Source organism: Martes martes (assembly GCF_963455335.1).
Source record: "Martes martes genome assembly, chromosome: 8".
Lineage (NCBI taxonomy): Eukaryota > Metazoa > Chordata > Mammalia > Carnivora > Mustelidae > Martes > Martes martes.
The window spans coordinates 64,090,475-64,234,653 of NC_137895.1; the positions used below are offsets into that span (position 1 = coordinate 64,090,475).

A 144,179-nucleotide genomic window follows, 5' to 3' on the forward strand; every position below is an offset into this window, starting at 1 on the left:
TCAGGGAAAGAGATCTTGGTTAGAAGCAGTTTTGTGAGTTGTCCCTGTTGAGTTGATGGTTAAAGTTATATAAGTGGATGAAATGACAAAAGCAGGGGCGCCTGGGTGGCTCAGTGGGTTAAAGCCTCTGCCTTCGGCTCAGGTCATGATCCCAGTGTCCTGGGATCAAGCCCCGCATCAGGCTTTCTGCTCAGTGGGGAGCCTGCTTCCTCCTCTCTCTCTGCCTGCTTCTCTGCCTACTTGTGAACTCTGTCTGTCATATAAATAAATAAAAAATCTTTAAAAAAAATGACTCTAAGAAATGACAAAAGCAGAATGGGTTTAAGAAAAAGAAAAGAAAGAGAAGAGGGCTGAAGACAGAGTCCTGAGAAGCACCAGTGTTTAAGACTTGGGTGATCAAGTGAGCAAACAAAATATTACGAATATAGGGTGACTGGGTGGCTCAGTCAAAGCATCTGCCTTCGCTCAGGTCATGATCCCAGGGTCCTTCGATGAGCCCTGCATCAGGCTCCCTGCTCAGCAGGGAGTCAGCTTGTCCCTCTCCCTGTGTGTGTGCTCTCTCTCTCAAATAAATAAATCTTTAAAAAATATTACAATAAAAATATTACAATCTTTAAAAATATTACAAAAATATTACAAAAATATTAAAAATAATATTTAAAAATATTACAAATATAAAATATATTTTAAAATATTACAAATATTACAAAAATACTACAAATATTACAAAAATATTAAAAATATTACAATATTACAAATCTTTAAAAAATATATTCTTTAAAACAAGGAAACATTAAAAAAAAAAGAGCATAGAATACAGTGTCAGGTATCAGACAGACATTTTCAGGTGAGAACGGAAAATGTCTCTTGCATTTGGTTTCTAAAGGATCAGTCTTGGTTTTTGCTTGGCAGTTTCAGTGGGGGAAATGAGGGCAGAACCCTGGGGATAGCTGACTGAAGCACGAGTAGAACTAAAGAAGTAGAGACAAGGAATGAAGACCATTCTTTGGAATAAAAAGTGAAAAAGAATGAACAGTAATTAGCATTATTGGAGAAAGATTGTCTTTTAACTGGGGGAAATGTTTTTAGGCTGAGGTTGAATCGGTGGAGAGAAAGGGATTGAAAATATAAGAAAAAGTTTTACAAAATTGTCGGCTGTGAGCATATAATTACTCAAAATTTATTTTTAAATTATTTTTTAATAGAGTTTATTTATTTGAGAGAGAGCATGAGCAGGGGAGTGGCAGAGGGAGAGGAAGAGCAAGAAGCAGACTCCTCACTGAGCTCCTTTCCACTGGAGGGGCTCAATCCCATGACCCAGGGATCATGACCTGAGCTGAAGGCAGACACCTAACCAATTGAGCCACCCAGGTGCCCCTCAAAATTTATTTTAATGAAAAGTATATAGAAAAGTGATTTATTTATAAAAGATTTTATTTATTTATTTGACAGAGATCACAAGTAGGCGGAGAGGCAGGCGGGGCACGGTGGGGGAGGGGAAGCAGGCTCCCTACGGTGCAGAGAGCCCAATGTGGGGTTTGATCCCAGGACCCTGAGATCATGACCTGAGCCGAAGGCAGAGGCTTAACCCACTGAGCCACCCAGGCACCCGAAAAGTGAGATTTATTGAGCAAGGTGCCAGAAGAGATGGAGAGAATTAGGTTCAGATTGGGCATAAGGAGGTGAATAGAGGTAAGCAGAGATTAATTTGTGTTTGAGTGAGTTGAGCCTGATGGCTTTGCTCAACTTTTTAGGACTCCATGAGACAGGTAGGAGTTTGAGAAGAGTCTTGAGGTTGGGAACTGTTGCTAGGAAATGGAAGATGGTTCTGATCAATGAAGGAATAGCATTGTTGAGCCTAAGAAAAGAGTATATGTGGGGGCACCTGGGTGGCTCAGACAGCTGGGCATCTGCCTTCGGCATGGGTTGTGGTCCTGGGTTCCTGGGATCAAGTTGCACATTGGGCTCCTTGTTAAGCGGGGAGTCTGCTTCTCCCTCTGCCTACTTCTCCCCTGCTGCGCGCTCTCTCTCTCTGACAAAAGAGAAAAGAAAAGAAAAGAAAAGAAAAAAGAACACACATTTGTAGCAGTATTAATTTGCATAGTGGGTCAAGGGTGGACCTAAGAAGTTGAATTGGGAGTTTCAAAGCAGAGAAGGATGTGTAGTCAGGAATGGGGAGACTAAGGAGAACTAAAAAAGTAATGGAGTTGGAAAACAGGTGAAGAATTACTGGGGGAGAGAGAGATGGAAGAATAGGTCCTAATTTGAAAAGAGGATACTGGAATTAAGATTTCAGAGGTCAAGGAGCTTTAGATTATCATTAGTTGCAAGAAAGTGGGTTAATGAAACAGTGTGGAGATGAAAGCACTACAATTCCCACGACCCTGGAGTACTAAGCTAAGGAGTTTGAATATTATCTTAAAATTGATGGGAAATCACCAAGGAAGGGACATGACAGTATTAACCTTTAAGAAACATTACTCTGTTGGCAGTGTGGAGAATGGACTAACGAGGGGGAAAACTGGAAGCAGTAAGAGACATTGCCAACCACTAGGCCATTGAATTTTTGGGGCCAGATAATGCCACAGTGGGTGATAATTGTATAATTCTTCTTGCCTTTCAGTACTCTTCTGAGAAGATACAGACATCTTTCAGAAACTCTCAGGCGCAATAGTTTCTCTGATCTCTTTATTTTCACAATTACTCTAAATACTTGTACATTTTTAAAAAAGATTTTTATTTATTTATGACAGAGAGATAGTGAGAGAGGGAACACAAGCACAGGGGAGCTGGAGAGGGAGAAGCAGGCTCCCCGCTGAGGAGGAAGCCCATATGGGGCTCGATCCCAGGACTCTGGGATCATGACCCGAGCCGAGGGCAGACGCTTAACTGAGGCACCCAGGTGCCCCAATACTTGTACATTTGTATCTTCTGTCAGATTTTACGTTCCTTCATAATAACCTGCATGTCAGTCATCTTGTTATAATGTAGAACCTAAATATCTCAGTACTCTGGCCCAAAAACATGTTAAACAGATGTTCAGCGAATGAATGAATGAATGAATGAATGAATGAAAGAAGATGGCTCCCACAGACCAAGGGAACCCTGTCCTCCTATGAGCTAGATGATCTTAAGGTTCCAACAGGTCTGCCCTGGAACAGGTTCAGTTGTGATGCCCAAACAGTTTCGTACTAACAAAAAGTGCCATTCCATGTAAAGAGATCTGGAGCCCGGTTGTTTCCTCATCTGGGAAGCAAGTGAGGCTGTTTTCCGTAAGGCAGCATGGCGGACGCGCGGCGGACGCGCGGCGGACGCTTGCCGGAGCTAGTGAGCACGGTTTCGCTCCCGGGAAGAAGCCATTACTGTTCTCCGTACAGCAGCATGGGGGCCGCCTGCGGGAGCTGCCATAGCATCACGCCCTGGGGGAAGAGGCCGCCGTAAAGGAAGCGCCGCTTCCTCTTCTCATTTCTCCCGCCTCCCACCGGCTGTCGTAAAAGGGTGAATGGAGAGCGAGTTGTGGGGGGTAGAAAGGGAGGACAGGGGGCGCGGAGTCAGAGTGGCGCAGCAAGTGGCTGCAGGTGGCGACGGTGGCGGGGGGTGGGGAGTGAGGTAGTCTAGGGGTCGCGGAGGAGGAGGCTGAGAGGATCAAAAGAAAAACTAAAGCTGCAGTCTGGCCTACTGGTCCGGGGGCCGCGGAGCCCCCACCCGGGGAGATGGACCTCAACCGGATCATCCAGGCGCTGAAGGGCACCATCGACCCGAAGCTGCGGATTGCAGCTGAGAACGAGCTCAATCAGGTGAGGAGCGGGCCTGCGGCGCCCCCCTGGTGCCCCCCGCGGGCTCACCGGGCTCTCCCTCCTCGGTGCCCCCGATCTCCACCCCAACCCGGGCTTCGGACCCCGACGCTCCTCCCGGCCCGCCCCCCACCCCCAGCCCCGGGGGCCAATTTGGCGGCACTCCCCGGATCTTTCCTCAACAACTCGCGCACCTGTTGGCCACCTTTGCATCTTTTCCTGTCGTTTTCCTTCCACCGTGCAGCTTGTTCAGTCCACTGGATCGCTGAAAGAGGCTTTGGAAAGCGTTGCCAGTGTTTGCAGGGTGTGTGATTTCCCGAAGTACGCTGATTTAGGGAAGAGGGTGGGAAATTTCACTTAAAATTCAGATCTGAGTTCAGCTTTTCTCCAGACCCAGCCTTTTTTAGGTGTTGCGGTGGGAAGCCCTCCCATCGCCTGCTTCTGTGCGGTTGGTAGGACTGTTTTGACACTGATTGGCAGAGTTTTGTTGGAGCTCTGGGAAAGGCTGCCGGGAGAGTGCAGGGGAGAGGACAGGCAGTTTTCATCGTGGTATATTTTACAAAAGACACGTCGAGTAATGTGCGTTTGGAGGGATTTCTTATAAGCGCTAAAACGTCTAAGACTTTCTTTTATCTTCCATCCTCAGTTCTTACTGGCCCTAACCTTGTTCCAGCGTTACCGACATTTCGAAATCGTAGTGATCCCAAAATTTAGCTCATGTTTTCCTCCTCACCTGTAAGAATGAATGATAGACTTCTCACTAAAAAGTACGAATTAAGGTCTACTCCCTAGGGTAGAGTGACAGCTGGTTGAGGTAGGGGTGATCCTTAAAATGTAAAGGAATATACCTAAATTAGTGGTTTTCAAGGTGCTGCCCAGGATGAGCAGAATCTACATCACCTGGGAACTTGCTGGAATTGGAAATTACTGGGCTTCACATTTAGAGAATCAGAAACTCTGGGGGTGGGTCCCAGTTATGTTTTAATTAGCAAGCTAGGTGAGTCTGTGCTTCCTGAGAGCAGCTGTCTTAAGTAAAAGTTTCTGTGGGAGTTCACTAAGGTTTTCCTAGTTGGAGTTAACTTTAAAGTGCAACTGTGCATTTAAATCTTTGAAATCCAGTGGGAAATCTGGATGGCGTTTGGAGTAAGTGTGAATTCAGGATTCCCAAGAGATAAAAGGGAGAGTGAAAGCACTGGAGGGAAGGTGGAGTTAAGCAGAAGCCTAAAGAGCATGTGTTGTTACCTTGAAAAGAAAAGGACTCTCACTCAAAATAGGGGAACGATGAAGTCAGTACCTGTCTCAGGCTTTGCGAAGCAGGGTACTATATGTTGACTGGCTAGAAGAATAGTAATCCAGGGGTTGCTTAGAAGGAACAAAGCAAGAGCTGAACTTGCAATCTATTAGTATGACCAGGGGTGTTGGCCTGTATGTGACCCCCTTCTCTTCACAGTGAGGCCAGATGTTATTTTGATAGTGTCAATAGAGATCATGTCTTTGGTATCATGTTGTACCTTCCTGCCTCTGTTTGCCTATCCTTGCTTTGTTTCTGATTCATCAATGTGTAAGTGATTCATCAATGTAGAAGTGTATGTCCCCAGACAGAAGGGGAAGGGTTGGTGGGAAAGCCTGCAGAACCAGAAGAGACCCTTGGGAACCAAGTCTACATTTTTCTTGATGGGATTTCAGTTCAAACCCATTTCATCCTCACTCTGCCCTGCCCCATATCCACCCATTTCATCGCAGACCATAATTTCCTCTGCAACTGCTATAAGTAGCTTATTGCTATGCCACTCTGGCATTACATTTTGTATAATGCTTTGGATTGTAATATGCTCTTACTAAGTACTTTTTTTTTAAATTGTCTGTAAGTAGAAGACAAGTATAATGTCGCATAACCTTATAGTAATATACGGCTATAATGTTGGGTTTTGTTTGCTTATTCTTTATCACCACTGTAATGTCCTGCTTTGTTGGACAAATGGGTGGGGAATCTATCATAAGTGATTAGGGTCCAGCTCGTTTATTTTAGTCTAGGTTCCCCCTCAGCAACTACGCTCTGCCAGCTTCTGCAGTGTACTGATGATCTGTCAATTGCCTTGTAGAAGAGTAGGCAGTTTCAAAACATAACAGCCTCTGTTCTGAGGGATAAATTCTTGTTTGGAGTTCCATTTTTCTGTAGTCAACATATTTCTGTTACTAGTTATTGGTTGCTTGATTGCTGTGTGTGATATTGTTTCTGTGGGAAAACGCATTTTCATTTTTTCTTTTTCTTTTTTTAAAAAAGATTTATTTATTTGAGAGAGGAGAGCTTGTGAGCTTTGGGAGGGACAGAGGGAGAGAGAGAGAAACTTAAGCAGACTGTACTGAGCATGGAGCGTGAAACGGGGCTCGGTATCATGACCCTGAGATCATGACCTGAGCCGAAACCAAGAGTTGGATGCTTAACCAATGGAGCCACTCAGGGGTCCCCAGAAAACACATTTTCAGTTTTATCTCAGTATATTAAGAATGCATCCTTTGTGCATTCCTTCTTGTCTTTAGGCCCAGAAGTCCCTTTAGCAGCAGCAAAGGGAAGTAGGAATGGGTAGATATCTTGCTCCAGTAACTCATTCACAGAGTTATCTTCTTTTAATAAAACATTCTCCACATGGCCTCAGTAGCGAAATAAAAATAATTACTTTCATTGCTGAGCTTTGGAATCCCTGCTTTTCCGTGCATCTGTCTGTGTCATTTTTATTGCCCTTTAAGAGCGTTTGCTTATATGAATAACATTTATTTATTTGTTTAATTATTTTTAAAGATTTCATTTATTTATTTATTTGACACAGAGAGGGGCAGGGAGAGAAGGAACACAAGAGGGGGGCAAGATTGAGAGGGAAAAGCAGGCTTCCTGCTGAGCGGGAGCCTCATGTGTGGCTGGAACCCAGGACCCTGGGATCCTGACCTGAGCCACCCAAGTGCCCCATGAATAACATATTTATTGAGTTCTCATGCGGACACTAATATAAGGCTCTGCTTTCACAGAGCTTGCATTCTAGTGGGGGATAGAGATAAGTAAATAGTATCAGGTCATAAGTGCTATAGTGCTATAGATAGTAAAGTCCTGGAGAGACAGTGTTGGAGTGCATAAATAATGTGGTCATTCTCTGAAGAGTGACACTGAGCCAAGATCTAGATGTTGTGAAGGAGTGAAGCAGGTGAAGAACTGGGAGAGAAACAGGGAAGAGCAAGTCCAATTAAGGCCTTCAGCTTGGCATGTTGGAGCACTCGAAAAGGTAATGTAGTGGGAGCTGTGAGACAGAGAACGGGAGGCAGCAGGTCTTTGCTTTAAAATGAGTTCTTGGGGCGCCTGGGTGGCTCCGTGGGTTAAAGCCTCTGCCTTCAGCTCAGGTCATGGTCTCAGGGTCCCGGGATCGAGCCCCGCATTGGGCTCTCTGCCCAGTAGGGAGCCTGCTTCCTCCTTTCTCTCTGCCTGCCTCTCTGCCTACTTGTGATCTCTGTCAAATAAATAAATAAAATCTTTAAAAATAAATAAATAAAATGAGTTCTTGTCAGATGCAGAATTATGCTAAGTAAATACACTATTTTCAGAAAACTTCACAGATACAAAGTAAATATCGAGAAATGTCTTTCATTTTTTTCTTAAAAACTTGAACTCCGAGGTGGAAAAAGAAATTGGATAAATATTGGTGAGGAAAAATTGTATGAAACTTTATCTGAATTTACCTTGGGATGTTTTAGCTGGCCAAATTAACATAGTTTGAATCAAGGCTGAAAGGAGAAGACAAAAAGTTGCACAAGGTCATTAAAATGGCAGGCAGTTGCAAAAAACGGAGTTCCAAAATGTGTACAAAGGCAACAGTGTTGAAGTGAAAGCAGTCTCCACAATAACGACTCTAAAATAGATACTATTAGTCTAAGTGTACAGGTTATTTTGTACTTATGTGTAATAAGTATCTGCACTGGAGAGATTAGAACTAAGCTATGGATGTTTTAGTCTTGGATTCACTACAGAATCTTTCTGTATCTCAGATGTTAAAAACATGAGTTATTTTATAATAATGTACATGTAGAAGGTTTGAAGATTGGACTAAATCTGTGTTAATTTTGACTCCTGTAAACAGCTGTTAGGAGAAATCTGTTTTCTTAAAAATTACTTTAAAATGGTGGTTTCAATTATGAATGAAAAAGAACTTTATGTACAACAGATTCAAGATTCTGAGGTTTAGATAGGATGAAAGGAAGAACAATTATAAGATAATTAAATTTTTAAAAAAGTTTTTATTTATTTATTTGACAGGGAGAATGACAGTGAGAGAGGAAACACAAATGAGGAGTGGGAGGGGGAGAAGCAGGCTTCCTGCCAAGCAGGGAGCCCGATGTGGATCTCGATCCCAGGACCCTGGGACTATGACCCAAGCTGAAGGTAGATGCTCAACGACCGAGCCACCTAGGCACCTGGATAATTCAAAATTTTATAGAAAGAATTGGAAAGCAAAATGTTCTTGGATGGAAAAGATCGATATTAAAATATTGATATGAATTTTCCCTGAATTTTTTAATCCTTTATCTTATTAATGCTGTTATGAATAAATGAATAGGAAAGACGGTTAAATTAAAAAGTTGAGTGGTGGGCACCTGGGTGGCTCAGTTGGTTAAGCGACTGCCTTCAGCTCAGGTCGTGATCCCAGAGTCCCAGGATCGAGTCCCATGTCGGGCTCCCAGCTCTACGGGGAGTCCGCTTCTCCCTCTGACCTTCTCCCCTCTCATGCTCTCTCTCCTTCTCTCTCTCAAATAAATAAGGAAAATCCTAAAAAAAAAAAAAAAAAAAAAAAAAAAAAAAGTTGAGTGATATGCATAAACCTTGTGATATGTTGAAAAAGATGCCACTGCTAGTCCAGGCTCCTGGGAGAAGGGAAGCTGAACAGATTCTCTTCATCACTGTTGGCTTTAGCCTTACTGAGAATTTATGAGTCTTTTCTGGGAATGTCAGCGGGCAAGGCCAAGTGTAAGCTCTGGGAATGTGGCAGAATGGTAACCTGGTCCAGGTACTTGACATTTGGAGGGAGTATTATCAAAAGGAACCAGCTGCTCTGTATTTTTTTTTTTTTTTTTTTAACTTCTACAGTCAGCCTGTCAAACTCAGGGGGTAGGTCAAAGTAGAACCTGTTGGGGGCAGCGGGGATGGACCCAGGCGGCATGAATGTCAGCACAGGCTTACTTGGGTGTCAGGTTTAAAAGATGCTCCACCAGGTGCCTGGGTGGCTCAGTTGGTTAAGTGTCTGCCTTTGGCTCAGGTCATGATCCTAGGGTTCCAGGATTGAACCCTGGGTTGGCCTTCTTGCTCATGAGGAGCTTTCTTCTTCTTCTGCCCGCGGCTCCCACTGCTTGTGTTCTCTCTCTCTGACAAATAGATAAATAACATCTTAAAAATAAAATAAGATAAAATAAAATAAAATAAAGGATGCTCCACCAACAGGGCAGCTGGTGGTGACAACTCTCAACACTGTCTTATGAGGCACATTGTTCCAGCCTGGACTCGTTCTTCTCCATAGCTCATGCACAGATAATTAACATTATCTTGTCTGTTTTCCTACACTGGATCCACGTTTTCTATGTTTCTGTTTGTCAAAAATACTATCAGCAAAATTAAAGCACAAATAAGCTGGGAAGAAACACTTGCAATGTGTAGGTCCAATAAAAGTATTTTAAATTCATAAATAGCTCTTAGGATTTATTAAGACTGAAACAAATTCTCTTCAAAAAAGGATAAAGGGAATAATTTGTAGAAGAAAACAAAGAGCCAACAGAAAGGATGAATTTTAACTTAGCAGAAATGTTATTTAAAATATGAGTCAGTTTTGAAGGAATGATAATGCTAAACATTGTATTGGTTAGGTGGGTATATACTACTTTTGGGAGTGTAGATTGCTACACACTTTCTGGAGAGCATTTTGATAATATATGTTAAAAAACAAAAATATTCATACCCCTTTATTCATCAATTTATTCCAGTTTTGATTTGAAGTATTTTAGTAGTCTTATTTTTGCCTTGGAAAATTTCTCTCACTTTAAAAGTTTTCCTTTTACTTGGACAGTAATGTATTCAGTAACAGTGCTAATAGTTATTCATTTATATTGGCCTATTTTATAAATATTTCTTTGTAATTTCAGTCCTACAAGATTATCAATTTTGCCCCCAGTTTACTTCGGATTATAGTCTCTGACCATGTGGAATTCCCAGTACGCCAGGCAGGTGAGTAGTTTTTTCATCCGTTATAAAATTATTCATGTCTGTGATTTCTTTAAAAAATAGGAAGCACACATAAAGTATTTCTAATGGCTTAAAAACTCTCTTTTTCCCTGGAAATTTAGAGGTAGATACTGAGCTTTTACATCTTCCCTAGCTTTTCCTCTCCTCTCCTTTTTACCTACTGATTCCTTGCCTCTGTAACTTCGCCATTTTCCCCCTTAGTTTTCACAATTTCAATGACTTAATCTCCCTAATTCTTTATGATTCCTGGTGGCCCACTCTTTGGGTCCATAGATGAAGACCGTGAATTTATGTTTGTGGATTTGAGCTCCATTCATAAGTCAGATCGTGGAGGTAATATATGTACACAAATGTTCCTAAACACGTGTTTGGGGAACAGGACTTTCTTTTTTTCTTTTTTTTTTTTAAGATTTTATTTATTTATTTGACAGAGAGAGAGAGCAGCAGCAGTGGGAGGGGCAGAGAGAGAGGGAGAAGCAGACTCTCCACTGAGCACAGAGCCTGATGTGGGGCTGGATCCCAGGACCTGAGATCATGATGTGAGCCGAAGACAGACGCTTAACTGCCTGAGCCACCCAGGCGCCCCAGGACTTTTGTTTTAAACATGGGACTTACTTTCAAGTGCTGTGGGACCTTATGGTAGTTCCATGATGTTGTGCCTTCCTCTTTTTGCCTTCTTAATGAGCTGGTCATTACAGGCCAGAATGTAAAAGATGGAGAAAGTCTTGGAGAGTCATGAGTCCTGAAAAGATAGTAATATCAAGATAAAGGGAATAAAATGATAAATGCTAATTTAAAAAGTAGGTGTTTAAAAACTTTTTTTTTAAAGCTAGGCCATTTGAGATATATATATATATATATATATATATATATATATATAATTTTTTTTTTTTTTTAAGATTTTAATCATCTATTTGATGGAGAGAGACATCGAGAGAGGGAACAAAAGGAGGGGGAGAGGGAGAGGGAGAAGCAGGGAGCCTGATGCGGGGCTGGATCCCAGGACCCCTGGATCATGACCTGAGCCGAAGGCAGATGCTTAACAACTGAGCCGCCCAGGCACCCCAATATATATTCATTATGAATAATTTGGGCAATACAGAAAAATACGAAGATGAAAGTAAAAAAATTTACTCAATATTCATTGCTCAGAAATGGTCATCATCAACATTAGGCAAACATTAGTCTTTGCAGGTTCAGGTAGGGAGGGATCAACAATTTTATACAGATAAGATTATACTCTACACGCTGATAAAAGTATTTAATCTTCCTTGAACATAACAAAAAAAGAGGTAAAGAATCATTAGCTTTGGGGAAATACTTGTAGCAATATGTATGATTTCCTTAAAGATCCCTTTGTTATTAAGAAAAGCTTATGGAAAAACCTACATGTTGTAATTATTTGTAACTTTAACAAGGTGTATAAGACTTATGTGTAGATTTTTTGTAACTATAACTCTGTTGTGTAATCTTTTATGAAATAGGGCTGTTCTGAAATCACATTTTGCTAAATGGAAGCTATTTTAATAATCTAAGTGTTTATAGGGCCATCGTAGAGTTCCTGTGAAGCTTTGTAGAAATAGTATTTTTAAAGATTTTAACACAGTTTATTGATTTAATATGTCTTCTTTACATGACATATAAACACTACAAAAACTCATTGGATTGCCTCAATTACACCCCCAAAGATACCTGCCATCAGCTTTGGTGCAAGGTTCTCCAATTCCTTTTTTTCCTATAGATTTGATGGTTTTAAAATGTAACAAAAATCTGTTTTTATTCCACATGGTGTTTTATAACTTTTTTTTTCCCCATTGAACCATATACCCTTGGGCAGTGGTTCCATACCAGTGTATATGCATATACATGTACTTTATTCTTTGTAACAATTGTTCATTATTTCTTTGTACAGAACTATTTTAGTTTATTTAAACAATTTGATATTGATAGATATTTCCTTTATTGTCCCTTTTTGTTGTTATTGTTGATAGAGGCAAAGCTATAATCAGAATCCTTGGACATTTATCTCTGGATACTTGTGGAAATATTTTCAAAGAATAAATAATGAGAAATGGAGATGCTGGGTGGATATTAATGGTATTAAAGTTTTGAATTTTGAATCTTCTCACCAAGTTGCTTTTGCTTACTTTTTGTATCATAACTGCAATAATGCTAGGTTCCTCAAATCCTCTATACAACTTTGAATCTTAATAATGTATATAACTGAGGTTTTTTTTTTTTTTAAGATTTTATTTATTTATTTGACAGAGAGATCACAAGCAGGCAGAGAGGCAGGCAGAGAGAGAGGGGGAAGCAGGCTCCCCACTGAGCAGAGAGCCCAATGTGGGGCTTGATCCCAGGACCCTGAGATCATGACCTGAGCTGAAGACAGAGGCTTAACCCACTGAGCCACCCAGGCGCTCCTATAACTGGATTTTGATATGAAATGTAAATAGCATTTATAGGCAGTTTTTCTTCATAATTTATGTAGATTTCAAATCTGTTAGTCACAAGACAGAGTTTATCTTGGTGGTTAATTTTTTAATAGGACAGTTTTCTCTCTTAGAGCATCTGTGTTATCATTGAATGTAAAATATACAGTATAAAATTCTACATTATATCTAACCTAAACTTATAAATTTTCTGTCCTATTTAATCTATTATTAAAATACAAAGATACCCCAAGAACCTTATGGTGACACCCAGACAGGTGATTTATCATTTTATCATGACATTTAAAAAAGAATGATGTGATTTTTGCTTTAAAAAGAAGTCAGCCTGCATAAAACTATAAAAAAAAATGCTAATATTAGGTGGAAAGACATAGTTCTGCAGAATAGTCAGTTCTTGATTTTTTGGCTTGTGGGCAATCCTATAATATTCTTGTTACCATCAATCAAGCTCATTCGTGAATGTCCCTTATTACTTTACTGTGGAGAAATAGGGAAAAAATGTTATATTTTGATATTGATAAGCAAAACAAAATAAATCTGGATGTTCTGTTATTTTCCAGTATTAAGAGGCATAATAACATTCTTAATATTATTATCCAACGTACAGAGAAAGGAGCCCATCTTAAATTTAGTATAGTTATGATTAAGAATCTCTCAGGTGGCTTTGTTTTCAGTTTTTTACTCCTTACTTGCGAGGAGACCCTCTAATATACCTAAACCTAGTTTCAGAAATGTGGTTTCTTTAGTACATTTTGGAGTTGCTACGAGCAGAAAAGTTGTTTGCATTTGAAAGTGGTAGTTGAGAGGCACGTGGCTGGCCCAGTCACTAGAGTATGTGACTCTTGATCTCGGGGTTATATATTTGAACCCCACGTTGGGTGTGGAGATTACTTAAAAATAAAATCTTTAAAAAAAAGATTAAAAAGTAAATAAGTGAAAGTGGTAGTTTAGGGTTGGATGTTACATTAGACCTGATGAAGTCATTGTTGGTGACTGATGTGGGGACCCTCATTTGAAAAATAGCATGAGTCTGTTTTCTGTAAGTTGCTTGCTTTTTTGTTCTTCTGATGTTTTGTATGTATTTTTAAAAGATGGATGGGCGGGGTGCCTGGGCGTCTCAGTGGTTTAAAGCCTCTGCCTTCGGCTCAGGTCATGATCTCTGGGTCCTGGAATTGAGCCCCGCATCGCGGGGCTCTCTGCTCGGCAGGGAGCCTGCTTCCCCCACCTCTCTCTCTGCCTGCCTCTCTGCCTACTTGTGATCTCTGTCTGTCAAATAAATAAATAAAATCTTAAAAAAAAAAAAAGATGGATAGGGAGGGATATAAAAATTCAGCCTATGGCTAAGTTATTCACAAGTTATTCTTTAAGGTTAACCTTAGTGTTCTAGAATACAGAACCTAGAAAAAATAGGAAAGATGCCTCTGATCAGTCCAGAAGCATGACAAGAAACTCTTCCATTAAAACCCATGTGTCTTGTATGTAGGAAGCTCTTGGCTCTTACTCAGAATCTCTTTAATCTTGTTTTGGTTATAATTTACATACACTATTCAATTTCCTAGCCTGTAACAGATTAAACGAATAAGAGAGAGGGACTACCAAATTACAATGAAAAATGGAAAAACCTAGAAACGTCGACTCAAAAAGCCCAGCGTTGTGCTTCAGTGAGTTCTTACTGGCATCCTTTCCCCTTTGAGGTTGTGGGACCGGCTGACCTGTGTCGTTGTGAGTCTGGATTCCGGAGCATAGGGCTTAAATGATGATCTGTTGTCCTTGAGAGGGAGAGAACTGTGTGTATGCGTTAGAAAGTTAATTTTAGACTTAAGATGCTTAGAATGGTGGATTTTGCAGAAAAACAAAGTTTAATAATATCCATATGACTGGATTAAGATGATATTTATGTTTTGTTAGCTCTGGCAAGTGGTTAGATAGATAACTTTAAATGATGAAAGGAAGATTTTTAGATTATTGATAGTTTGAATTATCTTTGGTACTTTTTCTGCATTATTCTTAACAATCCATGATTATCTATATGAGAAATTAATACTCTCTTATTAACTTAAAACAAGTTCAATTTTATTTTAACTAATTGAGGATTTAATTTTTTAAAAAGATTTTATTTTTTTATTAGAGAGAGTGCACGTGTGTGTGTGAGTGCAGAATGGGAAGGGAGAGAGACAAGCAAACTCCTCACTGAGTGCAGAGCCCGATGAGGTGCTCAGTCTCCAGACCATGAGATCGTGACCTGAGCTCAGATGCTTAACTGACTGAGCCACCCAGGTGCCTCTAACTGAGGATTTATTATTTTATTTTATTTTGTTTTGTTTTTAAGAACTTTAAAAAAAATATTTGAGAGAGAGGGAGAGAGAGGAAGAGTGTGCACAAGTGGGGTTGGGCAGACAGAGAGGCAGAAGCAGGCTCCCTGATGAGCAGGGAGCCCCACACAGGGCTTGATCCCAGGACCCTGAGAGTATGGCCAGAGCTGAAGGCAGGTGCTCAACTGACTGAGCCACCTAGGCGCCCCGAGGACTTATTTTAACATATACAAATTAGTGTGCCTTTTATGTGGGCTATCTTGTATGGTGCCCAATAATAAAAATATTTTTTAGTGGTAAAATTAATGGTATTTAATGACTGTATTATAAATAAGACCATGATTTTACCGTGTCTGTACCTTTGCTATCTGCAAGTTGCTGTTTGTCAAGTTCATAATTTCATTACATTTCAGTTGTACTGTAGCCAACGTAGAACATGTTGGTTTATTCTCTGTGTCATAATGCTTCTGTGAACCAATTGAGTTTTATGTAAAATTGGGATAAAAGGGAGGGGGAGGAAGAATGGAGAGGAGAAACTCAAGGGAAGAAAGTTAAAATGCTTTGTAGATCGCATCTCTTTATTTTTATATATAATGTATATATAAGTGTATGATGTAATAGGTATTTATTTACATTAATGTTCATTTGGGATAGTTGGAAAGCTTCACATTGCCTATCAAAACCCTGTCTGAAGTATTTTAGCTTGTTTCTTTCAGAAGCCTTTTGCTAACTATTGAAGATGGTTAAACAGAATAGGAACAAAATTATTATGTATTTTGATAGAAATAAATAGATAAGAAATTTCCTGAGGTTGTCTAAAGATATTTGAAGGTTGATGTCTTTTTCCCTATTCTTCCATTTACAAGTGGTAAATATTTCAGAAGGGTAAGACAGAAATTAGCAATATTTCAAATATGGTGGTGCAGGATAGTGGCCAGTGAGAAAAGAAAACAAGAGAAGCAGGGTACATGAAGGACAGTGGAATTTCACCTGTTGTGGACTCAGCTTTAGGCATTAGGAGCAGTATTATCTTTATGATATCAAAATACAGTTAGTAGAGTTTCATTTAGACTACCTTATATTTAGTCTAAGGATAGACACTTGATTCCTAGATCATGTTTCTGTCTTCTACACTCTGAAGCTTGATTTAATGAAATGTTTTCTGCTTAGATTTGGTTTACTAGCTAAAGAGAAAGTTTAAATTCTTCTACATTTTCCCTTCACCGGCTGGCTATTTATAATTGTAAGATTTTTCCATTTTTGCTGAGTATCATGTTTAGTGGTGAAGATATAACATGAAGGGCTTAGCCTTTCATGCTCTGTAAAGCTAAGTTAAAGCCATCTTTTCAGTACTGCTACGTTAGCATTTTTTTCTCCACCTTAGCTGCCATTTACTTGAAGAACATGGTGACACAGTACTGGCCTGACCGAGAACCTCCACCGGGAGAAGCAGTATTTCCATTCAACATTCATGAAAATGATCGCCAGCAAATACGCGATAACATTGTGGAAGGAATAATTCGGTCTCCGGATTTAGTGAGGTACATTATACTCTATATGATTAGTAGGGAGCATGAAATGTTTGGATGGGAGAGGTTGGATTTAATCATCAGCCTCAAGTTTGTATATCTGAAGAGGTAAAGTAATGAAGGTGGGCACTCAAAAAATATTGTTTTACTTATTTGTCTTTGCGTTTGTAATTCTTTGCCTCAGAGTATTTTGGAAAAGATTTAGTTGCCATACGTTGCCCAAAAAAGAATTAAGGCAAAAATCAAACTTAACTTAAATTGTATAAATCCCTGCTATTTAAATAACCTGTGTTCTCAGTTATGATCTCTTTACTTTTACCAGCCGCTTCCCCCAATCCCCCCTAATACAGGGAAATTGAGGCCTGGGAGTTTTAACCACTTTTCTTCCTACTTTACTTATGTTTTCATTCATTTTTTTTTAATGAACTGAGTCTCTTTTTCTTTGGAGAAGACAGGATAGAGTAGGTATAAGCTAGAAGACTGGCTCCGGTTTTTAAAATTCAGGCTAGATGCTATAAGCAACACTGGCCAGTAGGCCTTTCTGTGATGACGGAGCTCTCCTGTACCCACCCTGTCCAGGACTTAGCCACGTGATGTACGTGGCTTTGAGTGCCTGAAATGTGGCTGCTGCAACCGAGGACCCGGATTTTGGTAGGAGTGTGCACATAATGCTAGCGGCTTCCCCTCTCACACCGCAGAGCTACAGACTCACAAACAGTTTGCACTTTCAAAATAGGAAACACAGATTCTTTTCCACGTGAGTTCGTAGTTAGATTTCTGTTGAAAACGGAGGAGGGAAAGAGGTGAAACTGAGGTAGGGGAGCGAAATTGTTTAACATTAATAAATGAGCTATAACTTTAGCCCTGAGTGTCTCATGTACATTATGTCATAAGCAGCAGAAATAGGGAAGGAAGTGTGAGGGGAATAGTGGGGAAGGAGAGCAAACATTGAACAACTCTTCATGCAGTTCCTTTGTTAGTTAAGAGGAGGAAGGACAGGTACTGATTAAAGAAAATCCCCAGTATTCTAAGCGGGTGCCCACATCCAGCCGGGCAGGGGCTCCCCCCCTGGCACCATCGTGTGTCCCTGTCTTGTCAAAGTCTTTACACTTTCAGTTCTTTCTGAGTCTTGTGATGCTTCTGCACAATAGCATAGGAAGAGACGGCTGCTCATAGCCATCCCTCCTTGCTTGCTGGGAAAAAGAAGGTGTTGGGAGGTCTCTTAAAGATGAAATTTGAAAAAATGAGAAGTTTTAGTTTTATTGTGCACAGATGTGACTTATTTATTGTTTAGGAACAACTGCTGGTGGCACAAGAGGAGAATTTTATCTTTATCGTGAGACAGTTGCTTCTTGTGTGTCCTGAAGTCTTAATTGTAATCACTCTTAAAGAACTATTCTCAGAGTTTGTTTAAGAGTATGGCAAAGAAAAATTTTCAAATGGATTTGATAACATAAAAGGCATTATTTTGTGTGTTTCATTTCAGTGAATGCAAATTATTAGCCAATGGAACACACATTTTTTTGGGGGAGGAGGCATTATGGAATCCTAATTTAGCCAGGTTCACTTTCTAACCATTTGCAGGTGACCATATAAGGACATATTGATAGTCTGTGGAGGAGAAATTTTTTTCCTCAATTTTGTTTTTCCCCAATCCCAATTATAGTAGGGCTCCCATTGAGGAAATGGATACTGACATAAATGTTATGAGATCACGTTTTTTATTAACTTTGTTGTTTTATTAAAGAGAAGTTGGTTTTAGGTCTTTCTTACTGCTTTTTTCTTAATTTCTCTGCATCACATAACTTAGCTTTCCTTTTCAGGAATTGCCAGCTAATACTTGCTTCTTATTCTAAAAGACAAAAATTACTGTCTTAGGAAGCTTTGATAGGAGCAACATACTGTGTTGGCTATTTACTGATAATGGATGGCTCAGGCTCACTGAGATGCTTCCCACTGTTTGTTTTACCTACTTTGACTATTTTTAGGCTGTTTTTCCAGTTGAAATGACAAAATACTTTGTTTTGTTTTGTTTCCCCCTTAGGATATGATAACTAAACTACAAAAGATGACAAAGTGGGAAATTTTGCAGAGCTGTGGTGGATTCATTCTTTCTTCCTTCCTTTTTTTTTTTTTTTTGAGAATTTTTAAATGAATTTTTGTTTTTAAATTCTTTTTCCCCCCCAAGGCTGTATTTAGGATAATCCCATTTGAAAGTTTTCATTCATTGTAGGAAATTACCCATTTTGTTTATTTTCAGTAAGTGGAGCTACTGAAGAGATTTTTCTTTATAGGACTGTTCTTTTTTCCCCTGCCCAAGATATGTAACTATATAATATAGGTAAATAGAGGCTAGAGTGCTTTTGTGTAAAATATTAGAGGTGTTTGAAACCTGATACTTATAACTACTTAGATTGTGGACTTTTTTCCCCCCACCTTATAGAGTCCAGTTAACAATGTGTCTCCGTGCCATCATTAAATATGATTTCCCTGGTCACTGGCCAGCGGTAGTCGACAAGATAGACTATTACTTGCAATCACAGAGCAGTGGAAGCTGGCTTGGCAGTTTATTATGTCTGTATCAACTGGTGAAGACATATGAGTAAGTTGATTTCTACTGGCTGAAGATAACCAGCCTTGTGTTACTTAGAAAGAATTAAATTGCATAGAGAGGTCTGCTGTATGGGTGTTCTGCGGAATCAGGTTGGTTTGGGAGATGGTGGGTTAAGCACAAACATGTTTATTTACTATAGTTATTCAGAGAACGTTAAATCTGCTAAAGTACATTGCTAATCTCTAAGGCAGTGGTAAGATATGCAGTGTTTCTTGAATTTATTTGCCAGTTTCAGTGGCCCATTTATTAACAGTTTTCCTTGGAAACTCATATAGAGGTATCTTAATATTTAAGTTCTTCAAGTGAGCACATTAAGTAAACCAAACATTTAACTTTTTGGATGCAGGATAGAAAATGTTCAAGTTTCCTTGCTAGTGACATTCTTTTCCATAGAAGTTGCTCAGGAGTTAGGAGACCAGTGAGCGTCATGTTTAATAGCATTGCTTTCTGGTTTCTGGGAGGGTTGTGCCTTAGGCATGCAGAGTCCTGTAGTTTTAAAAAACTGGTTAGTTCTGACTCTGTAGAGTTTTTAGAAGATATTTGAGATTTGGAGCAATTGAAGTAATTTGAGAGCACCTAAGTTTGCAAACTATTTTTAACATTTCAATTTAGTGTATTCTAAGAAGAAATTTTTTCCTACATTATTTATTATATGATAGGAATGTCTGTCAACTTATGTTTAATAGGAAAAATTGTGGTATGATGAAAATTACGTAGTAGAAAAAATCACTTAGGAAATTTGCAAAATAGTCTACAATTCTTTGAAATCAATTTAACCCCTTTTAGAAAGATTTTAGGTTTCTCTGCCTAAAAGAGGGATTTTCTTCCAAGTTTATTCTTAAAATCCAAACAGAAAATGTAAGCCACTGTTTGGAATGTTTTTGTTTAGTTAGCTGTATCTAGTTTAAAAAATTTTTTTAAAATTCATTATTTATAACTCTTTTGTAGGGGGAGAAATTATTTTTTTTTCTCTTTTTGTCTTTGCTCATGTAGATATAAGAAAGCAGAGGAAAGAGAGCCTCTTATAGCAGCAATGCAAATATTTCTGCCTCGTATTCAGCAACAAATCATGCAGCTCCTTCCCGATTCCTCACATTATTCTGTTTTACTACAAAAGCAGATTCTGAAAATCTTTTATGCACTTGTTCAGGTAAGTTTTTGTTGCAGAAGATAAATATGGGGCCTTGTATTTCTGCCTGATCTATGGAAAGTGCTTAATAAGTGTAAGTTATTATTAAAAATTATCTATTCCACATGTATTTCTTTTAAAAAATCCTATGGGAGAACAGGCTCACAGAAATTAACTTAATTGTCCAAATTTATCTTAGTGGCAGAGCTGAGATTCACTGACTGTGCCTTTCACTCCAGTGTCTGAAGTGCTGGCTGAGGAAGAACCAGAGTAATTAACTGACTGAGATGACTTGACTCATCTGTCAGTAGCATCCTGCCTGTTGATAAGTTAGGATTATAGGAGAAGGGAAAGGAAAAGAAGAGGGTCCTTTTTTTAGTGGGAAATCATACTGATGACAGTTTCTTTATAATTTGACCCAATGTAAAGCTAACAGTGAAGGTTTAGTGCTTCACTTTCCTTCGTTTAAAATACTTCCTTTTCTTATCTGAAAGCTATAAAGAAGATTAATATAAGAGTCTAAAAAATAAGAAGAGGACAGAAATGGAATGTTTTAAATATAAAAGTATTTAAAATTTAATCCTTGAAAGATTTGGATAAATTATTTAGATCTGGGTGGAGGAGGAATAACTTGTCAGTCTATAAAGTGTTTGATGACGAATGAGTCAAACCTCTATTACATGCTTTTTTACTAGATCAGTCATGCAAGAGGGTAGTGTTGTCAAGCTAGAGAGCCAGGACTTTGGTTTTGTTCTTGGCTTCATGTCACTCAAGTACCTTTGTAGTGTTTCAGAATATTTCACTTCCATAAAGATTTATACTTTTAGACTCCTCTTTTGAACTTTTAAAAAAATATTTATTTATTTTAGAGAGAGAGGGAAAGAGAGTGAGGGGGAGCAGGGGGAGGAGCAAGAGGGAGAGGGAGAGAGAGGATCTTAAGCAGGCTCCGCATTCAGCATGGAGTCTGATGCGAGGCTTGATCTTACCACCCTGAGATCAAGACCTGATTTGAAAGCTGGAGTAGAACACTCAACTGACTGCACCACCCAGGCGCCCTTCATCTTTTAAACTTTTTTTTTTTTTTAAAGATTTTATTTATTTATTTGAGAGAGAGAGAGGCAGAGTGAGAGAGCATGAGAGGGGAGGTCAGAGGGAGAAGCAGACACCCCATGGAGCTGGGAGCCCGATGTGGGACTCGATCCCAGGACTCTGGGATCATGACCTGAGCCAAAGGCAGTCGCTTAACCAACTGAGCCACCCAGGCACCCCCATTTTTTAAACTTTTAATAGGGGATGGTTTGAGGTAATTTTTTTTTTTTTCCAGCTTAGCAGGGAGAGGGAAAGGGGGAGGAAATAAATCTGAGGAGAGAAGAAGCTAGGATACCAGGAAACTATATTCTACCCCTCCCCCCCTTTTTAAAAAGTAATAGGGAAGGAAGATATATGGTGCCTTTGGCTTTTTATTAAAGCACTGTTCAGAAGTTTTCCTCAGGACAGTCACTTTATTCAGAGGCAAACATTTTTTATTCTGTGAGATGTTTTGCTGTTAGATACAGTAATATCACATTTATACAGAGTCTAGACTTTCCTTTCCCATCAGAAGAAGCATAGTAGGATTCCGGAAGTAAGACAGAGGCTCATGAAATAATTTTCCTAAAGCCTCTTCTTTTGTTTGATTTCCTAAGAGGGCGGAATCTAAAAAACCAGTGCAGAGCCTCAACATTTTTAATCATTTTGGTGATCTATTATATGCTACCAAAGTAATATGCTCCCTCTGGGAATCCTGGAAGCAAAACTTGAGGCAGCTTTAAGGGCATGATAAAATAATAATGTAAGTAAAAAGTTAATGTTTGGTAATTCAGGAAGAGGCAGAAAAGTTTGTTTTAAAAAGTATGATACAATTGAATTGATTTTATCTAAGTAGCATTTATTAAATGTTTATTGTGTACATGGCACATGGATAGTCCATACATACTTCAGAATTCAGTTTGTCCAGAAGTGAACTCCTCGTCACTCACTCGCTAACGCAGAATCTGTTCTTCCTGTGCTCCCTATCTCAAGCCCAAACAACTCCCCATTGCACTTAAACTGGGAACTTTTTAACATAGACCATAAACCCGTCATATCTCCACCTTATCTTTGACCATTCTTACCTTTGTACTTTACACTCCGGCCATGCTGGAATTTTTTCAGCTGCATGAATAGGTCACGCCCTCTGTCATTCAAGCCTCTGAAATTCGGTCTGGAACGCTCTTGTCCTTTATAGGTGGCCAATTCTTGCTCTTTCTCCAGGTCTTAGCTTGTGTGTTGCTTCTAGAAAGATGTCCCTGATACTCCCAGCCTGGATGAGGCGATCTTCTTGTGTGTGCCTTTAACAATATTGTACTGTTTTTGTCTGTGTTGTGTATCATACCATATTGTAATTCCTTGTTCATATGTGTGTTTCCCCCAACTAGTGTGTAAGCTTTGTGAAGACAGAGACTATGCCTCGTACTTGTCATTATGTCCTTAGCATGTAGCACGTTTTGAAATGCATGGACGCAGAAGCACTGTGTCTTACAGGAGTGTAACTCACAGTGTAGCAGGGAGACCCACAGTAATACGTAGTTGTGTATGATGCTGCAGTGTAGAGAAAGTAACTGAAGATAATGTTTATGAGGTAAAGATTTTCATTAAAGTGGTTAAAATGAGTTCTCACTACAAAAATGTAATTATGGGAGGTGTTGCCCTTATTTTAGTGATCATTTCACTGTGTGTGTGTGTGTGTGTGTGTGTGTGTGTGTGTGTGTGATTATCACATTGCATATCTTACACACACACAATGTTATATGTCAATGGGATCTCATAAACCTGGGAAAAAAGTGGTTACAATGAAAAGTTTGACACACAAAGAGGGAAAATGGGAATGGGAAAAATCACTTTTCTAGAGTCTCATGTTGAATTAATGAAATTTTACTGTATTAAAGTTTTTTTTTTTATTTAAACAAGTGGCCCAGAGAAACAATTCATGGCATGTATATTTCACATATTTCTAGATTTTCAAGATTTTAATTTATTTGCATATGTTTATAGAGCTATTTTAAGTTAAATTTTAGGTTAAACCATATGAAATTACTATTTTCATGGTCAAATGTTAGCCATTTCATATATTTCAACCTTTGAATATAGATGAAATTACTGGCTCTTTTGGAGGGGAAGAATTATTGTTTGATGATGATATTCTTCTGTTTTCAGTATGCGTTGCCTCTGCAGCTAGTGAATAACCAAACCATGACCGCGTGGATGGAGATCTTTCGAACTATTATTGACAGAACGGTTCCTCCTGTAAGAAAGGGCTTCTTGTTGAGAAAAATTGGGAAAACTTGGGTTTGGGATATTTGTGGTAGACCGATTTATTATCCTGGCTTGCTGTTTGGAAAAAAATTGCTATTTTAATAAAAATAGTAATACATATTCATTTTTATAAAGTTCAGATAAGCAAAATTAATTAACTATATTTAATCTTACTAAAGATAATAAAAACCATTTTTAAAACTTGGTATTTATTCTTTTGGCCTTTTTTTTCCTCTGGGTCTATATACAGCCACATTTTATTTATAGCAATGGCATCTGTAGGTCCTGTTTTGAAATTTTCACTTAAAATCTCTTATGAATATTTTTTATGATTATGAATGTTTTTGTACTGTCACTTTTATGGAGTGTTTCATTTGTTGGACATTAGGTAGCTTTAGCATGTTAGTGTAACTATAAGGATGTAGTTAAATTTTTATGCACATACATGATTATTTTCTTTGGATAAACTCCTAGAAGTGTTTAGGGCTTTGACAGATCTTGTAAAGTGCTCTCGAGAAACATTGCTCTGGCTTATACTTTAATAAGTACGGACTGAGAAAGTCTGTCACATTAAATTCTAAGTTTGCCAGTTTGACAGGTTAAAGATGGTGTCTCATTTTTATCTGTAATAACAATGATGCTATATGTCACTTATCAAATTAACTCAATAACTAGTCAAAATAACTAAATTTAATTACATATTTTAAAATTTAAGTTTGTCTTCAAGTGTGCAGTATTCTTTCTTTTATCCATATCTTGGGACAAATTATGTTGAGGTTTACTATATATACAAAATGTACAGAACTTAGGGAACAGATAAGTGAATTTTGACAAATATACACCTGTGTTACTATTACCCAATTCAAGATATAAAACCTTTTTGTTGTCCCAGAGTTTCCTCAAGGGATGTGGTGTTTTGTATTTTGTTTCCCACTATTTGGGCCTTTTGAAGATAGGAGATAAATATGAACAACAGCATTAGTTAGTTGAAATTTGCTTTGCTTGTGTATTTTTTTTTTCAAATTTTTAAAAGATTTTATTTATTTATTTGACAGAGAGAGAGAGAGATCACAAGTAGGCAGAGAGACAGGCAGAGAGAGAGGGGGAAGCAGGCTCCATGCTGAGCAGAGAGGGCGATGCGGGCCTCGATCCCAGGATCCTGGGATCATGACCTGAGCCGAAGGCAGAGGCTTAACCCATGAGCCACCCAGGTGCCCCTGCTTTGCTTGTTTAATTCCTGTGTAGCAATCTATAAGTAAGAATATGCATTTGCAATTTAACTCATGTGTAATATTACTTAATGTATAAAAAAAATTTATTCTGCCTTTTGTTGTTTGAATAAACCCTTTTATTCGGAAATTTAATCTGGGTGTTTCTGTCCTCTTAGGAGACTCTGCAGATCGATGAGGATGATAGACCGGAACTAGTCTGGTGGAAGTGTAAGAAATGGGCACTGCACATTGTAGCTCGTCTCTTTGAGCGGTAATTCTGTTCATCAGATCTACGATCTTATGATCAATATTTCAGTATTGGATGTAATAAAACTGGATGGGTCCCTTGAAACTCCACAGCAAATCATTATTTTTCTTTAAAAGCCATAGTGGGCCAAAAAAAAAAAGTCACCCTCTGTTTTAAGGTAGGCTTAACTGTGATAGTTGGCTTTGAGATCATAATGATGTGGACAGTCTTCTCTGGATCTTTCTGTTCTTCTGTGAAAAAGAATGGAGAAATGACCTTGTTTAGCTCATTGGAAATCTGTAGAAATTGTACAAGAAGGTGCATGGCTACTAGCTCCATAGAAAAGTTAGTCAAATTGAATTATAGAAACATTTATTAAAAAAAAAAAGTCAGATATAACGTTTTTATTTGTAAAATGTGCCCTTTAGAAGCTCTTGGTTAAGTAGGTGGAACCTCAGTTTGGAATTTTAATTATGGCCCAGAATCTAAGTACAAGGTCATCATGATTTCATCTTGGGGATTGTGGAAAAGGGGAAAGTGTTAGTTTTCTGCCCAAATAGATCTTTCAGCAAGGGACTGTATTTAAACTAGTGAGCATGTTTTTAAAAAAAAATTTTTAATATTTAAACGTTTTCTCTTTGTATTTTAAGATATGGAAGCCCAGGAAATGTCACAAAAGAATACTTTGAATTTTCTGAATTCTTTTTGAAAACCTATGCGGTGGGAATTCAGCAGGTAATAAAAATATGCTTTTTAAATGGAAGGACCGTTATTATTGAAAGTAGTTAAGTTGGGGGCGCCTGGGTGGCTCAGTGGGTTAAAGCTTCTGCCTTTGGCTCAGGTCATGATTCCAGGGTCCTGGGATCGAGCCCCATATTGGGCTCTCTGCTCAGCAGGGAGTCTGCTCCCCCCCCCCCCGCCCCCGCCTGCCTCTCTGCCTACTTGTGATCTCTGTCTGTAAATAAATAAATAAAATCTTAAAAAAAAAAAAAGGTAGTTAAGTTGGGGCACGGGGGTGGCACAGTCGGTTAAGTGTCTACCTTGGGCTAAGGTCATGATTCTGGAGTCCCCGGATCGAGCCCCACATCGGGTTCCCTGCTCAGTGGAGAGTCTGCTGCTTCTTTTCTCTCTGCCCCTCTCCCCCAACTCGTGCTCTCTCTTGCACACACTCCCTCTCTCTCAAATAAATAAATAAAGTCTTTAAACAAAAAAGAAAGTAGTTAAGTCATTTCTATGCATTTAAAAGTAGACTGTGAACATATTAATACATTATATATTAATACGGGATGAAGTGGCAGCTCTGGGAATCTAATACAGTGCAGTCACTTTTAGAACCAGATATCCCAGGGCAGCTTCCACAAGAAGTGCCCTTCCAAACTCCTAGATGCTAGACTCAGACCTTTTAAGTTTGTTGATTCTGATGTCACAGTGCCCAGTGCTTAGATTGGGTTTGTCTGTTTGTCTGGGCACTGTGGTTTGTCTGACCTCTTATGGGTTTCTTACTCTCTACTCCTTTGATCCTCTCCTCTTTGTTCTAAGCTTTTATATCAGAAGATTTATGTGATGAATTGATCTGTTTCAAGAGGGATGGAGTTCAGAAGTTAAGACCTTTGGCTGAGAACTTACCACATATTTTTGTGGAAGTTTGGGAACCATTTTGTACAGTGAAAATAGTTCTTGAGAAATAATCCAAGTTGGTATTAATATTTAAAACGTACATGGGGTGCCTGGTTGGCTCAGTCATTAAGCGTCTGCCTTCAGCTTGGGTCATAGTCCCAGGATTCTGGGATTGAGCCCCGCATCGGGCTCCCTGCTCAGCAGGAGGCCTGCTTCTCCCTCTCCCACTCCCCCGGCTGTGTTCCCTCTCTCGCTGTGTCTCTGTCTAAATAAAAAATCTTAAAAAAAACCAACAAAGCCTACAAAGGACATTGGGTGTGAAGATTGGTTGACCTGTATTGCCATTTAAGTCCCATTTTTGTTTATATTTCAACAAATGAAGTTTAATAACTATTCCAGACTGCAACAAGGAAGCAAGGATTAATTAAACATAGTAAAGACCATTAACGGTATAGAGGGTGTTTCTAGATTTGTATAAATCTGTGCATATTAGTCTTTTTTATTGTCAGTGATACCAAGTTAAATACTTCAGTGCTGTCATCATAGATGGAATACTTCCTTTTATGGATGATCGTTTCTAAGAAAGTACTTTGCAACAATTCAGGAAAGCTATGGCTGTAATTTTCTCACAAATTACTTTGTTGGCTCACAAGGCAGTCGGTGGGGAAAATTAGTGAATAATGATCTGTTAATGAACTAGTGAAAATTAGTGAATAAAATGATCTGTTCAGCCATTCTCTGTGGAAACTAGGATAATCAGGAAGTGGGTCAGCTCTGTCTTCTGCTGTTTCCACGGCTGTTAAACTCATTAAGCATCCTAAAGTTGAAGCCCTCTTGAAGTGTGCTCAGCCCAGTTTTTTGGTGCCATCTAAATGTGTGTATGTTGTACATAGGTACACTTTCAGATTTCATGGCCTTTCATCCATGTCTAACCCATTTGTTCCTATATATTCCTAGTATTTAAAAATTGTTCTCTTACGAAAACTATTCTCCTCTTAGCTGTTTCTCCTCTCCCACTACCTCCACCCTATAGAGGCCACAGTGGTCTTAGGAAGAACTGTGTGCAGTAGCATCCTCTTGTAGCTCGCATCGCAGACAGGGCATCGAGGTGATGGCAGGACTTCTGACAACTTTGATAAAGTTGGCTAGAAGCAGGACAAGTGGCTGGGAATTACAGTGAGACACCCTTCAGTTCAATATAACGTGGACCTATCTAATAATTAAAACTGTCTGTGAGTTTTCTCGCAAGATGTTGATTTCCTCCAAAAATCTGTTTTGTTTTTTTTTTAAATCTCTATGGATTCTGGGTTTTATGTCATACCTAAAATGCCCCTCCCCTTAACCTTTAAATTATTTATGTTCTCCTGAACTTTTTTCCCCTCTTTTCCTGTAGGTACTACTAAAAATTTTAGACCAATATAGACAGAAAGAGTATGTAGCCCCCCGTGTTCTTCAACAAGCATTCAACTATCTTAATCAAGGGATTGTTCATTCTGTCACCTGGAAGCAGATGAAGCCACACATACAGGTTAGTGTCAGGGAATTGCTCTCCAAGATTTTCCTGTGGTTAAGTTAGGTTCTCCAGACAAGGTAAGCTACAAATCCTGTATTATATATTTAATATATTTTTATTTCCATGACTAATTTCAAATGCATGCAGTTTTATATCTGATATGATGGGCTTCGAAATTTAAGTATTTGAGAAGAGTGAGACCTACAAGTTTAATGAGTTGTAAGACCTGGATTCAATTGGTCTTGCTTGGAGTCTCATTCAGCCTCAGTTTCCCTTCTGTTTAGTCAGGTAATATTTTTCTATCCTTATTATCTAAAGGTTGCTAGGCTCACATGTGGCATTTTATGTGATAACATTTTGAAAAGAGTCACCAAGGCTCTACTAAGTTATTATTGTTTTGCAGCAAATGAAACAAGATCATTTTCTTTTGTATAACAAGATTTTTATCTCTCTTTGGGGATTAAGTTAGAAGTTTTCTGTTTTTGTATCAGTTGTTTACTTAAAGATAGAATTCAGCATCATTGTTTAATTAAAGAACAAATGAAGATGAAGATTATTGCCCATTAATAAATAAATTCTTATTTGCATATAGATAATTTTGGGTAACTCAAAGAGGTTAAGAACTGAATTTTTTTTTCCTCTCAAACTAAAATTTCTTAAATTCTATAATCTCTATGATAGTATCTAAAAAGGAAAATAAATTCTTTTACTTTGCCTTTGTCCAGGATAGACACCAAACAATAGACAAAAACAATTTGTTTAGTGTTACCTTATTGCTGGTCTTATAAATATAATATTTTTGTATTATTTTCTTTGGACATCTTAATAATAATCGTCTAATCCCCTGGATCAAATAGTGGTAGTTTCTTTGCCATTAATAAAGATACCAATTTTATTTTATGTACTATGTTGTTACAAATTAAGAGTGGATTTTTTTTCTTAATGCCTATGGCCGTGTATTTTACAATGCTGAAATGTAGGAATAAGAAAAGTCCAATCCCTCGGTTGAATTTTTTTTCCTAGAATTTAATTTGGAAAAAGTGAGAAGAGATGATTCTATTTTTACATTTGTAGTTGTTAAAGCACAAACAGGCTTAGTAGAGCTTTAGCAGCCGTGTACACAGAGGCTATTAGATACCATTTTTTTTCCCTCACTGAAATCTACGTTTCTAGAGTAGGAAATTTTTTTGAAAATGGAAGAGGAAAAGAAATTTTAATATTGCTGGTTCATTGACATTTATGGCCAAAAATGGAAATGTAAAAATGTTCACAATATAACCTTGGCTTGATATTTATTTTTATTCCTTAAAGAATTAAGGTGTGTTTAATATTGATTTGTTAGAAAAACTTTATTATCGCTGCTGTTGCCTCAAAGAACAGCATTTCCATTCATCTCTTTCCCTGTACTTTTAATCATTTATTGTTTAAAAACAATCTTAAGTTTAACTGTTTCTCCCCGCTCCCCCCAGCTCTTGCTTTCCTGCTTTCCCCTCAGCCAATGCAAGCTTACCACAAGATTAATGTAACAGTCTGGAAAACTAACATCATAAAGGCTGTCAGTAACTATGTTATTAGTATTCTCCACATTTGAATAGCCCAAAGCCCATTTGTTGTTTTGTTTTGCTGCTTCTCAGAATATCTCCGAAGATGTGATTTTTTCTGTGATGTGTTACAAAGATGAGGATGAAGAGCTGTGGCAAGAAGACCCATATGAGTACATAAGGATGAAATTTGGTAATCGAGATGATTTTATTCCTCACCAGTTCCTGCAAATGTAGAGTACTGTAACTAAATTTGTATTTTTAAGCAGATTTCATTACTTTGTTAAATTCTGAAAGTTCTGCCTTGATAAACTCTGAAACTCATGAGAGTTTGATGTTCTGTTGAGCCAGTGGACTTGAGGTCTTAGCATGTCTTGTTCATCCCTCTTGGGGGTGCCGAAGCAGTAAGGGAGCCATCTTCAACTTTTCCTGTTATGATGCTGAACCGGAGAGACCATCCCTTTTGGTACCTTTTGGGATATGCATTTCTAGATTGGGTTGTTCTTAGTCTGGGAGATTATTTGGATTTCTACATATTTCGGGAGCACCCCAATTTAGTATGCCTCTTAATTTTAGTGGCTAAGTATTCCACAGCAGAGAGTGAGAATATCACTGCGTGACCCTGTTCTCTGGAGGAAACTTTTCATTTGGATCTTTAGTTAGTGAACCGTATAAATTGGTTGAGTTCATTCCCTTTTATCCCTAGTCTGAACTAATTGCTTCTTGGAACACTCAGGCATTTCACATAGCAGAATGTTACTTGTGTACCTCTTTCTCCTGCAACTTCATACTTTTTAAGGGGAGGGGCTTTATCTTGTTTATTTGCTTTATTTTGCATTCTCCATCCCTTCTCCACCTCTCCATTCCTCTGCTAGTGCTTGGCTTTAGTAGCCATTCCATCAATGTTGGAGCAAAGAATTGATAAAACTAGCACTTCGCCAGGCACATAGAAGATAGTGACAACACAGTGCTTTTCCCTTGTTGGGCCAGGTGTCTGTGGCTACTTGAGTTAGGCCTGCTGGTAGAGGTGCTAGATGATTGGGTTATGTTGTTTTTGTAGTGCTCTGGATTTAGTATCAGTTGGTTCAGTAACCAAGGGAGTGCCTCTTCTCTTGGGGACAAGTACCACAGAGGCAAATGAAGGAGAAACAGTATTTACCATCTGCCTTATACCTACCTTCTACTGTTCCTTTTGAAAATCATTTCACATATGCATGATTTATTATTTCCCCTTCCTAATGCCTTTTGTTTTGATTAGCCAGTCTTTCGTCTGTTCTCAAGGCATTCTTTTAGTGTTTAGTTTTTCTATAATACCTCTGTGTTTTTGTAACAGCCAGAGTATTTGTTTAGTGTTCAGAAAGCTACCATTATTTCACTTACTGTTTATGTAAAATAGGATAGTATCTCAGGTTTTAAAAAAATTTTTATTTATTTTTTAAAAATTTCTTTTCAGTGTTCTAGAATTCATTGTTTATGTACCACACCCAGTGCTCCGTGCAATCTGTGCCCTCCACAATACCCACTACCAGGCTCACCTACCCCCAGGCCCCTCCCCTCCAAAACCCTGTATCTCAGTTTTCAAAAATATAATAATAAAGAGCTGTGAGTGTTGATTGACAGAATTTACATTTTATTGATTAAAGAGAATATGGATAATTCAAGATGAACTCAAATGCTTTTTTGAAAAAAATCATTTTCTTTTGTGGACTAGGATATAGCGCCTACTATTCGATATGTATATTTTCCTTTTGGATAACTGTAGGGAAGAACAGTTACATGGTTATGTAGTTTTCTTTTTATATTTTTGTCATTTACAGTTATTTATTGAACAAGGTATTCTTACCTAGATGCGTTGACATTAATAATGTTTTTAGATTTGGTAAAAACTATGAGAGCACAGGCTCTTGATGTTGAGATAGTGTGGGTGCAATTTTGTCTTGGTCACTTACTCACTGTGTGTCTGTGGGCAAGTTACTTAGCCTCTCTAAGATGCACTATTTTCAACTATAAAATCAGCAATATTAATAGTCTTGGGAGGATTACGTGGGATAATACATGTATACTAACTTCTTTAACTGCTTAGAGTAGAATATTCGATGCTTATAAAATCTTAGCAGAGTGCCTGCCAAAGAGTAAGTGCTGGGCGCAGTAGGTAGTCTCATGAGTATAGTGTCTGGCCCGCAGTACCCGTTAGTTATTAGTATTATTACATTTGTGTTTTATATGTTGGTAAAGACTTAGATTCGGTCTTATTTTTATACTTAAACATGGACATATGATACGAGATACTTTCCAAATACTTGCCTGTTCTGAAATTTGTGGAAATTTTCGTGATGTTTAGTGGTGTGTTTTAAAAGTGGTGTGTTACATATTCAGAAATACCCGTTGAATACTGCTGAATCTGCCTGTTGATACAGCCAAGCACTGACCTAGTAGTCCCCCAAGGCTTTTACACTTGCAGTTTCCTTTGTTTGGAAAGCTCTATCTTTAGATCTCCATGTAGAGTTTTTTCCCTCTTTCATTCAGTTTCTGCTCAAGTGTTACCCCAGCAGAGAATTAAAGAGGCTTTCCCTGACACCATATTTAAACTAGCACTCCATATAACCTCACTCTCTTCTATAACCTCACTCTCTTCTTCCTTACCCTATTGTACCTGTTGTGTGTGTGTGTGTGTGTGTATAATCTGTTTCTTTCTCTTACCTTGTGAGTTCTGTGAGAACCCTTTTTGTGTGATCTTTATATCCCCAGAGTCTAGAGCAGTGCCTGGCACATAACAAGCACTAAATAAATTTTTGTCTGAGTGAAATAGATATGCCTAATATATATCATTCTCTTTAATATGATTGTTTAAAAGGACAACATATAGAGATTGATAAATAATTATTGTGCATGGGAGCACTGATGATATATCCTTAGCTTTTTTATGCTGTAAACCAGGGTCGTATGTGGGCACTTTTTATTTTTTTGTTTTGGAGTAGTGCTCTATTGGGTTTAAAGTCTTTAATAAGAAATTGTATTTTTACTAATGTGGTTTAACCTTTTAAAATCTTAGATATTTTTGAAGATTATGCTTCTCCCACCACAGCAGCCCAGACTCTCTTGTATACTGCTGCAAAGAAAAGAAAAGAGGTATACAGTTACTCTTTCTAAATCCTAAGTTGAAAGCTCGACTATGTTGCTTTGACACTAGTTATACCCCTACTATTTGAAAAAAATTCTATTATTTGTTTTAATCTAACACTTGAATATTTTCCTGTTCTAGTTAGGGAAAAGGGTTGCTTTCTTAATTATAATTGCTTGATAAAACACAATAAAATGGCTTCAGTTTTAAAAATTTGTGTATCACACTTAACACTGTAGTAGTAAGACAGTGAAAGCTCACATAGACTAAAATGGATTCCTCTGTTTCTCTAGGTGTTGCCAAAAATGATGGCATTTTGTTATCAAATCCTAACAGACCCGAACTTTGATCCAAGGAAGAAAGATGGAGCCCTGCATGTGATTGGTTCCCTGGCTGATATTTTATTGAAGGTCAAGCTACTCATAATACAATTTACTTAATTTAAGCACAGTCAAATGAGAGAATATGAAAGTAGTGAATAATTTAAAACTTGTGACTGCTTCTGCATAATTGAGTTGACTGTAAACATCCTTTTTTCTGTCACCTGTTTCTTTATTTGAAAAGAAAATCTCTCTTTTGTCAGTTTTTCTGTGTGAAACTGTTGCCATATGAGAAAAGGATACAAAATGACTAGTGTTATTTGTTTCTACAAAAATCAGTCCATGGGCACCTGGGTGGCTCAGTTGGTTAAGCAACTGCCTTCAGCTCAGGTCATGATCCTGGAGTCCCAGGATCAAGTCCCACATCAGGCCCTCTGCTCAGCAGGGAGTCGGCTTCTCCCTCTGCCCCTCGCCCCTCTCTTGCTCTCTCTCAAATAAATAAAATCTTAAAAAAAAAAAAAATCAGTCGGTATCAAATTATATGTAAGGTACTGTTTCTGTCTCATTTTAAAACACATGATATGTAGGTCAAATAATTTTATAAAATTGTACATAGAAGTATATTAAGCATAAGTCATAATAAACATACTTTATTCAGTTGTGATTTTTATATGAAAATGCATCGCTAAGTTTAAACTTCATTTCTATTTCCTTACAGAAGAGTTTATTCAAGGACCAAATGGAGTTGTTACTGCAGAACCATGTATTTCCATTACTGTTGTCTAACCTGGGATACCTTCGAGCTAGAGTAAGTTTTCCATATTTCCATTATGTATCTTAAAGTGTTCATTTGAGGGGTGCCTAGCTAGCTCAGTTGGAAGAGTATGCGACTTGATCTTGGAGTCACATAGGGATCATGAGTTCGAGCCCCACTGTGGGTGTAGAGATTATTAAAAAAAATAAATAAATTTTAAAAATGTTTTTGGATAAAATGAAGTCAATTAGAATGTCCCTTGTGTTCACCTAAGCTGAATAAAAAACAAGCTAGTAAATAATGGATTTATGGATTTTAATTCCAGTTGCTTTAAATTTTCACCCTAGCCCTACTTGCTGCATTTGTAACACATGCAGGGAGAGGGATGATGTTACAGCAGTAATACAATGTAAATTCGTAGACTGATTAATTTTTAGTACCTAAAACAGCATGACATTCTAGTTTGGTTAAAAACTTGATTAGTATAAATCGTATATTAGGTTGATATATATGCCTTAGGAAAATGGAGAAAATAATAATCCATGTAAACTTATTCATGTTCTAAGTGTATATTACTTCTAAAATCAATATCTTTTATGGCGAAATAAAAATAGAACATTAATTCAAGAGCCTAGTATTTATCTTTATAAGTACATCAAAACAAAAAATGTCTTGCTATAAAGAACATATGTTAACAATGTCTTACACACTAAAGCATTTTATAAACAGAAGGTAATGTTCACTGGAGAAGTATTTGGGCACATGTAGATTAGAGGTGCAGAGGGCTTACAAGTGTTTTTATAGGTAAGCTGTTGTCTTTGACAGCTGTATGAATTGTAACTCTCTTGCTAAAAAGTCTTTGGTGATTCAAATTACCATTACTTGTGTGTTTTTTTGTATATAGAGAATTAAAATAATAATAGGATTCTGTGGTCTAATGGTTTAAAATTTGGTAACCTCTAGAAGGTTTAAAATTCTTCATACCTTATATGAGCAAAAAAAAAAAAAAAAAAAAAGAAAAAAGAAAAAAAGGAAGCTTGCTAAGTCCTGATGCTAGTAAGGGAAAATAATGTTTCATTTGTTTGCTGTGAAGGCCAGCAAACGAAAGTCAAACATTGGTTTGTAGTAGCTCTTACATGTAACTAAATAACAAATTAATTATGAATCATAGTATTTATTAACCTTGAACAGGATTTCTTTTTTCAGAGACACTTCAATTTGGTTCCATTTTCTTTTCCTTGTGAAAAATACATACAGATAATTTTAGAAGTTACAAAACTGCCTTTTTAAATAAAAAAATGGGAGATCCAGAAGTCAGCAACTGAGGCTAATATGCTACCCTCCCAAAACAAATAGTACTTGGTAGAGTGAACAATATTTTACTTAATAAGAAGTTCCTTTATGCATGATTTTATTATAGAATGCCATAATCCTGATAGTTCCCTACTTAACTTCTTCTTCTAACATAGTCCTGCTGGGTACTTCATGCATTCAGTTCTCTGAAGTTTCATAATGAGCTTAATCTAAGAAATGCAGTTGAACTGGCAAAGAAGAGCCTGATTGAAGATAAGGAGATGCCTGTCAAAGTTGAAGCTGCCCTTGCTCTCCAGTCATTAATTTCTAACCAGACACAAGGTAAAGCCAAAAATACCTTTTAGAAAGTTTATTCTATTTTTATTTTTACATCGTCTTCTCAAATAGTTGCTTTACTTACTTCTCTAATAAGGATGATTCTCTGTGTCTTAAGGTTCAGGGTTTAGATTTCTGAACCTCTGCCCCTTCAAAATTTCATAGGAGTTTATTCTTCCTCTTTTTAGGAGTTCCTATTGACTGGTTTCCAGAAAAGTTTTAGATTAGGAAATAAGTTGGTAACCGTTGGGCCCTGGGGTAGACAGGGAATCAAGAGACCTGGTGTCTAGTTTTGATTGTGCTACTAGGTTGCTGTGTCAAGGGTTAGATAGCCATATATTTAATCAGGGGTTTGGACTAGATGGCCTCAGGACTCCTTTCCACTCTAGGATTCTGTGATTCTACTAGTTCCGAAAGTAGCAAGTGGTATTTTTAGTGAGTGATAACACAGATAAATCGTTTGTTTAGAAGACTATCATTTAAAGTTCAGGTAAACCTTTGGAAGTAAATTCAGTTTTATGAAGAACATGAGCCTAGTTTACTTTCATTCAGCAGTGTTTCAGTGAACATTGTACAAGGATATGTGGTGGGGAATGGGCGCCATCAATATTGGGCATAGTTTTTATCTACATGATTTTTTTTTAAAGATTTTATTTATTTATTTGACAGACAGAGATCACAAGTAGGCAGAGAGGCAGGCAGAGAGAGAGGAGGAAGCAGGCTCCCCGCTGAGCAGAGAGCCCGATGCGGGACTCGATCCCAGGACCCTGGGATCACGACCCGAGCCGAAGGCAGAGGCTTTAACCCACTGAGCCACCCAGGTTCCCTCTACATGATTTTTTTATGCTTGTATCTTGATGTCATATATATGTCCTATAAGTCATGCTGGTGATAGAGCATTTGTATAATTAGCATTTCTCAGTGAAGGTTCTTGGCATTTTGGGTAGGACAGTTCTTTCCCATGTGTAGGATTGATTACTCCTGATTACTTACAGGGAGATGGATATATTGGTGAAGATCGTTTTGGTATAGCTTTGTGTCTTATTTACCATAGAGCAAGTATCTGCCAAGAATCTATTAGCCTATGTCACTTTACCTTGTGACCACGTTAATTCCTTTAACCACTTGTGAATGCCTAAGTGTTTACTGATTTTTGTTTGTTTTATTGCATTAGCTAAGGAATATATGAAGCCACACGTAAGGCCTATCATGCAGGAGCTGTTGCACATTGTTAGAGAGACCGAAAATGATGATGTTACTAATGTCATCCAGAAGATGATATGTGAATATAGTCAAGAAGTAGCTTCAATTGCTGTTGATATGACCCAACATTTGGTAAGAATGGGCAGAGGTTTATGTTAGTTTGAATGTAAATTCAGCCTTGAATAATAAAAATTAAAGCTTTGACTTATCTGAATAAATTAAATTCCAAAATTTGGAATTTAGTTTTATAAGCATTTGAAATGTTAATATAAAAGTGTTTGCTCTAATAATTCTGACAGTTGTTAGTTTCTGTAGTTAATTAGACTTAAATCTAATAACATTGAGATTATTTCATCTGTAATATTCTGAGATTTTATAATGATGTGCTTTGATAGGGGCCTTCTAAATATTCACTTTCTGAGCTTGAATCTGGAATCTCATTTCTTTCAGTTTTGGGCAATTTCTTGAATTACTTATTTGGTTAATTTCTCCCTACCATTTTTTTTTTCCCTGTTCTATAAGTCTGATACGGAATATTGGGTCAGGACTGAGTCTTTAATTTTCCTACCTTTTTTCTCCTGTCTTCCATGTCTGTCTGTCTTTTTTGTTTCATTTTCCTAGTGATCTCTTGATTTTGTCTTTTACCTTCTATTAAATTTTTCATTTGAGTATTGCTAGATTTCACTTTTCATAGACTTTGGGTTTATTTGTTTAATGATAACCAGAAGTTAAAAAATAGCTATCTAATTGTTGTAACTAATGTATATTCCACTCTAGTGATTAGTTAAGGAAAAAAATGTCCATATTTAAAACATGACAATTTCTATCATTGATTTACTCAGCAATGTGTGTAACTTAAGTGTGAGCAAGGCTGATACCTAGATGAGTGCCACTGCCCTTTTATTAACTTATAACAACAGCAAGGGGTAGTATAACAGTACTGATTTTTGAATGTGTATATGTTATGTTCGTAGGCTGAGATATTTGGCAAAGTTCTTCAAAGTGATGAATATGAAGAAATTGAAGACAAAACAGTAATGGCTATGGGAATTTTACATACTATTGATACTATCTTGACTGTTGTAGAAGATCATAAAGAGGTGCGATTTCTTTGTGTTTTATTATGTCATTTTAATAACATTAACTGAAATTTACGTGATCAATGGGCATGACTTTAAACTATCTATTTTGTTATGTTGCTAGATTTCAAAAATTACCTTCAAATATCAAAGGAACATTCTAAAATAATTGAAGGGGGGAATATTAACATGTTGTTGTAAGATATATAGTATATTCCTTTGTACTAAACTGAGTTTCGTTTATCACATCTGTGTTCTAAACTAGGTTGTTGGGGAATATCAAATTGAGTAAGGCATGAGCTCTGCCTTGTGGAACCCATAGTCTAGTCTTCTTGGTAGAGAGATAGCCATTCAATCACAGTGGCAGTTATTAAATAATGGAATGAAATTCGAATGTAACAACCATCATGAGAATGGAAGGGAAGAAGAGCTTAAAACATCATCTTTCCTAAACTGAATTCCAGAAGAATATTGGGAAAAGAATTTGTGCAGTTAAGAGCTTTCCCCTGTATTAGCGGATAGAATTTTACTAATGTTACTTTGAGATCACTAGAGCAGGTAAATTGATGGTGTCCTTGTGCAGAAGTGGAAAACAAGTTCAGGTAGTATTGAGGAATCGGCTCACTGCCACAGACTTTTGGGTTTATAGTCAGATTATTCTGATAATATATCCATTCATCTCCACCGAGACCTTCTGCTGTACTTCCCAAGCATTATATAGTCTCTCCTTAAATCAGATTTGAGTTTGTTACTTCTGTGAGCTTAAGCTGATTTGCTCAGCAATGGTGGAAGCTCCTGTTTCATACAGTGTGACTTAGGAAGCAGGTGCCGGTTCTTTAAATAGCATTGTTAAACCCTGTGGCTGTTGATTTATCCTGTGTTTATCATGTACCCAATGGAAGATTACCAGATTCTTTTTTATTTTTAAATTTTTTTTTATTTTAAAATATTTTATTTGTTTATTTGACAGAGAGTGAGAGAGGAAACAGAAGTAGAGGGAGTGGGAGAGGGAGAGAAGCAGGCTTCCGACTGAGCAGGGAGCCCAATGAGGGGCTCGATCCCAAGGACCCTGGTTTCATGACCCGAGCCCAAGGACCCTGGTTTCATGACCTAAGCTGAAGCAGACACTTAATGACTGAGCCATCCAGGTGCCCTGATTACCAGATTCTTTTTTTGTTTGTTTGTTTGGTTTTAGAGATTTTTCTTTATTCGACTTTATTCGACAGACAGAGATCACAAGTAGGCAGAGAGTCAGGCAGAGAGAGAGGGGGAAGCAGGCTCCCCACTGTGCAGAGAGCTCGATGCGGGACTCGATCCCAGGACCCTGAGATAATGACCTGAGCCGAAGGCAGAGGCTTAACCCACTGAGCCACCCAGGTGCCCCCCTGATTACCAGATTCTTAAAAACAGTTTTGATAGTCTTCTCCTGGGCAGGCCTCCTTCACCTAAAAGGCTAAATGTGAATTTTTACTTCCATATTTGTTATTTTGTTTTATTTTTGTATCTTTGTTAAAATTGTATGGGCCATTCAGAACAGTGAAATGCTCCAAATTAAATCAGAACAAATATACTTGAGGATAATTCTTTTGCCTTATATGCAGAACTTGTATTTTAAGTTTGGCAAGACCTGAGAAATCCCCTAGTCCAGTTTACAGAGTATGTGTGTGTGGAGGATAGGCAGTAGTAAAATGAGCCTCAGGAAAAAAAAATGAGCAGCAGGATCAGTTTGAAAATAAAATCGTATTTTACCTTTCCTTTTAATTTTTTTACTTTTGATGTTAAATTTATTTTGCATTTCAAGTAAAGGAGATGTGAACTTACTGTGATTATCAAAGGAGGCGTGGTTTAAAATTGAGAAGCACTAATCAAATCCAGCTTCCTTACCTACAGATGAAAAAAAATAAAAAACTGAAAGCCTTTGGTAAGTGGCTTTACCAAGATCATAGATAATTAGAGGCAAAACAAGGGCTGGAATCTGGGTCTCCTGACTGCCTGTTCTGATCTTGAACTTTGACTTATTAAAAGCAAACGTTGAGAAGAATCCTTCCTTAAAAGGAAAAATCCCTTGTGTATGAATACATGTAGAAACACTTAATGTATACAGAACAGAATTAGAAATTTAAACCAGATGCTTATGCATATGCAGTTTTGCTTTAATGGTTTTAAATATATTGACAAATTTGTAAACTGGGAAAATTTTGGAGCATTTGAACTTTAAGACTGTACTTTATTTTTTTTCTATTTTTTTTTTAACAGTTGTTAGCATTTATTGTATATTCCTCCGGATAATGTTACTGCACATATATCTATTTCTAGGGCTGGTTTTCAGGGGTATGTAGTGATAAATAAGCGTATCAATTATTTACAACTGGCAGCTGTTCTGGTGGCTGCGTGTCCATGATGGCAACATATGTTGCATATTTAATATAGTACTTTATAACTGAATATTCAGAGAATATGCCCCAAACTTGAAATAGGAGACTCAGATGAAAAATGTAACCCATGATGGAGTTTAATTTTTATTTACTTAAAAAATATTTAGTACAATGTATGTTGAAAAATCCAAAAGGTATGAAAAGACAGTGAAAATTTACCTTCTCCCTCAGCTCCCCAGATCTCGTTCTCTCTGGAGGTAGCTCCCTAATGAGGTCTTTCTATCCTTCCAAAGATTTTTTTCTATTGTAATAGCTAAGCAAAAGAATGTGTGTATTTTTCTTTTATGAAAATAAAATAGCATGCAGTTTTGGTTTTTTTAAATTTTATTTTATTTCTTTTCAGTGTTCCAAAATTCATTGTTCATGCACCACACCCAGTGCTCCATGCAATCCGTGCCCTCCGCAATACCCACCACCAGGCTCACCCAACCCTCCATCCCCCTCCCCTCCAAAACCCTCAGTTTGTTTCTCAGAGTCCACAGTCTGTCATGGTTCTTCTCCCCCTCCAGTTTCCCCCAACTCACTCTTCCTCTCCATCTCCCCGTGTCCTCTGTGTTACTCCCTATGCTCCACAAGTAAGTGAAACCATATGGTACTTGACTCTCTCTGCTTGACTTATTTCACTCAGCATAATCTCCTCCAGTCCCATCCATGTTGATACAAAAGTTGGATATTCATCCTTTCTGATGGAGGCATAATATTCCATTGTATATATGAACCATATCTTCTTTATCCATTTGTCCGTTGAAGGGCATCTTGGTTCTTTCCACAGTTTGGTGACTGTGGCCATTCATACAGATGACCTTTCTTTTCACTACATCTATATCTTTGGGGTAAATACCCAGTAGTGCAATTGCAGAGTCATAGGGTAGCTCTATTTTTAATTTTTTGAGATCTCCACACTGTTTTCCAAAGTGGCTGCTCCAGCTTGCATTCCCACCAACAGTGTAAGAGGGCTCCCCTTTCTCCACATCCTCTCCAACACTTGCTGTTTACTGTCTTGTTAATTTTCGCCATTCTAACTGGTGTAAGGTGGTATCTTAATGTGGTTTTGATTTGAATTTCCCTGATGGCTAATGATGATGAACATTTTTTTCATGTGTCTGGTAGCCATTTGTATGTCTTCATTGGAGAAGTCTGTTCCTGTCTTCTGCCCACTTTTTGACATGATTATCTGTTTTGTGTGTGTTGAGTTTGAGGAGTTCTTTATACATCTTGGATATCAGCCCTTTGTCTGTAGTGTGATTTGCAAATATCTTCTTCCACTCTGTGGGTTGCCTCTTTGTTTTGTTGACTGTTTCCTTTGCTGTGCAGAAGCTTTTGATCTTGATAAAGTCCCAAAAGTTCATTTTCGCTTTTGTTTCCTTTGCCTTTGGAAACATATCTTGAAAAAAGGTGCTGTGGCTGATGTCAAAGAGGTTACTGCGTATGTTCTCCTCTAGGATTTTGCTAGATTCCTGCCTCACGTTGAGGTCTTTTATCCATTTCGAGTTTATCATTGTGTATGGTGTAAGCAAATGGTCAAGTTTCATTCTTCTACACATAGCTGTCCAATTTTCCCAGCACATTTATTGAAGAGATTGTCTTTTTTTCCACTGTATGTTTTTTCCTGCATTGTCGAAGATTATTTGACCATAGAGTTGAGGGTCCATATCTGGGCTACTTTGTTCCACTGGTCTGTGTCTGTTTTTGTGCCAGTACCATGTTGTTTTGGCGATCACCCCTTTGTAGTAAAGCTTGAAATCAGACAATGTGAGGCCCCCAGTTTTGTTTTTCTTTTTCAACATTTCCTTAGCAATTTGGAGTCTCTTCTGGTTCCATACAAATTTCGAGTTGTTCCAGCTCTTTGAAAAACGCCAGTGAAATTATGAATGAAAAGGGAGAGATCACAGCAAACATCAAGGAAATAGAAACAATAATCAGAAATTATTATCAACAGTTATATGCCAATAAGTTAAGCAACCTAGATGAAATGTATGCCTTCCTGGAAAACTATAAACTTTCAAAGCTGAATCAGGAAGAAATTGACAACCTGAATAGACCAATATCTAGTAACAAGATTGAAGCAGTGATCAAAAACCTCCCAAAACACAAGAGCCCAGGACCTGACGGATTCCCTGGAGAATTCTACCAAACATTCAAAGAAGAAATAATACCTATTCTCCTGAAGCTGTTTCAAACAACTGAAGCAGAAGGAAAACTTCCAGACTCTTTATGAAGCCGGCATTACCCTGATCCCCAAACCAGGCAAAGACCCCACCAAGGAGTCTTAGAAGGGGGAAATTCAGACCAATATCCCTGATGAATATGGATGCTAAGATTCTCAACAAGATCCCAGCTAATAGGATCTAACAGTACATTAAAAAGATTATCCACCGTGACCAGGTGGGATTTATCCCTGGGATGCAAGGGTGGTTCAACATTCGCAAATCAATCAATGTGATAGAACAAATCAATAAGAGAAGAGAGAAAAACCACATGGTCCTCTCAATTGATGCAGAAAAAGTATTTGACAAGATATACCATCCATTCCTGATTAAAACGCTTCAAAGTATAGGGATAGAGGGAACATTCCTCAACTTCATAAAATCTATCTATGAAAAACCCACAGCGAATATCATCCTCAATGGGAATGGGGAATAGTTGACAGCCTTCCTTCCCTTTGAGATCAGGAACGTGACAAGGATGCCCGCTCTCACCACTGTTGTTCAGCATAGTACTAGCAGTCCTAGCAACAGCAATCAGACCACAAAAAGAAATAAGAGGTATTCAAATTAACAGTGAAGAAGTCAAACTCTCTCTCTTTGCAGATGACATGATACTTTATATGGAAAACCCAAAAGACTCCACCCCCAAACTACTAGAACTCATACATCAATTCAGTAATGTGGCAGGATACAAAATCAATGTACAGAAATCAGTTGCTTTCTTATACACTAACAATGAAAATATATAAAGGGAAATGAGAGAATCGATTCCACCCCCCACCCTGCCTCTCAAATTCCTCATATCAGAGATCTCATATAATAATTGTTTTTCTCTAATTGACTTATTTTGCTAAGCATAATACCCTCTAGTTCCATCCACGTCATTGCAAATGGCAAGATTTTAGGATTTTTTGATGGCTGCTTAGTATTCCATTGTGTGTATATATATATATATATATATATATATATACACACACCACATCTTCTTTATCCATTCATCTGTTGATGGACATCTGGGTTCTTTCCATCGTTTGGCTATTGTGGACATTGCTGCTATAAACATTCAGGTGCACATGCCCCTTTGGATCACTACATTTGTATCTTTAGGGTAAATACCCAGTGGTACGATTGCTGGGTCATAGGGTAGCTCTATTTTCAACTTTTTGAGGAACCTCCATACTGTCTTCCAGAGTGGCTGCACCAGTTGCATTGCCACCAACAGTGTAAGAGGGCTCCCCTTTCTCCGCCTCCTTGCCAACATCTGTCATTTTCTGACTGGTGTGAGATGGTATCTCACTGTGGTTTTGATTTGTATTTCCCTGGTGCCGGGTGATGTTGAGCACTTTTTCATGTGTCTGTTGGCCATTTGGATGTCTTCTTTGCAGAAATGTCTGTTCATGTCTTCTGCCTATTTCTTGATTGGGTTATTTGTTCTTTGGGGGTTGAGTTTGCTGAGTTCTTTATACATTTTGGATACTAGCCCTTTATCTCACATGTCATTTGCAAATATCTTCTCCCAGCCTGTCGCTTGTCTTTTGGTGCTGTTGACTGTTTCATTTGCTGTACAAAAGCTTTTGATCTTGATGAAGTCCAAATAGTTCATTTTTGCCCTTGTTTCCCTTGCCTTCGGAGATGTTTCTAGGAAGAAATTGCTGTGGCTGAGGTCGAAGAAATTGCTGCCTGTGTTCTCCTCAAGGATTTTGATGGATTCCTGTCTCACATTGAGGCCCTTCATCCATTTTGAGCCTATTTTCATGTGTGGTGTAAGGAAATGGTCCAGTTTCATTTTTCTGCATGTGGCTGTCCCGCTTTCCCAACACCATTTGTTGAAGAGACTGTCTTTTTTCCATTGGACATTCTTTCCTGCTTTGTCGTAGATTAGTTGACCATAGAGTTGAGGGTCTGTTTCTGGGCTTTCTATTCTGTTCCATTGACCTATGTGTCTGTTTTTGTGCCAGTACCATACTGTCTTGATGATGACAGCTTTGTATTAGAGCTTGAAGTCTGGAATTGTGATGCCACCAACTTTGGTTTTCTTTTTCAACATTCCTCTTGCTATTCAGGGTCTTTTCTTGTTTCATATAAATTTTAGGGTTTTTTGTTCCGTCTCTGTGAAAAAAGTTGATGGTATTTTGATAGGGATTGTCTTAAATATGTAGATTGCTTTAGGTAGCATAGACATTTCCACAATATTTGTTCTTCCTATCCATGAACATGGAATATTTTTCCATTTCTTTGTGTCTTCCTCACTTTCTTTCATGAGTACTTTCTTTGCCTCTTCAGTTAGATTTATTCCTAGGTAGCTTATGGTTTTGGGTGAAATTGTAAATGGGATCGAGTCCTTAAGTTCTCTTTCTTTTGTCTTGCTGTTGTAGTATAGAAATATAGCTACTTCTGTGCATTGATTTTATGTCCTACAACTTTATTGAATTCCTGTATGAGTTCTAGCAGTTTTGGAGTGGAGTCTTGTGGATTTTCCACATAAAGTATCTTATCATGTGCAAAGAGTGAGAGTTTGACTTCTTTGCCAATTTGGATGCCTTTTATTTCTTTTTGTTGTCTGACTGCTGAGGCTAGGATTCTAATACTATGTCGAATAGCAGTGGTGATAGTGGATAGTCCTGCCGTGTTCCTGACCTTAGGGGAAAAGCTGAGAGCTTTTCCCCATTGAGAATGATATTCACTGTGTGTTTTTCATAGATGGCTTTGATGATATTGAGGTACGTACCCTCTATGCCTATACTCTATGAAGAGTTTTGATCAAGAAAGGATGCTGTACTTTGTCAAATGCTTTTTTAGCATCTATTGAGAAGATCCTATGATTCTTATTTTTTCTTTTATTAATGTCTTGTGTCACATTGATTTGCGGATGTTGAACCATCCTTGCAGGCCAGGAATAAATCCCACTTGGTCATGGTGAATAATCCTTTTAATGTACTGTTGGGTCCTATTGGCTAGTATTTTGGTGAGAATTTTTGCATCAGTGTTCATCAGGGATATTGGTCTGTAATTCTTTTTGGTGGGGTTTTTGTCTGGTTTTGGGATCAAGGTAGTGCTGGCCTCATAAAATGAGTCTCATAAAATATGTTTGGAAGTTTTCCTTCCATTTCTATTTTTTGGAACAGTTTCAGGAGAACAGGTATTAATTCTTCTTACATGTTTGGTAGAATTCCCCTGGGAAGCCGTCTGGCCCTAGGCTCTTGTTTTTTGGGAGATTTTTGATGACTACTTCGATCTCCTTACTGGTTATGGGTCTGTTCAGGTTTTCTATTTCTCCTGGCTCAGTTTTGGTAGTTTATATGTCTTTGGGAATGCGTCCATTTCTTCCAGATTGTCCAGTTTTCTGGTGTATAGTTGTTCATAGTATGTTCTTAAATTGTTCGTATTTCTTTGGTGTTGGTTGTGATCGCTCCTCTTTCATTCATGATTTTATTAATTTGGGCCCTTTATCTTTTCTTTTTGATAAGTCTGGCCAGGGTTTATCAATCTTATTAATTCTTTCAAAGAACCACCTCCTAGTTTTGTTGATCTGTTCTACTGTTCTTTTGGTTTCTATTTCATTGATTTCTGCTCTGAACTTTATGATTTCTCTTCTAATGCCGGGTTTAGGCTTTATTTGCTGTTTTCTCTCCATCTCCTTTAAGAGTAGGGTTGGGTTATGTACTTGAGACCTTTCTTGTTCCTGAGAAAGCCTTGCATTGCTGTATACTTTCCTCTCAGGACTGCCTTTGCTGTGTCCCAAAGATTTTGGACAGTTGTGTTTTCATTTTCATTTGTTTCCATGAATTTTTAAAATTCTTCTTTAATTTCCTGGTTGACCCATTCATTATTTAGTAGGATGCTCTTTAGCCTCCATGTATTTGAGTTCTTTCCAAATTTCCTCTTGTCATTAAGTTTTAGTTTTAGAGCACTGTGGTCTGAAAATATGCCAGGAATGATCCCAGTCTTTTGGTACCAGTTGAGACCTGATTTGTGACCCAGAATGGGATCTATTCTGGAGAATGTTCTATGTGCACTAGAGAAGAATGTGTATTCTGTTGCTTTGGGATGGAATGTTCTGAATATATCTGTGATGTCCATCTGGTCCAGTGTCTCATTTAAAGCCTTTATTTCCTGGGGTGCCTGGGTGGCTCAGTGGGTTAAGCCTCTGCCTTTGGCTCAGGTCATGATCTCAGGGTCCTTGGATCGAGCCCTGCTGAGCAGAGAGCCTGCTTCCTCCTCTGCCTCTCTGCCTACTTAGGATCTCTCTTTGTCTCTCTGTCAAGTAAATAAGTAAAATCTTTAAAAAAAAATAAAGTCTTTATTTCCTTGTTAATCTTTTGCTTAGATGATCTGTCCATTTCAGTGAGGGGGTGTTAAAGTCCCTACTATTATTATATTATTCTTGATGTGTTTCTTTGATTTTTGTTATTAATTGTTTTATATAATTGACTGCTCCTATGTTAGGGGCATGGATATTTAAAATTGGTAGATCTTTTTGTTGAACAGACCCTTTAAGTATGATATAGTGTCCTTCCTTATCTCTTATTATATTCTTTGGCTTAAAATCTAATTTATCTGATATAAGGATTCCCACCCTAGCTTCTTTTGATGTCCATTAGCATGCTAAATTGTTTTCCACCCCCTCACTTTAAATCTGGTGGTGTCTTTGGGTCTAAAATTAGTTTCTTGTAGACAGCATATCGATGGGTCTTGTTTTTTATCCATTCTAACACCCTATGTCTTTTGATTGGGGCATTTAGCGAATTTATATTCAGGGTAACTATTGAAAGATATGAATTTAGTGCCATTGTATTATCTGTAAGGTGACAGTTACATATATTGTTTCTGTTCCTTTCTGGCCCGTAGCTTTTAGGCCCTCTCTTTGCTTAGAGGACCCCTTTCAATATTTCCTGTAGGGCTGGTTTGGTGTTTGCAAATTCTTTTAAATTTTTTTGTCCTAGAAGCTTTTTATCTTTCCTTCTATTTTCAATGACAGCGTAGCTGGATATAGTGTTCTTATCTGCATATTTTTCTTGTTTAATGCTCTGAATACATCATGCCAGTCCTTTCTGGCCTGTCAGGTCTGTGTGGATAGGTCTGCTGTCAAGCTATTATTTCTATCATTGTATGTTAGAGACCTCTCGTCCTGAGCTGCTTTCAGGATTTTCTCTTTGTCGCTGAGACTTGTAAGTTTTACTATTAGATGATGAGGTGTGGACCTGTTTTTATTGATTTTGTTGGGGGTTCTCTGTGCCTCCTGGATTTTGATGCTTGTTCCCTTTGCATATTATGGAGATTCTCTATTTTATAATTTGCTCCAGTATACCTTCCTCCTCTCTCTCTTTCTTCTTCTGGGATCCCAATTGTTCTAATACTGTTTTGTCTTATGGTATCACTTATCTCTCGAATTCTCCCCTCGTGGTCCAGTAGTTGTTTGTCTCTTTTTCTCAGCTTCTTTATTCTCCATTATTTGGTCTTCTGTATCACTAATTCTCTCTTCTGCCTCATTTATCCTAGCAGTAAGAGCCTCCATTTTTGATTGTACCTCATTAATAGCTTTTTTTATTTCAACTTCATTAGAATTTAGTTCTTTTATTTCTCTAGAAAGGGATTCACTAGTGTCTTCCATGCTTTTTTGAGCCCAACTAGCACCTTGATAATCATCATTCTGAACTCTACTTCTGACATATTGCTGTCTGTATTGATTAGGTCCGTAGCTATTGATACTGCCTTTTGTTCTTTTTTGTGGTGAGTTTTTCTGCCTTGTTATTTGATCCAGATAAGAATAGATGAATGAGTGAACAAAATACTAAGAGGGTAGCAACAACCCCAGAAAAATATACACTATCCAAATCAGAAGAGACCTGAATCTGGGGGGAGAAAAAGGGGAGGGGGAAATATATATATATATATATATTAGATATATATTAGACTGGTGAATAGAACAGAGCCACATACTTGATTTTGGGTGTATTTTGGTCTGTTAGAAGAAACCACCTCCCAAAATTTTAAAGAAAGAAAAACTTATATACAAAAATAAGGGTAAACATGATGAAGTGATGGAATATGAGTGTAAAGATGAAAATTTGAAAAAGGGCGACTGGGTGGCTCTGTCATTAAGTGTCTGCCTTCGGCTCAGGTCATAATCCCAGGGTCCTGGGATCGAGGCCCACATTGGGCTCCCTGCTCGACGGGAGGCCTGCTTCTCCCTCTCCCACTCCCACTGCTTGTGTTCCCTCTCTGTGTCTCTTTGTCAAATAAATAAAATCTTTTTTAAAAAAATTCTAAAAAAGGAATTGATAAGAAGTTGGTTGAAAAAGAAAAAGGAATTGATAAGAAGTTGGTTGAAAAAGAAAAAAAGAAGAGGAAGGAATGTGATCAGGCTGGGGACTAGAACAAAGCCATGTACTAGATTTAGGGTATATTTTGATCTGTTAGAAGAAATTGTATCCCAAAGTTTTAAAGAAAAAAATAACCTATATGTATACAAAAAATAAGGTTACATACAATGAAGGGATAAAATATGACTATAACAATGATTACAAAAGATTTTTAAAAAGGTTTTGATAAGATAAAATAGTTAAAAAACATTAAAATAGGAAAGAGGATAAATTAAAAAATAGAATAAGAAAAAAATAAAATTATTATTATTTTTAAAGATTTTATTTACTTATTTGACAGGGAGAGACACAGGGAGAGAGGGAACACAGTGGGGTGGGTGGGAGGGGGAGAAGCAGGCTTTCTGCCAAGCAGAGCCTGAGGTAGGGCTCAATCCCAGGACCCTGGATCATAAGCTGAGCCAAAGGCGGACACCCAACCACTAAGCCACCGAGGTGCCCCCTAGAAAAAATTAAATAAAAAAAAATTAACTTCGAAAGACTAAAGGATCATGGGGGAAAAGCCATTAATTCTATAGTTGCTTTCCCTTAGCTCTGGAGTTCACAGTTCCCCTAACTCTGGTGAACTTGGTCACAGCTGGATGTTTTTGCTGATCCTCTGGGGGAGGGGCCTGTTATAGTGATTCTCAAATGTCTTTGCCTGAGGCGGAATTGTACCCCCCTTGCCAACTCTGGTTCACTCTTGGCAGCTTTTGTTCCCTGAACGCTTTCCATACAGATTTGGAGGATGGGAATGAAAATGGCAGCCTCCCGATCTCTGGCCCCGTAGGAGCTGAGAGCTTAGGGCCCCACTCCTCAGGGTACCCTCAGAGAAAAGCAGTCAATCCTTCCTGTCTCCCTGGTCTCCAGTCCTGCTCCGAGCTCACAGGCTGTGATGGAGCGTTTCTATCTCTGGCGCACGACCCCGTTTGGAGTCTTCAAACATAGCCGATTCCTGCCATGTGTTCCCGCGCCACTCCTCCCTGGGGAAGAAGGAGGAGGTCTCTCTAGATCTGCTACTTGTGGGGTCCCTGATCAAAGAGCAGTGGCCTGACTGCGTCTTGGATCACAGTTTAAGGTAACCCAGAGATGAGAGCTCACTCCTTGGCTCCGGCTCTGTCTCTGGAGCCAGCTTCCCTGTCTGGATACTTGGCAGGTCTGCCACACTCAGACACTCTGGTCTTCTTGTGACCCCCCCCCCCCCCCCCCCGCCCAGGGTCCTGAGACCGCACTGTCCCCACAAGGGCTTAGCCATTAGAGCAGTGTCCCTCAATGGAGCAGACTTCCAAAAGTTCTGATTTTGGGCTCCTCTGCTCTCTCACTTGCTGGGAGCTGGCCCTTCCCCCAACGGTCTGTCTTCCTGGAGCTTCAGATTCACTTCTCTCTATGTCCTGCCTTCCGGAAAGTGGTTGATTTTCTGTTCTTAGAATTGTTGCTCTTCTTTTGTTCTATCTCCTGTTGAGTTTGTAGGTGTTCAGAATGGTTTGATGATTATGTAGCTGAATTCCTGAGACTTGATGATATTTCAGTCTCCTACTCCTCCGCCATCTTGCTCCTCCCCCTCCTCTTCTAGTATTCTTTTTTTTTTTTTTTAAGATTTTATTTATTTATTTGACAGACAGAGATCACAAATAGGCAGAGGGGGAAGCAGGCTCCCTGATGAGCAGAGAGCTTGATGCAGGGCTTGATCCCAGGACCCCGGGATCGTGACCTGAGCTGAAGGCAGAGGCTTTAACCCACTGAGCCACCCAGGCACCCCTCTTCTAGTATTCTTATGGCCCACGTTTTCACACAGAAATCTTTCATTCATTAGGAACTTATTTTGGTATAAAATAGGAGGTAAGGAACTAATTTAATTTGTAATTTTATTATGGACTTAACTCCCACTTTTATCATTAATTTACTTTTCAGAATTTCTTGGTTATATTTTTCTCTTGAAATTTAGAATTGTCCACTTCTCTCAAAAAAATCCCTTCAGTATTTTTAATCGGCTAATATTAATAGATTAAGGGTTGTCATGGTGAATTTTAAACTAAATGTTTAAATTTATCTTTAGGTTACTCAGCAGTTAGAGAATATTTGTCTACGGATCATTGATCTTGTTTTACAGAAACATGTAATTGGTAAGTCAAAGATAGAGTGAAAAGGTAAACTGATATTCTTTAATTTGGTGAACTTAAAGTACACTTTTAGCCCTTCAAATTCAACGATATGGATAATTTTGAGGAAAAAAAGCTTGCATTCTCTTCTGTTTCTGGATATACTTTCTAGTATTAGATATCTGTGTTTTCATTTAGGGAAAAATTTAATACATCCAATAAAGAATTTTTGTCCTGTAATTTTTACAGGACAGAGAACTTTAAGTTTTTACATTTTTAGAAAGGAAGAACTGGAATGAAGTTTAGGTGAGGTTACTTTAATCTGGAATTGAAAAATGTAAAATGACAGACCTATGTCCTATCAGAAGTATGAAATGATTGTTGTTCTGTTATATTATAGTGCCTGACTTCTGAATAGAATGAGTAACTGATAGAATCAGGATGTTACAGACTGATGGGGAATTTGTAGAGGAGGCTTGTTTTTCCATATATTCAAGCATTTTGAAGGTGGCAGCCCCAAGTCATGTGGGCATGTGTACACTCTAGAAGCAGCCTCTATAGCGTGCAAACAGAGGTGGAAGAAAAGCAGATGACTGTTTAAGAGCAGTTGTCTCCCAGCTTTTTATCATTCATAACATTAGTAACAAATTGAGCATGCACTTCTAATATAGGTGAATGATATTTGAATGCATATTGTAGGCAATATACATATGTTAGCAAATTACATTTACGTCCATAAAAATAGAAATGTAAAATGATGGGATTAAACATCTATATACGTAAAGTATTGTAATACATTATTTTCCCTTCTGAGTGGATTATCTTGTACACTGCTGAGGGTACCTCCTCCTTCCTTTTGAAATCATTGTTATAAAGCAGTAGTTCTCAAGTTTGGGGTGCATAAAGAATTCCCTGCAACCAGTTAAAATGACATATCTGGACCATAACCCTAGAGATTCTGATAAGCAAAAAATATATTCACTGATCCCCTTATTCAAGGAAGAGATTGTAACTGAAGATACTCCATTTAAATTTAAAGTAAAGTAACCCTGAGGAGTGAAATCATGCAGTAAGGCAAAGAGAAATAGTTTATACCAGCCTTCTAATCTGCCTATACCAGCTGTTTGATTTGAGCAGTTGCAACATCAGCATGTTAAGGAAATGGGCTGAGTTTTGGGTGCAGTGGGTAGAGGAGAAAGCATGGCCCCAATTCCTGTCTGATATCCCATCCCTAGCCCTAAGGTGATGGATGGTCTTTTTTACATTTTTAGCTGTAATGTAATGTTAATGGCCCATTTTTTTTTCTTTCTTTATTTTTTAAAGATTTTATTTATTTATTTGACAGAGAGAGACAGTGAGACAGGGAATAAAAGCAGGGGAGTGGGAGAGGGAGAAGTAGGCTTCCTGTTGAATAGAGAGCCTGATGAGGGGCTCAATCCCAGGACCCTGGGATCATCACCTGAGCTGAAGGCAGACGTTTAACGACTTAGCCACCCATGCACCCCGTTAGTGGCCCATTTTGAACTGATATTTGGCCATACAGGATCTTAGATTAAAAAAAATATGTTATGTATATTTGTTCTGTAAGATGTCATGGGATGACTCTATTATTCCAGGACCTTCACCCCAGCAGCCTGACTTCATTTGTGTCCATGGTCTACTCTCTTTCCATTGTCCCACTTCCCTTTTTTCCCTGGCCTGTTTACATTGCTAGTTTAGTCCTAAAATTTCATTTATTATTAGTAGCCAGGATTGACTATTTCTGCTTCAACTGTTTTATCGTACGCAGAGAGTCAAAGTCAGTACAACCATCCTTCCCTAACAGTTAGTCTTCTTGGTTGAGAATAGTTGAAATAACTTTTGGTGCATTCGGGTGTAAGTGGAATTTAGCTCACTGAACCCATGGGGAGGCTGGAGTTGGCTGGGGCCAGCAGGACTGTGCCCTGGTAGTGGTCTGCTGAGGAGACCTCTTGGGGTCTGGTACTGGTCCAGACTCCAGTACGGCCTCAAAAAGTAATCTGAAACAGCTTTGCGCTTTCTCATTTCTCTGTCAAGTTTTAAAGGTCTGGTCTTCAGCCTCAGGGTGGCTGGGTCTTGCACACATGCTGAAGCTGTCAAGGGTATGCAAGGAAATCTCGGCCACATTTCTGTCTTTAGGCTTCATGTTAGAGGCATTTGCTCTCCTTTCATCATATACAAGGTGTGGGTGGTGATAAACAGAACTTTCAGATATTTCATATTCAGATAGTGCTGCTTTTCAAGTGATTGTCTTATGTAACAAATTATTTCCCAATATCTGTGATTTCCAGATTGTTCTTGGTAAGGCAAGTATCTGTCTACTAGCTTTTGAATATGTTGTTTTAAATAATGTTAAAAAAAACTCCAAATGCTCCCAGGGTGAATATTAGTTTCTTTTATTTTTTTAAAGATTTTAAAAAAATTTTTGAGAGAGAGAGCGCACAGTGCAGAGGGAGAGGGAGAGAATTTTAAGTAGGTACCACGCTCAGCACAGAGTCTGATGTAGGACTCAATCTTACGACCCTGAGATCATGACCTGAGCCAAAAGGAAATCAAGAGTCTGATGTTTAACCCACTGAGCCACCCAGGTGTACCTAGTACCTTTTAAAAAAGAGGGAAAAAACCTTTGAAGTTAAAAGACTTTTGCTTAGTGACCAGGAGTTATTTGAAAATTTTGTATTGAGAATTGTGTTTTCTCATTGTGTGTTTAGATATGATTTCCTTTTGACAGAGGGTAATAATAAAGACATATCTGCAAATATAAGAGCATTCCTTTGGACTTTTTATAGTGGGTATAATTGTCTTGTAAATTGACAAAATACGGTCCAGAATATAGTTTGTAAATATATGTGAGGCAGGAAGATATTTTAGCCTAGCATAATTAAGCTTCCCAAAGAATATTAATTATTTGTAAGTTAAAAATTCTGTGCATGAGAGATAGACAACAATCTCTTCCTTCTTGTATCCATTTCTGACATAGCTTTAGAAGTATAAACTTTATTTTATTTATTACACAGTATCAGAAATATACATATTCCTGGGGATCCTGTGTGGCTTAGTCAGTTAAGCATCTTTGTCTCAGGTCATGATCCCAGGGTGCTGGGATCGAGTCCTTCATGGGGCTCCTTGCTCAGCAGGGAGCCTGCTTCTCCCTCTGCCTCTGCCTGCCACTCTGCCTGCTTGTGTTCTCTCTCTCTAACAAATAAAGTATTTAAAAAAAAAAATATATATATATATACACACACACACACACATATCCATATTTCCAGTATTATGGGTGAGTTTAGTAAAAACAAATTTTTGTGCCAACTGACTGAGTAGGGGGCGGATCTTGGTAAGAAAGGGAAGGTGGCAAATACAGGTAGCTGAAGATGGGAATGCCGATGAGGGGTGCTTGACGTATGTTATGTGTGAGAGGAATGTATGCGAGTGGATAACCTAAATCTTCCTATCTGTGGTCTCTGTGGTTAATTTTTGCTGTTTTCTAGCATTCTAACTAGAGATTTTCTTCCTTCTAGAATTCTATGAAGAAATTCTTTCACTGGCATATAGTTTAACCTGCCATGGTATTTCCCCTCAAATGTGGCAGCTGCTAGGTATATTATATGAGGTTTTTCAGCAGGATTGTTTTGAATACTTTACAGGTATGGCTTTGACCATCTAACATTTTTGCTTTTCTGTGTCTAGACATTATTTCCTTTGGCGGTTGACATAAAGACTCACATGATTCCACTACTAATCAGAAAATCCTTGTTCTTTCCCTGTTGAGTAAAGGGTGGTGCTATTGGAGCAGTGTTTTGCAGCTCCAGGAATACAGCCAGTAGAAGGGGGACTGTTTCCTGTTGTATCTTAAATCAGTTTGCAGTCAGCACATATACCCATACATTAATTGAAATTACTATTTTCTGAATGCTGTCTATATTCCCAGAACTGTTCTAAGCATAGCAGTGTAGCAGTGAGCAAAATAGTGTGTGCTCTTTTGACGCTTCCCTTCTAGTTGGGTGGGAAGAACGGGGAGGGTGGGGAGCACATAGACAAGCAAGAAAATACACAGTTTGTCAAAAGATGACGACTTCTATGGAGAAAAAGACAAAAATTGAGAACAATCACTATAATAAAAGATGAGCATTTTAATCTTTCTGATCCACATCTTCCTCGTCTAGGAAGAGCAGATCTGTCACTTATGTTACTAGCATTTTGTGGTTGTGAGGGAAGATAGTAATGTGTGGGTGCTATAGAATGTGGTTTCAGTGGGAATAATTTATTTCTATTCTTGTCACTCAAGTCTCATTGGGCTTTTGAATTTTTTTTCCAGATATGATGCCTCTCCTGCATAATTATGTGACAATAGATACTGATACTTTATTATCTAATCCAAAGCATTTAGAAATACTTTTTACAATGTGTAGAAAGGTAAGTGTGTCCTAATCAGTTGTTATAATGGTTCTTACTAATGTTTAAGTGTTTTATTTCAGGACACTGTTTCAGTTTGTTTCTTATACTTTAGTTCTGTATTGACTTCAACATTTGCTATTTTTTATTTTCTAATAGGCTTTGGAATTGTAATTTGATGGTTTTTTATTGTGTGTTGTGCTTAAGACTATTTGCCATTTTTGGGGCGCCTGGGTGGCACAGTGGGTTAAAGCCTCTGCCTTCGGCTCAGGTCATGATCTCAGGGTCCTGGGATTGAGCCCCGCATCGGGCTCTCTGCTCGGCGGGAGCCTGCTTCCTCCTCTCTCTCTCTGCCAGCCTCTCTGCCTACTTGTGATCTCTCTCTGTCAAATAAACAAATAAATCTTAAAAAAAAAAAAGACTATTTGCCATTTTTATTTATTAATTTTAAAATTTTTATTTATTTTATTTTTAAAAAATCTATTCATCTATTGGAGAGAGAGCAGGGGGGCGGGGCAGAGGGAGAGGGACAGAGCACATCGCCAGCAGATTCCTTAGTGTGGGGGTTTGATACCATGATCCCGAGATCATGACCTGCGCTGAAATCAGGAGTCTGAGGCTTAACTGACTGAGCCACCTGGGCTCCCCTTATTTATTTATTTATTTTTTAAGATTTATTTTATTTTAGAGAGAGAGAGAGAATGCAGGGTGGTAGGGACAGAGGGAGAGAGAGGATCCCAAGCAGACTTCATGCCAAGCATACAGCCTGATATGGGGCTCGATCTCATGACCCCAAGATAATGACCTGAACTGAACCAGAGTCAAATGCTCAACCATCTGAGCCACCCAGGCACTCCTGACATTTGCCACTTTTATAGCTGTACACTTTATAATGTTTAGGGCAAATAATTTTGTTTATGTTTCTTCTTTCAAAAATGCAAACTTGCTACTTGATTCAAGACAAGTGCTAAAAAACCAATAACAGAAAAGCAGAATGCTAAGAAAATAACCACAGTTTATCAATCACTGATTTTTTTAATTGAATATGTTTATTGGAAAACACTAGGTATATATTTTTTGAATATAAATAATATAAGATAGAAAAATTGGAATAGTTGGAAAAACGGCATCATTTAGCTCAGTCCAACATGATTTATTAGCCATATACTGGCTACTGTTATATTTACATACAAACAGGATTGTCTACTATTCTATCTTTGTCACAGGTTAGATTTCGCCCTCTGTTGGTAATATCTTAGAATCATTGTTGAATATAAATAATGTTTTCCTTCTCCTTTAGGTGAATATTTATACGTACATAAATATAAAACTGCATTGCATAGAGGTGCCAGATACTTAAGTTTGGCCTTGGGTGTAAAATATCTAGTGTACAGCCTGTCTTCCTCACTAGAGGAGATGTGTACTGAGGTGTTAAGAGCTCTGAACTGATAAATCAGCACATCTGATTCAGGTCTCAGTTCAGTTGTAAAGAGCCTGGGAGATTTGGGGAGGTCACTGAGTTTCATCACATATAAACTGAAGGAGTAGAATCATGATTTTTTAAAAAAGATTTTATTTATTTATTTGACAGACAGAGATCACAAGTAGGCAGAGAGGCAGGCAGAGAGATAGGGGGAAGCAGTCTCCCTGCTGAGCAGCGAGCCCAATGTGGGGCTCGATCCCAGGACCCTGAGATCATGACCTGAGCCGAAGGCAGAGGCTTTAACCCATTGAGCCACCCAGGCACCCTAGAATCATGATTTTTGAAGACCCATTTAGGTCTGTAATAAATAACCTAGCTTATTAAATCATAATCACTTGGGAATCTTCAGTATCCTCTCCTAAGTGGAGACCATTGCTAGTGAGGGAAAAGGGAAGAGAAAACAGCAAGCAGAAAACCTAACAGTCCTACACCCATTAGTACAGCTGCTCTGTATTATAGCAGCTGGGGTAAAAGCAGTGTTCATGGTCATGGCCTTAGAGTTATCAAGTGGTGAAAATATATGTCATAATCTTGGTTTTTATTAATAGCTAATACTTACTGAACTCTTACTATATATGAGGTATTTCCCAAGTACTTTATACATACTAACTTACTTTATCTTTACAACATTATGAAGAAAGTATCACATTTTGGTCAAAGGGGAGACTGAGGCACAATTTTTTGCATCATGCCTGAGGCAAATTGTCCTAAGTCACAGAACTAGCCTACATTGGAGCCATATTTGAAGCCAGGTAATCTGGCTCTAGATTCCATTTTTTAAATTACCAAAATATATTTTGTTTTTTCTCCTTCTGGAGGTAGGGACTAAAATCAACCAACCAACCAAGAAAAAACCCAAGTAAATGCAATTTGGGGCAAAGGGAGTGATTTTTTTTTTTCTTTCTGTATTCTACAACCCTACCATGTAACTATATTATTATCTTCCTTTTACAGATGGGGACAGTAAGACACAGAGGTTAATTGGCTTTTTTAAAAGCACAGATAAGTGTCAGAGCGGGAATTTGAACGAAGACATTCTGGTTCCATAGCTCATTCACATTTAGAATCTAGATGTAGATATATTTCCCTAAGAGGTAGAATTTTAAATTTTATGTAAATAGGGTTGATTTTTGGCTTTGCCGGCTACCTGCTTGTGATTCAGTTCACTGATCCATCTGTTTTCGTTTCCAAAATTTTATAGCTGTCTACTTTTTTCCTTTTCTCTGTCTTTGTGGATTTATGCCTCTGAAACCTCTTTATTATCATTTTAATGGTCTTTTGGGAAGTAATAAAATTAAATGGGAATGTTCAATCTGTCTTCTTTATCAAGAATTTCTTTTTAATTCAGTTTTCTTAAATTGTATTTGTCTAGGAAGTTATCCAGTTCATCTGAGCTTTCAAATATGTAAGGGATATAATGTTCTCCATAGTATTTGCTTATTTTAATCTCTCCTTTACCGGTATTTATGTGTTTCTCAATTCTAATATTTTTATAATTTTGCTCTCTGCTCTTTAAGAATAATTTTGACAAAAGTCCATTTGTTGTCTTTATTTAATGAGTCTGTCTTTTGTTTCTCTCGGTTACCTCTTTTTGTCTGTATTTTTAATTTCTGTCTCCTCTTTAGGTTAACTCTGTTCTTTTTCTTGTAGCTTATGTTTGGACTTTTATTAATTTTTCCATATTTTCTCATTTCCAATATAAGCATGGCTCTACTCTATAAATCTCTTTTCTGAGAACCTTATTGTAAGGCAATTATATTCCAAATTTTATGCATGAACATGTGCATTGTAGAATTATTTATAATAGTAGAAATACAGAATTGACAATAGAGGAATGGTCTGGTAAACTATTATACTTATGTACTATAATACTTACAGTCCTAAATGATTATAACATCCATGGAAAATGTAGTTATAAAAATCCATATGGAGAAATTAAAAGGTGTGTGATAGTAAATTATGACAAAAATGAACTCAAAAGAAACAAAACTACAGGGTTTGTTTCATTGTTTAAATTGTTTCATTGTTTAAAAATTTCTTTTGATTTCATTTTATTGTTTTGCTGCCTTTAAAGGGAATCTTTTCTTATCTGGACATTTAACTCATCTAGCTTACTTTATTGTAATTGTGATGATTGCAATGCTGGGCTTGATCCTAGGACCCTGGGATCATGACCTGAGCTGAAGGCAGACACTTAACTGACTGAGCCACCCAGATGCCCCCCAAGCTATGATTCCTGAATTTTTATGGGATATTTGCTTCCTGTAGACTCAAGTTAAATTCTATACAATGGTGTTCACTGCTGAGCTGAATTGTAATTACTGTAGGTTCTATGTGGAGATGCAGGAGAAGATGCAGAATGTCATGCAGCCAAACTTCTTGAAGTCATCATTCTTCAGTGCAAAGGAAAGGGAATCGATCAGGTAATACATGTATGGAAAGGTTTTACTGGATGTTTATATTGAAAATTTACATGCTCGAATGACATTTTGTTTATATTATGGTGGAAAATTAAAAAGATATCCTGTAGTTTGTGCTTGCTGGTACAAATCCTATTTAAATGACAAAAATACTCATGCAGTTTGAAAATTGCACCTTGCATTCTGGTTGAGAAAGAAATAAACAGGAAATGTAATAATTTAAGAGGCTATCAAGCAAATCATGAAGAAGATAAATATGTAAATTCTACTCAACAGGTTTTCCAGAGATCTTCATTCTCCCTTTGCTTTTGTGGAATCTCTTGAGATATTCTCGGATATCTTCTTTTAACCAGAATTGAAGATACTGTACAAAAAAGAAAAAGTTTCTTTTACTGATTAAAAAAAAAAAGCACTATACATTTTCAACAAAGATTAATTTGACGTTTGATATAATCATGATATGATAGTTACTGAGAAAAGCGTTGAAGTGTTAAAGTAAAATTGTGGAGTTATCTTTTTTCTTTCAGTTCTGTAACTTTTGCTGCGTGCACTTTTTAAAATAGCTTTATTGAGCTATAATTCACATACCATATATTTCACTCCTTTACAGTGTACATACTTACGTGGATTTTAGTATAGTCACAGAATCATGCAACTATTATGACAGTTTTAGAGCATTCCCTCACTACCCACCCGAAGAACTCTATACCCAGAAGTAATTACTTCTCATTTCCCCTTAACACTCACCCCCCAGCCTAGGCAACCATTATTCTACTTTCTTATTTAGAGATTTGCCTATTCTAGACATTTCTTTTCTTTTTTCATTTTTTTTTTTAAAAGATTTTATTTATTTATTTGACAGAGAGAGACACAGCTAGAGAGGGAACACAAGCAGGGGGAGTGAGAGAGGGAGAAGCAGGCTCCCTGCTGGATCCAGGACCCTGGGATCATGATTTGACCCAAAGGCAGATGCTTAAGGACTGAGCCACCCAGGTGCCCCTATTCTAGACATTTCTTATAAATGGGATCATGTGGTCCTTTGTGAATGGCTTTTCTCACTTAGCATAATGTTTTAAGGGTTCATCTATGTGTGAGTATGTATACTAGTACTTCATTTCTTTTTATTGCTAAATATTCCATTGGGTGGATATGTCACATTTATTTTAACTGTTCATCAGTTGATGGACATTTGGATTATTTCCACTTTTTTTAATTATTATTTTTTAAAAATAAGTTCCAAGCCCAGTGTGGGGCTTGAACTCATGACTCTGGAATTAGGAGAGCTCTACCAACTAAACCAGCCAGGTTCCCCCGATTATTTCCTTTTTTGACTATTATGAATAATGTTATGGACATTTGTATGCAGCTCTTTCTGTGGACATGTTTTCATTTCTCTTGGTATATATCTACGAGTGGTAATTCTATGTTTAACCATTTGAGGACCTGCCACACTGTTTCTCCAGAGCAGCTGCCCATTTCCCAGTCCTACTAGCAGTGAATGGGAGTTCCAATTTGTCTGTATCCTCATCAGCTCTTGCTTTGTCTTTTTGTTATAGCTATCCTTACAGGTGTGAAGTAGTATCTTGTTTTGATTAGCATTTCCTTGATGGCTAATGATGTTGAGCATCTTTCATATGGCCATTTGTTTAGCTTTTTTTTTTGAGAAATGTCTATTCAGATTCTTTGCTCATTTTAATTGGGTTATTTGTTTACTATTGAGTTATAGAGGTTATTTATAGATTCTGAATTCAAGTCCATTATCAGATATACAGTTTGCAAAAATTTTCTCCCATGGGGCACCTGGGTGGCTCAGTAAAAATTTTCTCCCAATTTGTGAATTGTCTTATCACTTTCCTAATAGTGTCCTTTGAAGCAGTTTTTAATTTTGATGCCCACTTTATCTTTTTTCTTTTGCTGTTTGTGGTTTCTGTTACATTTAAGAACCCATTGCTAAATCTGAGTCCACGAAGATTTCCTTCTTTCATCTTCTGAGCATTATAGTATTCTGAGCTTATAGTATTAGCTGTAACATTTAGGTCCTTAATTCATTTTGAGTTAATTTTTCTGTGTGGCATGAGGAAGGGGTTTAAATTCATTATTCTGCACGTGGATAGAAAGTTGTCTCAGTACCATTTGTTGAAAAAGCTATTCTTTCCCTATTGAATTGTCTTGGCACCCTTGTCAAATGAATTGACTATAAATGTGAGGATTTATTTCTGGACTCTCATCTGATTAATTTTTTAATCCTCAATCCAGGACTGTACTGTCTTTATTATAACTTGGTAGTAAGTTTTGAAATTAGGAAGTTTGAGTCTTCTAGTTTTGTTCTTTTGCAAGATTTTTGGCTATTCTGGGTCCCTTGAGTTTCCATATGAAATTTAGGATCAGCTTGTCAGATCGAGCAAGGAAGTCAGCTGGCATTGTGTTGAATTTATAGATCACCCTGGCAAGTGTTGCCAGGGCTCGATCCCATGTCCATGAGATCACCACCCGAGCAGAATCAAGAATCAGACGCCCAACTGACTGAGCCACCCAGGTGCCCCACGGTGTTTGTATTTTTTAATCTAAAGTGTGTTTCCTGTAGATAGCATTTGGTTGAACCTTGTTTTCTTGCTTTTTTTTTAATCCAGCGAGACATTTTCTCCTTTTGATTGTTTATCTATTGATATTTAATATTGTTATGATGCATGGATTTAGTCTGCTATTTTATTTATTTTTTGTCTTATTATTTTTGCTCCCCTATTTTTTTACTGCATTCTTTTGAAATAAGTAAATACTTTGAAATAAGTAAATATTTTCTAATGTCACATTTTAATTGCTTTTTAATTTTTGTCCCCACTATTTAAAAAATTTGCTTAGTGGTTGTTCAAAGGCTTACTGTAATATATCTAATCAGAATCTATTTCAGATTTAGATTAACTTCATTTTAGTGAGATATAGATGCGTTACTCCTATATAGCTCTATCTCCTCTTCCTCCTTTTTGTATTGTTACTGTTCTATGTGTTACACTTTATATATGTTATAAACCTAGTAATACACAGTTTATAATTACTATTTTTTTGGTAATTTTATGTGTTAAGCTAAGAAAAGCAAGCAAGTATATATAGAGTTTGTCATATTAACCTTCTTATTTACCATTTCTCAATTCTTTCCATTTGTTCCTTTGGATTGGAGTTACCATCTGGTGTCATTTGCTTGCTCCAGTACAATCTTGCACCTATCTCCTTTTTATTGTTAATGTTGAAAATACTATATTTCTATATTTTATAGTCTCAATGATAAAGTTTTAAGATGTTATTTTATGCAGTTGCTTTTTCTTTTTTTTAATCGCCATTGTTTTTTAAAACACTTAAGGGAAGAAAGTCAAAGGAATAGTGTTTTTCTGTTTTTGAAAATTATATAATTACCGTGTGTGTGTGTGTGTGTCTGTGTGTCTGTGTCTGTGTGTGTGTGTTTTCGAATTCCCTTCTGGGTCACTTACTTGCAGCTTGAACTTCCTTTAGTATTTCTTATAAGGTAGGTCTGCTAGCAATGAAATCTCTGTTTTTGTTTTCTGAGAATGTTTTTATTTTATTTTCAGTTTTGAAAGACAGTTTCTACTGAATTCTTGGTTGACAGGTTTTTCTTTCAGCAATTTGAACATACCATCCTTCTGGTCTCTTGTTTAACAGTTGTTAATCCTATTAACATTCCCTTGTACTTGGCAGTGGTGTATGTTTTTCTTATGCTGCTATCAACATTTTCTCTTTGTCTTTTACCATTTTTACTATGGAGTGTCTTTGTGTTTATCTTACTTGGAAGTTTATCTATACTTGGATGTATAGATTGTTTTTTGTCACATTTGGCTAGTTTCTAGCCATTTCTTCAAATATTTTTTTTTCTTATTTCTCTTTCTTCTCTCCTTCTGATGCTCCTGTTAAACATATGTTGGCGTATTTAATGGTGTTACATATTTCTTTGAGACTCTGATCATTTTTCTTAATTCTTTATTTTCTCTGATCTTTGGATTGTGTACTCTTTTTCAGTCTATCTTTAGGTTTGCTGATTCTCTCTTCTGCCAGTTCAGATCTATTGTGGGGTCCCTGTAGTGAATTTTTCATTTTATTTATAGTACTTTTTTTTTTTTTTTTTAAGCTAGGTTCTGTGTCCAACATGGGGCTTGAACTCAAGACTCCAGGATCAAGAGTTGCATGCCCTATTGGCTAAGCCAGCCAGGCACCCCTATAGTACTTTTTAACTCTAGAATTTCCATTTGATTCTTTTTTAATAATTTGTATGTCCTAATAGATGTTTTATATTTGATGAGACATTCTCATCCTGGCTTCCTGTGACTTTAAAAATGGCTTCCTTTAGAGGCTCCTGGGTGGCTCAGTCTTTGGCGTCTGCCTTCGGCTCAGGTCATGATCCCAGGATTCTGGGATCGGGTCCCACATTGGGCTCCCTGCTCAGCGGGAAGCCTGCTTCTCACTCTCCCATTCCTCCTGCTTGTGTTCCCTCTCTCTGCCAAATGGGTAAATAAAATCTTAAAAAAAAAAAAGAAAAAGAAAACTGTCCTTTAAAAAAAAATATGGCTTCCTTTATTCTGTAAACATATTTAATAATGGCCATTTTGAAGTTTTCAAAAGTCCATGTTTGAGTTTCTGACCCCAGGAGGGTTCTTCATGACCATCTCTTTTCTTGCGTTTCCCACATGAACTGCTAGCTCAGGGTTTATCTTCTTATTTTAATTGGGAGAGCCACCAAAAAAAGCAATTTTTGCTTACTACCAAATTCTCCATTATTTTTAGAGTGACCCTTCAGGCTCCTTTTTTGTATTGATAAAGTTTTACATGTATGTTCAAAGGCTCTGATTTGACAGAAGCCAGGTTTGCTGTTAGAACCCCAAAGAAGGCTTCAGTGAGTAGTGTTTTAGGTGAAAACAAAATAAGGAGGTAGTAAAGCACAGGACTTGAGTGAGAGTAGCAAAGGGTTTAGTTCTCTTGACTGGCTTTTGGAAAGTTTTGAGCAGAAGGTCAAAAGCCAGAAAGGTGGAGAATAAATCCAGCCAAAGAGTTTAGAATCTCTCCTGTAAGCCAGAAGTAGGCAAGCTATGACCTGTGGGCCAAATCCAGCCTGTGACCCATATATATGGCCTAGGCATAAAGCATGGTTTTTACATTTTTGAAGGGATGTTTAAAAAAAAAAAAAAGTATGCAACAGAGACTGTATGTAGCCTACAAAGTTGAAAGTATTACTAAGAATTTAAAAAATTTTTAAATGTACTTATGTATGTATTTATTTATTTTTGAGAGTAAGAGAAGCCATGAGCAGGAGAAGGGGCAGAGGGAGAGGGAGAGAGAGAGAGAATGCCAAGCAGGTTCCACACCCAGCACGTAGCCCGACATGGAGCTCCATCTCATTAACCTGAGATCATAACCTGAACCAAAATCAAGAGTTGGTTGCTTGACTGAGCCACCCAGGCACCCCGAAGTTGAAAGTGTTACTAAATATTGACTAAAAGTTTACCAAACTATGCCATAAGCAATTGAACAGAGAATCCACTAAGCAGAGAAATGATATGAGCAAACATAGGCACTTAGAATGATGAATCTCCTAGAAGCATCCTTAATCTAAACAGGTCTTCTGCATACACTGGGCTTGAAGATGAGTGAGGAGGCTGTTAGCGAATTAAAGTCTGAGAGTACTGGTTCTGCTCTAGGCTAAAAGCATTGGGAATAGAAGACTAGAACAAGATTTACAGTGGGGACCTTTGCAAACATTGCACAGAAAAGACCTGAAAAAATAAGTTGTTAGATGAGGAGGGCAGGGGAAAGCCCAAGAGCACAGGTTTACCCTGGAAAGTTATAAAGATGACTTTTCCTACAAATACAGAAAATATGGATACCAATAGATAGGAATAGAGTGATATTAATCAAACTGTGACCATCTAATGGTGCTAGTAGGTGTTCATGACAGAAAGTATTCAGTGGTCAAATAAGCCTTAGGAATACCGGATAAAACAAAATTCAACAGATTTCATTATTGCTTGACTTCTAGTGCCTTTATCTGAAAATGTGTCTAAATGGGTGTTGGTATCTGTGTGTATCAAATTAATTTAACTCTGGGATGTTTTTGTTTTCCAAATCCAAGAAACATCTATTAACTGTGCTGTTTGGATAATGCTGATGTACAGATGTCTTGAAGTAGAAAGAAGGGGTGTGGAAGCTTAAATTCAGTAGCCTTATATTCTCAGTAAAAGAGGAAAGGTTGTAGAAAGTGGAAAAAGTTGACATTTCAGTTTGGAGGAGTCTAATATATAATAAAGAGTTGGATAAAAGAATTGCTTTTATTAAAGACAGAACTACCCTACAGTTCAGCAATTGCACTAGTAGGTATTTACACAAAGAATACAAAAATACTAGTTTGAAGGGATACGTTCATCCCAATGTTTATAGCAGCATTATCAACAGTAGTCAAATTATGGAAAAGGCCCAAATATCCATCAACTGGTGAATGGATAAAGAAGATATGGTATATATACAGTGGAATATTACTCAGCCATAAAAAGAACAAAGTCTTGCCATTTACAATGACATGGATGGAGCTAGAGAGTATGATGCTAAGCAAAATAAGTTAGAAAGACAAATACCATATGATTTCACACATATGTAGAATTTAAGAAACAAAAAACATGGGGGAAAAAGAGAGGCAAACCAAGAAATAGACTCTTAACTATAGAGAACAAACTAATGGTTACAAGAGGGCGGTAGGTGGGGGGATAGATTAAATAGGTGATAGGGATTAAGGAATGCACTTGTCATGAGCACTGGGTGTTGTATGTAAGTATTGAATCACTAAATTCTATACCTGAAGCTGAAGAAAAAGGATAGCTTTTAGTTGGATGGACCCATTTGAAGGTAATAAGTAAAAATTTCTAGTGTGATGCAGTGGGTTTCTACCCCTAAAACTAGGTTGCAGAAGGATTGGAAAATTGGTATTCAAGAATTTTTGTCAGAAATTTAGAGTTCCTGGGGAACCTTTAATGTTAGGGAGGTTACAGTTGTGGTGCACTCAGTAGAGCTAAAGGAGTATATTGCCTGGAATTATAGTCCTCTGTACTTCCTGTCACTTGGGAGTTAGGTCTAGGTATTTGGTTAGATTTGTGATTCTTTTGGCAAGAATACTTCATAGATGGTGGTTTGTATTTCTACCAGGAGGCACAGAATATCTGGTTGTCTGTCATGTTAGGATGTTAGTTGTGTTGGTGGTGATTATTCTATCATTACTTTTTTCATGTATTAGCTGAAATATTTCTATGAAGAGAATGGTCTTTTATCTATTACCAGGTTACTCTGAGGAACAGTTTGAGAATGTCTGTTTATTTACTATGATTCAAGATAAAAAGTTTGTTTCCTAACATTTTCCAAAGATGACTGATGAGGTGTTTTGCTTTTTTTGTTTTTTTAAAATATTATTATGAACTTACAGATTCAAATTTGTTTAATGTGTTTCAGTATATTTCAGCTTTGGCCAGTGGGAACTTCTTGAATTTATCATATGAGTGCTTTTGACCTGACCCTGGTAGTGTTTGGTAGTTTCCTTGCTGTCTGATATGAGAAGATGTTCCAGGTTCATCTTGTACATTTCCTGCCCTATGCTGGGAAATGGTATTTTTTTTTTTAAGATTTTTATTTATTTATTTGACAGAGATCACAGTAGACAGGCAGGCAGAGAGAGAGAGAAGGAAGCAGGCTCCCTGCTGAGCAGAGAGCCCGATGCGGGACTCGATCCCAGGACCCTGAGATCATGACCTGAGCCGAAGGCAGTGGCTTAACCCACTGAGCCACCCAGGCACCCCGGGAAATGGTATTTTAAGACTACAAGCACAAAGGATATTCATTGCTATTGAGTTGTTCATTATTTCCACAGGAGAGCCAAGAAATGCATATTGTATCATTTTAAGATTTGCCCATCATTAGTACACACAGATATTTCCAATTCATGTTCAGGACTATGTTATTTTTAGTTAGCCTGATTACCTGAATCTATATCGGCTGTACCAAAATCCTGGTTCTCCTTATAATTACTCACTTGCTGTATCCCACTAACATGTATATAGAGTGTCAGAATAATTATACCAATATTATCACCAACATGTGATTACTATTAACTGTTTAAGATTTTTAATAGCGGGGCGCCTGGGTGGCTCAGTGGGTTAAAGCCTCTGCCTTCGGCTCAGGTCATGATCCCAGGGTCCTGGGATCGAGCCCCACGTCGGGCTCTCTGCTGAGCAGAGAGCCTGCTCTCTCCTCTCTCTCTCTGCCTGCCTCTCTGACTAGTTGTGATCTCTGTCTGTCAAATAAATAAATAAAATCTTTAAAAAAAAAGATTTTTAATAGCTCTTTTTATCTTCAGGGTATATCCATATGCTAGGGATATATACAGCCAGAATATAGTCAAATCATAAATTTTAAAGTCCTTTAAAATAATCCCTATTTGATTCATTTATTTTAACTTTTAGAAATGCTTTAAAATTTTTTCTAAATATATAACATATATGTAATTCTAAAGTCTAATTTACAAAACAGGGTGTATTCAGGGAGGTCTAGCTTCCATCCCTGTCCCTTCTGCCCTTATTTTTTTTCCCCTTCTCCTCCACTCCCTTTAGTTTTTAGTTCATCCTTTCATTTTAAAAAGTAAGCAAATAGGTGTATTCATTCTTTCCTCACTTTTTTCTTTCCTCACCTTCTCAAATAGTGACATACTATACATATATTTTTTTCCCATCTTGCCTTCTTCACATAATCATATATCCATCCTGTAGATCACTCCATAATAGTATAGAGAAGTATTCTGCATAAGTAGTCTCCAGAATTGATTGTTTTAATATAAAAGGATAATTTTAGTTTTATTTATTTTAAAACCTCAAAGTTTCTTTGTATTCTTTTTTTTTTTTTTTAAGATTTTATTTATTTAAGAGAGAGACAGAGAGAGCATGAAAGGGGAGAAGGTCAAGGTCAGAGGGAGAAGCAGACTCCCCATGGAGCTGGGAACCCGATGCAGTATGCAATCCCAGGACTCTGGGATCATGACCGGAGCTGAAGGCAGTTGCTTAACCAACTGAGCCACCCAGGTGCCCCTGTATTTTTTTTTTTAAATTTATTTATTTGAGAGAGAGAGTGAGAGAGAGCATAAGCAGGGAGAGCAGCAGAGGGAGAGAGAGAAGCAGGCTCCCTGATGAGCAGGGATGCCGATATGGGGCCTGATCCCAGGACCCTGGGATCATGACCTGAGCCACCCAGGCGTCCCCAGTTTTTTTGTATTCTTAATGGCTTTGTATGTAATAGAAAATATTTGTTAAAATGAAACTTTATTATTAAAACATTTCAAGAAGAGCTTTTCAAACTTAGTTTACATTTTCTTGTGGCTTTGTTGTTTCACAATAATGAACTTGTAGTAATAATTAAAAAAATTTTTTTATTGTTTTAATTTTAATTCCAGTGTGGTTAACATACAGTGTAATATTAGTTTCAGGTGTACAATCTTGTGACTCAGCATTTCCACACATCACCCTGTGCTCATCACAGCAGGTGCCCTCCTTCAGCCCCATCACTTGGCAAACCAAGAAAGTTTGCCTCTCTTTTTCTCCTTTGCTTATTTTGTTTCTTAAATTCCACATAGGAGTGAAATCATATGGTATGTCATTCTATGACCTATTTCACTTAGCATAATATACCTCCATACACATTGCAAATGGCAAGATTTCATTCTTCTTTATAGCTGAATAATATTCTATTGCATACACCATATCTTCTTTATCCATTCATCTATTGACGAACACTTGGACTTTTTCTATAATTTGGCTAGCGTGTATAATGCAGCTATAAACATAGGGGTGCATGTATTTCTTTGAGTTAGTGTATTTTTGTACTTTTGGGGTAAATACCCAGTAGTGCGACTACTGGATCATAGGATAGTTCTATTTTTAACTTTTTTTTTTTTTTAAAGATTTTATTTATTCATCTGACAGATAGAGATCACAAGTAGGCAGAGAGGCAGGCAGAGAGAGAGGGGGAAGCAGGCTCCCCGCTGAGCAGAGAGCCCCATGTGGGGCTTGATCCCAGGACCCTGAGATCATGACCTGAGCCGAAGGCAGAGGCTTAAACCACTGAGCCACCCAGGTGCCCCTATTTTTAACTTTTTTGAGGACCCTCCACACTGTTTTCCAGAGTGGCTGCACCAATTTGCATTCCCACTAATAGTGCAAGAGGGTTCTCCTTTCTTCCATAGTAATATTTTTTAATATAGCCTGTATCCTATATGTGTTGTGCTACCTGAATGCTCTGCATCAGAATTAGAGAAGAATTCAGTAGGATTTTTTTTTTTTAATATTTTATTTATTTGAGAGAGAGAGTGGGCACAAGCAGAGGGAGGGGCAGAGAGAGAGGGAGAAGCAGACAGGAGCCGGGATCATGACCTGAGCCGAAGGCAGACATTTAACTGATTAAGCCACCCAGGCGCCTCATCAGTATGGTTAATCAGACATCAAACTAGTCATCTCTTTATAAAATCTTTTTTAAAAAAATATTTTATTTATTTATTTGACAGAGAGATCACAAGTAGGCAGAGAGGTCAGCAGAGACGGGGGGGGGGGTCCCCCAGCTGAGCAGATAGCCCGATGCGGGGCTCCATCCCAGGACCTTGAGATCATGACCCGAGCCAAAGGCAGAGGCTTTAACCCACTGAGCCACCCAGGTGCCCCTCTTTATAAAATTTTAATCTTAAAAGTACCATGTGTAGAGGCGCCTGGGTGGCTCAGTCAGTTAAGTGTCTGCTTTCGGCTCAGGTCATGATCCCAGGATGCTGGGATCGAGTCCCGTGTTGGGCTCCTGGCTCAGTGAGGAGGCTGCTTCTCCCTCTGCCTGCTGCTCCCCCTGCTTGTGCCCTCTCTCCTCTGACAAATAAAATCTTGAAAAACAAAACCCCAAAACTACCATGTGTAGTTGTGTGTTTTAATTTTATATATCCTCCTAAAGAAGGCTAGTATTCCTCTGATCCTAATATATTTATAGTTTTGACTTCAAAAACATATCAAATTTAACCAAAATTCTACACAGAATTTTAGTTTTTCTTTCAAAAATCTTTAAATTCAAGTTAGTTCCCATATAGTATATTACTAGTTTCAGAGATAGAACCTAGTGATTCATCAGTTGCATGTAATATCCTGTGCTCATTACATCGTGTGCCCTCCTTAATATCCATCACCCACTGACCCCCTCCCCTCACCCACCTTCTTTCCAGCAGCCCTCAGACGAAGCTTTCTATTTTGATAGACTATTTTTTAGAGCAGTTATAGGTTCACAGACTTGAGCATACAGAGATTTCCCATATCCCTCTGCTCCACATGCACAGTGGCCTCTATTATCAACATGTGCACTGGGGTGGTACAGTGGTCACAGCTGAAGTGCCTACACTGAGAATGAATATTTCACCCGGAGCCTGCAGTTTACTCTAGGGCTCATTCATGGTGTCTTGCATTTTCTGAGTTTGGACAGATGTGTAATGACATGTGTCTACCATTTCAGTAACATACGTTGGTCTTCACTGCCCTCAGACTCCTCTGTGCTCTTCCTAGTCCTTCAATTCTCCCCTGAAGCCTTGATTTTTAACATTTAATTTTAAAATGAGCTTGTATTAAGACCTCAGAATTCTGTTTTACACAAATCATTTCAGCCCATCCTTTCAGTGAAAATAACTATTAAGAAATACTTCTAATAAAAGTAGTTTATCAACATGGTAGAATTGGAGTCAGATGCCTTTATTTTCATGTGTGAAGTCCACCATTTTTGCTTTAGTTTTATACTAACAGGAATTTTATTTTTATTGAGATGTTGATGAATAGCATGTTAGTTTCAGGTGTATAACAATGATTTGATATTTATGTTGTGAAATGATCACAGTAAGTCTAGTTAACATACAGCACCATACATAGTAACAAATTTTTTTACTTGTGATAACTTTTAATATCTGCTTAGCACCTGCCAGATATACAATACAGCATTATTAACTGTGGTCACCATGCTCTTCATTACATCCTCTGACTGAGGAATTTTCTTTCTCAGAAATTCCAATCACATCATGATTATTTTCAGTCCCATTCAATTTGATTTAACAAAGAAAAATTCCAACCTAGTCATTTCACCTTAAATGTGGAAATGGTGGAGTCTACATTTGGATTATTGGCATCATTTGATTGGGGACTCTTGAGGGACAGTCTTCAATTAACTGTAATCTGCACTCAGAAAGGAAGGAGACTTTCTCACACTGCTGCCCTCAGACCTCTTTTTGGCCGTCTAATATCTGGGTTTTATGAGAATATAAATTTGTTGAATAACTCTAAAAACAATTTAAGCAAAGGTATCATTAAGTATCATTAAGAGTATCTTATTTATTGATGACACGCTCTACCTAGTTTCTAGGTGTATGGTTGACTCTCTTTTTCATTTTTTCCTCTAGTGCATTCCACTCTTTGTTCAACTCGTTTTGGAGAGATTAACTCGAGGAGTCAAAACTAGTGAGCTCCGCACCATGTGTCTTCAGGTTGCAATTGCTGCCTTGTACTACAACCCTGATTTGCTGCTACATACTTTAGAACAAATTCAATTGCCTCACAACCCTGGACCTATAACTGTACAGTTTATAAATCAGTGGATGAATGATACAGATTGCTTTCTTGGGTATGTGTCTTTTGGATTTTATTCTACATTTCTGTTTCTGGAAACTTGATTTTTAAAAGTATATAATAGTATATAAAAAGATAATTTTCATTTTTTAAGGATTAATATTTAGTGTATTAACCTAATATTTAATTTTTAGAGAATTAAGAATGTGTTTCAGTAGTATAATCTAGTGGAAAGAATTCAGTCTCTGAAAATTAGGTATAGCTTGTCCCTACTGGTTTTTTACTTATGTGCTATCATTGTATCTCGAGGCAACAAGAATTAAGTGTACATCTGGTTCCCTGACTATTAAGTATCAGTAGGCAAAAACATTCTAAATGGGGTCAGGTTTCTAGGGGAAATGCCAGTTTGGTGACAAGACATTGAATCCTGCAGATCTCAGGGGAGCTTATTCTCAAACATGAGGTCAGAAAGGAGGATTGTTCATTGTCGCCCAAGTGCTGCTCCTGTGGGAGAGTGTGTCTTTATGTGAAGTACTTTCCTAGTGTCCGAACTTAGAAAAAATGAGATGTCTTGTAGTATGTACATGCCCTCCTCAAATGACTGAACACCTATTCGTGACTGTGTTATGCTAGAATTTCAGCTCTGACAATGGCTTACTGGTAGTGTTATACCAAATCTAGCAGTCTTTACATTCTTAATATTTTTAAACAATATTTTAGAATATTTTAGAAGAATATTTCTATATAATATTTTAGAAGAAACAGAAAAATGTATATAATGTATACTGGTCAAACTTTTTTCCTTCAAAATCAAATTTTCCTTATTATATGTTAAAGCAGAGAACTTTTTTTTTTAAAGATTTTATTTATTTATTTGACAGGCAGAGATCACAAGTAGGCAGAGAGGCAGGCGGAGAGAGAGAGGCGGAAGCAAGCTCCCTGCTGAGCAGAGAGCCCGATGCGGGGCTCGATTCCAGGACCCTGAGATCATGACCTGAGCTGAAGGCGAGGCTTTAACCCACTGAGCCACCCAGGTGCCCCAAAGCAGAGAACATTTAATCGATTTAGTTAGAGCTGTCAAGTTTCCCTTATTATATGCTGAGTTTCTGAATAGCTTTTGGCACCCGGGGTTAGTGTACAGTATATGTGCTAAGATACCTTGTATCCAGTCTAAATCAGAAGACAGAGTCTAAATTTTTCCTTTTTCCCTGTTGGTTAGGAATTTCCTGCTGTCAAATGTAGGTATTCTTGCTTTAATAGAACTTGTATGCCAAGGCCCAGATATAGTATTGATATCAATCATAAATTGATACTATAGCAAGATTCACCATATTAATTGCAGACTTCTCTAGCTCTTTGATGATAATAATTGGTTTACAAAACATGATTTATGTAGGATTTCATATGGTACAAAATGGGAGATACCTCTGTATAGTTCTATTGAATGAACCCTAAGATACTACATTGGGCATTTTTTCTTGTAGTTTTTCAACTGTCCTCATTTCTCATGAGCACATTTTTTTTTCTTTGTAATTCGTAGGCATCATGACCGGAAGATGTGTATAATAGGACTGAGTATCCTTTTGGAACTGCAAAATCGACCTCCTGCAGTAGATGCTGTAGTGGGACAGATTGTGCCCTCAATTCTTTTCCTTTTCCTTGGCCTGAAGCAGGTCTGTGCTACCAGACAACTGGTAAACCGCGAAGATCGCTCAAAAGCAGAGAAGGCTGATATGGAAGAAAACGGTAAAGTCTTCTAATTGCAATGAGTGCTAGAATTGATACTGATTTGAGCATGCATTTTTAAATTTTAGTCTGTTTGGAGTCATTAAACAGAGTTACATTCTTTGGCTTGTTGCACATTTAAAAAATATTTTGGGGTGGATTTACATATCCTGACATGTAACTTTAGATATGTTCATTTTTTGACATTTAAATAATTATTGAACTTAATGTTACACCTTGGGAAATACAAATACATTTGTAACAGAATCAAATGGTTTTGATGATAAGTTAGCAACCAGTTATTTCTTTTTCTTATTTGTGCTAACAATGTCAATGAAGTCAGCAGCATGAATTATTAAATGAACCACTTAGTTAAAAGCAGAAGTGTCAATATAGCAGATTAATAGAGTGCCTGGCACATTTTTTTTAAGGTTCTTTTTTTTTTTAAGATTTTATTTATTTGACAGAGAGAGAGATCACAAGTAGGCAGAGTGGCAGGCAGAGAGAGAGGGGGAAGCAGGCTCCCTGCTGAGCCGTGAGCCCCATACGGGGCTGGATCCCAGGACCCTGGATCATGACCGGAGCCAAAGGCAGAGGCTTAACCCACTGAGCCACCCAGGTGCCCCTTTTTTAAGGTTCTTAATCAGAAACTATTTAGGAGAGACACTTACAGTTTATGTATTAATAAATTTAGAGTAAAACACACAAGTGAAGCTTATTCGCTTAATTGAGATTCAGAATAAGATTGTTAGGGTCAAGCATACTAGATCTTTATTTAATGATACTGCAAAAAACTGTTTACTTGGGCCCAGGAAGTAACATTATCCAACTCCAAGTGGAGTTTTTCCTCTTCTAGTTAAAAACAGACATTTCGGGGCACCTGGGTGGCTCAGTGGGTTAAAGCCTCTGCCTTCGGCTCAGGTCATGGTCCCAGGGTCCTGGGATCGAGCCCCACATCGGGCTCTCTGCTCAGCAGGGAGCCTGCTTCCCTTCCTCTCTCTCTCTGCCCGCCTCTCTGCCTGCTTGTGATCTCTGCCTGTTAAATAAATAAATAAAATCTTTTTTTTTTTTTTTTTTTAAAGATTCTATTTACTTGCCAGAGAGAGAGAGAGAGAGAGAGAATACACAAGCAGGCCGAGAGGCAGACAGAGGCAGCGAGAGAAGCAGGTTCCCTGACGAGCAAGGAGCCCGATGTGGGACTCGATCCCAGGACTCCGGGATCATGACCCGAGCCGAAGGCAGCGGCTCAACCAACTGAGCCACCCAGGCGTCCCTAAATAAATAAAATCTTAAAAAAAAAACAAAACAAAACCAAAAAACCCAGACATTTCTTTAAATGAGAAAAATCAGAACTTTCATGGAAAACCTACATCTCTCTTTTTGATGCTAAATTTGATGATTTCAGCAAGTGTAGATTTAAAACATTTTACATTTAATTGGCATCATTCTGGTTTGTTCATGTACAAGAAATGGTACCCTTCCCTAACCCCTAACACAGTACACTTCTTCTGATTGAATTTAATGTTTTTCTTCCTCTCAAAATAAAATTTAAAAGAGAGAGGGTATGCACACATGCGTGCTGTGGGGGGAGGGGCAGAGGCAGAGAGAAAATCCTAAGCAGGCTCCATGCGCAGCGTGGAGCCTTATGTGGGGCTCAATCTCTTGACCCTGAGGTCATGACCTGAACTAAAATCAAGAGTCAGACACTTAACCATCTGAGCCTCCCAGGTACCTCTAATTTCTTTTCCTGAATATCATGTACAACTTTTACAGTAAAGCTTCTTTAGTAGAAGGGTTTTGTGTTTTTGCTAAGTATAGGCCAACAGTTAATAGAATTCCTTTTTTCAGAATGTTACAATATTCTCCAAGTCTTTATTTTGTAAATTGTTGGTTTATAACTAATATGGCTTGAGAAAAAATTCTGTCGTACTTTCCCAGATTTTCCCGTTGTATTTCCACTGAAGTGTAGAATGATTAACTAGGAAAGGTGTTTCTTGTTATCTTTGTAATTATACCTTTGTCATATATATATACACACACACATACACACACATATATATACGGATATATATATGATCAAAAATGTATGTATATATGATCAAAACCAGGGTTTCCTGTCTTGCCCCCAAAACTACTTCACAGTTTAATTCAGTGTGGTATGTTTTATGGAACTATTTTTGGAATAATGTTGTCTAGTTTGGGTTTACTGTAGGTTTTTCCCTCTTAGTAAATGCAGAACAAAATCAACCTATCTTTTGGTTATTCATGGTACTGGGCTAACTGCTTAAAACAGATTGGCACTGAAAGCAGAATCCATGATGATACACAATTCAGATTTCAACTTTTCAACCTACATGTAGCTAATTTTTCTCTATTTCTGTATTTTTCTATTTCTGTTAGCAGAAACAATCTCCTTATTGGAGTACTTCTAAGCAGTTCATAATCAACTTAGGTAACTGTTAAGAGACCAGATTCTCAATGGGAGGTCATTGTTATTTAAAACACGTAACATGTGCACTGACTGTACAATTGTCTTTTTTTTTTTTGGACAAAAAAATTTGGGACTCTGATTAATAGCATTTTTGTAGTAAAGAGTATGAGGCAGCCATAGCAAAACAGTAGTAATGTCCAGAAGACTTAGGGACACTTGTTTTTAGGAAGGAGGATAAAGTCATTTTCAATTTAGCAAATTACGATAAAGATTTATTTTTAGAATTTCATATATAAATAGGTAGTAGTTTTTCCATTTCCAGAATGTTTTGTCCTTTTGTGTTTTCATTTCTTCAATAATTAATGGATTCACAGAGGAGATTTCAAGTGATGAAGAGGAGACAAACGAAACTGCTCAAGCAATGCAATCAAATAACGGAAGAGGTGAAGAAGAGGAGGAGGATGATGATGACTGGGATGAAGAAGTATTGGAAGAAACTGCCCTTGAAGGATTCAGCACGCCACTTGACCTTGACAACAGTGTGGATGAATATCAGTTTTTTACACAAGCTCTGCTAAGTAGGTCTTTACTTGCTAAATCTTTTTGGGATCTGCCCAAAATTGGTTTAGATGTTAAATTTGGTTTCAGTTGTGTTACGTTTGTGGTGTGTTGGCCACATGGAAAAACCTGGGAGACTTAGGGGATGGTTTTGCCTAAAGCACCAATTCAAGTTCTTGGTGTGGGACCGACGTTGAAGCTGCAGGTACTGTGAGAATCTGGAGGAAAATGACAGCACCTGAGTAGAAGTGTATGTCAAGATCTGGAATTCAGGGATCATAGTTAGTAAAACCTCAGGAGGAAGAGAGGTCGAAGGCAGCAGAGAACTGGGCAAAGCAGAGATTGGCAAGTCTTAACCATCCTCTGATAGTCCCACATGGTTGGATACAGAGTGAGTACTCAGGAATAATCCTTTGGTGGAGTAAGTTTTACCACCTTGGGTTTGTTATGGTGTTGAACTCTTTCTCTTACTATCTGTAGTGTTCTCATTGTACTTTTATTATCATGTCACTTTTCTCTGAAATGATCATTGTCACTAGACTCTTATCTTTTTCTTCTACAATGCAACAGCTGTGCAGAATCGGGATGCTGCCTGGTATCAGCTGCTCATGGCACCACTCAGTGAGGACCAGAGGAGGGCGCTGCAGGAGGTGTACACCCTGGCAGAGCACCGGAAGACAGTAGCAGGTCAGCTCTCCAGATTTCCAGACTGGAGTGCATGTGTGAGCGTGCCTTACTAATGAATCTTGTGGCACCTGAAGACTGTTTTAAAAATTGTTAGAGGCCAAGCTTTAGGGATAATAATGAATTATTATTGTATGATTTTTAAAAAAATGTTGCTTTTTAATCACTTGTGATATCTTAGATCTGCAAAATCCTGTGCATTAATATGTGTCTTTCAGTGGTGGTTTTTCAGGAGTACTTACGCTGTATTGTAGAGCCCAAGATGTAAAGGTGGGGATGAGTCTTGCCGAGGGAGAGTTAATCAGTTGGATGGCCCATCTAAACATCTTAACCCCAGATAGACTGAAGGTACTTCATGAGTTCTTGCAAAGGGCTTGTCTTCCTGGAAACGAAACACTCTTCATTTCTTTTTGCTGGGCTTTATGTGATTCTTGTTGATTTTCAGTTTTTTGACCTGGAGAAATTATTTTATGCAGACATGATTGTTGTTACTCCTAGAAAACCAATGGAAAAGATTTTGTAGTTACAAAAATATTTTAGTGGAAAACATCATGGAACAGGTACCTGGGATTTAGGACCTAAGTTCTTCAGCATGGATTTGAATTTTCAGCCCTGCATAGTCTATGTCAGTCCCCCTAATAGGAGAATTCTGGGCACACTTCTAGCAGTAGACTATGGAACTGTTAAAACACAGCTCTGAGACTTGTTTTCATTTTGCTTATTTTTACTAGAAGTTGAGATAGGGGAGGTAAAGTTTTTTTTAGCAGTTTTTCTGTGATAGTAAACATAAGTTCTTACTCACATAGCCCTGTTAAAGGTTAATGCTCAGGGACATCAGGGGAAGATGGCAGAGTAGGAGGACCGTAAGCTCACCTCATCTCACTGATACAACTAGGTAACATTCACATTAGGGTAAATAACCCAGAGAATGACTCAAAGACTGGCAGAACAAACTTCACAACAAAAGGTAGAGAAGAGTCCACATCAAAGAGGATAGGAAGGGCGGAGATGTAGTGGGGAGCAAAATGGATGGGTCTGTCCACTGGTGGAAGGGACCTGCGGGCATGGAGAGAGGAGAAAAACAGATTATCATACTGTAAGCCTGCATGGAAAGATGAATCCCCATAACATCTGGCTTTGAAAACCAGAGGGGCTGAATTTCATTAGTTCTTACAACCAGGGTGGTTTATAGCCTGGAACTTTAAAAAGCAAGTTCAGTTCCAGGAGAGCCTTGAGGGCTATAGAAAACTGGGTACCTACCCCCCATAGCACAACAAACAACCTACAGAGATACAGCATAGAGGCAGCACCTTGAAAAATGCCTGGGGCATACAGGAGGGAGAATTATTTACTAATCTCAGAGTATGTCCCTGAGGGACAGAGATTACTGAAAGACTCCACCAGGAACAAAGTTGCTGGTAGGTGCCATTCCCTTCCTCACTCTCCCAACCCCCTGCCCCAGCATAAACACTAAGATACCTGCTGGAGCCAGCCTGGAACTGGCCTTCACCATCTAGCTTGCTTACACTATGCAAGCTTACACTTTTCAGCTGGGCCTGCCTCAGTCCTGGTGCTGTCTTTAGTCCCCCAAAGACTAATGCAAACCTTGCCACCACTGTGTTTCCACTGTGCACATTGTGGGGGTCTCAGTCCCAGCAGTGGTGGCCAGTCTTGTTAAAACTGTGCACCCTGCCTGTGCATGCCTTGTGGATTGGCCCGGTCTCAGAGACGGAGATACATCTCTGTGGCAGAGGGCCAGTGCCACCTTGTTAAAACTACTTGCTCCACCCATTACTTTCAAGACAAGATATGTAGCTGAATTTCCTAACAGAAACAAACACAGAAAGTCAGACAAAATGAGGAGGAAGAAGAAATGTCCCAAATAAAAGAACAGGACAAAACAATAGCAAGACACCTAAACAAAACAGGAATAAATAATATGCCTGATAGAGAATTTAAAATAACCGTCATAAAGATAACTTACTGGACTTGAGAAAACAATGGAGGATTTCAGTGAGCTCTTTACCAAAGAGAAAACATTGGAAAAGAACCAACCAGAGAAAAGAACAATAATTGAAATTAAAAATACACTAAATGGAATAAATAGCAGACTAGTGGAAGCAAAATGGATTAGCAACGTGGAGGACAGAGTAATGGAAAGTAATCAAGCTGAGCAGGTGAGGGGAAAACAAATTATGCAGAATGAAAATAGACTTAGGGAGCTCAGTGTCCCCATCAGGTATAACAACATTTGCTTACAGGGATCCCAGGAAAAGGAGAGAAAGAGGGCAGAAAATTTATTTGAAGAAATAATAGCTGAAAAGTACCTTAATCTGGAGAAGGAAATAGAAATCCAGATCCAGGACGTACAGACATTCCCCCAACCAAAAAATCAACCAAAGAAGGTCCCTTCCAAGACAATAATTTAAATGACACAAAGTGGTGATAAAGAATTTTAAAAGCAGAAAGAGAAAAGAAAGTTATGTACAAGGCTGTCCGTGGATTTTTCAGCAGAAACTTTGCAGGCCAGATGGGAGTGGTAAGATATATTCAGAATGCCTGAAGGAAAGTATCTGCAACCAAAAATACTCTATCTGGTAGGGCTATTATTCTGAATAGAAGGAGAGATACAGTGTTTCCCAGACAAACAAAAGTGAAAAGAATTCATGACCACTGAAGCACTATAAGAAATGTTAGTGGAAAACAAAAACCATGAATAAGAAAAGTAGGAGCACAAAGGAAGTGAAAATAAGTATATCTGTAAAAACCAGTCAAGGGATTCACAAAATAAAAAGAAATGAAGTATGACACCATATACCTAAAATATGGGAGTGGGGGGAGTGACAGGTGTAAAGAAAGTTCAAACTTAGGTGACCATCAACTTAATAAAGACTACTATACACAGAAGATGTGGTCTACAAACCTAATGGTAACCACAAATCAAAAACTAGTAACAGATACACAAAAAATAAAGACAAAGGAATCTAAGTATATCACTAAAGAAAACCAACTTATGGGGACAAGAGAGCAAGGGAAGAAAGGAATGGAGAAGAACTTCAGAAACAACCAAAACCAAATAACAAAATAGTAGTAAATACATACCTATAAGTAAGTGCTATGAATGCACATGGACCAAATTCTCTAATCAAAAGACAGAGGGTGATGGAATGGATTAAAAAAAAAAACAAGACCCATATATATGCAGTGTAGAAGAGACTCATTTCACAACATATGGAGACTGAAAGTGAAGGAATGGAAAAACAATTATCATGAAAATGTAAGTGAAAAGAAAGCCAGGGTAGCAATACTTAGACCTTAAACACTGTTACAATGGACAAAGAAGGACGCTACATAATCATAAAGAGAACGATCCAACCAGATGATATAACAATTGTAAACATTTATGTACCCACCATGGCAGCTCCCAAATATATAAAGCAGCTATTAATGAACAAATAAAGTAATTGACAGGAATACTAGAATAGGGGACTTTAACACTCCACTTACATCAATGGATAGATCAAAAGAAAATCAAGAAGAAACGGTGGCTAATTTAAAGGACACATTGGGTCAGATGGATCTAACAGATATATTCAGAACATTCCATCCTAAAACAGCAATGTGCACATAGAACATTCTTGATAATACAGGCCATGTTAGGTCACAACGCAAGTCTCAACAAATTCAAAGTCATACCATGCATCTTTTCTGAACACAACACTATGAAAGTAGAAATCAACCCTAAGAAAAAACCTGGAAAGGACACATATACATGGAGATTAAATAACATGCTAGTAAACAATGAATGATTTCTTGGTTGACCCAAAGAAGAAATAAAAAGATACATGTAAACAAATGAAAATACAATGGTCCAAGATTGTTGGGAGCAATAAAAGCCATTCTACAAAGTTCATAGAGGCCTACCTCAAGAATCAAGAAAAATCTTAAAAAACTTAACGTATACCTGAGGGAGCAAGAAAAAGAAGAACAAACAAATCCCCACACCAGCAGAATGAAGGAAATAATAATTAGAGCAGAAATGAATGATATAGAAACTAAAAATTAGAACAGATCAATGAGGTCAGGAGCTGGTTCTGTAAAAAGATCAACAAAATGGATAAACCCTTAGCCAGATTCAGAGTAAGAGAGAAAGAGGGGACTCAAACAAAATCATAAATGGAGGAGGAGAAATAACAACCTAAACCACAGAAACACAAAGGACTGTAAGAGAATGGTGCAAAAAATTATATGCCAACAAATTGGATAACCTAGAAGAAATGGATAAATTTCTAGAAACATATAATCTCCCAAAACTGAACCAGCAAGAAATAGAATGTTTGAACAAACTAATTATCAACAATGAAATTGAATCAGTAATCAGGACTCCCAACAAACAACAGTTCAGGACCAGATGGCTTCACAGGTGAATTTTAACCAAACATTTAAAGAGTTAATATCTGTTCTTAAACTTTTCCAAAAAATTGAAGAGGAAAGAAAGCTTCCAAATTCATTCTGTGAGGCCAACATTACTCTGATATCAAAATGAAATAAAGACACCACAAAAAAGAACTTCAAGGTCAATATCTGTGATGAACATAGATGCAGAAATCATCAACAAAGTATTATTAGCACAATAAATCCAACAATACATTAAAACAAATCATTTACCACAATCAAGTAGGATTTATTCCCAGGATGCAAGAGTAGTTCAGTATTCACAAATCAATGTCTTACATTAATTACATCAGTAAGAGAAAAGATAAAAACCATATGATCATTTTAATAGATGCAGAAAAAGCATTTGACAAAGTACAACATCCATTCATGATAATAACCGACAACAAAGTTGTTGCAGATGGAACAGAGCCCAACATAATAAAGACTATATATGAAAAACCCACAGTTAACATCATACTCAATGGTGAAAAACTGGGAGCTTTTCTCATAAGGTCAGAAACAAGACAAGAATGTCCATTTTCACCAGTTATTCAGCATAGTACTGGAAGTCCTAGCCACAGCAATCATGCAGGAAAAGAATAAAAATTGGTGAGGAGGAAATAAAACTTTCACTATTTGCAGATGGCATGAGACTGTATGTATGGCAAACTCAAGAACTCCATCAAAAACCTACTGGAACTGATAAGTGAATTCAGTAAGGTCACAGAATATAAAAGCAACGTAGAGAAAACCATTGCACTTATTATACACAGTAGTAATGAAGTAGCAGCAAGAGGAATTAAGAAAACAATCCCATTTGCCATTGCACCAAAAAGAATAAAATACCTAGGAATAAACTTAACCAAGGAGGTAAAAGACCTGTACTTTGAAAAGTATAGAACATTAATGAAAGAAATTGAAGATGACACAACCAAATGGAAAGATACTCCATGCTCAGGGGTTGGAAGAATGACTATTGTTAAAATGTCCATACTGCCTAAAGCAAGCTACAGATTTAATGCAATCCCTATGAAAATACCATCAGCATTTTTTACAGAAGTAGGACAAACAATCTTAAGATTTGTATGGAACCACAAAGCCTCCAAATAGTCAAAGCAGTCTTGAAAAAGAAAAACAAAACTAGAGGTATCACAACCCTAGATTTCAAGATACACTACAAAGCTATAGTAATGAAAACAGGATGGGTACTAGCACAGAAGTAGACACACAGATCACTAGAAAAGAATAGAGTGTGCTCCCCCCCCCACCCCAAAAAAAAAAGAATGGAGAGCCCAGAAATAAACCCATGATCATACGGTCAATTGATCGACTACAAAGAAGGCAAGAGTATGCAATGGAAAAGAGTCTCTTCAACAATGGTTTTGGGAAAACGAGACCACTTTCTTACATCACACACAAAAATAAACTCAAAATGGATTAAGGACATAAATGTGAGATCTGGAACCATAAACTGCTAGAAGAGCTCATAGGCAGTAATTTCTCTGACATTGGCCATAACATCTTCTAGACAGGTCTCCTGAGGTAAGGGAAACATAAACAAAATAAACCGTTGGGACTACATCAGAGTGAAAAGCTTCTGCACAGTAAAGGAAACAACCAACAAAACTAAAAGACAACCTATGGAATGGGAGAAGCGATTTGCAAATGACAGTCCAATAAGGGGTTAGTATCCAAAAAATATATAAAGAACTTACACAACTCAACACCCAAAAAACAATCCAATTAAAAAATGGGCAGAAGACATGAATAGATATTTGTCCAAAGACGTACAGATGGCCAACAGACATGTGAAAATATGCTCAGCATCATTCATCACCAGAGAAATGCAAATCAAAAACCACAATGAAATATCACCTCACACCTGTCAGACTGGTGAAAACACAAGAAACAAGTGTTGGTGAGGATGTGGAAAAAAAGGAACCCTCGTACACTGTTGATGGAAATGCAGTTTGGTGTAGCCACTGTGTGAAACAGTATGGAGGTTCCTCGAAAAGTCAAAAATAGAACTACCATGTGATCCAGTAGTGGCACTACTGGGAATTTACCCAAAGAATACAAAAATACTAATTTGACGATATATGTACCCCCATGTTTATTGCGGCATACCAGCCCAGGCGTCTTTTGATAGAGGAATGTATAAAGAAGATGTGTGTGTGTGTGTGTGTGCGCACGCGTGCACACACACACACACACTGGAATATTATTCGGCTACAAATAAGAATGAAATCTTGTCATTTGCAACAGTATAGATGGATCTAGGGAGTATAATGCTAAGCAAAATAACCCAGTCAGATAAAGACAAATATCATATGATTTCACTCCTGTGTGAAATTTAAGAAACAAAACAAATGAACAAAGGGAAAACAAGAGAGACAAACCAAAAAACTGACTCTTAACTAGAGAGAACAGACAGATGGTTAGTTACTAGAGGGGAGATGGGTAGGGGCTCGGGGGAAATAGGTGAAAGGGTTTAAGAGTCACTCATCTTGGTGAGCACAGAGTAATATATGGAAGTGTTGCATCACTATATTGTACACCTGAAATTAACACTGTATGTTGTGAACTACATTAGAATGAAAACAAAAAAACGTTGTTGCTCAGTGGGGCAGAACAGCTCATATGAGTCACATTCCTTCACAATGCTAAGTATAAAGAAATCTAGCTCCTTTGAGGTTATTTCCAACTTTGTCACCTTAAATACTCTTGTTCTTTCCCCCTCTTTCTCTTGGCAAACACTAGAGGCAAAGAAGAAGATTGAACAACAGGGAGGCTTCACGTTTGAAAACAAAGGAGTCCTCTCGGCATTTAACTTTGGGACTGTGCCCAGCAACAACTGAAAGAAGGAACAGCAGCCTACCGAATGTCATCACTACATTTTACTTCACCGGGGGGACGTGAAGGTCAAGGGGAGGAAAAGAGTGGGCTGCTCTTCAGCACCCTCCTGCTGTGCCGGTTAATTCTGGCATCAGGCTGCGGTTTCATCCTCTCCCTCTTCCCCTTTGACCTTTCTCCCCACCCCGAAATCCATATTCTAAGCAGCTACTGTAATGTATGAAATTCAAGGAAAACAAAATCAGTGGACTGAAAAGGACAAATCATATTCTCCAAAGGATGAATGACCAAGGTGGTTTTAGAGGATTGAATTGAATTGCACGTCTCAGGTTTTTGCCATGCAGAATCAATGGATTTATGCGGATAACAGTGCCTTCTGTTGTACATGAATTATCTGAAAACTTTTTTTGGAGTGCATTGCAATTTTTTTTAAAGCATAAAACATATTTCTAGATATAATGTAAACCTTGGCTCTATGTTGACTTACTCTGCATTTTACTATGTGAATTTACTGTTAGGCAGTTAGCTACAAGTCACTCTGGTTTCAAAAACATCACTGCTCCCCTTGCTCACCCTGCTGCTGGGGGCTCTCTTCAGGGGTTGTAAAATATGCACTGGCTCTGGTTTTTCATCACATGTTTTGTGGCTTTCCTAACAAGTGTCTTATTCCCCCTTCCATCCTATTCTTGAGCCCTGAAAGAGGTGGTATTTCTTTTGGAGTCAGCAAATACGGATATAAATTTCACTTATAACATGGTGAGTTCAGGACTCAAAAGTTTCTTGGCAGCAAGTGACGGGAACTCTTTAGTCACTGGAATTAACAGTAAGTCTGAGTATATTCTGAATCATGTACTTAATTATGTAATGAATTGATTATTTTACTAAAGCACATTGAACTCTTACAAGAAGGGTGCTACATAAGCACGTGGTCTTTCTGGATGGGGGCTTGCATTTTCAACAACGTATCATTCCAGCTATGTTGGACCTGGGTCCAAAACATTTTCTAACAAAATTTTTTATCTGTGATAAAGACCCAAATGAATTTAACTTCTACTTTTCACACATCTGAATTTTCTCCTACCTTATTCATTCTAGCCTTTATTATAGCTAAGTTCAGCTTGTTATATTTTTCACGGGTTGGGGTGTTGTTCAGTTGCCCTCTTAGATGGTAATGATTGATGCCTATAAGAAATATTGCAGATGGAGGTTCCGGCTGTTTTTCTGAACAAATTCAACACTAAAACATGGATCACAGTGTTTTCATACAGTAAAGTGAAAGTGTATTTCCAAAACCTAATGTATTACTGGATGTGATAACAGTTTTCCATTTTTGTGAAATGTCTGCAGCATATATTTCCCCTCAGTGACTGGAGGAATTTTCTCCAGGTGCTTCCTATATTACCATCCCTTGTTAATATTAACTCTCTTTAGAAGTTTAGGTTATTTAAGTAGTTTTTACATAAGTAGCCTAAGAAGCCATGAGTTTCAGAGTTCAGTATCCCTTGCTTTCCTCTGTGCCTTTTCCCAAGGCATGGATATTGAATGTGCCAGCTGGCAGAAGAGAAAGGTGGCACTGGGGGACATTTTAGATATCTTAAGCTTTGAAACTCTTCTTATTATCCCCATGTCCAAAATGATTTATTTTAACAAATAATATGCCTTCACACTGGATTGTAAAAGGCATGTGATTTTATTTTTGTGAGGTATTGTCTTCTGCAGTATTAAAGGGAAAGAGATGTTAATGTGTATCATCCTATCTTGTTTTTGAAGCCAGGGTAGTTGTATAATTTTGTTACCAGCAGTGCTAACCTGAATGTGATCTGGTTAACTTGGAAATGCAGGAACTTATATGAATGTACTGTAAAATAAAACACGGACTGATTCCCAGGATTCTGAACCCCTCTGTGTGAAATGTTTTCTGGAGTGTGGAGGTACTTTAAGCAGATGATAAAAATCCATCAGTATGTTTTCTTGATTTTGGGAGGAGGTGGGACAAGGTAGCTGTTGGCTTGGGAGGGTAAGAAGGGTTCATCAGGAGAAGTTAGAGTGGAGAGTGGTTGGAAGCTAAAGCCTATCTCATAAGTCATGGTGTCCCGATGAGAAAGATAGGTGCTCTGAAAAAGCAAAGGTCATTAAAACCACATCAGGACCTTGAAGGAAAATAAAAAGGTGCTGGAAATAGAGCCCTTTTCTGATTGCCTTCTCCTAATCTGATGACAGCCTAACTTGAGTGGAATGGGGACTTCCAGGTAGATGGCAGAGTAGAAAGATCCTTAGCTCACCTACGCCCCCACTACTCCTAGATAAAACCTACATCAGTATGATTAACTGAGAAAACAACCCAAAGACTGGCAGAACAGACTCTCCACTGCTAAATATAGAGAAGAGGCCACTTCAAAGAGAGTAGGAAGGGCAGGATGCAGCTGGAAACCAAACTGCCCTTCAAAACTGATCATGGGAGGGACACCTCAAGCATGGATGGAGGAGACTATCAGACCCCATGCCAGGCACCCCAGGCATGGGGGACCTGCAATAGAAAGACTAATCCCCATAACATTTGCCTTTGAAAATCAGAGGGACTTTGTAAGTTTTTACAGTCAATGGGGCTCAACATTGGGAACTTTAAAAATCAGCAGACTCTGCCTGGAGAGCAAGAGGGCAAGAGGAAACTGAGTCCCCATCGTAAAGAGCATAGCAAACAACCCCACTGGGATGTGGCATAGAAGCAGCAGTTTAACAAACACCCAGGGTGTGAAGGAAGATATATTTACTAATCTCAGGATGTGTGCTGGAAGGGCAGAGATCCTTAGGAGATTTCTACAAGAACAAAAGAGCTGGCAGGCACCATTTCTCTCCCCCGGCCCCTAGTCTATGCCTGCAGGAACCAGCACAGCGTGAACATTCTCCACCTAGCTTTGTTAACAAGTGCACCCACTCCTCTAATCTACACTCAGAAGTCCATTCCACAGCAGTGCCACAAGCTTGGTGGTATGAAAGTAGCTCCAACAGGGGCCAGCATGACCCCAAAATGACACCTCCCCTGAGGGGAGGGGAAGAAAACCACACATACCAGTCTGAATGTGGTGAGAGCAGTGGCTGTGGGCAGACATCCCGCCTGATTATAGGCCCTGCCCACCAGGGAACATCTTTCAGGGGACAACAGGGAGAGTGCCCTGCAGTTAGGTGCTACTACAGCTCTGGCAAATGCCTCGTCTGACCCAACTCAAGCTGAAGGGAGTCCCAGACTGGCCCATTAACAATACAGAGACCAAACCCTCAACAGGCTAAGAGAGCCATTGCTGATGACTGAAAGCAAATGCAGCTCAGCCATAATAATAGGGCATGCAACACACATGAGAGACATCCCTAAAACACCAGGTTCTGGTAAACAGGGGACACTGCACTGCAGGACACCATAGGACCTTTTCTTCATAAGGACATTACTTTCAAGTGTAGGAGATTTAATTGACTTTACTAACACCCAGAAACAGACCCAGAGTTAGACAAAATGAGGACACAGCAGAATATATCCCAAATAAAAGAACAGGACAAAATTACAGCAGAAGAGCTAAGGAGATGGAAATAAATAATATTCCTGATAGAGAATTTAAAGAATGATCATAAAAATACTCATTGAACTTGAGAAGAGAGTGGAGAATCTCAGTGAGACCCTCAACAAAGAGATAGAGAACATAAAAGAGAACCAATCAGAGATGAGGATCTCCACAACTGAAATTAAAAATACACTAGAGGGAATAAAACCACAGAAAGCAGAGCAGATCAGTGACCTGGAGGACAGAGTAATGATGGAGGTCAATCATGACAAACAGGACAAAGAAAAAGAAAAATGAGACTAGATAAAGGGAACTAAGTGATACCATCAAGCATAATAATATTCACATTTTAGGGGTCCCAGAAGAGAGAAAAGGGGGCAGAAAATCATTTGAAGATCTAAGAGCCAAAAACTTCCCTAATCTGGGGAAGGAAACAGTAATTCAGATCCTGGAGGCACAGAGAGCTCCTAACAAAATCAAACCAAAGAGGCCCACACCAAGACACACAGTAATTAAAATGGCAAAAAGTATTGATAAAGAGAAAATTTGAAAAGCAACAAGAGAAAAGAGTTATGTATAAGGAAACCCCATAAGACTATCAGTTGGTTTTTCAGCTGAAACTTTGCAGGCCAGATGGGAGTGGCCTGATTTATTCAAAGTGCCAAAAGAAAAATCCTGCAACCAAGAATACTCTATCCAACATGGCTATCATTCAGAATAGAAGGAGAGATAGAGTTTCCTACAATAACACAAGTTAAAGGAATTCATTACCACAAACCAACCTTACAAGAAATATTAAAGGGGATTCTTCAGAGAGGAAAGATCATAGGCAGCTGTAAGAAAAATGGGAAGCAGAAGAGCAGTAAATCAAGTATATCTATAAAAGTCAGTCAAGGGACTCACAAAATAAAAAGATATAAAGTATGACATGATATACCTAAAATGTGGGAGAGAGAAGAGTAAAACTTTAGTGCTCTTAGAATGGGTTCGAACTTAAGTGACCATCAAATTAACATGGACAGCTATATGTATGTTACATATAAACCTAATGGAAACCACAAATCAAAAACCAGTAATAGAGATACAAAAAATAAAGAGAAAGGAATCTAAGTGTTACACAAAAGAAAGCCAAAGACTGCAGAAGAAAGGAATAGAGAACTTCAAAAGTAACTGTAAAGTAACAAAATGCAATAAGTACATACCTATCAATAATTACTTTGAATGTAAATGGACTAAATGCTCACATCAAAAGACAGGGTGACTGAATGGATAAAAAAGCAAGACCCATCTATATGCTGCATATAAGAGACTCATTTGAGACCTAAAGAAACATGGAGACTGAAAGTGAAGGGATGGAAAAACAATTATGAAAATGGAAGTGAAAAGGAAGGCAGGGCAGCAACACATACATTGGACAAAATAAACCTTAAAACAGACTGTTAAAAGAGGTTAAGAAGGACCCTACATAATCATAAAGGGAACAATCCAACAAGAAGATATAACGATTATAAATATTTATGCAAAATATAGGAGCCCCCAAATATATAAAGCAGCTATTAACAAATTGGTAGGAATACAGTAATAGGGGACTTTAACACCCCACTTACATCAACGGATAGATCATTCAAACAGAAAATCAAGAAGGAAACATTGGCTTTAAAGGACACATTTGACCAAATAGATGTAACAGATATTCAGGACATTCCATCCTAAAACAGCAGAGTACACATTCTTTTCAAGTGCACATGGAACATTCTCTATAATACATCACATGTTAGGTTACAAATCAAGTCTCAACAAATTAAAAAAATATAGAAGTCATACCATGCATCTTTTCTGAACACAATGCTATAAAGCTAGAAGTTGACCAAAGAAAAAAATCTGAAGAAAACACAAATACTTGGAGGTTAAATAACATGCTAGTAAACGATGAATGGGTCAGCCAAGAAATCAAAGAATAAATAAAAAATATACATGTAAACAAATGAAAATGGAAACACAACGGTCCAAAATCTTTGGGATGCAGCAAAAAATGTTCTAAGAGAGAAGATTGTAACAATACCAGTCTACCTCAAGAAACAAGAAAAATCTTAAATAAACCTAACCCTACACCTGAGGGAGCAAGAAAAAGACAAATCCCAGCAGAAAGGAAGGAAATAATAGATTGGAGTAGAAATAAATGAAATAGAAATTTCAACAACAAAATAACAACAACAACAAAATGACAAAAGAAAACAATGGAATAGACCAAGGGAAATGGGAACTGGTTCTTTGAAAAGATCAATAGCCAGACTCATCCAACAGAAAGAGAGAGACAGAGAGAACTCAAAATCAGAAATGAAAGAGGAGAAATATCACCAACACCACAGAAATATAAACAGCTGTAAAAGAATATGAAAAACTGTATTCCAACAAACTGGATAACCTAGAAGAAATGGATAAATTACCACCCCATATTACCCCCCCCAAACAGAACCAGCAAGACTATTTGAGCAGACTGATTACCAGCAATGAAATGAAATCCATAATAAAAAAATTCCCAACAAACAACAGTCTAGGACCAGATGGCTTCACAGGTGAATTTTACCAAACATTTAAAGAATTAATACCTGTTCTCCAACTAGTCAAAATACAGAAGAGGAAGGAAAACTTCAAATTCGTTCTATGAGGCCAGCACTACCATGATACCAAAACCAGATAAAGAGAAAAATACTACAAAAAAGAACGGCAGGCCAATATCTCTGATGAACGTAGATGTAAAAATCCTCAAATTATTTTAAGCACACTAAATCCAACAATATATTTTAAAAATCATTCACCATGATCAAGTGGGATTTATTCCTGGGACGCAAGTGTAATTCAATGTTTGCAAATTTATCAACAGGATACACTACATCAACAACATGTAGGCTAGAAACCATATGATCATTTCATTAGATGCTAAACATGTACTTGACGAAGTACAACATCCATTCATGATAATTACCCTCAAAGTTGTTGCAGATGGAACAAACTCAACATAATAAAGGCTATATATGAAAAACCCACAGTTAACATCATACTCAATGGTGAAAAACTGACAAGATAAGAATGTCCACTCTCATCACTGCTATTCAGCATAGTACTGGAAGTCCTAGCCACAGCAATCATGCAAGAAAAAGGAATAAAAGACATCCAAATTGGTGAGGAGGAAGTAAAACTCTCACTATTTGCAAATGACATGAAACTGTATATATGGCAAATTCAAGACTTCATCAAAAACCTACTGGAACTGATAAGTGAATTCAGTAAGGTCACAGAATACAAAAGCAATGTAGAGAAAACCATTGCATTTATACACAGTAGTAATGAAGTAGCAGCAAGAGGAATCAAGAAAACAATCCCATTTGCCATTGCACCAAAAAGAATAAAATACCTAGGAATAAACTTAACCAAGGAGGTAAAAGACCTGTACTTTGAAAAGTATAGAACATTAATGAAAGAAATTGAAGATGACACAACCAAATGGAAAGATACTCCATGCTCAGGGGTTGGAAGAATGACTATTGTTAAAATGTCCATACTGCCTAAAGCAAGCTACAGATTTAATGCAATCTATGAATTTAATTTAATGCAATCTATGAAAATACCATCAGCATTTTTTACAGAAGTAGGACAAACAATCTTAAGATTTGTATGGAACCACAAAGCCTCCAAATAGTCAAAGCAGTCTTGAAAAAGAAAAACAAAACTAGAGGTATCACAACCCTAGATTTCAAGATACACTACAAAGCTATAGTAATGAAAACAGGATGGGTACTAGCACAGAAGTAGACACACAGATCACTAGAAAAGAATAGAGTGTGCTCCCCCCCCCACCCCCCAAAAAAAAAAGAATGGAGAGCCCAGAAATAAACCCATGATCATACGGTCAATTGATCGACTACAAAGAAGGCAAGAGTATGCCATGGGAGAAGGTGTTGGGGAAACTGGACAGCTAAATGCAAAAGAATGAAACTGAGCCATTTTCTTATGCCATACATAAACTCAAAATGGATTGAAAACCTAAATATGAGATGTGAAACCATAAAAATCCCCTAAGAGCACAAGCAGTAATTTCTTGGACATCTGCTATAAAATTTTTCTAGATAGGTCTCTTGCGGTGGGGGGGGGGGGGGATTCCAGGAGTGCCCAGGTTGGCTCAGTCACTTAAGCATCTGCCTTCAGCTCAGGACATGATCTCAGGGTCCTGGGATTGAGCCCCGCATCAGGATTGCTGCTCAGTGGGGAGTCTGCTTGCTCTTCTTCCTCTGCCCCTTCCTCCCCCTCCGGCTCCTGTTCTGTTTTTCTCTCAAAAAATAAATAAAATCTTAAAAAAAAAATTCCAGATGAGCCTTAAATGGTAATCCTTCCTGTTCCTGTTTCATTCTCTCCATTAGGTTCAGTGTATAAGGGCTGCCTCTGGGTGGGTTGGAAGTTTCTCGGGCAGTCTACTAGAGAGTGAGGCCACAAAAATCAATGAACAAAGGGTTGGAAGCAGCCCAGACAGCAGGGCAGCTGTCGCAGATCTGAGAGCCCAGAGAGAGGCGTGTGCAACAGAGAGGGAGTAGCTGGGCAGCTGGAGAGTCTGGGGTGGGCAGCGGTGATGGTGGAGGGAGAGGAGGGCTGTGTTGAGGAGAGGAAGGAGTGCAAGGCTCTGCTGTGGGTGGAGCAGGTGAAAGAGCGCGTGTGCTCCCTGCACGTCCTGTGAGGAAGCTCACCCTGGAGATCACCCAACTTGAAAAAGAGATGTCACAGGTAGATGTACCTCTCAAGAGCTAGAAACTGGAGGCTTCTCAAAGGGTTTGGAATGTGCAGGAAGCAAAGAACAACTCAGGCAAGAGTGACTGTTTCCCACAGGACCCCCTTTAGCATGAAGGGAAGAACTGGGACAGATGGGAACGAAGCAGCAAGGCTTTATGGGGCCCAGCGTCCCCCCCGCAGCTCTCTTGTGTATAGTGACCCCCACTCCAACAACCTACTGAGTGAGGACAGTACCTTCATTTCTCTTGCTTGCCAGTCAATGTCTCCGGGAACTTCCACGGCTCTGCTCTCACTGCTGATTTCCAGACCATCCAACTCCACTGTCTCTTCTCATTCAAGTCGGTAAATTAGAATTCCTTCACAGTGGATGACCTCGGGCCTTGCTGTTAGCGCCTCCCTCTTCTTTCTCACAGCACTTGTACGTTTTTCTGTTCTGCCTTGAATTGCTCATGCCGCTGCTTGCAAGTTTGAGGGCAGATACTGTGTTTTACGTAGTTTTTTGGTACACATCTTGTCTTCTTTACATACACCGCAACTGGTGGCCACGCATGGTTAATGTGAACAAATGAATGGATATTTGAGGTTCTGCTTTTGAGCTTAGAATGCAGAACTTCCAGGAAGCTAAATAAGAACTCAGAGACAGGTAGCAGGCAGCTGGCTTTTAGAAGGACAAAACAAGTGTACCGCAGCAGCCACCTCTGCTCCTGGATGATGAAGTAGAGAATATGCCGCAAGAGGGCAGCTGCTGACTGGGGATTATTCTGGTCTCTACTGTAAGAAGGTCAGGGAGGGACAGTAAGGAATCCCCCAAACTGAGAAGGCGCTGCAGGACTGGAAATGAAGCAGGTGATGCCATACAATTTACACAGCTTTATCAGGGTAACTTACTGACAGTGGGGATCAGGTGGAAGACGATCCAGGCTCTGGACAGTTACTCTCTGTAAAGGCTGGACCTTTGTGTGTAGACTTTTGAGAGTGAGCAGATGCGCAGAAAGGCACTGTAAGAGATCAAAGGGTTCACATGCACTTAATTGGCAGCTCACCTTTCATTAGATATCGTGGCACCACCTGTGTATCAGGAAAGGGAGAGGCTATGTTATCTCTAACAGATTCATGGGAGGCCAAAACAAGCCTCCTTTCATCCTGGCCTTGGTGGGCATTTCTGAAGCGGAAGCCGTTTCTGATGTACAAAGTGGTTTTTCAGGATTACAAAAGACATTCCTCGTTACCTTCAGTGACAAGACTACAAGGCTTCAGGATTCAGATGTTAGGTGTAACAGGTCATCATTTCCCTCTTAGTTACGAGTCATCCTTGCTCCCAGAGATGGCTACACAGCAGACCTCATGGAATACCAACACAGATCTCAGCAAATGTGGGGATAGAACTTCCATTTCTGCGTAGCTCCTTGAATCTGTACCTATTATAAAGAAAGAATGAAACCGATCAGTTTGTCATTACCCTCTGTGGAATTCCTCTGTACAGCATGGTTCTGCTCAAACCCCCCAAAAGGTATCTGGATTCCCTCATTGTCTTCAAAGGCAAGATATGGGTGTGATAGGCAGTGATGAGTGGGGCACAGCTGTTAATTCAAGGTAAATGATACAAGTGACTCTGCTCTTGTGCTGTGTTCCCTGATAATAATAAGTATACAGGCTTACAGGTTTTATTTTTTTGTTTTTATGGGTGGTGTTTTTTGGGGCACAGTGTAACCCTGCTATCTTATGTGTTCTTACATTTTTTAAAAAATCCTTTCAAGCATCATCGGACTTCTGGGCATTATTTTTAATTCCCCCTTGATACCCTGTTTCTCTACTACATTCTCTCAGCTTTGCTGCTTATCATGCATTGATCCAGAATTTAGCCAATAAAGGAAGAGAAACATCCATGCTATTATTTTTTAAATGACTCCAAGCCCATTTCAAAAGTAGCACTCATATGTAGTTATCACTTACCATTATGTGATAATGATAATATTATAAAAGCCTCTGAAGTAATCATTTAAGAAAAACATACAAATTACCATTGGGTATATTATTACTGTATTTTAGAGTTTCATGAAAAAAATTTGGAAAGAATCTGGTCTGTAACTCAAGGTTTGAGTGTTTTCAAAATAAAAAATACATTATTTTAAAATATATTTTAATATACTACAAAGGGAAAGTCATTCCTGTTTTATTCAAAGTAACTTAATATCATTCTATTCTGTAACACTGTTATAAAGAAAAATTAGTAGCTCAAGAGCTGTACTATATAGCAATTGTGGTTGTTGTTGGAATTCAGCTATCTACAAACTACTTCATCACATTGAACTAAATCAAAGCCTATACAGAGTACTGTGGAATCAATATAGGATTAAGAAAGAATTGTTCACATTACATCACTTAAATGATAGATCTTAATCCCTATAATAAAGTCAAACATTACCATGCTTGCAAAAGAATGAGATCATAGGACTGACTTTTTCATCTAAGATTAAAGAATCCATCACATTCCCACAGCAGCCCTTTGTGTTGCCATTCATCCCATCTTGGCATTCTGTGTTAGACCTTCCCATCTTGTTTTGGTGAGTTTATCAGGGGCTATTAGCACCACAGGTAGGGGCCAAGAGCTATTAAGTAGCCATCTACACTGTGATTTGGAGGATCATGAAAATGATCACTGTCCACAAATATATTTCCACTACCCTCTATTAGGATAGCTACCATCTGGGTATTGAAAGCTTTTCAGAGTTCTTGACATCTTTGTTGCTAAAGGAATTGGTTGTTTCTTTCTCCAAAGCACAAGACTTGCAGAGCGACCTTGTCATCTGGTCAGTGGGGATGTGTACAGCACTAGCAAAGCAATGAATTTGGAATAGATAACTGACACACAATGAGGTTCATAATCTGGTCTTTTGTGGCTTTTCTGTTAAAATGAGTACTAGCTAAATGTGCACTATAACATATATAGGAAGATTTAAAGGAATTACATGATACTTCTTTAGCTTCAGAGCATTGTGGTCTGTAAACATGCAGGGAATGATCTCAATCTTTTGATACCGGTTGAGACCTGATTTGTGACCCAGGATGTGGTCTATTCTGGAGAATGTTCCATGTGCACTAGAGAAGAATGTGTATTCTGTTGCTTTGGGATGGAATGTTCTGAATATATCTGTGATGTCCATCTGGTCCAGTGTGTCATTGAAGGCCTTTATTTCCTTGTTGATCTTTTGCTTAGATGATCTGTCCATTTCAGTGAGGGGAGTGTTAAAGTCCCCTGCTATTATTGTATTACTGTCGATGTATTTCTTTGATTGTAATTGGTTTATATAGTTGGCTGCTCCCATGTTAGGGGCATAGATATTTAAGATTGTTAGGTCTTCTTGTTGGACAGACCCTTTGAGTATGATATAGTGTCCTTCCTCATCTCTTATTATAGTCTTTGGCTTAAAATCTAATTGATCTGATATAAGGATTGCCACCCCAGCTTTCTTCTGATGTCCATTAGCATGGTACATTGTTTTCCACCCCCTCACTTTAAATCTGGAGGTGTCTTCGGGTCTAAAATGAGTTTCTTGTAGGCAACATATTGATGGGTTTTGTGTTTTTGTTTTTTTTTTTTTAATCCATTCTAATACCCTGTGTCTTTTGATTGGGGCATTTAGCCCATTAACATTCAGGGTAACTATTGAGAGATATGAATTTAGTGCCATTTTATTGCCTGTAAGGTGACTCTTACTGTATATAGTCTCTGTTTCTTTCTGATCTACTACTTTTAGGGTCTCTCTTTGCTTAGAGGACCCCTTTCAATATTTCCTGTAGAGCTGGTTTGGTGTTTGCAAATTCTTTCAGCTTTTGTTTGTCCTGGAAGCTCTTTATCTCTCCTTCTATTTTCAATGATAGCCTAGCCGGATATAGTATTCTTGGCTGCATGTTTTTCTCATTTAGTGCTCTGAATATATCATGCCAGGTCTTTCTGGCCTGCCAGGTCTCTGTGGATAGGTCTGCTGCCAATCTAATGTTTTTACCCTTGTATGTTACAGACTTCTTTTCCGGGCTGCTTTCAGGATTTTCTCTTTGTTGCTAAGACTTGTAAATTTTACTATCAGGTGACGAGGTATGGACCTATTTTTATTGATTTTGAGGGGCGTTCTTAGCATCTCCTGGATTTTGATGTTTGTTCCCTTTGCCATATTAGGGAAATTCTCTCCAATAATTGTCTCCAATATACCTTCTGCTCCCCTCTCTCTTTCTTCTTCTTCTGGAATCCCAATTATTCTAATGTTGTGTCGTCTTAAGGTGTCGCTTATCTCTCGAATTCTCTCCTCGTGGTCCAGTATTTGTTTGTCTCTCTTACATGATACTTCTTTAATTTAAAGTTTATCAGTTGTACCTTGACCTACTCTTGGCTTACAAATTTAAAATGAAAAATTTCTAAGAATATCACAAGGCTCTAAAACTTTGTTTTACATCAAAAACCTATTTGGGGAAGATTGTAAAATAGAAAGATCCTAAGTTCACCTGGTCTCATGGATGCACCTAGGTAACACCCACATCAGTGTAAACAGCCCAGAAAATGACTAGCAGACTCCACTGCTAATCATAGAGAAGAGGCCACACTGACAAATGGTAGGAAGGGTGGACACGTGATTAGGAATAAAAATAAAGGGTGAAGTTGCAATTAGGAACCAAACTGACCTGTGAGACTGGCCATGGGAGAGAGGGACACCACAGACACAGAGAAGGAGGGGGAGCAGACCCCATAGCAAGCACCCAAGGCACAGGAGACCCACAATGGGAAGACAAATCCCCATAACATTTGACTCTGAAAACCAGAAGGGCTTAATTGGTGAGGTATTACAATCAATGGGGCTCAACACCAGAAAGTTTAAAAACCAGTGGCTCAGCTCTGGGAGAATGAGAGGGCAATAGAAAAACAAGTCTCTGCCTTTAAAGGGACAGCATAACAAATAGCACTGCAGAGATAGAGCATAGAAGCAGTAGTTTGACAAACACCTGGGGTATATGGGAAGATCTATTTAATAATCTCAGAATCTGTGCTGGAGGAGCAGGAATTTTTAGGGACTTCTCTTAAGAACTAAAGGGAGGGTGGGCACCACTTCCCTCCCTGTCCCCCCACTCCGGATACACAGATACTTGTGGGAACAAGTGTAGTGTCAACACTCTACACCTAGCTTGCTAACAGCAGCTCATCCCCATGCTCTTCTCCAGACCCACTCCCTACAACCCACCCTTGGCTGTCCTCCAAAGTAGCAACAGATCGCCTCCCACAGCAGACCTACAAACACAATGCTAACACCCTGTGCCCTACCCCCATATTTTCCAGTGGACCTGCTCCCTTTAACATGACCTCCTTAAGAGTTCTCCAAAGTGGCTTCAGGTCTCCTCCAGCAGAAAGTGCAAAACTTGCTAAAATTGTGAACCTCACCCCCATGTTCTTCTGCAAAGCCACCTTTTCCAACCTTCCCTCAGCAGAGGTTCATCCAAAGTGGTGCCACAAGTCTGGAAGTATGCAAGCAGCCCTGACAGGAGTCAGCATCACCCCAAAGTGACTCTTGTCCCGAAAAGAGGGGAAGATACCACACGCACCATTTCCATCGCAGCCCTAGCAGTGTGCTGGAGGCAGACATCTGGTCTGACTGCAGACCCTGCCCAGCAATGAATGTCTCTTAGAGGACAACACAGGGAAAGTGCCCTGCAGTTCAGTGTGACCACAATTCTGGCAAATGTCCAGTCTGACCCAACACAACTCAATCCCAAAGCAGCCCTAGGTCCACCCATTGACAACCCAGGGACCAAACTCTTGCCACAACAGGCAAAGAGAGCCATTGCAGATGACTGGATGGAAAGCAAATATGGCTCAATCACAATAGTAGGGTGCCTACAACAGACATAGGAGACATCCCTGAAGTGCTAGGTTCTGAACAGGGGATATTGTGCTGTGGGGCACTTCAGGACCTCTATGTAAGACCACTAATTTCAAGAGCAGGAGACATAACTGGCTTTCCTAACACCCAAAAACAGACCAGAGAGTTAGACAAAAAGGAGACAGAGAAGAAAGGAACAAAGAAGAACTACAAAAACAACCAGAAATCAAGGAAGAAATGACAATAAGTACACACCTATCAATAATTACTTTGAATATAAATCGCCTAAATTCTTCAACCAAAAGACAGAAGGTGACCGAATGGATAAAAAAGCAAGACCCATTTATATGCCTCCTACAAGAGACTCATTTCGGATCTAAAGACACATGCTGATTGAAAGTGAAGGGATAGAGAAGCAGGTATCATGCAAATGTAAATGAAAAGAAAACCAGGGTAGCAATACTTATGTTGGACAAAATAGACCTTAAAACAAAGACTGTTATAAGAGACAAAGAAGGACAATACCTTACATAATCATAAAAGGAATAATCCAACAAGATATAATAATTGTAAATATTTACATTCAACATGGGAACACCCAAATACATACAGATATTAACAAACATAAAGGAACAAATCAATAGGAATACAGTAATAGTAGGGGACTTCAACACCCTACTTACATCAATGGGCAGATCTAAAAGGAAATCAACATGGAAACAATGGCTTTGAAGGACACACTGGATTAGATGGATCTAAAAGATATATTCAGAACATTAAACCCTAAACAACAGAATACATATTCTATTCAAGTGCATTTGGAACATTCTCCACGATAGATCATGTGTTGGGCCATGAAACAAGTCTCAACAAATCAAAAAAGATTGAAGACATACCATGCATCCTTTCCAACCACAATGCTATGAAACTAGGAATCAACCATAAGAAAAAAATCTGGAAAGATCACAAATACATGGAGGTTAAATAACATATTACTAAACAACGAGTGGGTTAACCAAATCAAAGAAGGAAAAATTAAATACATGGGGACAAATGAAAATAAAAACAATGGTTCAAAACCTTTGGGATGCAGCAAAAGCTGTTCTGAGAGTGAAGTTTATAGCAATACAGGCCTACCTTAAGAAGCAAGAAAAAATCAGTTGCCTGTCTGGTTCAGTTGGTAAAGCAATGCAACTCTTAATCTTGGAGTTATGAATTCAAGCCCCACATTGGGTGTGGAGCCTACTTAAGACAAAATTAAATAAAAATTAAAGAAAAAAAAAGAAGCAAGAAAAATCTCAAATATACAACCTAACCTAAAACCTGAAGGAGCAAGAAAAAGAAGAACAAACAAAACCCAAAACCAGTAGAAATGTTGCCAGGTGAACTGGCAAGACCCCAGGCCCTGAGACTTTGACCTAGCCCATCCAAAGATTTTGCTGATGGCTCTTGGTTTTGTTGCAAGAAAGAATTCAAGGATAGACAACACAGAGGATGAGTGACACAAGCAGGAAAATTTATTAAAGAAAATGTACACTTTTCAGACATGAGAGTGAGAATGAGAGGGAGAGAAAGTGTGTGTGGGTGAGTGAGCTGCTCTGCCCTGGGGTTTGAATTTCTATCTTTTATCAGCAGTTGTTAGGAAGGGGGAGGAATATTCACTACTTGCATGGAATTCTTGAAGGCAGTGTTTCAGGCTTTCTCTTCCTTAATTTGTCAAGGGTTTCTGCCTATTTTGTCAGCCATCTTGGGGCTGTCTGGTTTGATCCAGCTGCTTGTGGCTTTGTTTGGAGTGCTGCCAGGACAAGTCTCTGACCTTCTCAAGAACTGGCCATGACATCCTCTTTGTGGCCTCCAGGTATATTGTTAGAACCTAATTGCCTCTAACATTCACGCCTCTAGGACTCTGGGCTCTTAAAATCTTTTAAGGGAAAATGGGTGACAGTCCATCTTCTGTAACTACTTCATGCTGGCCGGGGATGTTGACCCCGCCTGAGGGCTCCAGAAGTCCTAGCTATCTAAGTTTTAGGAAACCTGAATAGACAGTGCAGTTAGAAGTCATGGCTTGGTCTAGTGGGTGTTGATAGTCATTTGTTTTGGGGTTTCTTTGGGGGTTGTTGTGGACCACCATCTGGAGATTTACCTGACTGGAGGCTTTCTTTAACTTCTGTGGCTGAGCTGATCCATACACAGCATGATATGTTAGCTCTTATACAGTCTTTCTGATTTCTGTAAAAATGTAGTCAAGGGCCTCTTGTAGCCAAGTTATTTGTTGCCTGATTTTATCTATATGGATTCTTACTTCTCAGGAGGATGTAATACAGGTGCCGCAGGTGGTATTAGCTACCATATAGACTGTCTTGTTTAGCATGCAATCAGTTAATAAGGCATTTCTGTGGAAACAAAAGAAAAACATAGGTTAATGGTTGGAGCAAACCTAGTGTCTGAGTCCTAAGTGCTGCCAGTGAGAACATTTCTAAATGTCAGGCTTGAAGCATCCTCAGATTGGGGGCCAGGGGAAGAGCAAACTGATGGATCCTTTTGGTTTGTGGTTCAAATCCCCCTGGTGATCCTTTTGAGTGGCCCACAGGCAATAGGCACTAAGATTGTTTATACATGAATTTTGTGGCAATTTCTCTCAAGTTGACCTCAAGTTGTCCAACTTCAGTTTGTAGGGAAAAAGGGAAATTTTTGTTCTCAATGACTCTAAGTTAAGAGAATGAAAGAAAATTGAAAATCTTTAGTTTGGAGAGTCCTAGCCAGATATTCAAGGAAACCAGAACAATTCAGGACCCAGCCTGGTTTTATAGGCAAACAATAAACTGCAAGACCATCAGAACTAGAATCCAACACTACAAACATAATATTTCTCTAGAATCACCCTCATTTTCATTAAAGATAGCCAAATCAAGACTGATTTATTTGTAAAACAAGTCTAGTTTTAACAAACCTGGGCTAATTATTTCCATAAGCTTAGCAAGAATGGTGATGGACCATTTAAGTTATTTAACAATCTTCTTTTCTAGGGAATTTCAGATTGAGTATTTAACAGCCTCTCATTTAAGGCCAGAAGCCAAACCAAATACTTGCCATCAGACATGACTGCAATAGCTATAGATTTGGAGGAATTCTTCTCGAGGTCCCCCAAATATCCTGGGAAGGAATTTCGCACCTGCCAGGAAGTAACATTCTATACTCAACATGGTAAGGCTGCTGGGAACTCTGAGTAAGGTGTCTGTCCAACATTTCCAAGGGGTTTTATTGGCTCCATCAAGCTTTAATTCCTTAAAGCTGTGTGGTCATATCTGTAATATGCATATGCATGCTGCTCTCAAATATGACATTCCAGCCAAAGCCTTGATAATATAATCAATGTTTCCAATGGTCTCCAGTTACAAGAACAGATTCTTATTGAAATTATGTAAACAACTGCAGTTGCCATGAATGAAAGAATACTTACTGACAGTTTCTGAACTTTGGAGGGTTCTGGTAGAGAGAAAAGTTAAATGTGTCAGTTTGTTCACAAAAGAATATTTTATCATATTTTATCACATCTATCTTCTTAAGGGAAGACGTTTCCTTAAATCTGGAAGAGCCAACATAAGAGAACCAGCAATGTCTTAAACAAGAGTCGTAAAAACCACAATCATCTTTCTCAATTCATTCAGTCCCATGTTACTAATTCTTGTTCTTTTTTTCTTTTAAATATTTTATTTATTTATTTGACAGACAGAGGTCACAAGTAGGCAGAGAGGCAGACAGAGAAGAGGAAGCAGGCTCCCTGCTGAGCAGAGAGCCCGATGCGGGGCTCGATCCCAGGACCCTGGGATCATGACCTGAGCCGAAGGCAGAGGCTTTAACCCACTGAGCCACTCAGGTGCCCCATAATTCTTGTTCTTTTTGACTGCAGCTTTTACATTAGTTCCAGAAATTCCTACCCAGTTTAGTTTTATTATCTTAAAGATATTAGAAATCTGTATTTGTCAAAAGTCCTTTTCATGAATCTCCTTCAAGATGAGAAACATTCTGCAGGAGCTTCAGAACAGTAACCATAAATGACAAAAGACTCAAAAGTGGACATGGTTAAAGATCTGGTAGATCTGGTAAGAGTTCATTATCATGCAGGTGACAAGGAAATCTGGTCATTTCTGTGGCATAACATTTTAGTAATTAGAATGTAAAGTGATGACTTTATGCCAGGACATATTAAAACTTCAGGAATTTCATATATTTTCTGGAATGGTTATATCATGTACTCTTAAAATACAACCTAAAAAGGTTTATCACCATTTTTTGGACAATGCTTCCTGTATAATTTAACATATCAAGTATATAAACCTAATTAGACAAAGACTTCATTTAGAACTCAAATCTTAGGAAATTTGTTAAAAACTTGAGAAAGTTTTAGAGTGCCTAAATAGGATGACAGATCATTATAAAACTAAATATTTAGTTATCTAATTAAACCAAGGTGGCAATAAGAGATTCTACACAAGGTTATACAGTTGTTAACAAAACTTAATTATTTTAATACTGAGAAGTTTTAGTTCTCTTAAGTAATCAAAGACCTGATAGACAAAACACAGAAACTTTGGTTTTCTGGGCCAACAAAGAAAAGAAAAACCCACATTTGTTTACAATTTCTTATCAAGAACAGACTAACAATCTAAGAAAACTGTATTTTTAACAGAGAGTAAACCAATTTCAATGTTATACCAGTGCCCTTCTAAAAATTCATCCATTCCAATCTCAGTCTTGATTACAAAATTCTTTCCAAAGTTTTCCCTTTATAAACCTTTTACAACTCCTTTTCACTCAGATTTTGTCCCAAGCCTTCTCTCTCTCATTTTAGGAAAAAATTACTTTCTTTAACCTCAACAAAAGTGTATCCTCATCCCTCACCCCTTTCCTACACATCTCCTACTTCCTACCTGCAGAGTTGCTTCCCTTATCATTTTCAATTACATTTAGAAGAATTTTACTTTTAGATTATTAGCCTCCAGTGAAAACTAAGTAGTACCTGTGAACTCTGTTATACCAGAATTCCTTAGATCAGAAATTTATGAATATATTTCATAATTTCTAGAAACATGGATTTTTTTTTACATAATACAACTTTAATAAAGCTTAAAACATGTTTACTACCAAATCCAAGTATCCTCAGTTTCTCTGCAATAAGAAGCCCAAATCAGACAAACCTACATTTAGTAATCAATGCTTTAGTATTCTATTTTATTTGGAAAAGTCTTAGCTATCCAATGAATTTAACCCAATTTATCATTTAACTTAGAAAAACTTGAATGTTTTAGGTTAGCAAATATTTTGAAAGCTATTTAAAAGGTTTAGCTACAAATGTTTTTGTCTGTTTAACCTACTTGTTATTAACAATTGCCCATGAAAACTTCTATGAGACAGACAAATTAACCATCAGTTTGAGTTGTCTCTTTGTTGACAAATTGCAACAGAGATAACATGAGCTTATTTGATCTTTAGTAAGCCTTGTAAGAAGTTTTATATGTAATGTTGATAACTCTAAAAACATGTTTATTTTAACTAATTGAACAACCTTGAATGTGGTGCTTGTATCCACTAAAAAGTCAATCAATTTGCTCCCAGTGTCAATTTTACTTGGAACTCCTGTGGGGAAATCCAGAGTGGATGGTTTAAGTCCAGGGGAGTTCTTGGGTGCCTTCATGCTGATTTGGGAAGTGTTTCAGTTTGAACTTCATAAGGAGGTAGCCCAATAGCTTGGGGTACTCTTTGCTCCTCAATAGTGAGGGTAAGGGGAGCAGTAGCCAATGGTGCTAGAGGCACAGAGGATGGTATAGGAGACAGTCATGCAAGCCATGTCCATGGTAATGTAGAAACAGGAGTAGGGGAGGCAGGGCACAGGGGCTGAGCTGCTGAATGCTAAAGTGCAGCCAGCAAGGCTGGAAGCAGATAAAAACCTAGAAGGCAGAGAAAGAGGAATCCTAATGTGCACATATGTGAACTTAGCTAAAGCTCATCAGGTTGAACAGCTGAACAGATGCATGTTTTCTTTCCACAACAAATAGTGAGGATAGGCAGTCCATGCTGGGTCAGAGAAGACAGGGAGCCTCCCTAAAACAAAAGAAGTTTTGACAGGATGAGAATAAGTTGACAGCAGTCTGGATTCATAGGTACACTAACCACAGAAAATTGGCTCCAATTATCATAGCAATTAACCTGGGATATGAATAAGGGAGAAGCCCCCCCCCATACCAAAAATTGGGCAATATTCATTCAATTTTCTCAAGATAGGTTGCAGATCTGACACACAAAAGAAGGCACAAAGAAACAAGAGACTCAGGAAAAACAGGGGGAGGCTTGTACAATCTTGGCAGTAATCTGTTTATAAGAGAGGCAGAGGAGGGGCACACAGAGAACAGTACAGAACACAGGTGAAGTGGTAGATTAACAGAAGTAGAACTGCCTGAGGCTGTTGATCAGCTGACAGTGGGTTGAGGGGTAGAGGGTAAGGAGAATGGTGTCCTTGGACCTCCTGAAGGGATATGGACAGATCAGAGTTTTGGTATAAGGCCATAAAGACCTGACCATATGGGATATTGGTCCCCCTTTTTTTCCCTCCCCAGAAGAGATCAAGTTGTAATATGGTATTATAGTTAAGACTACCATCCTCTGGTCAGACTTCCCTGTCCCCTAGTTTACATCAAGGCCAAGCAGTGTTACAAAAGAAGATAAGCATTTTTCTTTTTAAGCTTTCTAGTGGGAGCTGGTCCCAGTGTCTCAAGGTACATCTTAGAAGAGAATTTGGGGATGGACACAGATTTTTCCATTGTCTTCAGGGAGAGATGACTACTTCAATGAGAAAAGGAGCAACAAAATATGGGCTTCCATTGTTCCCAAAAGGGGGCTCTGATCTCCTGAGAATGTTTATAGAAGCCTGGAGTCTTATTATCCTGAAGAGAGCTGATTTTCTCCTAGGATCTCAATAGGACCTTAATTAGGAACTCTTCCAGAGATTTCTGATGGTGAGTGGACTGTGGACATCCCCAGCCTGCTGTCCATTTGCCCCCTGTCATCACAGCGTGGCTAACATGCTATGTGATGAACTGGCCAGCCTTTGTTCTAGGGCCTGTGCCTCATCCTGGCACCTAGAGTGACAGGAGTGATGGCCATCCTGAAGATCCTGATAGGAATGATAAAAGCAATGTTCAATAAGTAGCCCTGAAGTACTGAGGTGGACTTCTCAGAAGTGGACATCATCATGATTTCAAGATCTTGAAATATCTCATTCCCTTTGTTCTGATAGGTCTCTCGACAATTTGGTGGCAAACAATGGTTGCCAAGGATAGGGGTTGCCTTAGATTTTCTAAGTATTTCTTATCTGACTCACAGGAACATTTTGATCTCTTCTACTTTGTAGCCTGTCTAGATAGAACTATCCTCTATGTCCCATTTTCCTCTGACTCCCTGAACTGCTTGGGTTGAATAGCATTCAGTTAAATGGTGACTAAGGCAAACCCACAGGGAAAATCTTGTTGGGTGGGGTCCCTTGCTAGGGTGTAAATGGCTTATAGCCTATTTTATGGTGATCCATGCAAACAAAACAGTGAGAGTTACAGGATCTCTGTGATGGGCAGCAGAACATCCCACAGGTCTCTCTGTGCCCTACCATCAGCAAGGGAGAGTCCTGAAGTAGGTATGAGAAGGGCCAGCTGAGGCTCAACATGGGGCACCAGAGAAGGGCCAGCTGAGGCTCAGCATGGGGCACCAGAGTGTCCCATGATCCAGGAGATGTGAAATAAATCTTGCAGATACTCCAAATACAAGGACAAGTCTCTGCCATTCTCAAGATAATCTTTCAAAGTGAACCTGCTCTTCCTGGTGTCAGCTTTGTGCTGTCCCATCTCTGGTGGTTGTCTGAGGGAACAAATATGAATGGGGTGAGAGGAATGAGTCTGTAGTTGATTAAAAAAAAATAATAGTAAGAGGGGGTGCCTGGGTGGCTGTCAGTTAAGCATCCAATTCATGATTTCTGCTCAGTTCATGATCTCAGGTTTATGAGACTGAGCCCCATGTCTGGCTCTGTGGTAGGTGTAGAGCCTGCCTGAGATACTCTCCCTCTCCTTTTGTCCCACCTCCTGCTCATGTGCGTGCATTCTCTCTCTAAAATAACAAATAAAATCTTTTTTAAAAAAGACAGAAAAGATGAGTAAATAAGTACAAGATGCTTAACACATAATAGATGGACCAAAAGAAAGATTTCTGAAGAGGTAGAGATCATCTGGGAATACAAGGATTAGTACACTAATACCAAGGATTAGTGTAATGAATCTCAGTGTTCTGCATGTGAGTGTCACTTCCATGAATGACCATTAATCACTCTCTTACATATCTCAGTTTCTCCCACTGGAAGTCTAAGACAACTGGGAGAGGGGGTCTCAGAGCACTGGAGGTTCAGTCCTTACATGTGTGTTCGTGGATGAGCTAAGGTTTTAATTACCAGTGAGATGGAAAGCCCTATGGGACCTCTGTACCTCCTGAGAAATAATCTCTGACACTTCCATAGAACTCTTAGTCACCTAAGAGTGCTTTTTGACTAGAAGGAGCAAGTATCCCTTTATTCTTCAGAGCTGAAAATTAGTCTATCATAAATGCTATTGGATCATCTAATTCTCAGGTAGATCAGAAAGAGACAGTAGAACAAAGGAGTGACCAAGCAACTCTCCAGTACAAGGTAGGCAAAAGTTGGAGACTCTGATGAATAAGGTCACTTAACACACCGTTACCTACATGGTTGCCAAAAGATGGTGCTGGGTAAACTGGGGAAACTCCAGGACCCTGAGGCCTCAACCCAGCTCATCCCAAAGATGTCACTGATGATTCTTGGTCTTGTTACAAGAAAGAATTCAAGACAGACACAACAGAGTGGATGAGTGACACAAGTGGGAAAGTTTATTAAAGAAAAAGTACACTCTTGAAATCTGAGAGCAGGTAAATTGGATAGAGAGAAAGAGAGGGAGGGAGAGAGAGGGAGGAGAGAGAGAGAGAGAGAGAGAAGAGAGATGGATGTGAGCCCGGGGGTTCAGGTTTCTATCTTTTTCTTTTTCTTTCTCTCTCTCCTGCCCTTCCTTCTCTCCTTTCCTACCTTTTCCTTCCCTCCTTTCCTTCCCTTTCCTCCTTCCCTTCTGTCCCTTCCTTCCCCCTTTTTTCCCTGAATGACCCTGAGATAAGACCTGAGCTGAGATCAGGAGTTGAATGCTTAACTGACAGAACCACCAAGGTGCTCCCTGGTTTCTATCCTTTATTAACAGTTGTTAACGGTGGGGGGAGGGGGGAATATTCATTACTTGGGGAGGGGGGATGGAGTTTTTGAAAGCAGGGTTTCAGCTTTTTCTTCCTTATTTGGCCTGGGGTTTCTGGCCTATTTTGTCAGCCATCTTGGGCTTATCTGGTTTCAAATACTGCCAGGACAGGCCTCTGACTTTCCCAGTAGCTGACCATGACTTCCTCTCTGCAGGCCACCAAGCATCCTGTTAGAACCTAAGGAACCGTGTCTAATGGAAGGAAGGAAATAATGAAGATTAGAGTAGAAATAAGTGAAATAGAAAAAAAAAAAAAACCCACCAATAGAACAGATAAATGAAACCAGGAGCTCGTTCTGTGAAAAGATCAACAAACTTAATAAACCTTTTTCCAGACTCATAAGGGAGAGAGAGGGAGATGGTGATAGAAACAGAGAAGTAGAGGGGATTCAAATAAATAAAATCAAAATAAAAGGAGAAATAACCAACACTACAAAAATAAATACAAAAGATTTTATGAGAATATTGTGAAAAACTATACATCAACAAATTGGACAATTTAGAAGAAATGGACAAATTCTTAGAAACATATAAACCTTCTAAAACTGAACCAGGAAGAAATAGAATATTCGAACAGACTGATTACTGGCAATAAAAATAAGTCAGTAAAAAAAAAAAAAAAAAAAAAAACTTGCAACAAACAAAAGTCCAGGACCAGATGGCTTTACAGGTGAATTCTACTGAACATTTAAAGAGTTAATACCTATTTTCTGCAACTATTCCAAAATTAGAAGACAAAGGAAATCTTCCAAATTCATTCTATGAGGCCAGTGCTACCCTGATACCAAAACCAGATAAAGACACTACAAAAAAAGAGAACTACAAGCCAATATCTCTGATGAATGCAGATGCAAAAATCCTCAACAAAATATTACCAAACTGAATCTAATAATACATTAAAAAAATCATTCACCACCATCAAGTGGAATTTATTCCCAGGAAGCAAAAGTGGTTCAATATTCACAAACCAGGGACACCTGGGTGGCTCAGTGGGCTAAGCCTCTGCCTTTGGCTCAGGTTGTGATCTCAGGGTCCTGGGATCAAGCCCCACATTGGGCTTTCTGCTCAGCTGGGAGCCTCTTTCCCTTTCTCTCTGCCTGCCTCTCTGCCCACTAGTGCTCTTTCTCTCTGTGTCAAATAAATAAATAAAAATCATTAAAAAAATTCACAAATAAATGTGATACATCATATCAATAAGAGAAAGGATAAAAACCATATGATCATTTCAATAGATGCAGAAAAAGCAGTTGACAAAGTACAACATCTCTTCATCCTCAAGAAAGTAGGTTTAGTGGGAGTGTACCTTAACATAATAAAGGCTGTAATGAAAAACCTACAGCTAACATCATACTCAGTGGTGAAAAATTGAGTTTCTCCTAAGGTCACGAATAAGACAAGAATGTCCATTCTCCCTACTTTTAGTCATCATAGCACTGGAAGTCCTAGCCATGGCAATCACACAAGAAAGAGAAATAAAAGACATCTAAATTGGAAGGAAGAAGTAAAATTATCACTATTTGCAGATGACATGAGACTATATAGACAACCCTAAAGACTCCACCAAAAAGCTACTAGAACTGATAAATGAATTCAGTAAGTTTGCAGGATTCAAAATCAATATAAAGAAATTCATTACTTTTCTATATACGAATAATGAAGTAGCATAAAGAGAAATTATCATGGATTGGGAGAACAAATATTGTTAAAATATCTATACTTCCCAAAGCACTCTATAACACATTTAAAGCAATCTATCAAAATACCAATAGCATTTTTTTTCACATAATTAGAACACATAATACTAAAATTTGTATGGAACCACAAAAGATTCCAAACAGCCAAAGCAGTTTTAGAATAAAACTGGAGATATCACAATCCAAGATTTCAGGTTATACTACAAAGCTACAGTAATCAAAACAGTACAGTCCTAGCACAAAAAAACAGATACATAAATCAATGGGACAGAATAGAGAGCACAGAAATAAACCCATGATTATATGGTCAATTGATCTACAAAGGAGGCAAGAATAGGCAATGGAAAAAGAGACAATCTCTTCAAGAAATGGTGTTGGGAAAACTGGACAGTTAAATGCAAAAGAATGAAACTGGACCACTTTCTCACACCACACACAAAGATGAAGTAAAAATGAATTAAAGAGCAAAATGTGGGACCTGAAATTATAAAATTCCTAGAAGAGAGCAGTCAGTAATTTCTGACATCCTAAGTAGCAATATTTTTCTATGTCTCCTGGGGCAAGGAAAACAAAAGCAAAAATAAACCACTGGGACTACATAAAAATTGAAAGCTGTTGCACAGCAAAAGAAAAAAAAATCAAGAAAACAAAAAAAGACAGCCTACTGAATGGGAGAAGAGATTTGCAAATGACATATCAGACAAGGGGTCGGTATCCAAAAATACTTAAAGAAATTAAACAATTCAACACCCAATAAACTAAATTATCCAGTTAAAAAATGGGCAGAAGATATGAACAGACATATCTCCAAAGAAGACATCCAGATGGCCAACAGACCCATGAAAAGATATTCATTATCACTTACCATCAGGGAAATGCAAATTAAAACCACAATGAGATATTAGTTCACACCTGTCAGAATGACTAAATCTACAGCACAAGAAACAAAAGGTGTTGGTGAGGATGTGGGGAAAAAGGAATCCTCATGCACTCTTGGTGGGAGGGCAAAATGGTGCAAAACAGTATAGGGGTTCCTCAAAAAATTCAAAATAGAATCATCATATGAGCCAGTAATTTCACTACTGGATATTAACTGAAACAATACAAAAACACTAATGCAGAAAGGTATATGTACCTCTATGTATACTGCAGCCTTATTTGGTATAGCCAAGACACTGAAGCAACCCAACTGTTCATTAAGAGATGAGTGTATAAAGAGGTGGTATATATACTATGGATTATTACTCAGCCATAGAAAATGAAATCTTGCCATTTACAACATCATCGATCACTCTAGAAGTTATAATACTAAGTAAAATAAGTCAGAGAAAGGAGTACTGTATGGTTTCATTCATATGTGGAATTTAAGAAATAAAACAAATTAATAAGGAAAAAAAGAGACAAACTTAGAAACATGCTCTTAAATATAGAGAAGAAACGGGTGATTACCAGAAGGGAGGTGGGTACAAGAAATAGGTGAAGGAGATTAAGAGTACACTCATCATGATGAGCACCGAGTAATGTATAGAACTGTTGAAGCACTATTGTACACCTGAAACTAATATGACACTGTGTGTTAATTACACTGGAATTAAAACAAATCCATAAAATTTGGTTGGAGGAGTAGAAATGTAGATCTTTATAATGTTTTCAAAGTTAGGGTTGTCATCAACTTAAAATCAATTTATTAATAAAGTTGTTTTATGTAAGCCTCATGGTACCCACAAAGCAAAGTTCTATAGTATATACCCACAGAGACCTGGCAGGCCAGAATGGACTGGCATGATATATGCAGAGCACTAAACCATTAAAATATGAAGCCAAGAATACTATATCCAGCTAGGCTGTCATTGAAAATGGAGAGATAAAAAGCTTCCAGGACAAAAAAATTTAAAAGAATTTGCAAACACCAAACCAGCCCTACAGAAAATATTAAAAGGGGTCCTCTAAGCAGAGAGAGCCTAAAAGTAACAAACCAGAAAGGAACAGAGATAATATACAGTGACAGTCACCTAACAGGCAATATAATGGCACAAAACTCATATCTTTCAATAGTTACCCTGAATGTAAATGCACTAAATGCCCCAATCAAAACACACAGGGTATCAGAATGGATTAAAACAAACAAACAAACAAACAAACAAACAAACACAAAGACCCATCGATATGCTGCTACAAGAAACTCACTTTAGACCCAAAGACACCTCCAGATTTAAAGTGAAGGAATAGAAAACAATTTACCATGCTAATGGACATCAAAATAAAGCGGGGGTGGCAATCCTTATATCAGACAAATTAGATTTTAAGTCAAAGACTACAATAAGAGATGAGGAAGGACACTATATCTTACTTAAAGGGTCTGTTCAACAAGAAGATCTAACAATTTTAATTATTTATGCCTCAACAGGGGAGCAGCCAATTATATAAACCAATTAACAACAAACCAAAGAAACACATCAACAATAATACAATAATAGTAGGGGACTTTAACACCCCCTCACTGAAATGAACAGATCATCTAAGCAAAAGATCAACAAGGAAATAAAGGCTTTAAATGACACACTGGACCAGAAGGACATCACCGATATAGTCAGAATATTCCATCCCAGAGCAATAGAATACACATTCTTCTCTAGTGCACATGGAACAGTCTCCAGAATAGATCATATCATGGGTCACAAATCAGGTCTCAACCAGTACCCTAAGATTGGGATCATTCCCTGCATATTTTCAGACCACAATGCTCTGAAACTAGAACTCAATCACAAGACGAAAGTTGGAAAGAACTCAAATACATGGAGGCTAAAGAGCATCCTACTAAAGAATGAATGGGTCAATCAGGAAATTAAAGAAGCATTTAAAAAAAAAATCATGGAAACAAATAAAAAGGAAAACACACCTGTCCAAAATCTTTAGGACACAGCAAATGCGGTCCTGAGAGGAAAGTATATAGCAATACAAGTCTTTCTCAGGAAACAAGAAAGGTCTCACATACAGAACCTAACCCTACACCTAAAGGAGCTGGAGAAAGAACAACAAAGAAAGTCTAAATCCAGCAGGAGAAGAGAAATAATAAAGATCAGAGCAGAAATCAATGAAATAGAAACCAAAAGAACAGTAGAACAGATCAACAAAACTAGGAGCTGGTTCTTTGAAAGTATTAATAAGATTGATAAACCCCTGGCCAGACTTATCAAAAAGAAAAGAGAAGGGACCCAAATAAATAAAATCATGAGTGAAAGAAGAGAGATCACAACCAACACCAAAGAAATGCAAACCATTGTAAGAACATATTATGAGCAACTATACACCAGCAAATTTGACTATCTGGAAGAAATGGATACATTCCTAGAGACATATAAACTACCAAAACTGAACCAGAACGAAATAGAAAACCTGAACAGACCCATAACCAGTAAGGAGATTAAAGCAGTCAATCAAAAATCTCCCCAAACACAGGAGCCCAGCCAGGTGGCTTCCCAGAGGAATTCTACCAAACATTTCAAGGAGAATTAATTCCTATTCTGCTGAAACTGTTTCAAAAAATAGAAATGGAAGGAAAACTTCCAAACTCATTTTACGAGGCCAGCATTACCTTGATCCCAAAACCAGACAAAGACCCCATCAAAAAAGAGAATTACAGACCAATATCCTTGATGAACACAGATGTGAAAATTCTCACCAAAATATTAGCCGATAGGATCCAACAGTACATTAAAAGGATTATTCACCACGATTAAGTGGGATTTATTCCAACGCTGCAAGGTTGGTTCAACATCAGCAAATCAATCAATGTGATATAATACATTAATTAAAGAAAGAACAAGAACCATATGATACTCTCAATAGATGCTGAAAAAGCATTTGACAAAGTACAGCATCTTTTCTTGATCAAAACTCTTCATAGTGTAGGGATAAAGGGTATATAACTCAAAATCATAAAATTAATCTTTGAGAAACCTACAGCAAATATCATTTTCAGTGGGGAAAAACTGAGTGCTTTTCCCTTATGGCAGGAACACGGCAGGAATGTCCACTATCACCACTGCTATTCAACCTAATACTGGAAGTCCTAGCCTCAGTAATCAGGTGACAAAAAGAAATTAAAGGCATCCAAATCAACAAAGAAGTCAAACTCTCACTCTTTGCAGATGATATGATACTTTATGTGGAAAACCCAAAAGACTCCACTCCAAAACTGCTAGAACATGTACAGGAATTCAGTAAAATGTCAGGATATAAAATCAATGCACAGAAATCAGTTGAATTTATATACACCAACTTCAAGACAGAAAAAAGAGATTAAGGAGTTGATAACATTTACAGTTGCACCCAAAACCATAAGATACCTAGGAATAAACCTAACCAAAGAGGCAAAAAATCTGTACTCAGAAAACTATAAAGTATTCATGAAAGAAATTGAGGAAGACATAAAGAAATGGAAAAGCGTTCCATGCTCATGGATTGGAAGAACAAATATTGTGAAAATGTCTATGCCACCTAAAGCAATCTATGCATTTAATGCAATCTCTTATCAAAATACCATCATTTTTTTTTCAAAGAAATGGAACAAATAATCCTAAAATTTATATGGAACCAGAACAGATACCAAATAGCCAGAGGAATGTTGAAAAATAAGCCAAAGTTGGTGGCATTACAATTTCAGACTTCAAGCTAATACAAAGCTATAATCATCAAGATGTAGGGTACTGGCAAAAAACCAGACACATAGGTCAATGGAACAGAATAGAGAGGCCAGAAATAGACCCTCAACTCTATGGTCAACTAATCTTTGACAAAACAGGAAAGAATGTCCAATGGAAAAAGACAGTCTCTTCAACAAATGGTGTTAGGAAAATTGGACAAGCACATGCAGAAGAATGAAACTGGACCATTTCCTTATACCACACACATAAATAGACTCAAAAATGGATGAAAAACCTCAATGTGAGACAGGAATCCATCAAAATCCTTGAGGAGAACACAGGCAGCAACCTCTTCGACCTCAGTGGCAGCAACTTCTTCCTAGAAACATCGCCAAAGGCAAGGGAAGCAAGGGCAAAAATGAACTATTGGGACTTCATCAAGATCAAAAGCTTTTGCACAGCAAAAGAAACAGTTAACAAAACCAAAAGACAACTGGCAGAATGGGAGAAGATATTTAAGAACGACATATCAGATAAAGGGCTAGCATCCAAAATCTATAAAGAACTCAAACTCAACACCCAAAGAACAAATAATCCCTTCAAAAAACGGGCAGAGGACATGAACAGACATTTCTGCAAAGAAGATATCCAGATGGCCAACAGACACATGAAAAAATGCTCAACATCACTTGGCATCAGAATGGCTAAAATTAACAATTCAGGAAATGACAGATGCTAGCAAGGATGCAGAGAAAGGGTAACCCTCCTACACTGTTGGTGGGAATGCCAAGTGGTGCAGCCACTCTGGAAAACAGCATGGAGTTCCTCAAAAAGTTGAAAATAGAGCTACCCTACGACCCAGCAATCGCACTACTGAGTATTTACCCTAAAGATACAAATGTAGTGATCCAAAAGGGCATGTGCACCTGAATGTTTATAGCAGCAATGTCCAGAATAGTCAAAGTATGGAAAGAATGTAGGGGTCCATCAACTGACGAATGGATGAAGAAGATGTGGTATATCTATATCTATATCTATCTATATCTATATCTATATCTATATCTATCTATACATATATGTATAGATAATATGGAATACTATGCAGCCATCAAAAGAAATGAAATTTTGCCATTTGCAACGATGTGGATGGAACTAGAGGGTATTATGCTGAGTGGAATAAGTCAATCAGAGAAAGACAATTATCATATGATCTCCCTGATATGAGGAATTTGAGAGGCAGAGTGGGAGGCTTGGGGGGTAGGAAAGGAAAAATATGAAACAAGATGGGATCAGGAGGGAGATAAACCATAAGACTCTTAATCTCATAAAACAAACTGAGGGTTGCTCAGGGGAGGGGGTATGGAAAGGGTGGTTGGTTATGGACACCAGGTAGGGTATATGTTATGGTGAGTGCTGTGAAGTGTGTAAGCCTAATGATTCACAGACCTTTACCCCTGGGGAAAATAATACATTATATGTTAATAAAAATAATTAAAAAAAATAGAATCACCAGATGATCCATTCATTTTTCTACTAGGAATTCACCCAAAGAATACAAAAACACTAATGTGAAAAGATATATGCACTCCTATATTTATTGCAACTTTATTTAGAATAGCCAAGATATGGAAACAACCCAGTGTCCATCACTACATCAATGGATAATGAAGAGGTGTGCACACACACACACACACACCCCCCACACTAGAATGTTACTCAGCCATAAAAATGAAATCTTGCCATTTGCAACAAGTATAATGCTAAGCAAGATAAGTCAGATGAAGACAAATACTATATGATTCACTCAAATGTGGAATTTAAGAAACAAAACAGACTCTTAAAATCAGAGAACAAACTGGTGGTTTCAAGAGGGGAGATGGGTTGTGGGGGATGGGTAAATAGGTGAATGAGATTAAGCATACACTTTTCGGGACGCCTGGGTGGCTCAGTTGGTTGAGCAACTGCCTTCGGCTCAGGTCATGATTCCAGCGTCCTGGGATTGAGTCCCACATCCGGCTCTCTGCTCGGCGGGGAGCCTGCTTCTCCCTCTGCCTCTGCCTGCCACTCTGTCTGCCTGTGCTCTCTCTCTCTCTCTCTAACCAATAAATAAATAAAATCTTTAAAAAAAAATTAAAAAAATGCATACACTTTTCATGGTGAGTGCTGAGTAATATATAAAGTTGTTGAATCATTGTATTATACACCTGAAACCAATATAACACTGTACATTAATTGTACTGCAATTTTGTAAAGCCATCTGTCTGCTTTTGTGTGACTACTTGTCTAATCAGAGAAAGAAATCACTTTATTTTCTGGTCCTACTCATTAGCCCCATATATCCTCTCCATTTGCATCTTCTATTCCCTCTGCAAAATCCATTGCCTCTCTTTCTTTGCAATATTGACTTCTTTCCCCAAGATTAATTGAAGATAATCACTGAAAAATATGGAACTCCATATTTGATGTTGGTCCTGCTTAGCCATTTTCCCAATCCTATTCAAAATTCACCCTAGACATGTGACCAATCTCCTGTAACATCACTCTGATCCCAACACCTTAAAAGTCATGCAGTGAAATGTACAAAGCAACAGTCACAATTTCTGACTGAAACTCAGAGCCAGCTTTGTTTTTGTTCTTTGTTTTTATCTTTCTTCTGAACATTGTACACAGATTTTGAAAATATGCTAGAAATTTTTACACGTATTTTAGGGACATTTGGTATAAATATGGTGGTAGTTTAATTATAAATCTTCCTATGAATTCTTTTGAAAACCATAAGAAAAAAAATTTTAAAGGCACAAACTCAGTTTTCATGAAGCTAGGAAATAGAAAATTCACTACTTCTAAGTTGAATGGAAGTGTTTTAATAGCAACTGAGATCAGCAGAATTCAGAAGTCTAGATAGAAGGCAGAAATGAGAATAATAGATCACGGAGGGATATAGCAGGAACAGTCCCTAGAAATCATCATCAATAGGAATTTTCCAGATCAGGAGCACCTTTCTCAGACCTGGTGTGGACTGGACTCAGTCTGAATAGGTTTCAAGTGCTGGCAAAGAGAGAGAGAAAGGTGGTGCTCAGGGGTATCCAAAGTAGTAAATATCAAAAGCAGCAACCAAAACACATCTCTAAAAATGAAGGGATCATCTTCTTAGGTAAGCATATCATTGGATGAAGCAATGAAAGGAGTGTAAGACAGACTGTAGATAGCATATGAACCAGATGAAGTAGAGAGAGGAATACACAGAGGTCCCATATTTAAATGAAAAAAAAAAAAGAAAAGAAAAAAAGGCAAAAAAATATTTGAAGTAGTAATGACTGAAAACATTCCATTTGATTAAAACATTTATCTACAAAACCAAGGAGCTCAACAAACTCTAGGTAGAATAAATTTAAACAGAACCACACCTACACACGTCATATTCAAACTGCCAAAAGACAACAAGAAATTTTTGGACATAGAAAGAAAAACCACAATTCACCACAAAGGACCCCCATAAGATTAACACCTGACTTCACCAGAAACAATGAAGGCCAGAAGGCAGTGGGATGACATATTCAAAGTGGTTTTTTTTTCCTTTCAAAAATTTTATTTAAATTCTAGTTAGTTATCATATGGCATAATATTGTTTTCAGAAGTAGAAACTTAGTGATTTATCACTTACATATAACACCCAGGGCTCATCCCAATGAGTGCCCTCCTTAGTGTCCATCACCCAGTTACCTCATCCCCCAACCACCTCCCCTCCAGCAATCCTCATTTTGTTCTCTATAGTTAAGAGTTTCTTATGGTTTGCCTCCCTCGGTTTTTATCTTATTTTTCCTTCCCTTCCCCTATGTTCATCTGTTTTGTTTCTTAAATAACACATATGAATGCAATCATACTGTATTTGTCTTTCTCTCACTGACTTACTTCACTTAGCATAATACACTCTAGTTTCATCCAGATAGTTGCAAATGGCAAGATTTCATTTCTTTGATGGCTGAGTAATATTCCATTGCATATATACTGCATCTTCTTTACCCATTCAACAGTTGATGGATATTTGGACACTTTCCATAGTTTGGCTATGGTTGATAATGCTGTTATAAACATCGGGGTGTGTGTACCCCTTTGAGTCTGTATTTTTGTATCCTTTGTGTAAATACCTAGTAGTGTAATTACTAGATCATAGGGTAGTTCTATTTTTCACTTTTTTTTTTTTTAGTTTTAATAAACATATAATGTATTTTTATCCCCAGGGGTACAGGTCTGTGAATCGCCATATTTTTCACTTTTTGAGGAACGTCCATATGGTGGCTACACCAGTTTGCATTCCCACCTAGACTGCAAAAGGATTCCCTGTCTTCCATATCTTCACCAATACTTGTTTCTTGTGCTGTTAATTTTAGCCATTCTGACAGGTGTCAGGTGGTATCTCCTTGTGGTTTTGATTTGTATTTCCCTGATGATGAGTGATGTTGAGCATCTGTCCATGTGTCTGTAAGCCATCTGGATGTCTTCTTTGGAAAATTGTTTATTCAGGTCTTCTGGCCATTTCTTAACTGGATAATTATTTTTTCTTGTTTGTTTGTTTGTTTTTGGTTGTTGAGTTTGATAAGTTCTTTATAGATTTTGGATACTAACCCTTTATCAGCCTGTCATTTGCAAATATTTTCTTTCATCCCATAGGTTGCCATTTAGTTTTGTTGATTGCTTTCTTTGCTGTGCAGAAGTTTTTATCTTGATGAAGTCCTGGTTGTTCATTTTTGTTTTTGTTTTCTTTGCCTCTGGAGATGCATCTAGTGTGAAGTTGCTCTAGCCAAGGTACAAGAGGCTTCTGCCTGTGTTTCCCCCTAGGATCTTGATGATTTCTTGTCTCACATTTAGGTCTTTCATCCATTTTGAATTTATATTTACCTGTGGTATAAGAAAGTGGTCCAGTTTTATTCTTCTGCATGTTGCTGTCCAATCAGGGATACTGCTTCTCCTCGTGTGACCCAGGGGATCCTCAGACCACACTACCCACTTTTGGGTCACCACCTTCCTTTCCCACTGGAGCACCACTAGGCCTACCAGACACAACCATGGGGATGGCCTGGACCTCCAAAACTTCAGATTCTGTGCTCCAGTGTTTATAAAAGATGTGGTATTCATGCTCACTACTTTTCCTGGGCCATGGTTTTGGGGAAGAATTTTTCTTGTGCTGTTCCCTGCATGCAGTTTCTCTCTCTCTCTCTCTCTCTCTCTCTCTCTCTCTCTGTGTGTGTGTGTGTGTGTGTGTCTGTCTCTGTCTCTCTCCTCTCTGTGATCAGGGCTCCCTCCCCATTGCAGCATCCACAGCTCTTCTTTCCCCCAAATCTACACTTTGCAGTGCCTACGTTCCATGATGTGGTAGTTTCTCCATGCCTAGTTATGCATTTTTGCTCTCTCAGTCCTCATATTGATTTCTTGGGTGTTCAAAATGATTTGATATTTACCTAGCTATGTTCAAGGGATGAGGCAAGGATGAGGTCTCCCTATTCCACCTCCGTCTTACTTCCTCCTCCCTTAAAGTGCTAAAAGTAAAAAAAGTCAACTAAAATTTACACATCTAGCAAAACTATCCAAAAATGAAGGGAAATAAAGAGATACCCAGGTTTAAAAAAGGGGGGGGGATTTGTTGTTAGCAGATATGCCCCATAGTAAGTTCTAAGAGAAGATTTCTCGCTGAAAAGAAAGGACACTAGACAGTACCTTACATCCTCATGAAGAAAAAAAAAGAGTACAAGTAAAGGTAATTACATAGTGGGTTAGTTTCCTATGGCTACTGTAAAGAAATTACCAAAACCTTAATGGCTTAAACCAATGCAAATTTATTATCTCATGATTTTCAACTTTAGAAGTTCAACACATGTCTCACTGGCTTAAAATCAAGGTGTCAGCTGGTCTGCATTCTCTTCTAGTAAGCTCTAGGGGAAAATCCAAATTCCCCTTTCTAACTTCTACTTGCATTCCTTGAATCATGGACTCCTTCCTACTTCTTTAAAATCAGATTGATGGGTTGAGACTTTCTCCTACCCTATCACTCTGATCTCTTCTTCTGCTTCCTTCTCTCATTTTTAAAAACACTGTGCTTGCATTGTATCCATATTACTAATCCAGGATAACCTTCCCTTTCTTAAAGTCAACTGATAAGCAGCATTAAGTCATTCTGGAAGCTTAATTACACTTTGCCATGTAACTTAACATAATCATAAGTTTCATAGATTATGACAACAACACCATTAATTTTGACTGATGTAAAAAAATTCAGTTTGAGGAATATACCCTGATTTATTTATCCATTCACTTTTTGAGGATCATTCAATTTTTTCTATTATAACAGTGCTGTTATGAACATGCATATATGTGACTTCTGGAGTATGCAAGAGTTTCCCTTGAGTAGAAGTGAAATTTCTCGATTTTAAAGGAATAAATGTTTAATTTTGCAAGTTACTGCTAGACTGTTTTCCAGTAGTTTACACCAATTTATACTCTTGCCAGGAATAGAGCTCTCAATCACATTTCTTCCAACAATAAATATGATCAAATTGCTTTGAACATTCCAAATTCTTGGAGTTAAGATGGCAGAGTAGGAGGGGGATTCTGAACTTGCCTGATCCCTCAAACACAGCTGGATCAACATCGAATCATTTTGAACAACTAGGAAATCAATCTGAGGATTAAGAAAATAATCTGCATAAATGGAGGGGGAGAACATGGCAGATACAAGGTTCAGAGCTGTGAACTGGGGGGTGGGGGGAGTTGTGGTACCCCAAAAAGGAGGGAGAGAGCAGGAGATAGAACAGTGCTTAGGGTTTACACAACACACTATGGTGAGGGGATCCCTTGGATTGCACTGGGAGAGACTACTCCCCTTCCTAGAGTACATTTGGAAGATGGTATTTTGCCTCTTGAAGGACAAAAGGCCCACCAGGAGTCACTGAGTGCCCATTCAACAGCAGGGGATAGAGGCATGCCTGCAGAGGACAGATAGCCTGGTTGCAGCTTTTTGCTGTGCATCACAATAGACTCTAGCCACCATGCATGCACTGTGTGACTGTTTTTATGGGATACAACAGTGCCAGGCATGCTGGGAGACTCTCTTCCACGGGAGGGGAGTGGGTCTTCAGACCCTTTAAGATTTGGAGTTTTGAATCCCAGCCACCAGCCAGAGATAAAACACAAGAGAACTGTAGCACCACGTATGCCAATAGCTGGACACAGGCAGGTTAAGGGAAGGGATCTGACAAAAGCTTGGGACACAGAGAGGAGACTGGTTTGCTTTTCTGTGAGGGTCTCCTGGACAGTGTTGGCTACAAGTTCCCCTCCCTGGGAAAAAGAAGGCAGGGTAATGCCATCTTCTTATCCCCACTCCTGGACCCCCCACCAGCATGGTCAGAATTCAGAGAGAAATGCAGTGTCTCTAGTGAAGGCTGGAGTCACTTACACCAACCCCCAACTGCCCCTTCACCTGGCAGGGGCATCTTTCCAAGGGCAGTTCTGACTGTGAGCCAGTGCAGTGGGCCTCTTCTGAGGGAGAAGAAGGCCCCCCACGTTACCAAGTCTACTGATCATAGAGTTCTCCAAATCATTAGCTTCAGTTCTGGTGGAAATAGGACCAGGCTTTCCTACACACCCCCCTTTCTATTTTCTATTTTATTATTTCTTCTTCTTCTTTCTTCTTTCTTCTTTCTTCTTCTTCTTCTTCTTTTTTTTTTTTTGCTTCTTTTTTCTTTTATATCAGGCTTATAGTTTTGTTCATTTTTTGGATTGTCTTGTTTCTCTTTTTTTTTTGGATCAAGGTTTTGTTGTTTTTTTTTTTTTTCTTCCCCCCCCCTTCTTTCTTATTCTTTGCAATCAGGTTAATAGTTTTTTGTTTGTTTGCTTTTTTATTCCTTTTTCTTTTCTCTTTTCTTGGATTTGTCTTTTTCTCTTTTCTTTCTTCCAGGCTTATTTCAACAAGCAAATAAAAGTACACCTAGTTAAAGGATCAAACACCTCCACTGCAAGGAAAGAGGAACTCTGTAGAGGACTGACCGTGGGGAAAAAGCAACTAAAACACAAAGTGTACTCAGCATATACCAGAAACACTTCCTGAAGCCCCAGGCCCTGAACATGTATGACTCCTTCTTAATATAGTATTACTCTCAGGAGCAGGAAACACAACAAGCTTTCATAATACACCAAAGACAGAACCTAGTGGTAATGACAAGATGGAGGAATTCTCCCCAAAAGAAAGATGAAGAAATCACAGCCAGGGATTTGCTCAAAACAGATATAAGCAATATATCTTAAAAAGAATTCAGAACAATGGTAATAAGAATATGAGTTTGGCATGAAAGAAGTATAGAAGACATGAGAGAAACACTTGCTATAGATATAAAGGACCTAAAAACTAGCCAGGCTAAAACTGAAAATAGTATAACTGAGAAGCAAAATGGGCTGGATGTAATCATAATGAGGACTGAAGAAACAGAGGAGACAATAGATAATATAGAAGATAAAATTATGGAAAATAATAATGTTGAAAGAAGAGGGAAAGAAAACTATTAGATCATGAATACAGAGACTTTGGGAACACAGCAATTCCATAAAATGCAATAATATCTGTATCAAAGGAGTCTCAGAAGAAGAAGAGCAGGAAAAGGGAGCAGAAGGTTTATTTGAACAAATTATAGCTGAGAACTTCCTTAATCTGGACAAGGAACAGGCATTCAAGTCTAAGAGGCAAGAGAACAGGCATTCAAGTCTAAGAGGCAAGAGAACTCCCTTCAAAAATCACCAAAAACTTGTCAATACCAAGACATATCAAATCTTGCAAAATACAAAGATAAAGAGAATTCTGAAAGCAGCTAGGAACATAAGGTTAGCAGCATACCTGTTCACAGAGACCTTGCAGGCCAGAAAGGAATGGCATGATATATTCAACATGCTAAATGGGAAAAATATGCAGCCAAGAATACTTAATCCAGCAAGACTGTCATTCAGAATAGAAGGAGAGATAATGAATTTCCAAGATAAGCATAAACTAAAGGAGTTCATGAACATTAAACCAGCCCTGCAAGAAATACTAAAAGGGATTTAGTACAAAGGTATCTCTTCAAGCAGGAAAGAGACTAAAAACAACAAAGATTAGAAAGGAACAGAGACAACTGACAGGAACAGGAACAGTGACTTTATAGGTAATGGAATGGCACTAAATTCATACCTATCAATGGTTACTCTGAATGTAAATGGATTCAATGCTCCAATCAAAAGACATAGGGTATCAGAATGGATAACAAAAAACAAGATCCATTGATGGGGCACCTGGGTGGCTCAGTTGTTAAATGTCTGCCTTCGTCTTAGGTCATGATCCCAGGGTTCTGGGATCGAGCCCCACATTGGGCTTTCTTCTCAGCGGGAAGCCTGCTTCTCCCTCTCCCACTCCTTCTGCTTGTGTTCCCTCTCTCACTGTGTCTCTCTGTCAGGTAAATTTATTTATCTGACAGATAAATAAATAAAATCTTTGTAAAAACAACAACAACAAGATCCACTGATATGCTACTTACAAGAGACTCATTTTAGACCCAAAGACACCTCCAGACTAAAAGTGAAGGGGTGGAGAACCATCTATTATACCAATAGACATCAAAAGAAAGCTGGAGTAGCCATACTTACATCAAACAAACTAGATTTTAAACCAAAAAGAGTTGAAGGACACTATCATAAGAAACGGGTCTATCCAACAAGAAGATCTAACAATTGTAAATATTTATGCTCCCCATGTGGGAGCACCCAAATATATAAATCAATAACACACTTAAAGAAGCTCACTGATAATAATACAATAATATTAGGGGACTTTAACATCCCACTCACAGCAATGGACAGATCATCTAAGCAGAAGATCAATAAGGAAACAATGGCTTTGAGTGACACAGTGGACCAGATAGACTTAACAGACATATTCAGAGCATTTCATGCAGAATACGTATTCTTTTCAAGTGCACATAGGACAGTCCCCAGAATAGATCACATACTGTGTCACAAATCAGGCCTCAACAAATACAAAAAGATTGAGATCATACCATGCATATTTTTAGACCTCAACACTATAAAACTTGAGGTCAATCACAAGAAAAATTTGGAAAGACCAAGATACATGGAGATTAAAGAACACCCTACAAAAGAATGAATGGGTTAACCAGGAAATTAAAGAATAAATAAAAAAGTACATGGAAGCAAATGAAAATGAAAACATGACAGTCCAAAACCTTTGGGACACAGCAAAAGCAGTCCTGAGAGGGAAGTATATAGCAACACAGGCCTTTTTCAAGAAGCAAGAAGTCTCAAATACATAACCTAACCTTAAAGGAGCTGGAAAAAAGAACAGCAAATAAAGCCTAAAGCCACCAGCTGAAGGGAAATAATTAAGATTATAGGAGAAATAGAGGACATAGAAATTAAAAAAAAAAACATTATAACAGATCAATGAAACTAGGAGCTAGTTCTTTGAAAGAATTAACAAAATTCATAAGCACCTAGTCAGACTTATCAAAAAGAAGAGAGAAAGGGGGCACCTGGGTGGCTCAGTGGGTTAAAGCCGCTGCCTTCGGCTCAGGTCATGATCCCAGCGTCCTGGGATCGAGCCCCGCATCGGGCTCTCTGCTCAGCAGGGAGCCTGCTTCCTCCTCTCTCTCTCTGCCTGCCTGTCTGCCTACTTGTGATCTGTCTGTCAAATAAATAAATAAAATCTTAAAAAAAAAAAAAAAAAAAAGAAGAGAGAAAGGACCCAAATGAATAACTCACAAATGAAAGAAGAGAGATCACAACCAACACACAGAAATACAATTATAAGAGAATATTATGAGCATTTATATACCAATAAACTGGGCAACTGGAAGAAGTGGACAAATTCCTAGAAATATATAAACTACCAAAACGGAAACAGGAAGAAATAGAAAATTTAAACGTACCCATAACCAGCAAGGAAATTGAATCAGTAATTAAAAAAATCTCTGAACAAACAAGGATTCAGGGCTGGATGGCTTCCCAGGGGAATTCTACCAAAAATTTATTTTTTTTTAAAGATTTTTATGTATTTGAGAGAGAACATGCATGAGAGCGTGCACACACAAGCATGGGGAGTGGCAGAGGGAGAAGCAGGCTCCCTGCTAAGCAGGGGCCAGACATGGGACTTGATTATGACCTGAGACAAAAGTAGATGCTTAACTGACTGAGCCACCTAGATGCCCCTCTACCAAACATTTAAAGAATTAATACCTATTCTTCTAAAGCTGTTAAAAAAAAATAGAAACAGAAAGAGAACTTCCAAACTCATTCTATGAAGCCAGTATTATCTTGATTCCAAAACCAGACAAACACCCCACTAAAGAGAATTACAGACCTATCTCTGATGAGCATGGATGCAAAAATTCTCAAGATACTAGCTAATCAAAGCCAACAATACATTAAAAGGATTATTCACCATGATCAAGTGGAATTTATTCCTGGGCTGCAGAGGTGGTTCAATATCCACAAATCAATCAGTGTGATACACCACATTAATAAAAGGATAAAAATGATATGGTCCTCTCACTAGATGCAGAAAAAGCATTTGACAAAGTTCAGCATCTTTCTTGATAAAAACCTTCAAGAAAGTAGGGATAGAATATATCTCAATATCATAAAGGCCACCATATACAAAAGACCCACAGCTAATATCATCCTTAGTGGGGAAAACCTGAGAACTTTCCCTTAAGGTCAGGAACACAACAGGGATGTCCACTCTCACCACTGTTGTTCAACATAGTACTGGAAGTTCTCACCTCAGCAATTGGACAACAAAAATAAATAAAAGACATCCTAGTTGGCAAGGGAGAAGTCAAAATTTCTTCACAGATGACATAATACTCTACATAGAAAACCTGACTCAACCAAAAAATTGCTAGAACTCACACAGGAATTCAGCAAAGTGGCAGGATTATAAAATCAACATACAGAAATCTGTTGCATTTCTATATACCAATAATGAAGCAGCAGAAAGAGCAATCAAAGAATTGATCCCATTTACAATTAACATCAAAAATCACAAGATACCTAGGAATAAACCTAACCAAAGGAGTAAATGATCTATATATGGAAAACTATACCACAGTTATGAAAGGAACTGAAGAAGACACAAAGAAATGGAAGAACATTCTATAGTCTTGGACTAGAACAAATATTGTTAAAAAGTCTATAATACCTAAAGCAGTTTATACATTTAATGAAATACCACCAGCATTTTTCACAGAGGTAGTACAAACAATTCTAAAATTTGTATGGAACCAGAAAGAATCTGAATAGCCAAAGTAATGTCTAAAAAGAAAAGTGGGAGTCATTACAATTCTGGACTTCAAGCTATATTACAAAGCTATAATCATCAAGACAGTATGGTGCTGGCACAAAAACAAACACATAGGTCAAATGAACAGAATAGAACACCCAGAAATGGACTCACAACTGTATGGCCAACTAATCTTTAGCAAAGGAGGAAAGAATATCCAGTGGAAAAAAGACCATCTCCTCAACAAATGGTGTTGAGAAACCTGAACAGGATCATGTGAAAGATTGAAACCGGGTGACTTTCTTCTACCACACATAAATATAAACTCAAAATGAATGTGAGACAGGAAATCATCAAAATCTCAGAGAAAGAACACAGTAACCTCTTTGACCTTGGGCACAGCAACTTCCTATTAGACACATCTCCCGAGGCAAGGGAAACAAAAGCAAAAATGAGCATTTGGACCTCATCAAGATAAAAAGCTTTGACAAAAACAATAAACAAAATTAAAAGGCAACCTACATTATGGGAGAAGATATTTGCAAATGATATAGCTGTAAGGGGTTAGTATCCAAAATCTATAAAGAACTTATCAAATTAAAAAAAAAACAAACCCCAAAAACAAAAATCCTCACAATCATCCAGTTAACATGTGGACAGAAGAATAAACAATTTTCCACAGAAGACATCCAGATGGCTTACAGACACATAGAAAGATGCTCAACATCACTCATCATCAGGGAAATACAAATCAAAACCACAAGGAGATACCACCTGACACCTGCCAGAATGGCTAAAATTAACAACACAAGAAACAACAAATATTGGTGAAGATACGGAAGACAAGGAATTCTCTTGCACTCTTGGTGGGAATATAAACTGGTGCAGCCACTCTGGAAAACAATGTGGAGGTCCCTCAAAGAGTTAAAAATAGAACTACCCTATGATCCAGCAATTGCACTACTAGGTATTTGTCCAAATGATCCAAAATGCTGAGTTAAGGGACACATCCACCCTAATGTTTATAGCAGCATTATCAACAACAGCCAAACTATGGAATGAGCCCAAATATCCATCAATTGATGAATGGCTAAAGAAGATGCAGTATATGTACAATGGAATATTACTCAGCTGTCAAAAGGAATGAAATCTTGTCATTTGCAACAACATGGATGGAACTAGCGTGTATCATGCTAAGTGAAATAAGTCAGAGAAAGACAAATACAGTATGATTGTACTCATATGTGTTATTTAAGAAACAAAACAGATGAACATAGGGGAAGGAACAGAAAAATAAAATAAAAACAGGGAGGCAAACCACAAGAGACTCTTAACTATAGAGAACAAAATGAGGGTTGCTGGAGGGGAGAGAGGTGGGTGGGGGAATGGGCTAAGTGGGTGATGGGCATTAAGGAGGGCACTTGTTGGGATGAGCACTGGGTGTTATGTGTAAGTGATAAATCACTAAATTATACTCCTGAAAATGATATACTATGTTAATTAACTTAAATTTGAATTAAAAAAATACATAAATAAATAGCATTATTCTTGATTTAGAAAAAAAAATTGCTTGGAATATTCCAGAATTCAGGGAATGATGTTCATGAGTACTCTTCTTACAGAAACCAACAGAGGAAAAAACTGTAACCAGTCAAGGAATGACTGGGGAAGCTTCAGTAAGAAGACTTCTCATTGATTGCAAATATTTCTATCTGGAGATATAATATGAAAAAAAAAAGGTAAAAATAAGGATGGCAGAATAGAATATAAGTGATATGTGATCTGAGAACTTAAAAACAAAACAAAACCATAAAAATGAAAAAAAGTAAGAGGGAAAGAAAATAAAGGGATATACTCAGTGGTTGCTTCATCTATAATGTCTAGAAACCAAGAGACATTTAAAGTTGAAAAATCATTTTAGAAGCATAACATTAATATACTTAATAATACAAAAATCAACACTAAGAAAGACAGTATTGACTAAAATTGTATGAAAGAGGGGAAGGAATGAGGGGGAAGAAGAAAATATAAACTAATTTCAATGCTGCTTATATTAGGAAAACTATAGATCTGATTCTAAAAAAAATAATAAAAGATATAATTATATAGCCACTAAATAAGAAATATCACATAGGGGCGCCTGGGTGGCTCAGTGGGTTAAAGCCGCTGCCTTCGGCTCAGGTCATGATCCCGGGATCCTGGGATCGAGCCCCGCATCGGGCTCTCTGTTCAGCCGGGAGCCTGCTTCCTCCTCTCTCTCTGCCTGCCTCTCTGCCTACTTGTGATCTGTCTGTCAAATAAATAAATAAAATCTAAAAAAAAAAAAAAAAAAAAAAAAAAAAAAAAGAAATATCACATAGAAGAAACTTTTAAAATGTTACATAAATGATATTATAAAACTAAAATTAACTAGCAAGAAATGTAAGTAAACTTACCCAACAGAAGAAAAAATTCTCTGAGTCACAAATCTGGGCTACAAGCTCAATTCCTAGGATATATATAAAGAGTAACCCTGAAGACAAACCTATTCAGAAAAGCTCAAAATAAAATGATGAACAAAGACAAAAGAAAAGAGCAAAACAGAAAGAAAATGGTGGTTGCAATGATACTACAGAAGGTAGAAGTCAAGCCAAAAAACAATAAGAAAGGCATGTTATCATATCCATGCACACAAACCAACAGTTATGAGTATCTCTGTATCAAATAATGTAGCAGAAATGTTGCTTAAAACAGTAACTATAGGAGGCATAAGGAGAGATGGAGAAACAGTGGGAGACTTCATTTCTCTCTGTCCAAGTCAGATCAAATGAACAAAAATAACATATTTCTGTTCCTGGATATGATAGAATTCATGTTCGGAAAATGCTACCATGGAGAGTAACTACAGAAATTCAAATAAACTTAGAATCTTATTTCCTAATGTATCAGAGAAATGCAAAACCAATCAGTACCAGAGGGACTAAAATTCCAGAGACTAAGTGGACAGAAAACATCTTATAAAGGAGCGGAGAACCTCCAGTTGCCCTTGTCAGGAGATTTTATGCCATTTCTGGTATGGGCTGGAGGTGGAGGGTCTGAGCGTCTCCTGAGGAGACGGGACAGACTCAGAGTTTTGGGTAAACACTCAGGACCAGTCTTAGAGTAGGCAGGATACCTGGAGCTCAAGCAAAGAGGATGGCATTGCCCGTTCTTCAGGAAGTCAGAAACCTCTTCTGGCAGTACTCCACAAGATGTGGGACCAAACCAGATGGGCTCAAGATGGCCAGTGTCATGACAGGAAGCCCCTGACCAAATAAGGAAGAAAAGGCAGGAAATCTTGCTTTGAAGAAATCCCTGCCCCAATGAATATTTCAGCCCCTACTTAACAACGGTCAATAGAAGACCCCCAGGGTAGGCAGGTCTCCCTCCCCTATTCAGTCTCTCCTGTTCCCTCCCCGTTTCTTGTCTCCTTTTCTGTCTCTTTCTCTGTATGTAAAAGGTCTTTGCTTATATACCCACATTGAACTTTGAACAATGCACGGGTTGGGGTGTTGGCGTCCACACATTTTGTAATGTATATATAACTTCAATTCCCTAAAACTTAACTACTAATAGCCTAATGTTGACTAGAAGCCTTACTAATAACATAGTTGATTAACACATATATTGCATGTTGTATGTATTATTATACTGGTGCTTTCAATAAAGTAAGCTAAAGAAAATCATAATAGAAAATACATTGGTAGTGCTGCATTTATTGAAAAAACAAACTCCATGTATAATTGGATCCATATAGTTCAAACCCATGTTGCTTAAGGGAAACTATATATACATATATATAATCCAATGCTTTCTAAACTCCATTCTTAAACTTTTTAATTTAAAGATGAGGGAGAGCGAGGGAGAGCGAGGGAGAGCGAGGGAGAGCGAGGGAGAGCGAGGGAGAGCGAGGGAGAGCGAGGGAGAGCGAGGGAGAGCGAGGGAGAGCGAGGGAGAGCGAGGGAGAGCGAGGGAGAGCGAGGGAGAGCGAGGGAGAGCGAGGGAGAGCGAGGGAGAGCGAGGGAGAGCGAGGGAGAGCGTATCCATTCTGATACTTTGCTGTTAAGTATTTTAAGTTAAATACTACCTCGAGGACATTTATAATCTTATAAAAGCAATCTCCGGAAAAAAGATTCATCATGAAGAAATGCACTTTGCAGCATTTTAAAAATTTAGCTCTTTAATAATTAAAGAATATCACTAATCAGTTAGTACAACTTGACTATGCTGATTTCACTCCATTACAAATTCTCCTAGAGTTTTTGTCAAACCTGATTGACAGCATAATCCACTACTCTAAATTAGTGGTTCTCTACAATGCAGAATAAAATTAACAGTGTCATCAAATAACCATCGCCAAGTGACAGCTCAACAAAAGACCTAGGGAGGCAAACACATGTGCTATTATATTACACAAGCAGTCCTGTTCTGGTTTAAAATCTCACAGTCAATTCTAAACTCAGGCGTCTATGAAAATCAGATTTTCAAGTTGAATATAAACATGAGATGGGAAAAAAAGAGCCCAAGGGCAGAGAGGCATATTCAGGCTTATGAATAATTTGGAAAGAGACTGAGAAATAGCTTCACAGCAATGCAAGTCTGTCATGCCCATTAGACTGATCTATTGAAGAACTGTCTCAGCTGCATGAGTTAGAAGAGCTGACCTATGGAGTGAGTGTAACTTGAGAAAATGCATGAATATGTGAAAAATGAATTCAGCGATGGTTGTAAATGGTGTTTTATGTCCATATAGTCTACAAATTTGTCCTTTTTACTTGCATACAAGTTTTACATACTAAAAAATAAAGCTGACAGGAAGAAGAGAAGGATGTCCACTCTCATTGGTTTTACTCAAACATTGTATTGGAAGTCTTAGCCAAAACGATCAGACAACAAAAAGAAATAGGCAGCAACCTCTTCAATATCAGCCACAGCAACTTCTTTCATGATAGGTCTCCAAAGACAAAGGAAACAAAAGCGAAAATGAACTTTTGGGACTTCATCAAGATCAAAAGCTTCTGCAGAGCAAAGGAAACAGTCAACAAAACAACGAGGCAACCGACGGAATGGAAAGAGATATTTGCAAATGACACTACAGACAAAGAGCTAATATCCAGGATCTATAAAGAACTCCTCAAACTCCACACACACAAAACAGATAATCATGTCAAAAAACGGACAGAAGACATGAACAGACACTTCTCCAATGAAGACATAAAAATAGCTAACAGACACATGAAAAAGTGTTCATCACTATCCATCAGGGAGATTCAAATTAAAACCACATTGAGATACCACCTTACACCAGTTAGAATGGCCAAAATTAACAAGATAGTGAACAACGTGTGTTGGAGAGGATGTGGAGAAAGGGGAACCCTCTTACACTGCTGGTGGGAATGCAAGTTGGTGCAGCCACTTTGGAAAACAGTGTGGAGATTCCCTAAGAAATTAAAATAGAGCTTCCCTATGATCGTGCAATGGCACTACTGGGTATTTACCTCAAAGATACAGATGTAGTGAAAAGAAGGGCCATCTGTAGCCCAATGTTCATAGCAGCAATGTCCACAGTCACCAAACTGTGGAAGGAATCAAGATGCCCTTCAACAGATGAATGAATAAAGAAGATGTGGTCCATATATACTATGGAGTACTATACCTCCATCAGAAAGAATGAATACCCAACTTTTGTATCAACATGGATGGGGCTGGAAGAGATTATGCTGAGTGAAATAAGTCAAGCAGAGAGAAGTCAATTATCATGTGGTTTTGCTTTTTTGTGGAGCATAAGGAATAACATGGAGGACATGGGGGAGATGGAGAGGAGAAGGGAGTTGGGGGAAATTGGAGGGAGAGATGAACCATGAGAGACTGTGGACTCTGAAGGACCAACTGAGGGTTTTGGAGGGGAGGTGGGAGGGAGATTGGGTGAGCCTGGTGGTGGATATTGTGGAGGGCATGTATTGCATGGAGTACTGGGTGTGGTGCATAAACAATGAATTCTGGAACACTGAAAAGAAATTAAAAAAAAAAATAAAAAGAAAAGAAATAAAAGGCATCCAAATTGGTAAGGAAGAAGTAAAATTTTCACTATTTGCAAATGACTTGATACGTATATGGAAAACCCAAAAGACTCCACCAAAAAACTGCTAGAACTGATAAACAAATTCAGTAAAGTTGCAGGATACAAAATCAATGTACAGAAATCTGTTGCATGTCTATACATTAAATATGAAGCAACAAAAAGAGAAATTAGGAAAACAGTCCCATTTACAACTGCAGCAAAAATAACAAGATATGTAGGAATAAACCTAACCAAAGAGGTGAAAGACCTGTACACTGAAAACTAAAAAACACTGATGAAAGAAATTGAAGATGACAAAAAGAGATGGAAAGACATTCCATGCTCATGGATTAGAAGAAAAAATATTGTTAAAATGTCCCTACTACCCAAAGAAATCTACAAATTCAGTGCAATCCTTATCAAAATACTACAAGCAGTTTTCACAGAACTAGAACAAACAATCCTAAAATTTGTATGGAACCACAAAAGACCCCAAATAGCCAAAGCAACCTGGAAAATGAAGACTAAAACGGGAGGCATCACAATCCCAGATTTTGAAATATGCTACAAAGCTGTTGTAACCAAACCAGTAAGGGACTGGCATAAAAACTGACACATAGATCAATAGAACAGGATAGAAATCCAGAAGTAAAATAACCCACAATTATATGGTCAATGTTCAACAAGCAAGAAAGAATATCCAATGGGAAAAGACCATCTCTTTAACCAATGGTGTTGGGAAAACTGGTCAGTTACGTGCAAAAGGATGAAACTGGGCCACTTTCTCTACCATACCAAAAAATATACTCAAAATGGATCAAGACTTAAATGTGGCACCTGAAGCCATAAAAATCCTTGAAGAGAAGATAGGCAGTAGTGTCTCTGACATGGGCCATAGCAACCTTTTTTCTAGATAGGTCTCATGAGGCTAGAGAAACAAACGCAGAAACAAACTACTGGGACTACATCAAAATAAAAAGATTCTTCACAGCAAAGGAAACAACTGACTAAACTATAAGACAAACTACTCAGTGGGAAAAAGATATTTGCAAGTGATATATCTGGCAAGGGGCCAGTATCCAAAAATACATAAAGAACTTAAACAATTCAACATCCAATAAACCAAGTTATCCAATTAAAAAATGGGCAGAAGACACGAGCTGACATTTGTCCAAAGAAGAAATCTAGATGGTCAATAGACACATGAAAAGATGCTCAGCATCACCCATCACTAGTGAAATGCAAATCAAAACTGCCAAGAGATAGCACTTCACACCTGTCAGAATGGCTAAAATTAAAAACACACAAAACAAGTGCTGGCCAGGATATGGAGAAAAAGGAACCCTCTTGCACTGTCAGTGGGAATGCAAACTGGTGCAGCCACTGTGGAAAATAGTATGGAGGCTTCCCAAAAAATTAAAAATAAAACTACTCTACAATCCAGTAATGGCACAACTGGGTATTTACCCCTAAAATACAAAAATACTAACTCAAAAAGATCTAGGCACCCCTTTGTTTATTGCAGCATTATTACAATAGCCAAAATATGGTAGCAACCCAAATTCCATCAATAGATGAATGGATAAGCAAGAGGTGTTTTATATAAACACACGAATATTACTCAGCCACAAAGAAGTGAAATATTGCCATTTGTAACAATATGGATGGATCTAGAGGGTCTAATGCTAAGTAAAATAAGTCAGAGAGAGACAAATACCATATGATTTCACTCATGAGAGTAAGAAACAAATGAATGAAGTTAAAAGAGAGAGAGAGAGAGAAACCAAAAACAGACTTTAATTATAGAGAACAAGCTGATGGGTTACCAGATGGGAGGTGGGTAGAGGGATGGGCAAAATAGGAGAAGGGGATTAAGAGTACACTTATCTTAAAAAAAAAAAAAAAGAAAAACAACAACAAAAAAAGAGTACACTTATCTTGATGAGCACTGAGTTATGTACAAAGTTGCTGAATTACTATATTGTACACCTGTAACTAGAATAACACTGTACATTAATTATACTGGAATAAAAAGCAATTTTAAAATGCCATTGACTGGTAAAAATATAATACTTTACATTAGTTTAGATATTATACTATTAGAAGAGGTACAGCCAACAATCTCAACCTATGGGATATAATCTAAACGCACATTTTTATCTTCCACTTGCTCTTTAAGTTTTATCCACTAGAAGAAGTTTTTAGATGAAAACACCCAGGAGGCCTAATGATTTTCTCATCACTTGTAGGTAATAATAGGCCCCACAATCATTTTATACTGTAAAATGTGATCTTAATTTAGAAATTAAAATGTCCAGCCCAAAATATTAATCAAAACAGACTTCTCCTGTACCTACTCTCTACCAGAGCCCGTGAATTCATTTTCCATTGTTGCTGTAACAAGTTACCACCAATTTAACAGCTTAAAACACACAGATTTATTAGCTTACAGTTCCAGAGGTCTGAAGTTTCAGATAAGTCTCATTTGGGTTAACATCAAGGTTGTGGCAGAGCAGCATTCCTTTCTGAAAGCTCTAAGAATCCATTTCCTTGCTTTTTCCAGGTCCTAGAGGCTCTCTGTATCCATTGTCTCATGACCTCTTCCTCTCTTCTGCTGCTCTCTTCCACTTTTTTTTTTGAAAAAAAAATTTTTTTAAAGATTAAAAAAAAATTTATTTACTTGACAGAGATCACAAGTAGGCAGAGAGGCAGGCAGAGAGAGAGAGGGAAGCAGGCTCCCTGCTGCACAGAGAGCCCAATGTGGGGCTCGATCCCAGGACCCTGGGATCATGACCCAAGCCAAAGGCAGAGGCTTTAACCCACTGAGCCACACAGGCACCCCTCTCTTCCACTTTTAAGGAATCTTGTGATTACATTGGGCACACCTGGATAACCTGGTTACACTCCCTATTTTGAGGTCAACTGATTATCAAACTAATTGTATCTGAAACCTTAATTCCTCTTTGCCATGTACCATTACCTAGTCACAAAATCTGGGGACTAGGATTTAGATATCTTGTTGGGAGGGTCATTATTTTGCTTACCACTGCCTATAACACAGCAGCCAACCGATGGATAGCACTGGGGAGGACTCATGTGAGGAGGTAGGCTATGAAGGAGCAGGAAAGGAACTAGCATCACCTGGCAGTTGCAGCTGGGTTAGGTTGTACCATATTCTTTAAACTCTAAAAGAGGGTGAAACTTGTCAGATGTAGGCACATTGAGAGAGTAAACAACCTGCTTATTTAACTTGTTTCTGTCTTTGGGGACTCTGGCAATAGTGCCCAACCACAGCTGATCAGCTGTGGCACCTGGGCTGATCAGGGGCACCTGGGTGGCTCAGTTGGTTAAGCGTCTGCCTTCAGGTCATTATCCTAGGGCCCTGGAATCAAGCCCCTCATGGGGCTCCCTACTCTGCAGGGAGTCTCCTTCTCTCTCTGCCTGCCACTCCCTCCACTTGTGCTCTCTCTCTCACTCATTCACTCACTCTCTCATTCACTCTCTCTCAAATAAACAAAATAAAATCTTAAAAGGTGGGGGGTGGTCAGCTAGAGAGTGGCCTGGAGCACCGACAGTAAGGCTATATAAAACCTCACTGGAATCCATTGGAAATATGGTACCAGCTAATGGAGGTTTCCCAGTCCAGCTCCTCATTGAACTTGAAATGTAAGCTTGTTCTGTTCCGACCAAAGCAGACAACACTCTCATGAAGAAATAAATATTCCTTGTTATCCACCGATGCTGAGCATTCTCTTTTTGTGCAAGTGCTACCAATCCTGATACACCCAATTAAATGTTGTTTGACACCAGCAGCTACAGGAAGAGAAAAACTAGGAACTTGGATTTGTAGTTTTGGTTATTGGGAATGACCAATGTTGGGTTATCTGGTTGGGAAAACTGTGTGTAATAAATGCATATAAAGTTTACTTTTGAAAATAAGAAATAAAAAATTAATTAAAAAATCAGTTTCTCTCTAACCCCACCAAATAAATATTGAGCAAATATTTAAATATAACTAAAGTAAAGGGGAGACCAAATTATTGGTTTTTTAAAAATTTTTGATTGCCACAGAGCAAGTAAATAATTCAGTTTCAATTGGTGTATTTTATATCCCACTGTATTCTCCAATACAACTGTTATCAGAGAGTTTTCCTTTGGGGGGGGGTGTCTTGGAACATGGGAGCTGCCAATGATACAACCCACTGTGAGCAAAGCACTTTGCTAGGTGTTAGGGTTTCCGTAGTCAGTAGAACACAGATTCGGCTCCAGAAGCTCATATTGCACAATTATTAGGTTATAAGCTAGATACATGATTCACAGTTGACATAGGGGTCTTAATAGCAGAATAGCTTCTCTAAGAAAATATTTGTGTTCCAAGGTAAAGATGAAGAGAAATTTATCAGGTAAAGGACAAGGGGAAAGAAGAAAAAATAGCTTCTGTGAACCTCTTAGAGAGAGAAAAACACAATGAATTGGAGGCCCTGAGGACAGGCAGCTGGAGTGTAGGAAGGAAGAGGCACAGGAGGAGATAGTTGAGGCAGGGCCAAATCACTCAGGGTCTTTTGGGTCATGTTAATGATTTTATTTGTATCTTAAACACCACCGAGAGATCGCAGTCTCTCAGTAACACAATCAAGGTTTGTATTTTGAAAAATCTTTCTGCCTATTGTGTGAAGAATAGGTGAAGTAGGTGAGGTTGGGCACAAAAGTAGATTTAAGTGCTCAGAGTTGAAGATACTAGAATATTCTATCTAGCAAAGGGATGGTGGTGGTCTGCACTCAGGTGATACAGAAAGACAGAGACAGACAAAAAGTATTTTTTGACTGGCAGTACCAATCAAGAAACACTGGAGTGAGCAAGGCTGGCTGTAGAAGGGACAAGTTATAATTTCCATTGTACATGGGGGTTTATCCCCATGACTCTCTAGAGGAGGCAATTTGTTCTATATGTCTGAATGTCAGAGGAGACATCGGGGGTGGTAACAAAAGCCAAGAGAGTAGAAGAGGGCCTTGGATTAAACATGCAGAATTTTCTATACCATGAATGCCAGATGAATGAACAGGCTTTTAAAAATGAAGTAGAGGAGAATCACTCAGAAGGGGAAAGGAAGGGAAAGCAGGATTTAGGAGATAGAGGTGCTTTGGTACGGAAACTAGAGGAAGAGATTTGGGGGGAAAAAAAGGACTCAAGTGCATAAAACCTGTCACTGGCTAGATTCAGAAATGGGAAGGTCAGTAAATATATAGGAGTGCCGACAATACTGACTCTACCTTTGGCCCTCTCTGTTCCTGTTTACTCGATGACTGGAGCTCTGTGTTCTGACACCCTTGGAGATCAAGTGACTATACGAGGGTTTCAGCTGCTTCACATCCTTGTTGGCACTTGATATTGTCAATCATTTTGGTTTTAGTCATTGCATGTGAAAGTATCTGTGGATTTAATTTGCATTTCTCTGATCACTAATGATTGAGTCTCTTTTTTGCATGCTTATTGGCCATTTTTATGTCTTCTTTGGAAATGTTTCCGTCCAAATCTTTAGGCCATTTTTCACTGGGTTGTTGTTTTTTTATCATGAGTTGTATTTTTCCTACTGAGTCATTACTAAGATTTCTTTATATATTCTTGATACAAGTACTTTATCAGATACGTGTTTTTACAAATATTTTCAGCCAGTCTGTGGCTTACTTGCTTTTCATAAGAGCATTTTCTTAAGCAGCAGAAGTATTTTATATGATGATACTCAATTTACCAATTTTTTTTTATAGTTTGTGAGAAATCTTTGCCTAACCCAAGGAAGGTCACTGTTACATGGTAAATCATGTCTTCTCAAATGACTATGTTGGAGTCCTAACTTCCAGTACTTAAGAATGTAACTGTATTTGGAGACAAGGTTTTTACAGAGGTAATGAAGTTAAAATGAGGTTATAATAGGGTGGGTCCTAATCCAATATGACTTGTGTCCTTATAAAAAGAGGAAATTTGAGGAAAGACACAAACACACAGGGAGCATGCCCATGACCATAAGCGAAAGACTGGGTTATGATGCATCCACGACCCAAGGAATGCCAAGACTGCTGGCAAAGCACTAAGAAAGACGCTTTGGATAGATTCTTTCTCACAGTCCCCAGAAGGCACTAACCTTGCTGACACCTAGATCTCAGACTTTCAGCCCTTAGAGCTATGACATAATACCCTTCTGTTGCTTCACATTTTCAGTTTGTGGTCCTTTGTTTCAAAAGCCCTAGCCAAGTAATATAATCACTAAGACTTTCTCCTATTTTTTTTTCCTAGAAGAGTTGTACCACTTTTGTAAGATCAATTCAGAGGAGCTTTGAAAAAGAATTTATGAGATAGAAATGATTTCAAGATGAGTTCAAGGAGCTGGGTGATGCTGGTAGCAATGAAGTTTTTATCAGAATAAAGAAATTCTTCCTTGTGTCTGACAAGCAGAGAGAAGGAGATTTTATCTTTGTGTAAACTAATTTCATTGAACTAAGAAACCATAAAGTTTGGCATCTGTCTCTATAAGTTAATGAATCAGAAATATAATTTTGTGGGGGGTGGTGCCTGGCTGCCTCAGGCAGTGGAGTGTGCAAGCCTTGATCTTGGGGTTGCGAGTTTGCCCCCCACATTGTGTGTAGAGTACTTAAAAATAAAATCTTGGGACGCCTGGGTGGCTCAGTTGGTTAAGTGGCTGCCTTCGGCTCAGGTCATGATCCCAGTGTCCTGGGATCGAGTCCCACATCAGGCTCCTTGCTCGGCGGGGAGCCTGCTTCTCCCTCTGCCTCTGCCTGCCACTCTGTCTGCCTGTGCTCGCTCACTCTCTCTCTAAAACAAATAAATAAATTAAAAAAATTTTTTTAAAAAATAAAATCTTAAAAAAAAGAGAGAGGGATTTTTTTTTTTTTTTTTTTTTTTTTGCCTGGAAGCTGCAGTTTGCTGAACCCTCTTTCTTCTGTTCCATTGTGAGGAAATTCATTGCTTCTTTGTAAGTAGTGTTCAAATAGAAATTTTGGAATTAAGGAGTAAAGTGTTGGGCTATTGAGTAGCTAAGATAGGCAATGAGACTTGCATTACCTTTTTAGCAGAGGCCACTGGCTGAACTGTGTCTCAGGTCTCAGCAGTGTTTGCTTATTATCCTTTATTCCATCAATCTTCTTGAAAAGATAGGGAATTCAGGAAATTCAACTAGAAACCACAGAAGGCTCACCATATACTCAGCATTGTCAGGATAAGAGGAAGGCATATGATGAAGACCTAGTGCTTATGAAAGGCTTATGAAAGCTTGATTCTGGCTATACTGTCCACTCAAGGACACTACTCCTCTGTTATCGTGGCTTCTTATGGCAGTCATTGTCCATGTTGGGACTCTCAATGAAGAATTAGAAGCATGCTCATTCAGAAAATGCCAATTTATCATAAATGCGGGGCTTCAGCATTCCAAAAAAAAAAAAAAGGCATGATAAGGGCTGAGAACGGTGATTTCATTTCTCTGAGTTAAATAAAAGGGGGTATTATGATTATGTTTTACAAATGACAATTGAATTATAGAGAAGCTAGAAATACATACCAGATTATCAATATTACTGGTGTTATAATAACCAAACTGTGGAAGGAGCTGAGATGCCCTTCAACAGATGAATGGATAAAGAAAATGTGGTTCATATATACAATGGAATATGTGAATGAATGAATGCCCACCATTTGCATCGATATGGATGGAACTGGAGGGGATTATGCTGAGTGAAGTAAGTCAAGCAGAGAAAGACAATTATCATATGGTTTCACTCATATATGGAATATAAGAAATAGCACAGAGAGAGGAGGGAGTGAAAACTGAATGGGAAGAAATCAGAGAGAGAGAGACAAACCATGAGAGACTCTCGACTCTGGGAAACAAACAGAGTTACAGAAGGGGATGTGGGTGGGAGGATGGGGTAACTGGGTGATGGATATTAAGGAGGGCATGTGATGTAATGAGCACTAGATATTATATGCAACTAATGAATCAATGAACACTACATCAAAAACTAATGATGTACTACTATATATTGCCTAATTGAATTTAAATTTAAAAAATTATTGGCATTAGCAATATTTAGCCAAGCTTTCAATTAAAGCTTTGTGTGTGTGTGTTATGCTGGTCACAAGTATCTTTTTTTTTTTTTAAGATTTTATTTATTTATTTGACAGAGAGAGAGAGATCACAAGTAGACAGAGAGGCAGGCAGAGAGAGAGGGAAGCAGGCTCTCTGCTGAGCAGAGAGCCCGATGCGGGACTCGATCCCAGGACCCTGAGATCATGACCTGAGCTGAAGGCAGAGGTTTTAACCCACTGAGCCACCCAGGCGCCCCCACAAGTATCTTTTTTATTACAGAATCTTTGTTCATGGGGTTGTAGAGAAGATTACTGTTCAGTCAATTCCCAGTCTCTCTGTTCCTCCAGGCTCTCTGGGTGACGTGCATTCTCTCCTCACCCTGCTGGACTTTGACTTAGCCACCTGGACTGCTTTAGCCGGTCGATGTCAACAGATGGGAGTTAATTGCTCTCCTGAGCTCCTGCCTTTAACCATGAGAAGCACATGTCATGGACACTGCTAATCTAAGAAAGAGAGATACAGAGCAGGCCTGGATCCATCCCGCAGTTAGGAGTCAGGCCCAGCTAAGCCCAGTCCGTCAGGTGAGCGCACAGATGCGAGAGGGAGAAACATACTGCTGCAAGCCCCTGAGATTTCCAGGTTATTTGTTAAGTATCATTGTTTTGGTTAATTAAATTAATACATAATTGGTAGAGAGCCAAATAGCTGTGGGTAGCAGGTAGCCGACAGTGCTTATGTATCTACTAGATTAGAGGCAGAGGAAGAGAGTGATTTGAAGAAATGGCAAAGGACGGGAAATGACAAGACCTGGGTTGTATTGGTTTTCCTACCTTTAATAATAACAGTGTATCCTTGTCAAGTGCTGACTATGTGGCAGGTATATTTTCTAGCAGTTTTATTAACTTGTTTATTTATTAACAACTTTATGAGGTAAGCTGAGTGTTATTCTCACCTTGGAGATGAAGAAACAGAGGCATAGAGAGATGAAGAAACTCAGCAGAGTTCACGATTAGTCAACGGTTGAACCACGACTGGGACCTATACAGGCTGTGTAGTGGGTGCTGTTGCGTGCTACCGAGACACCCTGCTCAAGACTGAGGCATCCATTTACACAGCTGTTGGGAGCCTTGGCTCCTGAGGGCTCTCAGCCGAGTCTCTGCAAATTGCCCTTGACTAAAGGGAGCCACCTCACCCACCATTACATACTTTCTTGAGCGTAGCATATCCAGTGTCTGGTCAATCTGTGCCAAAAAGCCTGGTCAAAACCCCTTTGCCAGGGCGCCTTGGTGACTCAGTGGGTTGAACGTCTGGCTGTTGACTTCAGCTCAGGTCATGATCTCAGAGTCCTGGGATCAAGCCGTGTAGAGGGTTCTGTACCTAGCAGGGAGTCTGTTTGAGATTCTCTGTCTCCCCCTCTCCCTCTGCCCCTCCCCACTCTCACACGAGTGCATGCACTCTCTCTCTCTCTCTCAAAATAAATAAGCAAAATCTCCAAACCAAACCAAATCAAAAAACCCTTTGCCTTCATTAGGGGCAACTTGAAGTTCCTTTCCAAACCAAGAGCCCTTGCAAGAGGATTAAACCTTTGTAGCTATTTCGTCACCTCTGCCCAATCCTGCTTCCCTCACTTCCTTACAGATGCGGCTTTTGAAAATGCTCCCCAACAAACCTGCATACAAATATCCATCCCCGAGTCTAATTCCAAGGAACTCCCCTAATTCCAAGGAACTCCCCTGAGAGAGCCTCATTCCAGAGTCTGAGTTCTCAGCCGCTGCCTGAGCTTCAGGACAAAGGGAGGACGGTAATACCCACCTTGCTGACAGGATTAAAAGTGGTAGCATTTTACATCAATTTTCACTCTGGAAGGTGGCTCGCTCCCTTCTGGCCCACCTTTTCCTGCTGCAGGGAAGCTCTTTCTACAAAGGTCAGCAGTGACTTTTAATGGCAAAACCCAGCTGATACTGTTTCTACTAGATTCTGCTGCATTTGACTCTACCATCACTTCTGAACTTGGCCTTTTTATGATTGTTTTTCACGGGATTCCAACTCTCCTTCCCTTGTTCAACTACCACCAACATAACCATGACTTCCTACCCCAACTTTTCCCCCAGGCTTTGGAACTTCCCATAAGCAGCTGGCTATGCATTGCCACTTGTCTCCCAACTTCATCACACTCATCATTTTCAAAATGGAAGCCAGCATTTTCTCTGACAAACCTGCTCCTCCTGTATTTAGCTTACACTGCTGACACCAGCTTTCCAGGCCACCATTCACACACAAGGATATCTTTCTTGAATAGTTCCTCTTCCTCATCCCTATGCCAAATCAATAAGTAGGGCTCATTTGATCCACGTCCCCCAAACTTCTCCAATATGTCCCTTCTCTCCATTCCTTTTGTCACTGCCCTCCTTGAGTCCCTTATCATCTCTCATCCAAACAATTGCAATAGCTTCCCAAGTGGCTTTTTTGCTTCCAGCTTTGCTTTCTCAAAGTTATCCAAACCACCGCCCATGCGCGACCTGCCTAAAAGGAAAATCTCGTCGTGCCATTCTTCTGCTTAAAAGTCTTTAGGAGCCCCCATTGTCTACGAGATAATGTCAATCTTCTTAGAATAAAAAGCTCTTCCTGCTATCTGACCGTACAGAGTCATGGCTAAGGTGTGGGCTTTAGAAGCAGACAGTTGGATTAGATTCCTGGCTCCAGGCTTACCAGTGGTGTGGCCATGGCTAATACACTTCACCTCTCCAACAGAAGGGAGATAGAAGGAAGGTTTCTACCTGAGGCAGGTACTCACCGACTTTTCGCACCCCCTTATGCTGTCCAGCCTTTCTGGGAGGAAGGTTGGGGCCACTGACAGTCGACAGGGAATGGAACTGATGTGAGGCCCGTAGCCCTCCATCTTGCTCTTATCTTGCCATGACAACCGGTTGGCCACATGTTCAGTTGGGCATAGCGAGTGTGGCCAATTCCTCCCTTACCTGTCAGGGCCCCCCCAGACTGTGAGCTCCCTGAGGACGCACAGGGCTTTACCGGAGCTAAGCAGGGCTTCGTTCACATCAGGTGGTCAACAAATGTTTGCTGAATAAATCAACAAGCACTTTGGACTTTGGAAAATGGAGTCTCCTTTTCTGTAAAATGTACAGAACAGATTTATACCCTTGCATTAATTTGCTAGGACTGCCAGAACAAAACACCATAGTCCAGGTGGCTTCAACAACATAAATTAATTTTCTTACAGTTCTGGAGGCCAGAAGTACAGAATCAAAGTGTTGGCAAGTATTCTTCTGGGGGCTCCCTCCTAGGTTCGCAGATAGCCACCTTCTCGCTGTGTCCTCACGTGGTCTTTTCACTGCCTGTGC

At 38.4% G+C, this 144,179-nt stretch overlaps 1 protein-coding gene across 2 annotated transcripts; it reads left to right on the forward strand.

Annotated features, from left to right (window-relative positions):
* Positions 1 to 3,487: 3,487 nt before the first annotated feature.
* On the forward strand, positions 3,488 to 86,331 carry IPO8 (importin 8). 2 transcript variants are annotated; one of them, XM_080809947.1, is made up of 25 exons: positions 3,488 to 3,797; positions 9,969 to 10,050; positions 16,218 to 16,374; positions 18,806 to 18,964; positions 19,970 to 20,126; positions 23,340 to 23,429; positions 24,826 to 24,920; positions 25,547 to 25,631; positions 27,907 to 28,041; positions 29,661 to 29,760; positions 32,620 to 32,696; positions 32,982 to 33,098; positions 33,727 to 33,816; positions 35,232 to 35,397; positions 36,566 to 36,726; positions 37,569 to 37,694; positions 50,731 to 50,797; positions 54,310 to 54,435; positions 55,107 to 55,204; positions 58,994 to 59,089; positions 71,583 to 71,803; positions 73,289 to 73,494; positions 76,279 to 76,482; positions 77,033 to 77,149; positions 84,344 to 86,331. In XM_080809947.1, the coding sequence occupies exons 1-25, from the start codon at positions 3,714 to 3,716 to the stop codon at positions 84,439 to 84,441; spliced, it is 3,114 nt and encodes a 1,037-aa protein (XP_080666073.1). In that variant the 5' UTR covers positions 3,488 to 3,713; the 3' UTR covers positions 84,442 to 86,331. The 2 variants fall into 2 exon arrangements, with proteins under 2 accessions (XP_080666073.1, XP_080666074.1); XM_080809948.1 differs by lacking the exons at positions 3,488 to 3,797; positions 9,969 to 10,050 and adding an exon at positions 14,154 to 14,182.
* The last annotated feature ends 57,848 nt before the right edge of the window (positions 86,332 to 144,179 follow it).

What these genes read in the sequence shown, in the direction of transcription:
- IPO8 (XM_080809947.1), top strand. Translation starts at nt 3,714, where the DNA reads ATGGACCTCAACCGGATCATCCAGGCGCTGAAGGGCACCATCGACCCG. An exon ending in TGGGATACCTTCGAGCTAGA is followed by an intron (nt 33,817 to 35,231) that starts GTAAGTTTTCCA and finishes CTTCTAACATAG; the next exon opens with TCCTGCTGGGTACTTCATGC. An exon ending in GGCTGATATGGAAGAAAACG is followed by an intron (nt 73,495 to 76,278) that starts GTAAAGTCTTCT and finishes ATGGATTCACAG; the next exon opens with AGGAGATTTCAAGTGATGAA.